General features: G+C 49.7%; 3 protein-coding genes across 4 annotated transcripts; 2 read left to right on the top strand and 1 right to left on the bottom strand.

The window, feature by feature from the left end:
• Positions 1-24057: 24057 nt before the first annotated feature.
• Positions 24058-49418, top strand: MRPL45 (mitochondrial ribosomal protein L45). The gene is made up of 8 exons (XM_062215906.1): positions 24058-24169; positions 25037-25214; positions 25608-25725; positions 32662-32760; positions 46071-46119; positions 47530-47679; positions 48432-48605; positions 48807-49418. Exons 1-8 carry the CDS (start codon positions 24104-24106, stop codon positions 48891-48893), a joined length of 921 nt encoding a protein of 306 aa, XP_062071890.1. The 5' UTR covers positions 24058-24103; the 3' UTR covers positions 48894-49418.
• A 3185-nt stretch (positions 49419-52603) lies between these two features.
• On the bottom strand, positions 52604-67204 carry GPR179 (G protein-coupled receptor 179). The gene is made up of 11 exons (XM_062175207.1): positions 66423-67204; positions 65146-65254; positions 62948-63035; positions 62312-62535; positions 61388-61456; positions 60996-61105; positions 60493-60731; positions 60172-60310; positions 59943-60048; positions 59301-59447; positions 52604-57541 (listed from the first exon to the last, which is right to left on the bottom strand). The coding sequence occupies exons 1-11, from the start codon at positions 67202-67204 to the stop codon at positions 52604-52606; spliced, it is 6951 nt and encodes a 2316-aa protein (XP_062031191.1).
• A 7783-nt stretch (positions 67205-74987) lies between these two features.
• On the top strand, positions 74988-120153 carry SOCS7 (suppressor of cytokine signaling 7). Of its 2 annotated transcripts, XM_062216370.1 has the most exons (10): positions 74988-75976; positions 82762-82826; positions 86186-86290; positions 86735-86836; positions 87702-87832; positions 88301-88469; positions 93394-93522; positions 108572-108707; positions 109114-109264; positions 115232-120153. In XM_062216370.1, the coding sequence occupies exons 1-9, from the start codon at positions 74988-74990 to the stop codon at positions 109232-109234; spliced, it is 1947 nt and encodes a 648-aa protein (XP_062072354.1). In that variant the 3' UTR covers positions 109235-109264; positions 115232-120153. The 2 variants fall into 2 exon arrangements, with proteins under 2 accessions (XP_062072354.1, XP_062072353.1); XM_062216369.1 differs by lacking the exon at positions 86735-86836.
• The last annotated feature ends 1743 nt before the right edge of the window (positions 120154-121896 follow it).

The raw sequence follows: 121896 nt of genomic DNA, 5'->3' as shown, positions 1-121896 counted from the left end.
TTCAAAAGTTCGAGGAGTTTAGAGAATTCCCCTTAAAAACAGCTTTTCTTTTCTGACCCACCTTTCTAAGCTTTCTTACCAACCTTTCCTCTGGATACATGGTGTTCTTTTCCCAAGAATCTCTCTTGCTCTCCCTCCTTTTCCCCCACTTTTCCTGCCTCCCTCCCTCTCTCAGTATTTGTCTTCATCCCCTGGAATTGGATACACTACCCTCCATAGCCCACCCAATTTGTCTTTGCATGATCACCTTCTGTGTATTTCTTTTTTCCTCCTCTTTCTCTAGAATCTTCACTGTTCTCTTTCTATCTATTCTTTATGTTCATTTCTGTAGAAGCTACACGATAGTCATAAAGCCTTGAAACACTGATACTAGGGCTCTTTTTTTAAGATTTATTTATTTATTTATTAGAAAGAGTTACAGAGAGAGGAGGAGAGACAGAGGCTGAGAGACCCATCTTCTATCCTCTGTTTCACTCCCCAAATGGCTGCAAGATCTGGGGCTGCGCCACGCCAAAGCCAGCAGCCAGGATTCCATCTGAGTCTCCACGTGAGTGGCAGGGGCCCCAGACTGGGTCCTCATCTGTTTTCCCAGGCACATGAGCCAGAAGCTGGGTTGGAAATGGAACAGCCAGGACTCGAACTGGCGCTCTGACATATGATGCTAGTGTTGCAGGCAGCCACTTAACCTGCCGTGCCACAACACTGGCCCTGTCCTAGTCATTTTTTACACACTGAACCCACTTGATTATTTCTTCTTCGGTAATAGGTTTATTTGGTGAGACTCAAAGATAAACAATCTAAGACAAAGCATCTCCAGCTCATTTGCAGAGATTGACAGAAAGTCTGCTTTAGCTTTGCTTTGGCACAGTACATTGAATTCAGCATTGCTAATGAAGAACAATATAGTGACTCTATCACACAGCATTATTGAACATATGAATTATAATATTCATGAGACTTTCATTGTGTATATTCACCTATATTTCCAGATTTTATGATCGCTTATTGTTCATCAGTAGATTTTTTCCCCTTGCCTTTCCTTTCTCTTTGTATTAGCCATAGTTCCTCATTAGCATGTTCTTCATTAGAAGTAGCCCATATTTTGCTGGTGCTGTGGCGTAGCAGGTAAAGCCACCACCTGCAGTGCTGGCATCCCATATGGGCACTGGTTCGAGTTCTAGCTGCTCCTCTTCTGATCCAGCTCTCTGCTATGGCCTAGGAAAGCAGTAGAAGATGGCCCAAGACCTTGGGCCCCTGCACCCATGTGAGAGACACAGATGCTCCTGGCTCCTGGCTTCGGATCAGTGCAGCTCCTGCTGTTGCAGCCAGTTGAGAAGTGAACCAGCAGATGGAAGACCTCTTTCTCTGCCTCTCCTTCTCTCTGTGTGTGTAATTCCAACTTTCAAATAAATAAATCAATCTAAAAAAAAAAGAAGTAGTCCATATTTTAACAACTTGGCTTTGAAAACAAAACCAAATGCTTAAGTGGAGTCCATTGAGAACCAGAAGTTGTGGAACAGTTAGGTTCTGTTTTGGCCCTTCTCCATTTCTGTCAACGGCCAGCATTTCTGTCCCAGTTAAGAGGAGGAAGTTACTCAAGAGAGGCCCCTTAGCAACACTCTACATTCATTGAAAAATAGCATGTCCAGAGTGGGCGTTCCATTTAGGGGTTAAGTCACTGCTTGGGACATACGCAGCCCATATCAGAGTGCCTGGGTCAGAGTCCTGGCTCCGCCTCCATTCCAGCTTCCTGCTGATGTGCACCCTGGGAGGCAGTGGTCATGGTTCAGGTACGTGGGTCCCTGCCACCCACATGAGAGAGCTGGACTGAGTTTCAGGCTTTGGGGTGACTGTTGTGGGCATCTGTGGAGTAAACCAGTGGATGAAAGTTTCTCTGTCTTGCTCCCTTTAAAACAAATAAAAAATAAAAAACAAACAGCATAGCAACCATTTCCTTCTTGCTTTTCTGAAACAGTTAACAAAAAAAAAAATCTCTATTTAGTACTATTTCCTAGTATCCAATGTTTATTACTCCTTTCTTTCCTTTTTCATAATGTCATTGTGAGACAAGAATTTATCATTCCTACAGCACCAATCAAAAACTGGACATACAGACAGGCTGTGAATTCCCAACCTAATTCACAGTAAGTCAGAACAGAGCTAAACCCAGAAGCTGGCTCTCTGCTGACTGGGTGTCTAGTCCAGGCCTTTCTAGCCTGCAAGAAGCCGTCTGGTTAATGCTGAGGACATGGCTTGCTTACTGTTGCTCTTGGAAAATGAATCTCTTTCTTCCTTCCTTCCTTCCTTCCTTCCTTCCTACCTCAAAAAAGAAAAAGAAAAAAACAATGCAAAACAATAAACCTGACTTTATTAAATGAGCAAGAGAGAGGAAGATCTCTCCACAGCAGCTGCAACGGCTCAGGTGAGAGCCTAAAGGCAGAGCAACAGCTGTAGTCACCCGCGAGTGCAGTGATTTCCCATCACCAGCTAGCATCACAATTTCCAGAAAAGCTGCCAGCAACAAGCAGAAATTGGCATTTCACACCCACAGCCACAGCCACACCCTCTCTCAGGGACCTGGGAAATGTTCCTGACTGCTCCTTGTCCTCATACTTTCCTGCCTGCCACCAAGCCAGGTAAACAAGCCAGTTACTGGACTCACCTGCAGTTGAGGTGTCATGAAGGCCCCTCCCTGCTGCCAGCGATCCTTATAGGGTCATTTCATTTCTAATCAGCGTGGTTTCCTGAAAATCAAAACCCCCAGGGACAAGCACCTTATTCCTACTCTCCTTTTCCCTTTCTCAGATAGCTCTCATTCCAAACAATACCCTCAGGACTCGAACCACCTGGGCACCTATCACATTGAAGTAATTGGCAATGGAAGTGCTTATCCCCATTTCTAAAATATAGGACTTGTTTATGTTATACTTCCACCCAGCACAGTCTGACCAACTGTTAGGACTCCATAAATGCTGATTGGATAGAACTTGCCTAAACTGGCCTGGGTGCCTTCTGAATTTCACAGTGTGCTGGGTTCCGGGCAAAGCTCAACTGACTAAGGCAACTGCTTCCTCCCTGATGCAGCGACCCACCCAGGGGCCAGAACAGGGAGGCAGTACACCTGCGCAGCAGAGACTGGACTGAGGGCCCTCATCTATTTGTGATCCCACAACATTACTTTCTCCTCTGCCACAGGCAAAGGTGCTCCTAGAATTTACTTTTTTTTTTTTTTTTCTCCTGCGCTGAGGCAGGTCCTTTTGTGGGGGCAGAGATGTTAATAGGATCAGGCTGAGGGTGAGGTAGGGATCAGGGTAGAGACCACAGCCTGAATTACACTGTAGAGATCACTAAGGAACTTGGGTTTGGGTGGGCATTTGGCCTAAGACCCACTTGGGATGCAGATACATTGACACGCCTGGGTTAGAGCCTCGGCTCCTCTCAGCTCCTGATTCCAGCTTCCTGTTAGTGTGTCTTGGAGGGCACCAGGTGAAGGCTCAAGGACTTGGGTCTCTGCCACCCATATGAGAGAACCAGTTTGGGTTCTTGGCTTCTGACTGCAGCCTGGCCCAGTCCTGGCTGTTGTGGGCAATTTTGAAGTGAACCAGCAGATGGGGAATCTCTGTCAAATAAATACATTTTTAATAATGAAATTTCAAATAAATACATTCTGAATAAAGAAATTTAGATTCCAACTTAATAGGGACCTGTATAAACCAATCTGTGTGTCTGTAGGGTTCAGAGAGTGGTTCCTAAAGACTTGTTGTCTAGATTAAAACATCATCAGGGGGCTGGCACTATGGTGGGTAAAGCCGCTGCCTGCAGTGCCGGCATCCCATATGGGCGTCGGTTTGAGTCCCAGCTGCTCCACTTGCAATCCAGCTCTCTGCTATGGCCTGGGAATGCAGCAGAAGATGACCCAAGTCCTTGGGCCTCTGTATCTGCATGGGAGAGCCGGAAGAAGCCCTTGGCTCCTGGCTTCAGATTGGTGCACTTGGGCCATTGTGGCTGACTGGGGAATGAACCAGCAAATGGAAGACCTCTCTTTCTCTCTGCCTCTCCTTCTCTCTCTATGTTAACTCTGACTTTCAAATAAATAAATAAATATTTTTAAAAAATCATCAGAGCAACTTTTTAACTATATGACCTTATGCGAGTTACTTAACTTCTTTGTACCTCAATTTCTTTCTTTTTTTTTTTTTGAAAGATCTAATTATTTATTTGAAAGTCAGAGTTACACAGAGAGAGGAGAGGCAGAGAGAGAGAGAGAGAGAGAGAGAGAGAGAGAGAGAGGTCTTCCATCCGCTGGTTCACTCCCCAGATGGCCGCAATGGCTGGAGCTGCGCCGATCCAAAGCCAGGAACCAGGAGCTTCTTCCAGGTCTCCCACGTGGGTGCAGGGGCCCAAGGACTTGGGCCATCTTCTACTGTGTTCCCGGGCCATAACAGAGAGCTGGACAGGAAGTGGAGCAACCGGGTCTCGAACCGGTGCCCATATGGGATGCTGGCGCTTCAGGCCGAGGCGTTAACCCACTGCACCACAGCACCAGCCCCACTTTTTTTTTTTTGAAAGATTTTTTATTTATTTTTTTAAAAGGTAGAGTTACAGACAGTGAGAGAGAGAGAGAAAGATCTTCCTTCCATTGGTTCACTCCCCAAATAGCTGCAACAGTTGGAGCTGTGCTGATCCGAAGCCAAGTGCCAGGAGCTTCTTCCTGGTCTCCCATGTGGGTGCAGGGGCCCAAGGACTTGGGCCATCTACTACTGCTTTCCCAGGCCACAGCAGAGAGCTGAATCGAAAGAGGAGCAACTGGGACTAGAACCGGCACCCACATGGGATGCCGGCTCTGCAGCCACAGCGTCGGACCCTGTACCTCAATTTCTTTACTCACAAAGTAGACTTAACGATAGTACCTAAATCATAAGAGTGTTGAAAGAATCATATTAGTTACAGCTTCAAAAAGTCTGTGGAAACTGTGTCCCATGTTGGAGTGCCTGGGTTTAATTCCCAGTTCCACTCTTCATGCCAGCTTCCTGCTAACGCACACCCTGGGAGGCCGCGGGTGAGGGCTCAGTCCCGTGGGTCCCTGCCACCCACATGGGCAACTGAGATTGGGTTTCCAGCTCCTGGCTTTATCCTGGCCTGACCCTGGCTGTTGCAGGCATTTGGGGAGTGAACCAGTGAATTGAAGGCCTCTCTTTCTTTCTGTCTTTCTGCCTTCCAAATTAAAAAAAAAAAGTTTGTGGAAAATGGAGTTAAAAGATAAAAATAAAGCATAAACTTTATTTCTCAACATCATCCCTATCGAGTCCAGGACGCTGCTGAAAACAAAGACACCAGTCATTGAGTCATCCCTGAAAGACTCATTGCGTGTCCTCAGAAGGCAACCATGTCCATGTAGTGTTTTTTTACATGAACTAGAGAAAACTGGGTGCCCTTTAAACTGTTTTTGAGATTAGGAGACAAAACAAAGTCAGAAGGGACCACAGCAGGACTGAAAGTTGAGTGCCTAATGATTGCCATCAAAATTCTCAAAAATTACCTTTTTAAAAAATTTTATCTATTTATTTGAAAGGCAGACCTACGGGGAGGTAGAGGCAGAGAGAGAGAGAGAGAGAGAAAGGTCTTCCATTTGTTGGTTCACTCCCCAAATGGCCACAATGGCTGGAGCTGGGCTGATCTGAAGCCAGGAGCCTCCTCCAGGTCTCCCATGTGGATGCAGGGGCCCAAGGACTTGGGCCATCTTCCACTGCCTTCCCAGGCCATTGCAGGGAGCTGGATCAGAAGCAGAGCAGCCCAGTCTTGAAATGGTGCCCAAATGGGATGCTGGCACTGCAGGCAGTGGCCTTACCTGCTATGCCACAGTGCCAGGCCCCAAAATTACCTTTGATGAGAGCAACGAGCAGGAGTGTCATCGGGTGGAGAAGGACCCTGGTGAAGCCACCTGAGCATTTGGCTGACTCTCCTATGAGCAGATGTTATCACTCTTTGGCCTTCAAGAAAGTCAGCAAGAAAATGTCTACACAGCCCATAAAACTGCTGCCATGGCCTTTTGCTCTTGGCTGGTCTGCACTGGCTGTGCCTGGACCCTCTTGGTAGCCATCACTTGGATTGTGCTTTGTCTTCAGGATCATACTGGTAATGCTAAATGCTTCAGGGTCTTGATCCCACTTGGTTTACATTTCCATTTAAAGCTACGCTTTTCTCTGAAGTTATCTTGGGCAGAAGTTTTGGCACCCATTGAGAAGGAAGTTTTCTCCATTTTAATTTTACAGTCAGAACCCTGTAAGCTGAACCAATGGAGGTGTCTACGGTGTTGGCTATTGTTTCTGCTGTGAATTATCAATCCTCTTTAAGTAGGGCACAAACAAGATGAATTTTTTTCCCTCACAAATAGATGTGGATGGTCCACTTCATCTTCAACATCATCTCATTCCTTCTTCTTCTTCTTCTTCTTTTTTTTTTTCTTTTTTTTTTTTTTTTTTTTTTTTTTTTTTTTGGACAGGCAGAGTTAGATAGTGAGAGAGATGGAGAGAAAGATCTTCCTTCCGTTGGTTCACCTCCCAAATGGCCACCAGGTGCTTCCTCCTGGTCTCCCATGGGGTGCAGGGCCCAAGCACTTGGGCCATCCTCCACTGCACTCCCTGGCCACAGCAGAGAGCTGGACTGGAAGAGGGGCAACCAGGACAGAATCCGGCGCCCCAACTGGGACTGGAACCTGGTGTGCCGGCACCGCAGGTGGAGGATTAGCCTAGTGAGCCGCAGCACTGGCCATCTCATTTTTCTTAAAATGAGTTACCTGGGATGGACACAGAGGCACAGCGGACTCAACAGCTGCTTAAGTCACCCATGTATCATGTCAGAGAGCTGGGATTGAGTCCCAGTTTTCTGCTAATATGTCTGTGAAGGCAGAGCAAGACAGCCCAAGCCCAAGTACTTAGACCTCTGCCACCCATGTGGCAGACCCAGATGGAGCTCCTGGCTCCTGGCTTTGGTCTGGCCCAGCCCTGGCTGTTGCAGCCATTTCGGGAATGAATCAGTGGATGAAGTCCTCTTTCTCTGTCTCTCTCTCTCTTTTTTTTTTTTTTTTTTTTTTTTGACAGGCAGAGTGGATAGTGAGAGAGACAGAGAGAAAGGTCTTCCTTTTTGCCGTTGGTTCACCCTCCAATGGCCACTGCGATGGGCACATCGTGCTGATCCGAAGCCAGGAGTCAGGTGCTTCTCCTGGTCTCCCATGCGGGTGCAGGGCCCAAGCACTTGGGCCATCATCCACTGCCTTCCTGGGCCATAGCAGAGAGCTGGCCTGGAAGAGGGGCAACCGGGACAGAATCCAGCGCCCTGACCGGGACTAGAACCCAGTGTGCCGGCGCTGCAAGGCGGAGGATTAGCCTGTTAAGCCACGGCGCCGGCCTCTCTGTCTCTTTCAAATCAAGTTGATATGAGTTCATTTTGATACAAAAAATTTGGAAATGCATGCATAGGTTTTCCATAATACTCAGTTGAAGAACTTTTTGAAGCTCCCTCATACATGTTCATGCTCCACATTGTTATTACTGAGGAAGATGGCTTTTTTAAAAAACATTTATTTATTTGAAAGTCAGAGTCACAGAGAAGCAGAGGCAGAGAGAGAGAGAAAGAGAGAGACAGAGGGAGAGGTCTTCCATCCACTGGTTCACTCCTCAAATGGCTGTAAGGGCTGGGCTAATTTGAAGCCAGGAGCCAGGAGCTTCTTCCGGTATCCCATGTAGGTGCAGGAGCCCAAGTACTTGCGCCATCTTCTACTGCTTCTGCATAGCAGAGAGTTGGATCAGAAGTGGAGCAGCTGGGACTTGAACCAGTGCCCACATGGACTGCCAGCACTGTAGGCAGTGGCTTTATCCACTACACCACAGTGCCAGCCTCAAGAAAGATGGCTTTTGGATGGCAGCTGGTTGACTAGGGTAAGGTTTGCGTTGCAAGTTAAGTAAAAGAGGCTAGAGACAGCAGAATTATTTTTGCATAAATGAGTGAGAAGAATTTGGACTTCAGGGTGGGAAGAAATTTGAGACAAGGTAAGGAGGAAACCTAAAAAGGGGAGACGGGAAACATAAGCATCAATGTACAGCGCTGTAGCACAGTAGCTTAAGCCATCCCACATCAGAGCACTGCTTTGAATCCTGGTGCTCTTCTTCCAACCCAGCTCCCTGCTAATGTGCCTAGCAAAGCAGTGGGAGATGGCCCAAGCACGTGGGGCCCTGCCACCCATATGGAAGAGCCAGGTGGAGTTTCTGGCTCCTGGCTTTGGCCTGGCCCAGCACTGGCTTTTGTGGCCATTTAAGGAGTGAACCAGGAGATAGAAGATCTCTCTCTCTCTCTTTTTCTCTCTCCTTCTCTCTGTTATTCTGCATTTCAAATAAATTAAATATTTTAAAAGAAGTAATTTAAATTTTTTCAGTAGTAGAATATCAAGATGTCTTTAAAAAGAAAGAACAGGTATATTTAATTTGAAAGCATTTATGTTGCTAAGAATCTAAACCACTACTCAAGTAAAATGAGAGCAATTTAACAAAATCTATCAAAATAAAAAGGTACATATGATGGACTTTAAAATTCTATTTCCAGGAGTTTACCCTACATTGCACTTGGCAGTTTCATGATATCCTTCTCTGTAATACCAAAACTTTAGAACCCACCTAAGAGGTCAGCATTGTGGCATAGCAGGTAAAGCCACTGCCCTGCACTGCAGCCACTTGGGGCGTGAACCAGCAGTTGGAAGATCTCTCTCTCTCTCGCTCTCAGCCACAGCCTCTGTAACTCTGCCTTTCAAATAAATAAATAAATCCTTTAAAAAAAGAAAGAAAAGAAATCACCTAAGTGTCTATCAATATACTATATCTGTACAATGGAATAATATATAGCCATTAAAAAGGTTCAGGCAGAGTTATTCAAATATGCATCTTTTAAGGCCGGCACTGTGGTGCAGTGGGTTAAAACCCTGGCCTGAGGTGCCAGCATCCCATATGTGTGCCGGTTTGAGTCCCAGCAGCTCCTCTTCCCATCTAGCTCTCCACTATGGCCTAGGAAAGCAGCAGAAAATGGCCCAAGTCCTTGGGCCCCTTGTCCTGCATGAGAGACCCAGAAGTTCCTGGCTCCTGGCTTCAGATTGGTGCAGCTCTGGCCAATGTGGCCAACTGGGGAGTGAACCAGCGGATGGAAGACCTTTTTTTTTCTCTGCCTCACCTTCTCTGTGTAACTCTAACTTTCAAATACATAAATAATTTTTTTTTAATAAAAAGAAGTGTTCTGGGGCCAGCACTGTGGCGCACTGGGTTAATGCCCTGGCCTGAAGTGCCAGTACCCCATATGGGCGCTGGTTCTAGTCCCGGCTGCTCCTCTTCCAATCCAGCTCTCTGCTGTGGCCTGGGAAAGCAGTAGAAGATGGCCCAAGTCCTTGGGCCCCTGCACCCGCACAGGAGACCTGGAAGAAACTCCTGGCTCCTGGCTTTGGATCAGCGCAGCTCTGGCCATTGCGGCCAATTGGGCAGTAACCAGCGGATGGAAGACCTCTCTCTCTCTCTCTCTCTCTGCCTTTCCTCTCTGTGTAACTCTGACTTTCAAATAAATAAATAAATCTTAAAAAAAAAAAAGTGTTCCTTGATGATACTTCCTTTACAAAAAACAGAAGCAAATATGTATCTTTTATGAAGCAATAGGAAGTTCTGTCCCAGGCAGGGGGAAACACTGAGCACCAGGCCAGAGTGCAACAGAGGCACCATGTTTGCAGAGGGGTCAGAGGGGTCAGTCGGAGAATCACAAAGCCCCCTCAGCAGTGCCAGAGGGAGGGTCAGGGACCCACACTGGGGAGGTCCTTGACAACTTCTTTTAAGACAGCAGGCCTGTGGCTCACCTCCACAGAGCTGCAGTTCTGCTGCGCCTGGCTGGGTCTGGTTTGCAGAACGGGCCAGGGGCAAATCAGAGAAAGGTAGTGAAGGGGCAGGAAGATGGTGCTAAGAAAAGGAGCCTGGGTATTGTGGATCATGCAGGGGCTCATAAAAAAATACTCCAAAATGGCCGGCGCCGCGGCTCACTAGTCTAATCCTCCGCCTGCGGCACCAGCACCCCAGGTTCTAGTCCCGGTTGGGGCACCGGATTTTGTCCTGGTTGCTCCTCTTCCAGTCTGGCTCTCTGCTGTGGCCCGGGAGGGCAATGGAGGATGGCCCAAGTGCTTGGGCCCTGCACCCGCACGCTCCTGGCTTCAGACTGGTATAGCAACGGCCGTGGCAGCCATTTGGGAGGTGAACCAACGGAAGGAAGACCTTTCTCTCTGTCTCTCTCTCTCACTGCCTAACTCTGCCTGTCAAAAAAAAAAAAAATTATAAAAAAGATACTCCAAAAAGAAGACCTCGGAAGCTGAGTTTCTCTCTGACCTTCTTCTGCCCTCCTGTCTTTAGCTGTTCATGCTCCTCTGAGCCAAGCTACAGAAACTAGAATTGCTTCCCCCCAGGGCAGGTCACAGACACAAGAGTCCCTATTCCCCAAAACCATCCACAAAACTAGAAATGTTACTCTTCCTTTTCCCTACCTTCTTGTGTAAGTTGGCCTTAAAGAGTCCCTCTAAGCTACGTTGTGTGATTGTAGGGCATAAGCTCCCCTTCAAGCATGGATCCTGCCCATCCCTGGGAAGCAGGAATGCTACACAGAGGACAAGAATCCGAACAGACAGGCCCTGCTGGTTCCCAGACGCCCCTCAGTCTATTTCTATTACATCATGTCCTTTTTGTCCGTATTTCTGTCCATGCTGCACTGAATGTAAGTCTGGAAATGGATAAGGCACTCTTGGATCTTTGCGCCTTTCATCTAAAGCCCCTATGTCACATAAAACTCTGAGCTGATAAATTCGTTCTGGTTTTCTCCTGTTAACCTGTCTTTTGTTATAAGGTCCACGGCTCTTTATGACAGGCAGGAAAGAATCACCTCCTTTTCTCCCCTACAATTAAACACATAGTTAAATGGCTTTCTTCCTTTAATTTTTAAAATTAATTAATTAATTAATTTGAAAGGCAGAAATAGAGATTGTCCATCTTCCGGTTTACTCTCCAAATGCCTGCGGGGACCTGAACTCAATCCACATCTCCCACATGGGTGGTAGTAGTTGAGCTGTCACCCGCAGCATCCCACAGAGTATTAGCAGGAAGCTCGATCAGAAGTAGTGGAGTTGGGACTCAAACCATGCACTCCCAATTTGGCACGCAGGCACCCCAAGTGGAAGTTAACAGCTTAACCTCTGCACCAAACACCTGCCCCTGTTACATAGCTATTTAACTGATTTTTCAATGGGTTATGAAGATATTGATTCCAACACAGAATTCATGAAAATTGTGTTGTATTTATTATGCATTTTCTGTAACCCTGAGAATCTAATGTATTAATAACTTTCTTAAAAAATAAGCCATTTACGCCGGATTCTATCCTGGTTGCCCCTCTTCCAGGCCAGCTCTTTGCTATGGCCCGGGAAGGCAGTGGAGGATGGCCCAAGTGCTTGGGCCCTGCACCCACATGGGAGACCAGGAGAAGCACCTGGCTCCTGGCTTCAGATCAGCGAGATGTGCCTGCCACAGTGGCCATTGGAGGGTGAACCAACGGCAAAAAGGAAGACCTTTCTCTCTGTCTCTCTCTCACTATCCACTCTGCCTGTCAAAAAAAAAAAAAAAAATAAGCCATTTAAGCTGGCGCCGCTGCTCAATAGGCTAATCCTCTGCCTGTGGCGCTGGCACACCGGGTTCTATTCCCAGTCAGGGCGCCGGATTCTGTCCTGGTTGCTCCTCTTCCAGTCCAGCTCTCTGCTGTGGCCCGGGAAGGCAGTGGAGGATGCTTGGGCCCTGCACCTGCATGGGAGACCAGGAGAAGCACCTGGCTCCTGGCTTTGGATCGGCGTAGCTCTGACCGTAGTGGCCATTTGGAGGGTGAACCAACGGAAAAGGAAGACCTTTCTCCCTGTCTCTCTCTCTCACTGTCCACTATGCCTGTCCAAAAAAAAAAAAGCCATTTAGAAACTTTCAAAGAAAAAGAAAAAGTTATCGATACTGACAAAGAAAGAAGCCTTATTGTTCCAGTAAACATTTTTTCTTTTTAATCTACAACTTAAGAGTAGTGTTTAAGACACCATTTGGGGGGCTGGCGCTGTGGCACAGTGGGTTAAAGCCCCAGCCTCCAGCACCAGCATCCCATACAGGCACTGGTTCGAGTCCTGGTTGCTCCTCTTCCAATTCAGCTCTCTGTTATGGTCTGGAAAAGCAGTAGAAGATGGGCCAAGTTCTTGGGTCCTGCACCCACGTGGGAGACCTGGAAGAAGCTCCTGTCTCCTGGCTTTGGATCAGCTAAGCTCTGGCTGTTGTGGTCAATTGGGAAGTGGACCAACGGAATGGAAGACCTCTCTTTCTCTGGCTCTACTTCTCCCTGTAACTCTGTCTTTCAAATAAATAAATTATTTTTTTAAAAAAAGACGCCATTTGGGACACTAGCATTCCATATCATAGTGTCCGGGTTCAAGTCCCGCTCCAGCTTCCTGTTACTGTGCGAGCAGGGAGGCAGCAGATGATGGCTCAGGCAATCGGATTCCTTTCAGCCGTATGGGATGATCCTGAGTTCCGGGATCCTGGCTTGGGCCTGGCCCAGACCCAGCTGTTGTGGGCGTTTCGAGAGCAAACTAGCAGATGGGAGATATTTCTCTCTCTCTTTCCCTTTCAAATAAAATAAATAAATAAAAATTCTAAAATAATCTACAACTTAGATGACGATATAGTTGAGAAAGGATGGATGACAAACACAAGATTTCAAATGATCTTTTGAAATTTTTTAAAGTTTTAAATTGACAAACAGTAATTGTATATCTTCTGTAGTATGCTGTCATGCTTTGGTATATGTTTATAATGCAGGCAAATCATTGAGCAGATTGGAACAAAGTGTCAACATCGACAAGAATAAATTCAACACTGAAGATGCACATTAAGGTGTTTTTTTTTTTTAATCAATTGCCCAGGAAGGCCAGCGCTGCGGCTCACTAGGCTAATCCTCCGCCTTGCGGCGCCGGCACACTGGGTTCTAGTCCCGGTTGGGGTGCCGGATTCTGTCCCGGTTGCCCCTCTTCCAGGCCAGCTCTCTGCTGTGGCCCGGGAGTGCAGTGGAAGATGGCCCAAATGCTTGGGCCCTGCACCCCATGGGAGACCAGGAGAAGCACCTGGCTCTTGCCTTCTGATCAGTGCAGTGCGCCGGCCACAGCTCACTGGCCACGGCAGCCATTGGAGGGTGAACCAACGGCAAAAAGGAAGACCTTTCTCTCTGTGTCTCTCTCTCACTGTCCACTCTGCCTGTCAAAATAAATAAATAAAAATAAAAAAAATTTCCCAGGAAGGAGCAGGACTGACTTGACAGTGTTTTATGTGAAAAAGGTTTAGGTCTCATCAAACCCAGTGCAGTCACAGTTTCTTGACAAGACACATGTCAGATCCAGAGAGATGATAGTCTCACTACATTTTGAACTAACCAGTTCTGGCTGTGCCAGTTACGACACACATTGAAGAATTAGTGTATGCCTACTGAGAGATCATGTTAGGAAAGGATCTAGTAACTTATCTAAGTGAGAAAAAAATTTATGCAATTTAGAAATATTAACGATGGAGAAGAGACGACCATGGTGATGAACAACTATCCTCAAATAGCTGATCAAGTTTAAGGTCAACAACATGAAGTTGCCAATATTTGACTGCTATGATCTAGAAAACAACAGGTTCATTAGGTTCAACCTAATAGAAGAGGATGGAGATTCTTTTTGTAATGCTGCAGAGAGCAAACAAGAATCATTGGCTGAAAGAGAGAAGTAAATATTACATCCACATAGGAAGGAATTTGTCACAACCGGATGCTCAGAAGCAGAATCAGTTGCCCTATAAGGATTAAGGTTCCTGTCACTGAGAGAGCCCAGGCAGAGATAGGTGACAATCTACTGGGGATACTGTGGGAGACTCCCTGTGAGGTAGGCTGCATCTGCAAGCTGTCCAGCTGGACCCCCAAGGTTCGGGGATAACACACCAAACCAGTTAGGGGCCCTGGGCATCCCAGAAGGTTTGCATTGCTGTGTCTTTGCCTACTTGGCACTCTGCATATTCCTACTCAATTCTCCAGACTCAAATGTGGCCCCACCTGAATTCCCCAAATGGTCTGTCACTCTCTCCATTGCGCCACCAATTACCTTGTGCTCACTTCTGTAGAAGCTCTCAGCATTCTTTTGCAATTGTTTGTGTCCTCAGTCCCATTCTGACTAAATGTGAGCTGCTTGTGAGCCAGAAAGATAGACCTTCCATCCTTGTATCCTTGAGAGTAGAACAATATCCGTCACATGGTGAATCAACACATACGTATTAAATGAATGGGGCCAGAGATTTTAATTTTGTATGTATGTAACATCAAAAAAACTATCACATGTACATTTTGAATCAAATATTAATTGATTAATATCTTTATTGTGATACACACTTTATTTCATTTATTTTAAAAAATTAAAGCCATAGGACATGTGTTTGGTGCAGTTCATAAACTGCCACTTGAGACACTCATATCCATATGGGATTGCCTGGTAGAGTCCCAGATCTGCTTCCCATCCCAGCTTCCTGCTAATGTGTTCCCTTGGGGGCAGCAGACTATGGCTCAAAAACTTGGGTCCCTGACACATGAGAGACCTACATAGAGTTCTGGGCTTCAGCCTGTTTCAGCTTTGGTTCTTGTGGGAATTCAGAGAGTGAACCAGAGGATGGAGGATATCTCTGTGTGTGTCTCTCTATCCCTGCCTTTCAAATAAAGTAAGTAAAAATGTAACTATACATACAAAATGGAAGCAATGACCCAGGTTCCACAATTAATTTCAGCTTTCAGCCTCATCATGACAAGCACTGAGCTGCAGGTTCCGGGGCAGGGAGTCGACCACAGCAGCCTTTGGGAACCTGATGGAAGCTATAGGCCTTCTTGCTAGAGGTGCAAGTGTGTACTAAAATTGACATTCCACTTTGGAGGCTCCCTGGTCCCCCTAGAGTCCGTCTGCGGACAGCTTCTTCTCCCTCTGCAATCCTACAACCTGAGAAGCAGGAAGAAGCAGTCTGGGAAACTTTCCCAGGGAGAGCTCAAGAGTGGAGGGGAGGTGCAGCAGGAAACCCCACGGTGAGACAGGCAGGGGGCGCGATCACACGCTGGGAGGCAAGTGTGGAAACGCGAGGCCGGAGTCCGAGGCCTGCCGGATCGCGTGTTCTCAGACCGTGGAGCCTGGGGTTCCAGTCCTGCAGCTTTCTCCTCCTCTCCCTGTGGCTCACTCTCCCTTCCTCCCTTTTCGGCAGCCCTAATGGAAACTCGGCAGCTCTTTCTCTTTCCTTCCAGATGGGAGGCTCTGGCAACAAGAAAGTTCTGATTCTGTTCTCTCTGCCAAGGGATAAAGCTAAAATCTGTTTTCTTGGAAACCAACTAATGTCTTTAGGAAGCATGACCCTCATTAGGGAGGGACTGGCCCCTTGGAATACAGAGAAGGCAAGAAAATAATTTCCAGCACCCGCTGAATCGGTGATTCCAAACACATCAGCACCTTGAACACCAACAAACGATTTCAAAACGGACTCACTTGTCTCTGCCATCTACCCACCTCGCTGCTCTTCTTTGGATGTCAGATAACTCTGAAATGTTTCTGACAGCCTGTCTGGGAGGTAAGAGACCCAGAGCTCACATTTTCCACAGGACAAATAGCGCAAGGGACACATAGGAAGCCCAGGAGCACAATACAATCAGCTTCCTATTGAACCCTCGGGAACTTGGCAGTTGGAAGAACTTCTGTAGAGTCCAGAAAGCCCAGAACATTACTTAGTCTGTAAGCCACTAGACTGAGAGAGAGAATGGAATTTGGGGTGGGGTTAGGAAGCCTGAGCTGTGTCCCCAGATAGGCCCCTGACTCACGATGTGATAACAGCCTGTTCATTTCCTGGCTCAATGTTCCCATGCCTACCCCACCTTCCCAGGCCCCTTCCCATACCCAAGCAAAATAAAATAATGATTTTATTCTTTCTGGAGAAAGCCAGACATGATTGTTTCTATAAAGGAATCTGGAAAGCAGCCAGTCTCCCAGCATAGCTACGTAAGATGAGCTTGTCCATTTTATAGCCCAGGAACCTTCTGGGTGGCACATAAAGCCAGGACTGTAAACCCTTTGTGTGTGGTTAGGAGCCTCAGATGGGGATGAACATCTCTGTGTCCTCGGTCTGGGATGACAGGCTGGGAGACAGCTGGGTAACACCCAACTAGGCCAGGGAATGAGTCAGGGCTCAAGGACTCGATACCAACCTCTGCCACTCCTGCCAGGAACTCTCTGGGTGAGAGAGTGGAGGAGCTGAGGGGCGGGCCTCCGGCTGCCTGCCCTGGAACTTCGGGCTTGTGGTTTCACCCTGGTTTGCCCTACAGCTGTAACGTGTCTACTGACACGCAAGCCCTGGACACACTGTCCCTCCCCCGTTCCCAAACCTCTGCTCAGTGTCTGGAACAGATGGCAGGCCAGGTGAGAGGAGCAGGGAAGAGCAGAGCTAGGGGCAGACAGACTCCTTCAGAGAACACGGGCAAATACAAGGCTTCTCATGGAGAAGGTGAAGAGCAACTAGAAACTAAAGTCACCTTCAAGGAAACAGTAAGGAAAGGGCAGATGGGGGGTCGGTGCTGTGGAGCAGTGGGTTAAAGCCCTGCCTGCAGTGCCGGCACCCCCATACCGCTGCTGCTCCACTTCTGATCCAGCTCCCTGCTAATGTGCCTGGGAAAGCAACAGAGGATGGCCCAAGTCCTTGGGCCCCTGCACCCATGTGGGAAGACCTCGGAGAAGCTCCTGGCTCCTGGCTTCAGATCAGTCCAGCTCCGGGCTCTCTGTAACTCTGTCTTTCAAATAAAATAAATCTTTTAAAAAATAACCAAGAACTTAAAAAGAAAGAAAGAAAAGGAGAGACGAGTGAGACAGACAGGCTGCTGCAGGTGATGAGACACGACCGAGGGACCGGCTGATGCGTACCCAGTAGCCTCGTCTCCTGTCTGCCAATCTGCAAGATTCAGGAGCAAATGGCTAAAGGCCCATGGCTTGTTTTGACATCTTCAGCTCCTGGCAATCCATCTCTCTCCTCAGCACATCGATTCCCAGTGTGGGGCAGGTCTTAGAAATATCCTCCGGTAGGTGGCGCCGCGGCTCACTAGGCTAATCCTCCGCCTTGCGGCGCCAGCACACGGGTTTCTAGTCCTGGTCGGGGTACCGGATTCTGTCCTGGTTGCCCCTCTTCCAGGCCAACTCTCTGCTGTGGCCCGGGAGTGCAGTGGAGGATGGCCCAAGTGCTTGGGCCCTGCACCCCATGGGAGACCAGGAGAAGCACCTGGCTCCTGCCTTTGGATCAGCGCGGTGTGCTGGCCGCAGCGTGCTGGCTGTGGCGGCCATTGGAGGGTGAACCAACGCAAAGACTTTTCTCTCTGTCTCTCTCTCTCTCACTGTCCACTCTGCCTGTCAAAAAAAAAAAAAAAAAAGAAAAGAAAGAAAGAAAGAAATATCCTCCAGTGCCAAAACAGGCTACCGCTCACATGTTTCCTTATATGATCTTACTTAGTGTTCCCAGCCACTCTGCGAGGTAAGTTTTAGGATCCCCATCTCACTGATGGGTACAGTAAAACACACAGGGTTTAATTAATTTGCTTACAGAGTCTGGAAATAGTGGAGCCAGGTCCATCAGATGGAAGACTGGGTTTGAGTCCCGGCTTGCTGCCAGACCAGCTTTCTGCTGATGCGCACCCCGGGAGGTACTAAGTTATGGCTCAAGTACTGGGGACTCTGATACCTGTGTGGGAGACCCAAACTGAGCTTCTGGCTCATGCCTCCACCGGGCCCAGCTCTGGCCGTTGCGTCTCATTTGGGATGAGAGAACCAGTGAATTCAATATATCTCTCTTTCTCAAATAAAAATTATAAAAAATAAGGTGAGTTGTCAGAGCCTCCTTGGATCCCACTACATCAAGTTGCCTTTGATCTGATGTCAAATCAAATCAAAATGACCCCCAAAGGGTAGACATCTTAAGCCCTCTAAGGAGCAGAACAGGTAATGAACAATGAATGGAAATCTCAGAATCTCTCAACGGCGGTATTTAAACATCCTGGAATGGCTGGGCTTGTGCAGGCCTCCCTGCCATCTGAGCTCCCTGCGCAGCCTTGGTGCCCTCTAGTGGAAGTTTTCTGCATTCACATAGCTTCCCTGGCTTCAACCCCAAAGAATTGGGAAGGAAGCCCTCACCCAGCCACTGGGGAGCAAACTGAAAGAATGGCCAGCTGGAAAACCCATGTTTGTATGTCAGAGTCCATGGGAGCAGAGGAAGGAAGGAATACAGATGAGAAAATGCATGCCAAGCACGTGGCTCAGATGGGACCCCCAAAAGAGTTATTGTCTGTATGTAAATAAGCCAAGGCCTTTGTGTATTATTTACAGGAACTCAATATACATCTCATAGAGTTGTAGACTTTTTAAGGCTCTAGAAATATACTTTTTATTTTATTTTACTTATTTATCTATTTGAAAGGCAAAGAGACAGAAAGAAATCGACATGGGGTGAGAGGAGAAGAAGAGATCTTCCATTCATTGGTTTACTTCCCAAACGCCTGCAATAGCCAGGGCTGGGTCAGGCCAAAGTCAGAAGCCCATAAGTCATTCCAGGACTCCCGTATGGGTGTCAAGACCCAATTACTTGGCCGGTGCCACGGCTCACTTGGCTCATCCTCCGCCTTGCAGCGCCAGCACACTGGGTTCTAGTCCCGGTCGGGGCGCCGGATTCTGTCCCGGTTGCCCCTCTTCCAGGCCAGCTCTCTGCTGTGGCCCAGGAGTGCAGTGGAGGATGGCCCAAGTGCTTGGGCCCTGTACCCGCATGGGAGACCAGGAGGAAGCACCTGGTTGCTGGCTTTGGATCAGCGCAGCACGCCGGCCATAGCAGCCATTTGGGGGGTGAACCAACGGCAAAGGAAAACCTTTCTCTCTGTCTATCTCACTGTCCACTCTGCCTGTCAAAAAAAAAAAAAAAAAAAAAAAGACCCAATTACTTGAACCATCACCACTGCCACCCAAGATGTTCATTAGCAGGAAGCTGGAATCAGAAGCAGAGCAACTTGAACCCAGAGACTCTGATATGGGATGTGGGCAACCAAGTGGTATTTTAACTGCTATGCCAAACACTTGCCCTGAGTTACTTTTATTTAATGAGAAAAATTAGTGATCAGAGATGTGAAGTGACTTGCCCAAGGCCACAGGGCAAATCAGCAATGATGGGACTAGAACCCCTATCTTCTGCTTCCCAATCTGGAGCTCTCTCCTCTGTTTCACACTTCCTCATTTGTTGATTGATTAATTTTAGTCATAAATTGGTGTGCACATGAGGACAAGAGTTGCAGGTATAACTGGGGCATTGTTTTTGCCTTCATCTGCTCACAATTCATACACATCTCATTCTTTCATTCAATATCTGTTTGCCAAACACTACCCTAGGCACTGTTTTCCAAGTTGGTGGGCCCTTTCTTAGTGTCCCAGCATAGGAGAAGGGGATCCCAGGCTCCTGGGACTCTATGCTGCTGCCCTCCGTGGACACTCGGAGCTGCTTCCCCACATTCCCAGCACTAAGGTGTTGGATTTATTTCTGCTGTCCCCTCGCCCCGCCCCGACCCCCCCCCCCGCCCACCTGCAGAGGTAATCCCTGGGAATGGAAGTGGGTTAGAAAGAGATTACTCTGATCCAAAGGCTTTACTCTCTCTTCCCTACACATAGTGTGAGGGTGGGGACTCAGGGGTGGGGAATCGCAAATAGCCTGAAATTCCCTGCTAGGATTATTGCTCGATTTAGCCAGCTGGGGTGAAAGTGGAGAAAGGAGAGGCAAGGGATTAATTCTAGACCTAGCTGGAGCGGCAGGAGGCATGGGCTTCTTTCCCTGCTGAGCCAGGATAAGCAATATCTCTTCCTAAACATACCTTTAGAATGCAGAATCTAGGGCAGGCAGGGAGAGGTACAGGAAAAGGCTTTGTCCCTAGCAGCAGGGGAGAGTGGGAGGATGGATGAGAAGAGAAGCTAATAAGGAATCATTTTGGGGCTTGGAAATGACTTCATTTTGGCGGTCTCAGCTACCACAGAGGTGAGAGAGCAAACACTCAGGGCTTGCAGTCCCTATGCCAGTCAGGGGCTCTCCTGCTTTAGGGATACTGTGGGAGGGGGTGGCTCTGGGGACAGAGATGTTATCTGGGTCCAACAAAAATAACAAATACCAGGATTCTGCTAGGCTCTGTAGATCCCTTCCAGGGCTATCATGAGGCTTAGAAGCAGTGGTCAGGGACCACCGTTGCGGCCAATTTGGGGAGTGAACCAGTGGATGGAAGACCTTTCTCTCTGTCTCTCCCTCTCACTGTCTGTAACTCTACCTCTCAAATAAATAAAATCTTTTTTGTTTTTTTTTTGACAGGCAGAGTGGATAGTGAGAGAGAGACAGAGAGAAAGGTCTTCCTTTTTGCCGTTGGTTCACCCTCCAATGGCTGCTGCGGAGCGCCAGGAGCCAGGCGCTTTTCCCGGTCTCCCATGCGGGTGCAGGGCCCAAGCACTTGGGCAATCATCCACTGCACTCCCGGGCCATAGCAGAGAGCTGGACTGGAAGAGGAGCAACCGGGATAGAATCCGGCGCCCCAACTGGGACTAGAACCCGGTGTGCCTGCGCCGCAAGGCGGAGGATTAGCCTGTTAAGCCACGGCGCCGGCCATAAATAAAATCTTTAAAAAAAAAAAAAGATACTCTCGGGCACTACAGCAGTCTTAACCAGCACACAGAACCACAGATAGTCAACTTGAAGAGACAAGCTCTGAGAGAGAGAAAGACAGAAACGTAGAGAGCTTCCATCTGCTGATTCATACCCCCAAATGCCTGTAATGATCAGGGTTGGGCCAGAGCTCAGAGCTGAGAATACGACCCAGGTGTCCCACTAGTGGCAGGGACCCAGTCACTTGACCCATCACTACCAACTCCCACAGTGTGCATTGGCAGGAAGCCAGAGCCAGGAACCCAGTCACGTTAATGTGGGATGTGGCATCTCAACTGCTAGGCCAAACTCCGGCCTAGGATTTCAATTTTGTGATGTTATCTCCACTGGGAGGAAAAGAAAATGCAGGTATATATCCCACTGTGCACAGGGAGGCCCATCCTCTTCGGGATCCATTGGAAGTTTCAGTAAGACAACAAGAGATTCCAGGAACCCCCCTGTATTTGGAGAAATAGGAAATCAACTTTTCCTTCTGTCTCCTAGTTCACCTCAGATTCTCCTCCTCTATTTATTTTGTAAGTAACTAGCTGAGTGTCTACCAGCTTGCAGGCCTAGTCTATGCAATGCTGAGCCCCTAACCTATTCCTTCCTCTGATTGCACAAAGAGTTCCCTTATCTTACTCTCACCATCAAGGCAAGACCTTTTTATCTTGCTTATGGAGAAATGTGAACTAGTAGTGTTGCAGGGTTATGAAACCCCCTTTGGGTGTCACTTCTCTCATAGACACCTTCCAATTTTCCATGCAGCTGAGGTAGGAGGATTAGACGACTTCTCCAAAACAGCAGCTAATCGAACACCACCACTCATTTATAATTCATCTCAACATGAATTCCAATAATATTGACTCCCCCTACTATTTCATCCAGGCTGATGTGGATCATGTTTGGGTCATCTGAAAAACTGATCTGAGGACAGACAGAAACAATCTGGAATGTACTGGCTGCTGTGTGAGCCAACATCAAATCTGACAGCGGGGTGGGGGGCTGCCGCACAGTGGGTTATGCTGCTGTTTGGGATCCTGGCATACCATATCCGAGTGCCTGGTTCAAGTCCTCGCTACTCTGTTTCCAATTGCATGGGAAGCCTGGATGGAGTTTCAGGCTCCTGGCTTTGACCTGGCCCAGCCCTGGCTGTTACAAGCATTTGGGCAGTGAACGAAGTGCCGAGAACTTCGTCTGGGTCTCCTACATGGGTGGCAGAGACCCAGGTACTTGAGCTGCACCTCCTGCCTCCTAAGGTGCAGAGCGGCAGGAATCTGGAATCTCGGCTGGAATCTGGGGCAGAGCCAGAATTTGAAGCCAGGTACTTTGATATGAGATGTGGGTCTTCCCAGCAGCATTTTAACTGCTATTACAAAGGCACTCCCCTTGTATCTTTTTTTTTTTTAAAGATTTATTTTATTTATTTGAAAGGCAGAGTTACACAGAGAAAGAGGGAGACAGAAAGAAATCGCCCATCTGCTGGTTCACTCCCCAGATGGCTGCAACGGGCCAGGGCTGGGCCAGACCAAAGCCAGGAGCCAGGAGCTTCTTCTTGGTCTCCCACGTGGGTGGCAGGGGCCCAAGGACTTGGGTTATCCCCTGCTGCCTTCCCGGGCCATAGCAGAGAGCTGGATCAGAAGTGGAGCAGCTGGCAGGCAGCAGCTTGACCTGCTATGCCACAATGCCAGCCCCCCTCCCTGCACCTTTTATTAACACAAATACACACATACCCCTAGCACCTAACTTCACGTCACCATTAATGTGTCATGCTATTGGTTCAAGTTGTGGCTAGAGCTGATGGGACTGACAGTATAGATGGAAAGTGACGATTTAAGACAATAAATATGATCCCCAAACCCAGAAGTAATTTCACTTCCACTGATAGTCCCTGGCACCTCACTCAACCTTGGCAGCAGCTGGACTGCAGCCTGAAAGCTCTAGTATGTACAGACCACGGCTGTCGGTAAGTGCGGAAAGTGCTTGCCACTCAGCAACATCTGAAGTACGGGACTTTCCAGTATGATGCCAACATCACGGCTCCTTTAAAAGCTGAATGCGGGGGCCAGCGCTGTGGCACAGGTTAATCCTCCCCCTGTGGTGCCAGCATCCCACATGGGCACCGGTTTGTGTCTCCTCTTCTCATCCGGGCCCAGGAAAGCAGTGGAAGATGGCCCAAGTCCTTGAGCCGCTGCACCTGCGTGGGAGACCTAGAAGAAGCTCCTGGCTCCTGGCTTCAGACAGCTCTGGACGTTGTGGTCATTTGGGGAAGATCTTTCTGTCCCTCCCTTTCACTATCTGTAACTCTACCTCTCAAATAAATAAATAAAATCTTAAAAAAAAAAAAAAAAGCTGAATGTGAAGCAGTATGAGTTCTGAAGTTGACTGCTTGGGTCTGGATCCCAGTTCTGCCAATTCCTTGCACAAATGCCACATTTCATTTCTTTGTGGTTTAACCACATATGTAAAACAGGAATATTGTCTTTTTTTTTTTTTTTTTTTTTTAGTGAGGATTGAGCTAATACACGTAAAATGCTTAGAAATTTGCCAGGCACCTGGTAAGCAATTTCTAAAATATAAGCTATTATTAAATTTGTTAGTATTAAAACTATGGCTCCCACAATGACAAAGAAATGTCTTTGCCAATCCAGGTATCTTTTGCTTTAGTGAACACAAAAGTAAATTCCCTTGACAGTAAGAAAGAATTTTCTACATAGTACACACAGGGAAAACGAGGGTTCAGATGCAAGGTTATGCAGCACATTGGGGTCACAAGCAGATCAGAAACTATTCATTTTCACCCTTTAGGAAACCAACGCCTCCAGCGTACTCCGGGCATTGAAGGAAAACACTTGCCTCAGAGTTCCCTGACCTCCGAGGGAAAACATCTCATTTCGTACCGGAGAGAAATAAAGCGCAGAAATGCGACAAGCCCATAGGAATGCAGGAGCCCCTGGACGCCAGACAACCTCGCGCGCAGGCGCAGCTCGACCTCTAGCTCGCTCCGGCTGGCGCGTGACAGCCGTGCGTTTCACCCTACCCCCAACCCCCTCTCACTGCGCACGCGCGACCGCGACCGTACTCCGCCCTCCCCACCCTTACCCCCAAGAGGACGTGCGCGTCCGCGCGGCGCACGTTTCGGCGGAGGGCGCGCGCCCTGGAAAATTCCACTCCCGCGCTAGCTCCGCCCTATGCTCCTTCTCTGTTACCCTACGCTCTTCCTTGTCAGCCCGCCTCCCGGCAACCTTTGCGCGAGCAAAATGGCTGCCCCCATGCCTCGGGGATTGTCCTGTTTATCCAAAGCTGTGGGATGGTGGTCTCGGCAGGTGGGTAGGGACGGGGCGGATGGGGCTCTATGGGCTGGAAGAGGAGGACAGAGTAGAACGGGAATTCTCTCCGTGCAGTTGTCCTTGGTGAGCCCGGGCGATTCGAGTCAGACCCAGGTTGAGTGAGAGTTTGAAGTGGGCGGGATCCCAGCTACTGTGCTCAGTGGTGGGGTGGGGAGACAGTGCGTGGGAATTTACTTCCATTTGGTTTGTGTGTGTTTGGTGTGCGGGTATTAAAAAGGGAAGAAGTGACGGCTTGGATGCGGGCTCGCTTCTCTTAGATCCTGAAGAGTTGTCCGAAGTGGAAGGAAAGAGTCCCATATTATCATCGCCCTTGCCTGAGCAAATCTCATGATCAGAGAGAAAAGGACTACTGGTTTTTGAAGAGCTTATTGATCAGTTATGAGCTGGAAGACAATTAAATTTGCGGCGGAACTCCCCATAGACTGAACAAAATGTAGTCTGACTCAGTGGGGAGGAGATGCCAGGAAGACTTTGTTTTGGTAAAGCGTTCAGCCAATCTTAGTGTCAGGTTGGTATTTAAGTTTCCCGTCAGACTGAAAGTTCTTTGAAAGCAGAAGCCTTGCTTCTATCTACTCTGCCTCCCTGAGCGTTAGCATAATTCGGTGCTTTGGAAACGGTAAAGGAACGCCTTTAGTAAATGCTGAGTGATGTTAATAAAGGTTGGGAACTATCATCCAGTGCTAGACACCATATGTCTTCGGGTAACAGTGCATTTCTCCCTTGATAATTAATTTATAATTGTTTCTGAAACGTTATTTGGATATGCTCTTTCTATAAGATTTTGCTCAGGATACTCGCTTTTTCCCAAGTTACCTATATCCTAACCTTTTCCTTGCCTTCCAGCCCGTCCTGGTGACTCACTTGACAGCTGTAGTTCCAGTGAGAACTAAAAAACGGTTCACACCCCCTCCTTATGAACCCAAATACAGAACAGAAAAGGAGTTTATGGAACATGCCCGGAAAGCAGGATTGGTCATTCCTCCAGAACGTTTGGAGCGGCCCATACATCTGGCCTGTACAGGTGAGATGTGGCATCTCTGGGACTCTAAACCAATTTCCTTCTGTCAGAGATCTTATGGGCCTGGAATAATTTGGACTATGATTGATAGCATTCAGTTAATCATTAAATCAGTTAAGCCTCCATACTGCTTTACTTCATGTACACTGTATTTCACGGAGGTCATCTTTTTGCTCTTGTTTTCATACTATTCCTAGGATGAAAGTAGGAAATTTGTAGAAACTGAAGCTCTGAGAGAAGACTTACTCTTTTTTTCCTCTAGTGTAATGAATTTCCCTCAATATGGAAGTCTATTTCATTAGTCTACTTTAAATCCAGGATCCTTCCCAGTTTTTTATGGGAAAGCGACTTTTTCTCAATCTTCTAACACTTTGTTTCCTTCTTCTGTCATTACAGCTGGTATCTTTGATGCTTATGTTCCTCCTGAGGGTGATGCTCGCATGTCATCTCTTTCCAAGGAAGGACTAAGCCAGAGAACTGAGCGATTGAAGAAGAACGTGGCATCACAATTGTCGTAGGTGTCTGAAACAACCAGAAATCAATATTAGAATAAAAATGTCTTAGCCGGTGCCGCGGCTCACTAGGCTAATCCTCCACCTTGTGGCGCCGGCACACCGGGTTCTAGTTCCGGTTGGGGCACCGGATTCTGTCCCGGTTGCCCCTCTTCCAGGCCAGCTCTCTGCTGTGGCCAGGGAGTGCAGTGGAGGATGGCCCAAGTGCTAGGGCCCTGTACCCCATGGGAGACCAGGAGAAGCACCTGGCTCCTGCCATCGGATCAGTGCAGTGCGCTGGCCGCAGCGCGTCAACCGCAGCGGCCATTGGAGGAAGGAAGACCTTTCTCTCTGTCTCTCTCTCTCTCACTGTCCACTCTGCCTGTCAAAAAAAAAAAAAGAATAAAAATGTCTTAATTTTTTAAAAGATTTATTTATTTATTTGAAAAGCAAAGTTACAGAGATGCAGAGGCCAAGAGAGAGAGGTCTTCCATCCACCGATTCACTCCCCAGATGGCCGCAGTGGCCGGAGCTGTGCTGATCCGAAGCCAGGAGCTTCTTCTGGGTCCCTCAAAGGTGCAGGGGCCTAAGGACTGGAGCCATCTTCCACCGCTTTCCCAGATCATAGTGGAGAGATGGATTGGAAGTGGAGCAGCCGGGACTTGAGCCGGCGCCCACATGGGATGCCAGCACTGCAAGCAGCAGCTTTACCCACTATGGCACAGTGACAGCCCCCAAATTTCTTAATTTTTAAAAAATTTATTTGAAAGGCAGAGTGACAGAGAGAGAGAAATCTTCCATCCACTGGTTCACCCTTCAAATGTCCACAAATGCCCAGGGCTGGGCCAGCTTAAAGCCAGGAGGAGCTCTAGTAGTTGAGCTGTCAGTTACTGCCTCCTAAGAAACACGTTAGCAGGAAGCTAAATGAAAAGCAGGGCAGGGACTCAAACCTAGGCACTCCAGCATCAGATGCAGGCACGCCAAGTGGTGTCTTAACCCCTGAGCCAAACATTGGCCCCAGAATAAAAGTTCTTGTTGCTACTTTATCCCTCAGAGGCTACCTTTGGTTAATTGATTTGAATTTCACTCCCTTAATAACTGGACAATGTTTTTTTTTCCTCTGTAATAGAGTCTATGATTAATACAAAATAGTATGAGCATTCTGATCCCTAGCAGCCTGTCTCTATGGGTAATTTTTTTTTTTTTTTTTGACAGAGTTAGACAGTGAGAGAGAGAGTTATAGACAGTGAGAGAGACAGAAAGGTTTTCCTCCCGTTGGTTCACTCCCCTAATGGCCACTATGGCCGGTGCTGCGCTGGTCCAAAGCCAGGAACCGGGTACTTCCTCCCGATCTCCCATGCGGGTGCAGGGACCCAAGCACTTGGGCCATCCTCCACTGCCCTCCCGGGCCACAGCAGAAAGCTGGACTGGAAGAAGAGTAACCAAGACTAGAACCTGGCGCCCCAACCGGGATTAGAACCTGGGGTGCCGGCGCCGCAGGCAGAGGATTAGCCAAGTGAGCCTTGGCGCCAGCCTCTATTGGTAATTCTTGTCACATCAGGGAATTGACTTTGGATTATGTGGGACCCTTTTTGGATCACATAATTCAATGCTTAAAGTGATAATAGAAGAGCATATTTATATGAGAAGTGTCTTATAGTTTAAACTTCAGAGAGTACGAAAAGCCAAAAAGGGTCAAGATCTCTTCTAGGGAGCTAATTATCCTTAGATAAGGCACAGAAGCCTGAACCTTTTCTTTTTTAAAAATTCATTTATTTATTTGAAAGGCAGAACTTACAGAGAGAAAGAGATCTTCTATCTGCTTGTTCACTCCCCAAATAGTTGCAGCAGTCAGAGCAGGGCCGGTCTGAAGTCAGGAGCTTCCTCCAGGCCTTCCACGTGGGTGGCAGGGGCACAAGGGCCTGGGCCATCTTCCACTGTTTTCCCAGGCACATTAGCAAGGAGTTGGATCAGCTGGGACATGTACCAGTGCCACAAGGGATGCTGGCATCCCAGGCAGCAGCCTCACCCAATATGCCAGAATGCCAACCCTGAGAATATTTTCTTAGTCTCTCTTGGTTAAAGGGACAAAAATCATTCAGTATTCCTCATCGCACCTCTTAACTATATCTAAATCAGGTTTTTTAGGGTCATGTGTAGGTTTATGTGTGCAAGTATATTCATTCAGTGTTGATTCTTTACATGGCCATGACTTAATTCTCTAAATACAATCTCATCATGTTGTCTTCCCTGCTCAAAACTTTCATGGCTCCCTGTTACCTGAAGAATAAGTCCAGATTTCTTCAATGATATGTAAGGCTTACGTATAATCAGCCCCTTACTTTTGTTTCCATCATCATCTCTTGCCCCTTACTCCATTTTTCTCCTCCTAAATGACAGCATGTCCTAACTTAATGGCCACTTCCTTTACGGAAGTATGTCCCACTTCTGTGTCTTTGCACATCCTTTCCTTTCCTTTGCCTGAAAATGTCTTTTTTCTCCTTTCTTTAGCTAATAATTCCAACTCATTCTTCAAGACCCCTTCAAGCAGCCTGTCTGCTTTTAGGCCTTCCTGGCTTTTTGGTGCTACCCTTGGCTAGAATATTCATTGCACATTTATTCTTACTACTTCTAACAGCTGTCTTCTGCAGTGATTGCCTTTCATATATTTCCTTCTTGGACCACGACCTCTTAATTGGTAAGGTCCATGAAGATGATGAACAAAACACACGTGATATAGGGAGTTACCACCTAGGGGGAGAAAACTGTCAGTAAATACTGATTGCACACACTTAAATAATGATAGGTATGGTGAAGCATGAGTGCTGTTGAGAGCATAAGACACGGAAAGACAACCTGGTGTGGGAGATTAGGGAAGGCGAACTTGAAGAGTTGGTATTTGAAGTTGCAACCTGAAGCACTGGAGTTAGCTGGGTGGAGGATTGTAGTGAGGACTAGCATTCCAGGGAGAGAGAAAGGTGCTGGCACAGCTCAGGTGGAAAGATGTGGAAGGATATTGACTTTCTTTCTTTTTTTTTTTTTAAGATTTTTTTTTTTTTTGAAAGAGTTACAGAGAGTAGGAGGAGAGAGAGAAAGAGAGAGAGAGAGAGAGAGATATCTTCCATCCACTAGTTCATTCCCCAAATAGCCACAATGGCTGAGACTGGGCCAGGCTGAAGCCAGGAGCCAGGAGCTTCATCCGGGTCTCCCACATGAGTTCAGGGGCCCAAGTACTTGGGCCTATCTTCTGCTTTCTCAGGAGCATTAGCAGGGAGCTGGATCAGAAGTAGAACAGCTGGGACTTCAACCGGCACCCAAATGGGATGCTGTTGTTGCAGGCGGAGGCTTAGCCTACTACATTAGAACACCAACTCCGGGTGTTGACTTTTGTTAAATACTTTATCTGTGACTATTGAGATGATCATGTGATATTGGTCCTTTATTCTATGTTTTTTTTTTCTTTTTGTCCTTTATTATTTTATTTTAAAGATTTGTTTATTTATTTGAAATGCAGAGTTACAGAGAAGCAGAGGCAGAGAGTTAGAGGGGTCTTCCATCCACTGGTTCACTCCTCAGATGGCCACAATGGCCGGAGCTGTGCTGATCCAAAGCCAGGAGCTAGGAGCTTCTTCCAGGTCTCGAACTTGGGTGCAGGGGCCCAAGGACTTGGGCCATCTTCCACTGCTTTCCCAGGCTATAGCAGAGAGCTGGATTGGAGGTGGAGCAGCCAGGACTCGAACCGGTGCCCATATGGGATGTCGGCACTGCAGGTGGCAGCTTTTCCCACCGGCCCCCGTCCTTTATTCTGTTGATGCAGCATATGACATTAACTGATTTTCTAATGTTAAACCTATCTACTATTCCTGGAATAAATTCTGCATTATTAAAGTGTCACTCATCCTTTTAATGTATTTCTATTAACACCTGAGTCAATCAGAATTCTTATTTACATTATTATAATTTTTTTTTTTTTTTTTTTTTGGACAGGCAGAGTGGACAGTGAGAGAGAGAGACAGAGAGAAAGGTCTTCCTTACATTGGTTCACTCCCCCAATGGCCACTGCAGCCGGCGTGCTGTGCTGATCAGGAGCCAGGTGCTTCTCCTGGTCTCCCATGCGGGCACAGGGCCCAAACACTTGGGCCATCCTCCACTGCACTCCCGGGCCACAGCAGAGAGCTTGCCTGGAAGAGGAGCAACCGGACAGAACCGGCACCCCGACCGGGACTAGAACCCGGTGTGCTGGCGCCGCATGGCGGAGGATTAGCCTGTTGAGCCACAGTGCCGGCCTACATTATTATAATTATAAAAATACTGTTCACACCTGAGTCATATTGATTACTGAGTCATTCTGATTACTTTTCTTGCATAAGGTGTTTTTTTTTTCCTGAAGTTAAAGTGTCTTTTATTTTGCTTACAGTGCATTCAAAATATTAAGAATTTTATTAATTTCTTTTTTTTTTTTTTGTTAAGGATTTATTTATTTATTTGAAAAATAGAGGCAGAGAGAGAGAGAGGTCTTCCATCTGCTGGTTCACTCCCCAAATGGCTCAAATGGCTGGAGCTGCGCCTATCTGAAGCCAGGAGCCAAGAATTTCTCCTGGGTCTCCCATGCAGATGCAGGGGCCCAAGGACTTGGGCCAACTTCTGCTTTCCCAGGTTATAGCAGAGAGCTGGATTGGAAGTAGAACAGCTGGGACTCAAACCGGTGCCCATTTGGAGTGCCAGCACTGCAGGTGGCAGCTTTACCCACTGTGCCTCAGTGTTGGCCTCTCAATTTCTTCAAGAAGAAATCGCTCCTGAGCCTTCTCACCTGTTTCAATATTGTCTACTTGCCCTTTAGGCCCACTGTATATCTTGAGCTCTGCTTTTTTTGTTGTTGTTTTTAAATGTTTATTATTTTCATCTACTTGAAAAGCAGAGCAATAAAAAGAGAAAGATTCCATATCCACGGGTTCACTTCCTAGATGCCTGCAGGAGCGAGGCCTGGACCAGAGGCTGGGAGCCCAAAACTTAATCTCGATCTCCCATGTGGGCAGCAGGGGCCAAAACACTTGAGCCATCTTCTGCTGCCTGAAGGATGTGTTAGCAGGCAGCTGGGTCAGAAGTGTAGTAGCTACGACTCAAACCCACACTCCAGTATCCTAAGTGGTGGCTTAACCTGCTGCACTACAATGCCGTCCCTGGGATCTACTTTTATCAACATCCTGATATTACCTATGCTGTATTCTCTGTTTCCTGGATCCCGTGTTTCTTACTTTCATCATTTATTTCATGACTTTGGGGCTATATATTCTCCAGCAACTTCTTAGGAAAGTTTGCATGTTAAATAAATGAGATCTCGCAGGTCTGAAAAAACTTCCAGTCCAGCTGTTTGCTAACGTGCCTGGGAAAGAAGCTGATGATGGCTAAAGTATTTGAGTTCCTACCACCCATGTGAGAGACCTGATGCAGTTCTTGGCTCCTGACTTAAGACTGGCCCAGTCCTGGTTATTGTGGCCATTTGGGGAGTGAACTAACACAAGAAATATCCGTCTCTCCCCTTCTCTGAGTCACTTTGCCTTTCAAGTAAATAAAGAAAATAAATCTTTAAAAAAGATCAAATAAGGGCCGGCGCCGCGGCTCACTAGGCTAATCCTCCGCCTTGAGGCGCTGGCACACCAGGTTCTAGTTCCGGTCGGGGTGCCGGATTCTGTCCCGGTTGCCCCTCTTCCAGGCCAGCTCTCTGCTGTGGCCAGGGAGTGCAGTGGAGGATGGCCCAAGTGCTTGGGCCCTGCACCCGCATGGGAGACCAGGAGAAGCACCTGGCTCCTGCCATCAGATCAGCGCTGTGTGCCGGCCGCGGTGGCCATTGGAAGGTGAACCAACGGCAAAGGAAGACCTTTCTCTCTGTCTCTCTCTCTCACTGTCCACTCTGCCTGTTTAAAAAAAAAGAAAAAAAAAAAAAAGATCAAATAAATAAATCTTTGGAAAAGGAATTCTGTGATAGAATTTTTTACTCAATTCAAAAGTGTTTTTTTTTTTTCTTAATATTTATTTATATCAAAGAGTTACAGAGAGAGGTAGAGACAGAGAGAGGTCTTCCATCTGCTGGTCCACTCCCCAAATGGCCACAATGGCTGAAGCTGTGCTGATCCAAAGCCAGGAGCCAAGAGCTTCTTCTGGGTTTCCCATGTGGGTGCTGGGGTGCAATGACTTGGGCCATCTTCTACTGCTTTCCCAGGCCATAGCAGAGAGCTAGATTGGAACTGGAGCAGCTGGGACTCAAACCAGTGCCCATCTGGCATGCCGGCACTGTAGGCCAGGGCTTTTAGCCCTCTGTGCCACAGTGCCATCCCCTTCAAAAGTTTTATTATCTGTTTTAATGTTGTTAAATTTTTTTTTTTTTAAGATTTATTATTTGAAACACAGAATTACAGAGAGAGATAGGGACAGAGAGAGGTCTTCCATCTGCTGGTTCACTCCCCAGATGGCCGCAACGGCCGGAGCTGAGATGATCTGAAGCCAGGAACCAGGAGCTTCTTCCTGGTCTCCCACGTGGGTGCAGGAGCCCAAGCACTTAGGCCATTCTCTACTGCTTTCCCAGGCACGTTAACAGGGAGCTAGATTGGAAGTAAAGCACCCAGGACTTAAACCAGTGCCCATATGGGACGCTGGTGCTGCAGACCAGGGCTTTAACCCACTGGGCCACAGTGCCAGCCCTTCTTGATCCATTCTGACTCTTGATCCTTTATGAAACCTATACCAGAATTCTGAAGTTTCACTTCAGAAAAAAAGACAAAAGCTTGGTCCTTTTTCAAAATGATTGATTTAAGAGAATTAGAAGATTAAATTTACAAGACTTGACACATTCAAGAAAAAATTATTGAATAAGTGGACAGATATTAATAGAGATTAAGTTATGAGTTAGGGAAATTGGATGATGTTGTCTTTAAAATTGATTCTCAGGCTTAATTTTACAGAATCCGGAAGATAAGAGAATATGATGCTAATTTTAAAACAAAGGACTTCCCAGAAAAAGCTAAGGATATCTTCATTGAAGCCCACCTTTGTCTGAACAAGTAAGTGAGCTCCCTGTTTTATACCTTTTCTTAGCAGCAACTATTATTCTAGACACAGTATGTTGTTTTGCCTTTTTTAACAGATGTTTTCCTTAGCTTTTAGGTAAGAAGAGAGAGCGAATTCTCTGAAGAGCTTAATTAGTGACTGATGCTGCCCTTTTGTGTGCGTGTGTGTGTGTATATTTAATTTTATTTGAAGGGCATAGAGACAGAGACATCTCCCATCACTGCTTTAACTTCCCAATGCCTGTGACAGCTAAGGTTGGCCCAGGCCAAAGCTGGGAGCCAGAGCCTCAGTCTGGATCACCCACGTGGGTGGCAGGGACCGGAGTACGTGAGCCATCAGCTGCCGCTTCCCAGAGTGGTGCATTAGCAGGAAGCTAGAATTGGAAGTGGAGCTGGGATTTGAATTCAGGCACTCCAGTATGGGATTTGAGTGTCCCAAGCAGGGTTTTAACCTTTGTGCCAAACACCTTCCCTTCAGCTATCCTTGACACCCTTCCCTATTACTGGGAGTTTTGACCCTTTGGTCTTTTTTTTTTTTTTTTTTTAAAGATTTATTTTATTTATTTGAAAGACAGAGTTAGAGAGAGAGGCAGTGATAGAGAGAGAGGTCTTCCATCCACTGGTTCACTCCCCAGATGGCTGCAATGGCCAGAGCTGCACCAATCCGAAGCCAGGAGCCAGGAGCTTCTTCCAGGTCTTCCACATGGGTTCAGGGGCCCAAGGACTTGGGCCATCTTCTACTGCTTTCCCAGGCCATAGCAGAGAGCTGGATTGGGAGATGGGCATCTGCGACACGAACTGGTGCCTATATGGGATGCTGGCGCTTCAGGCCAGTACGTTAACCCGCTGAGCCTTAGTTCTACCTGCAAGCAATGGGATTCTATGCTAGGCTGGCTACAGTCCTCACCCTGTCTGGCCCCTTCATTCATCCTGACCCTTTTTGTGGATTTGTCTTGTATATGTACATTTCTTTTTCCTTAGCTATTTTTTTTTCAATATTTATTTTATTTATTTGAAAGGCAGGATTACAGGGAGAGGTAGAGCCAGAGAGGTCTTCCATCCACTGGTTCACTCTCCAAATGGCTGCAACAGCCAGATCTGAGATGATCCGAAGCCAGGAACTGGGAGCTTCCTCTGGGCTTCCCACACAGTTACAGGGGCCCAAAGACTTGGGTCATCCTCCACTGCTTTCCCAGGTGCATTAGCAGGGAGCTGAATCAGAAGTGGAGTAGCCAGTGGGGCTGGCGCTGTGGTACAGCGGATTAAAGCTCCAGCCTGCAGCGCCAGCGTCCCATAAGGGTGGCAGTTCAAGTCCTGGCTGCTCCCAACCCTGTTCCAACTCTCTGTTATGGCCTGGGAAAGAAGTAGAGAATGGCCCAAGTCCTTGGACCCCTGCACCCGCGTGGGAGGCCTGGAGGAGGCTCCTGTCTCCTGGCTTTGGATCAGCTCAGCTCTGTCCATGCAGTCATTTGGGGAGCGAGCCAGATGGAGGACCTCTCTTTCTCTGGCTCTACCTCTCTCTGTAACTCTGTCTTTCAAATAAATGCATCTTTAAAAAAAATAAAGAAAGAAAGAAGTGGAGCAGCAGGAACACAAATCAGCCAGGGCCTTAACCTACTGTGCCACGGTGCCAGCCCCTCCTTAGTTATTTTGAATAAGTGTCTTTTGAATATTTCCAACTTTTTTTGTTTCACCAAGTCAGGACTTTCAGGAAGATGAAAAAATCAACATGAGGAACCTGGAATAATTTTTTTTTTAAACCTCATCCTGGATTAGGGTGGGCCCTGAATCCAGGCTGAAATGTCTTTTTTTTGTTTTGCTTTTTTTTTTCTTTTTAGAGAGGGAAACACAGAGAGAGAGAGAGAGATCTTTTATCTGTTGGTTTACTCTCCAAATGGCCGCAAAGCTGGGACTGGGCCAGATTGAAGCCAGGAGCTTCATCCCGGTGTCTCACATAGGTGACAGGGGTCCAAGCACGTGCACCATCCTTCTCTGCCTTCCCAGGTGCATTAGTAGGGAGCTGTATCATAAGTGAAGCCACTGGGATTCAAACCAGCGCTCATATGGGGTGCCGGTATTACAGGTGGCAGCCCAACCCACTGGGCCTCAATGCCAACCCCACGAATAATCCTGGGCTACAACTGATGGTCTTTGGGCAATAGCTGCCATGCCTATGCTTTAGCAAGTCAGGAGTACATGTCAAACTCCTCTCTAAAATCCATTAATTATTACTTTTTACTTTTATTTCTTAAAAAGAGTTTTTAAATTGTGAACTTTTTTTTTTTTTTTTTTTGACAGGCAGAGTGGACAGTGAGAGAGAGACAGAGAGAAAGGTCTTCCTTTGCCGTTGGTTCACCCTCCAATGGCTGCCGTGCTGGCGCGCTGCGGCCGGCGCACCGCACTGATCCAATGGCAGGAGCCAGGTGCTTCTCCTGGTCTCCCATGGGGTGCAGGGCCCAAGCACTTGGGCCATCCTCCACTGCACTCCCGGGCCACAGCAGAGAGCTGGCCTGGAAGAGGGGCAACCGGGACAGAATCCGGTGCCCCGACTGGGACTAGAACCCGGTGTGCCGGCGCTGCAAGGCGGAGGATTAGCCTGTTGAGCCGAGGCGCCGGCTAAATTGTGAACTATTTTAAACATTAAAAAAACTACTGTTTGGGGCCAGCACTGTGGCGTCACAGGTAAAGCTGTTGCCTGCAATGCCAGCATCATATGGGCGCAGATTCATGGCCCTGCTACTCCACTCCAATCCAGTTCCCTGCTAATGCTCCTGGGAAAGCAGCGGAGGACGGCCCAAATGCTTGGGCCCCTGCTCCCTTGTGGGAGACTCGGAGGAAGCTCCTGGCTCCTGGCTTCAGATTGGCCTAACCCCAGCCATTGTGGCCATTTGGAGGGTGAGCCAGAAAATGGAAGATCTCTCTTTCTCTGTCTCGGTCTCTGTCTCTGTAACTCAGCCTTTCAAGTAAATAAATAAATCTTTATTAAAAAAAAAAGTAATCTTCAAGTTCATGGATATTTATGTTTTGCAATATTTGCTTCAAAATCCATAATTTGGAATAAGAGGAAGAGAAAGCGTTATACCTAAAGCTCCATCTCTCATCCTTTCTCTCCCTAGAGATAACCACATTCCTATGAATCATTTCATGCATATTTTAATACCTTCACCACAAGCATGCATGTATGCATCTATAAACAATATTAGTCCATAATTGTGCCACATTATTTTATGTATCTAAAAAATTCACATGAACAATATTGTATATCTTTTTGCAATCTACTATCTTTATTGTTTGATGTTCTTTGTGTACTGGATTTTTTTCTGTCACATGATTTTTCTTTTTCTCCTTTCATTTATTAGAGTGATATAATTTCCTTCTTCCTTTTTTTTTTTTCCCTCTACTTGTGTTCTTTTAGCTTTTAATAATTATTTAACATGCACTCTTGACGTGCAATTATAAGAAACACTTAAGTAATTTGGGTAGAGAATTCCTGGTTGGTGATTGTTTTCTTTTTTTTTTTTTTTTTTAAGATTTATTTATTTATTTGAAAGTCAGAGTTACACAGAGAGAGGAGAGGCAGAGAGAGAGAGAGTCAGGTCTTCCATCTCTGGTTCACTCCCCAATTGGCAGCTACAGCTGGAGCTGTGCCGATCCGAAGCCAGGAGTCAGGAGCTTCTGGGTCTCCCATGTGGGGGCAGGGTCCCAAGGACCTGGGCCATCTTCTACTGTTTTCCCAGGCCATAGCAGAGAGCTGGATTGGAAGTGGGGCAGCCAGGTCTCGAACCTGCACCCATATGGGATGCCAGTGCTTCAGGCCAGGGCCTTAACCCACTGCGCCGGTCCCTGGTGATTGTTTTCTATCAGCATTTTGAAGATGTCATCTTTTGATTGTATTGTGTCAGTTGAGAAATTAGCTAGTTTGTCTTGTTGTTTCTTTTTCTCAGGCTGCTTTGAAAATTTCTTTCTTTCCCTTAAGTATGCAGCACTGCACTATTATATACCGGAGGTGTTTGTGTGCATCTTTATCCTGCTATGGCTTCCTCTTGCTTTTTAAATCGCTGCGTGCTTTTTTTTTGTCAGTGTTGGAAAATTCTCAGACTATCTCTTCAAATGTTGCTTCTGCTCCACTTTCCCATCTCCTGGTGTTAGATCTTTTCACTTGTGTGCCAAATATGTCCCAAGCTCCCTTTTATATTTTTCCAATCTTTTTTTCCCCCTCCCACTTTAGTCTGGATATTTTCTGCTCTGTCTTCCTGTCCTCTTTTCAATTATATCTAAACTGCTGTTAAATTTGCCTATTGAATTCTTAATTTTATATTTATTCTCTGTTTTTCACTTTCAGGATTTTCATTTGACTTTGTGTTCATCTCTCTGCTAAAAATCTTTTTTGTGATTTAATTTATTGAATATATTATTCACAATTATTTTAAAATCTGTTTCTTATGACTTCAAAACTTGTATTTTTTTTAAAGATTTGTTTAGTTATTTGAAAGAGTTACAGAGAGAGGGAGAGACAGAAAGAGATCTTCCATCCGCTGGTTTACGCTCCAAATGGCTGCAATGGCTGGGCCTGGGCCAGGCTGAAGCCAGGAGCCTGTAACTACACTCATGTGGGTGTAGGGGCCCAGGCACTTGGACCACTTTTCACTGCTTTCCCAGTTGCATTAGGAGGAAGCTGGGTTGAAGTGGAGCAGCCAGGACTTGAACTGGCACTGATACAGGATGCTGGCATTGCATGTGGTGCCTAACTTGCTGCACAACAATACTGGCCCCTGTTTTTTCTTATTTCTTTTTAAGATGTATTTATTTATTTGAAAGTCAGAGTTACACAGAGAGAGAAGGAGAGGCAGAGAGAGAGGGAGAGGTCTTCTATTCCCTGGTTCACCCCCCAGTTGGCTGCAACGGCCAGAGCTGAGCCCATCTGAAGCCAGGAGCCAGGAACTTCCTCTGGGTCTCCCGCATGGGTGCAGGGGCCAAAGGATTTGGGCCATCTTCTACTGTTTTCCCAGGCCATAGTGGAGAGCTGGGTCAGAAGTGCTATAGCCTGGACTGGAACCGGTGCCAATATGGGGTGCTGGCACTGCAGGCGGCGTCTTTACCCGCTGTGCCACAACGCCAGCCCCGAGGACCTTTTATGTGAGATACAGAGAAAACAAGACAGACCAAGAGAGACAGAGATGAGAGAACACTCTTCATCTGACTCAGTCCCTGTCTGATGGGCTGGGCTGGTGGGCAGCCAGGAGGAATACAGTGCAAGTCACCCCTGTCTTATTTTTTTCTTTCTGTTTTGGTTAATTCTTATCTTTCTCTATGTCTGCTCTTCTCTCTCTCTCTCTCTCTCTCTCTCTCTTTCTTTCATTTATTTGAGAGGCAGAATGGTAGAGATGGAGAGATCTTCCATCTTCTGGTTCACTCCCCAGGATCTCCATCCGGGTCTCCCACATGGGTGACAGGAACTCAAGTACTTGGGCCATCATTTGCTTACTCATAGGTGTGTTAGCTGGAAGTGGAGTGTCCAAGGCTTGCACCCAGGCACTCCATGATAGGATACAGGATCCCAAGCAGCGGCTTAATCCACTGTGCCATGTTGCCTGCCCTAGCCTGCATGTTTTGTTTAACTACCAGTTGTTTTTTTTTTTTTTTTTTTTCGTTATTTCATTTTATTTGAAAGGCAGAGACACAGAGATCTTCCATTTGCTGGTTTACTCCCCAAATTCCTGCAACAACCAGAGCTAGGCTAGGCTACAGCCAGGAACATGGAGCTCCATCCAGGACTCCCATGTGGGTGACACGGACCCATGTACTTAAGGCATTATCTGCTCCCATCCAGGTAGCTCTATCAGAAGTGGAGCTGGGACTCAACCCCAGGGACTCTGAAAAGGAATGTAGATGTCCCAAGTGCCAAACGCTTGCCTCCACTTAAAACCTTTTGAAATGTATAATTTGGTGGCATTAAATACTTTCACGATGTTGTACAACCATTTCCACTACCCATTTCCAGAATGTACCCATTAAAGAGTAGTTACCCATAGACTCTGGTGACCTCATTCTACTTCCTGCCTGTGAATTTGCCTATTCTAATGAGGTGGCCTGAATGTTCATGGTCTCTTGCTCCTGAATTTCTGTGTTGAAATCCTCACCTCTAAGGTGATGGTGTTAAGCTGTGTGGCGTTTTAGCTAATCAGATTGTGAGAATGGAGCCCTCATAAATGGGCTTAGTGTTCATACAGAAGAGCCCTGGGGAAGCTTATGTGCCTGTTCCACTCACTGAAGATGCAGCAAGAAGGCACCATCTTCGAGGATGCCAGCACTGTGATCTTGGACTTCCCAGCCTCCAAAATTAATTTTTTAAAGATTTATTTATATATTTGAAAGGTGGAGTTGCAGAGGCAGAGGCAGGGTGGGTGGATGGGGGTGTTTTCCATCCACTGGTTCACTCCCCAAATGGCCACAATGGACAGAACTTGGCCAATATGAAGCCAGGAGCTTCTTCCGAGTCTCCCATGTGGGTGCAGGGGCCCAAGCACTTGGGCCATCTTCTACTGCTTTCCCAGGCCACAGCAGAGAGCTGGACAGGAAGTGGAGCAGCCTGTATGGGATGCCAGCACTGCAGGCGGCAGCTTTACCTGCTGCACCACAGCGCTGGCCCCAGAATTTTTTTTTCAGAAGAATTTCTTGCCCTTTTCTCACTTCTTCTGAAACTCCTGTGATGTGTATTGGTATACTTGATGATATCTAGCAAGTCCTTCAGGCTCTGTGTGCCTTTTAAAAAGATTTATTTATTCAAAAGGCATAATGACAGAGAGGGGAGACAGAGAGAAAGAGAAAAATATCTTCCATCTGCTGGTTCACTCCTCAGATGGGTGCAACAGCCAAGTCCGGGCCATGCGGACGTCAGGGACCTGGAACTCCACCTGGATTTCCCACATGGGTGGCAGGGTCCCAGGCACTTGGGCCATCTGCTGCTGCTTTTCCAGAAACATTAGCAGAAAGCTGGATCGGAAGCAGAACAGCTGGGACTTGAACCTGCACTCCAATGTAGGAAGCCAGTGTTGCAGGCCACAGCTCAACCTGCCACACCACAACACCAGCCTCAGGCTCTGTGCATTTTTCCTCTTTTTTTAAAGATTATTTATTTGAAAGGGAGAATGACAGGGAGAGATCTTTTCCATCTGTTGGTTCACTCCTCAAATGCATACAAAAGCCCGTGCTGAACCAGGCCAAAGCCAGAAGTCAGGATCTCCATCTGGGTCTCCTGTGTGGGTAACGGGAACCAAAATACTCTGGCCATTGTCTGTTGTCTCTCAGGTACATCAGCAGGAAGCTAGATCAGAAGTGGGGCGAGACTTGATCTCAGGAGCTCTCTGACCTGGCATATAGACATCCCAAGCAGTGGCCCAGATCACTGCACCACAGTGCCTGTTCTTCATTCTTTTTGTTCGTCAGACTGGATACTTTCCTCAAGTTCACTGAGTCTTTCTGCTTTGAATCCTTCTAGTGAATTTATTTTTTATTTTTTATTTTTATTTTTTTTTGACAGGCAGAGTGGATAGTGAGAGAGACAGAGAGAAAGGTCTTCCTTTTTGCCGTTGGTTCACCCTCCAATGGCTGCTGCGGCCAGTGCATCGTGCTGATCCAAAGGCAGGAGCCAGGTGCTTCTCCTGGTCTCCCATGCAGGTGCAGGGCCCAAGGACTTGGGCCATCCTCCACTGCCTTCCCGGGCCATAGCAGAGAGCTGGCCTGGAAGAGGGGCAACTGGGATAGAATCCAGCGCCCCGACCGGGACTAGAACCCGGTATGCCAGTGCCGCAAGGCGGAGGATTAGTCTGTTAAGCCACGGCGCCAGCCATTATTTATTTATTTGAAAGGCAGAGTTACAGAGAGAGATCTTCTATGACTAGTTCACTCCCCAAATGGCCCCAATGGCTAGGGTTGGGCCAGGCTGAAGCCAGGATCCAGGAGCTTCATCTAGATCTCCCATGTGGGTACGGGGCCCCCAAGGACTTAGAGCCATCTGCTGCTGCTTTCCCAGGCACATTATTAGGGAGCTGGATCAAAAGTGGATCATCCAAGCCGGCGCCGCGGCTCAATAGGCTAATCCTCCGCCTTGCAGCACCGGCACACTGGGTTCTAGTCCCGGTCCGGGCACCGATCCTATCCCAGTTGCCCTTCTTCCAGGCCAGCTCTCTGCTGTGGCCAGAGAGTGCAGTGGAGGATGGCCCAAGTGCTTGGGCCCTGCACCCCATGGGAGACCAGGATAAGCACCAGGCTCCTGCCATTGGATCAGCGCGGTACGCCAACTGCGGTGGCCATTGGAGGGTGAATCAACGGCAAAAGGAAGACTTTTCTCTCTCTCTCTCTCTATCACTGTCCACTCTGCCTGTCCAAAAATAAATAAATAAATAAAAATAAATAAATAAATAAAGTGGAGCATCCAGGACTCGAACCAGCACCTGTATAGGATGATAGTGCTACAGACAGTGGCTTATCCCCCTCAGCCACAGCACTGGCCCCTTCTGTTTATTTCTTAGCTCAGGAATTCCTACATTATAAGTTCTGTGTCTATATCTGAGTGTAATATGGGCTTAGGGCTTTCTTTAATTTTTCAGTTTTTATTTTCCCTTTTCCTCAGAGCCCTAGACAGAGAAGCTTTGTCTGTGGAAGTGTGGACTGTTTTCCTAGTCTCCCTTTCCTGCAGGCACAGGACCCTTTGGAGAGTCCTAGCTTACACAGAGTATCAAGTCCACTTCCTGCCCTTTCCTTTCAGGGCCCGAGGTGTCAGGAAAAGGTAAGCTCCTCGCCGTGAGAGTCTATTCCTGAATCCCTTCATCATCCCTTATGCGGTTGTGGTATCAGGTTGCAGTCTTTCCATTTTGGCCTTAGTTGCTTCTTACTTTCTGTCATCTGGGGAATTACCTTTCTTTCTTGCAAACAAGGCTAGAACATTTTAAAATGTGTGTACAGGAGGAAGTGTTGTGGTGCAGCAAGTTAAGCTGCTGCTTAGGATGCCCACATCCAAGGCCCAGCCACTCTGTGCTTCCGAACTAGCTTCCTGCTCAGGCACCTGAGGCAGTGGATGATGGTCCAGGTACTTGGGTTCCTGCCACCCATCCAGAAGACCCAGGTGGAGTTCTTGATTCCTGGCTTCGACCTGGCTTAGCCCCCGCTGTTGGGGCATTTGGGGAATGATCTATTTCTCCCTCTCTCTTCCTCTCTCAAATAAATAAATCAAAAATTGTGTGTGTGGAGGGGGGCAGCGCTGTGGCGTAGTGGGTAAAGCCACTGCCTGCAGTGGTGGCATCCCGAAAGGGCACCAGTACAAGTCCTGGCTGCTGCATTTCCCATCCTGCTCTCTGCTATGGCCTGGGAAAGCAGTAGAAGATGGCTCAAGTCCTTGAGCTCCTGCACCCACGTGGGAAACTTGTAAGAAGCTCCTGGCTTCTGGCTTTGGATTGGTCCAGCTCCAGCCATTGCAGTCTTTTGGGGAGTAAATCAGCGGATGGAAGACTTCTCTTTTGCTCTCTGCCTCTGCCTCTCTGTAACTCTGCTTTTCAAATAAATAAAAATAAATCTTAAGAAAAAAATTGTGTACAAGTGATCCCTAACTTCTAATGGTTCAACTCTTCACTTATGCAAAAGTGATATGCTATATAAGAAACCATACTTTGAATTTTGAATTTTAAGCTTTTCCTAGGTTAGCAATACATGATACAATACTCTCTCATGATCAAGTCACACCTCCCTGTCAGCCACGTGATCCCAAGGGTACACACCCAGTAATGTATAGCGTGTTGTTTGACCAAGCTGTGGTATTTGGTGGATCAAATGTATTAAACATACTTTCCGGGGCTGGCGCCATGACTCACTTGGTTAATCCTCCGCCTGCGGTGCCGGCATCCCATATGGGTGCCAGGTTCTAGTCCCAGTTGCTCCTCTTCCAGTCCAGCTCTCTGCTGTGGCCTGGGGAGCAGTGGAGGATGGCCCAAGTGCTTGGGCCCCTGGACCCACATGGGAGACTGGGAGGAAGCACCTGGCTTCTGGCTTTGGATTGGCGTAGCTCCGGCTGTAGTGGCCATTTTGGGGGTGAACCAACAGAAGGAAGACCTTTCTCTTTGTCTCTCACTAACTCTGTCAAATAAAAAATAAATAAATAAATAAATAAAAATAAAGATGCTTTCCATTTACAGTGGCATTGTCGGGACAGAACCTCATTGTGAGTTAAGGAGCATCTGCATGTCTGTATCTGTGTATGTGTCTGTATTACATGGTATCCAACATTAATAGCTTAAAGTAGGATAGTTTTACTTTAACTCAGTGCATTATGCTGTAGAAGCAGATGTCTTCCTCTTATTTCTGAATGTATGTTCTGTTTTAAAATAGTTCAGAAAATGGAGTTTATTGGGGACAGTGTAGTCATACAATGAGTTAAGCCTCTACTTGTGATGCCTGCATCCCATATCAAAGTGCCAGTTTGAGTCCCAGCTACTCTGCTCCTGATCCAGCTCCCTGCTAATGTGCCTGGGAAAGCAACAGGAGATGGCCCAACTGCTTGGGCCCTTGAGCCCGTATAAGAGACCAGGATGGAGTTTCTGGCTCCTGGCTTTGGCCTGGCCCAGACCTTGCTGCAGTGGCCATTTGGGTAGTAAAGCAGCTGATGGAGGATATATCTCTCTCTCTATCTCTCTCTCTTTCTCTTCTCTCTCTCATATTCTTCTCTTCAAATAAATAAATAGATCTAAAAAGAAAAAAAAAAAAAAAAGAAGACAACAAAGAAAAAGAAAGAAAAGGGAGCCAGTGTTACAGTGGTAAAGCTGCTGCCTGTGATATTAACATCCCATTTGGGCGCTGGTTCAAATCCCAGCCGGTCTACTTCCAGTCCAGCTCCCTGCTAATGGCCTGGGGAAAAGTAGCCAAAGATGGCCCAAGTGTTTGGGCCCCTCACCCATGTGGGAGACTGGAAGAATCTCCTGGCCCCTAGCTTTGACCTGGTCCAGCCCTGACCATTGTGGAAAAGATTTATTTATTTATTTGAAAGAATTACACAGAGAGAGAAGGAAAGGCAGAGAGAGAGAGGTCTTCCATCCGCTGGTTCACTCCCCAACTGGCTGCAACGGCCAGAACTGCGCTGATCCAAAGCCTGGAGCCAGGAGTTTCTTCCAGGTCTCTCATGTGGGTGCAGGGGCCCAAGGACTTGAGCCATCTTCCATTGCTTTCCTAGGCCATAGCAGAGAGCTGGACTGGAAATGGAGCAGCTGGGACTTGAACCGGCACCCATATGGGATGCTGGCACTGCAGGCAGCGGCTTTACCTGCTACACCACAGTGCTGGCCTCTCAAATAAAATCTTAAAAAAAGAAAGAAAGAAAGAATAAGGAACTTATTTCTACTGGAGATTTCAAGGCCAGAGTAGTGAGTTCATTCAGAGCTCCCAGCCGTGGAGGTCACCATGATGGTTGTCAGCAAGACTCAGTGTACTCTAGGCCTGCGCTGGGACAATGACTTGGAATCTTTTCTATTGGGATGAGAGGTGGAAGGGAAGCAGACACCTTAGAAGTAGTTTCTAGGCCGGCGCCGTGGCTCACTAGGCTAATCCTCCGCCTTGCGGCGCCGGCACCCCGGGTTCTAGTCCCGGCCAGGGCACCGATCCTGTCCCGGTTGCCCCTCTTCCAGGCCAGCTCTCTGCTGTGGCCCGGGAGTGCAGTGGAGGATGGCCCAAGTGCTTGGGCCCTGCACCCCATGGGAGACCAGGAGAAGCACCTGGCTCCTGCCATCAGATCAGCATGGTGTGCCGGCCGCAGCACGCTAGCCACGGCGGCCATTGGAGGGTGAACCAATGGCAAAGGAAGACCTTTCTCTCTGTCTCTCTCTCTCACTGTCCACTCTGCCTGTCAAAAATAAAAAAAAAAAAAAAAGAAATAGTTTCTTACCTGCCCTGGGGTTCGAGAACAAGGTTTTTTGAAGGGGACAAAGAGCTAACATATCTGTAAAATATTAAACTGCGGGGAAACGTCACGCATGTATAACTGAAACTAGTCTGTATCTTAGCTAGGAACCCCTAAAATCTTTTATCTCCAGGAGCAAAGTTTTGCTGTCTGTCTGAGTTAGCAAGATATGGCCACTCTGGCAGTAATGAAGAAGGAGGGAAAGAAAGAGAAGGGACCAGAAATGACAGATGATTATCTTTGAACTGGATTCAAAGATGATAGTGTGAGGTACAGGGCCACATACGTTGGTACTGAGGATCTGTGAGGGCTAAGAGGAGATGAGTTTTTGATTGTATTTTGTGTTAGACTTCATACCAGCCTAGAGCAAAGATTGGTCCCCAGGGCCCAGTAAGGTCTCTCTATTTAAAAAAAAAAAAAAAAAAAAGATTTATTTGTTTTCTAAAGCAGAGTTATAGAGAGAAAAGGAAAGAGAGAGAGATAGAATCTTCCATCCACTGGTTCACTACCCAAATGGCTATGACAGACAAGCCTAGGCCAGGCTGAATCCAGGATCCAGGAGCTTCATCCAGGTGTCCCACGTGGGTACAGGGGTCTAAGTACTTGGATCATCTTTCCCAGGCACATTAGCAGGGAGCTAGATTGGAACGGAGCAGCCAATGCCTATGTGGGATGCCAGCATCACAGGCAGAAACCTAACCTACTGTGCCACAACGCCAGCCCCTAGTAAAGATCTCTTGACCAGCTCTAGGATGTATAGTAATTTCAGAGAAGTTTTTTTCTGCCTCTGAAATTCAAACATAATTTTACTCTGCTTTCAGATCTCAGAGTTTTCTGGTAAATAAACAAAGATGGTAAATAAAACAAAGATGCATTGCCCATCTTTGTGTTCCCAGAGCTAAGTATAGTGCCTTATTGTAGATGTGCAGGAAATGTTTGAAATGGGTTGTTTCCGGCCGGCGCCGTGGCTTAACAGGCTAATCTTCTGCCTGCGGCGCCGGCACACCGGGTTCTAGTCCCGGTCGGGGCGCCGGATTCTGTCCCGGTTGCCCCTCTTCCAGGCCAGCTCTCTGCTATGGCCCGGGAAAGCAGTGGAGGATGGCCCAAGTCCTTGGGCCCTGCACCTGCATGGGAGACCAGGAGAAGCACCTGGCTCCTGCCTTCGGATCAGCGAGATGCTCTGGCCGCAGCAGCCATTGGAGGGTGAACCAGCGGCAAAAAGGAAGACCTTTCTCTCTGTCTCTCTCTCTCACTATCCACTCTGCCTGTCAAAAAAATAAAAAAATAAAAGAAATGGGCTGTTTCCAACTTACAACATGTCATAAAAGCAGGAGTTGATGATGTGTATCTCTTTCTGTTCTAGCTCAGACCACGAACGGCTTCATACCTTGGTGACAGAACACTGTTTCCCGGTAGGTTCTCATCCTACTTAGAAGTGTGGAATGCTGAATAGACAGATCCTAAATATTGTTTCTGATTTTTTTCTTTAAAAAAAAAAAAAAAAAGGTCAGTTTTGAAAGTGCAGGAAATGAAAGGCACACGCTTAAGGTCCATTGTTTTTAGCTGAGTGATAATGATGTGACATAGACTCTTCTAAGGACTATGGCAAATGAGGAAAGAGTCCTTGAACATGGAGGACAGAAACCACAGAGGGTTCCTGAGATCAGGATGTGGGCTACATTGGGCTACACCCATGCTATAGTGAAGGCTTAAACAAGAGTTCTTGAGGCTTATATTGTGTAGTCACGGGTGCCAGGGGCTTTCGGGGACTCCCAAGAATGGAGATGCTGTGGTCTAGTTAGAGGGTCAAGAAAAAGAACTTGAGTTTCTATCATCAGTTCAGTTTCTTTTTTTTTTTTTTTTTTTTAAAGGCAGAGTTTTAAAGGCAGAGTTACAGAGAAAGAGTGAGAGAGAGAAAGATATATTTCATTTTGGTGATTCACTCTCCAAACGGCTACAATGACCAGGGCTGGGCCAGGCTGAAGACAGGATCCAGCAGCTTCATCTGGATTTCCCCTTGGGAGCAAGGCCTGCAAACACTTGGGCCATCTTCCGCTGCTTTCCCAGGTGCACTAGCAGGAAGCTGCATTGGAAGTGGAGCAGCTGGGACTTGAACTGGTGCCCATAAAAGTTGCTGGCACTGTGGGCGTCAGCTTAACCCAGTGTGCCACAGTGCTGGTCCCCATCAGTGCTGTTTCTATCAGGAGAGTTTTAGTTTCTCTCTCACCCGAGATAAGTAGAGGTAGTCTAGTCAGCAATTTAGCCTTCGTGTCCATGTAAAATTCCACCTTTTACTGCTAAAAGGTGAGGGGAAGAAAGGAAACATTCAGGCAACCAAAGTGCTCGTGGTAATGAGCAGATTTTGAAAGTGCATGGGACACATAATGGTGCACGGGGAAGGCCGGCAGTTTAAATGTGGTCTTCAAGGGCTGGCGCTGTGGCATAGCGGGTAAAGCCGCTACCTGCAGGGCCTGCATCCCATATGGACACCTGTTCAAGACCCGGCTGCTCCACTTCCAGTCAAGCTCTCTGCCTTTCAAATAAATAGAAAAAAAAAAAGTTTAAATGTGGTTTTCATTGATTTGGAGAAAAGTCCTTGAAGAGGTAGATAGGTATTTAAGTTGTGATTGAGGTGGAAAGAGAGTTGGGAGGTGAGCTTAAGTGGTAGCTCAAGGGACAAGAGGAAGTAGGCAGCGGAGAGCATTTGGTGGGAAGCATTGCCTGTTGGCTGCGGAACTGAGGGAGTGAGAGCAGGCATGGCGGCACCCCCTTCCCTACAGGGCGGGGAAAACCCAGCTGAGCTTGTGTTTCTCTGCCCTTAGGACATGGTCTGGGACCTCAGATATAAGACTGTCCGCTGGCGCTTCGTGGAGTCTTTAGAACCCCCTCAGGTGGTTCAGGTGCGCTGCTCAAGTTTGGTGAACCAGAGCAACATGTATGGCCAGGTCACTGTGCGCATGCACTCCCGGCAGGTGAGCCAGCAGTCTGCTTTCCTCCCCACTTTTCTTTCTTTCTTTCTTCTTTTTTTTAAAGATTTTATTGTATTTATTTGGAAGAGCTACAGAGAGAGGTAGAGCCAGAGAGAGAGAGCAGCCTTCCATCCACTGGTTCACTCCCCAAATGGCTGCAATGGCCAGAACTGAGCTGATCCGAAGCCAGGAGTCAGGAGCTTCCTCCGCCCCCCGCCCCCCCCCCCCCCCACAGGTGCAGGGGCCTAAGGACTTCCTCCACTGCTTTTTCAGGCCATAGCAGAGAGCTGGATGGGAAGTGGAGCAGCTGGGACTCTGGGATGCCGGCACTGCAGGCCAAGGCTTTAACCTGCTGCGCCACAGCACCAGCCCCGCCCCACTTTTCTTTACTCTCACCTTGAGCCTCTGCCTCTGGGGTTCCAGGCACAGCTGCTCAGAACTGCATGTTCCAAAGAGAGGTTTGCTGTGGCTTTTCTTGCTCTGCCTCTGTCCCCTTCCAACTACTGAACTGTAGCTCTACTGAGACGTGGTGTGTGGACAGTCTCTCCCATCCTTCCTGGTCTGGACTCCTCCCTCCCTGACCCCGTTGAAGAACCTCTAAGAGTAAAGCGACAGCAGGTGATCAATTATGCCTAGGTTACGACTTCTGAGGTGGTTCTTTTCTGCCCATTACAACTCTGTTATGGTTGTGTGGCAAAAATAAAATAACTACCCACAAAGACTAACACAGGTCAGCTTTTCTGTCACCCTTGCAGGCGCTGGCCATCTATGACCGCTTTGGCAGGTTGATGTATGGACAGGAAGACGTTCCCAAGGACGTCCTGGAATATGTTGTGTTTGAGAAGCACCTGATGAACCCCTATGGCAGCTGGAGAATGCATGGCAAGATTGTTCCCCCGTGGGCGCCCCCGAAGCAGCCCATCCTTAAGGTAAGGCAGCTAGCTTGTGGGTGGTTGAGACCTGAGGCATTAGGACCCCTCCTCTCAGGCTCCACCTAGTGGTGAGAGGGGGTGAGGCACCCCCAGGGAAGGGGCCTCTTAGTGATGGTAGATGGGTAGAGGCTGGGATGAGGCTCTTCTAAGTGAGCCATAGTCTTGGTTGATAGGTAACTCAGCCTTCTGCTCTTTCAGACGGTGATGATCCCTGGTCCCCAGCTGAAACCATGGGAAGACTATGAAGAAACACAAGGAGAGGGCCATAAGCCTCAGTTGGCCTAATGGCAAAAAGGACTGTTGGGGTGAGACATGGGTGATGTAGCTGCTGCACACTGTGAAGTCATCCAGGCCGTCTTTGTTCTCCCCTGTCCTGCATGGACTTTGCCGCAGCCATGGCGGAGGCTGCGATGAGGAGTAGCTGGGATGCAAAACCACGGACTTCTTCTTAATGAAAGGCAGTGTATTTCAGAGACCAGTGATGCCAGTTCTTCCTGCAGCAGGGACCGTGGGAGCAAACTGGCAGCAATCTCTTTCTAGTCTTAGGGCAGGGATAAGAGTTTGAAATAAAATACCATAAAGGTATCAGACAAATGTGGATGGGTTCTATACATTTCTCCTGGCTCAGGCCGGGAGTAGAACAGCCTTCAAATGGCAGGTGTGGAAAGCGACCTACTGGTAAGTGATGTGACTGACTCCCAGGAAGTCCAAACTTGGGAAGAATAATTAGCGTGTATAAAATAGGTTATTACTTAAGAGGGTCTCTTCTCACACACTGACACCCTGAACCACATAGAAGAATGTAAATCCAAAGAAATTATTTCTCACTTGGCCTTTGGTTTGTGTTCTTAGTGGTGAGACTTTAGGAAGTGTGGGGAGAGGCAGAGCTGTGGAGTAGCTGCCAACATTTGTGAGACTTGGTTCCCTGCTTACAAGCTGGGCTTTTTTTTTTTTTTTTTTTTTTTTTTTTAAGGTTTCTTTTATTTATTTGAAAAGCAGAGTTGAGAGAGAGAGAGGGAGAGACAGATTTTTTTTTTTTTTTAAAGATTTTATTTATTTATTTGAGAGGTAAAGTTACAGACAGGGAGAGAGAGAGGTCTTCCATCTGCTGGCTCACTCTCCAAATGGCTGCAATGGGTAGGCTGAGCCAGACTGAAGCCAGCTGCTTCATCTGAGTCTCCCATGTGGGTGGCAGGACTTCCAGATGGGACCATCTGCTGCTGCTTTCCCAGCCACTAGCAGGGAGCTGAATTGGAAGTGGAGCAGCTGAGACTCGAACCAGTACCCAGATGTGATGCCAGTGTTGCAGGTAGAGACTTTACCCACTATACCACAGCGCTGGCCCCCAAGCTTGGCTTTTAATACTATTGCTTTCATCAGTGCAGGTTGGACCTATCTTTAAAAACAGGACCTTTATTCTCATATTTTATTTTCAAACCTAGAATTTTCTTTTAAGGAATTTGCCACTTAAGGTAAGGATTAATCTGTTCTGACCTTGTTTTCATAGTAGAATCTAAAGGAACTGGAATCAGGTCAATAATAAATAACTTGACTCTTCATTCTCCCAATAGCCACACCTTAGCCAAGCAGCGAGCAACCCAGGCCTCATCAGGGAAAACTGATGTTTTTATAGCTGATGTGCTGACCATTGAAACAAAAATGGACGTGCTTAGGAAAAAGAGCACTGGTTGGTTAATCCAAACGGCTACCCTTATCATGCTACTTAGTGTCAACCCTTTTGGCTTAAAGTGTACATCCGTTTGGAGCATTACTGCCCAAGTGAGGTTTGGTCATATCCTATTTGCCTGAGCCCTGGATTAAGGCCAGATAAGAGAAGTGCTTTGATCAGAATCCACAGCTGGATGAAGGGAAGGTAATCCTGGCAGGTTAGCAAAGCAGAGAAACAAATAAACAAAAAGACACTTAGTGGTCAAACATTGCATTGATTTCTCTGAATATACAAAGCCAGTGTTTGAAATACGCTGTTCCATCCCACTCCCCAGGATCTGTCTTGGGGGTCCCTAGATAATCCTCAGTAGCCCCTAAGCAATAGCTGCCACCAGGGAGCCAAAGGAAAGGGGCAGTTTTCATCTTCCCTTGGGAATAAATCCAGCTGAGCAGATCGCTGCAGATGTGAGGGCTTGGCTGGAAGGACCAGGTGAGACCATCTGCAGTGTCGGCCGTCGTCTGGGCACTGGCAGAGAATTCACCAGACTACCCAATGTCCTGAAGCCTGCAGCGTTGGTGCCTTGGGCTTTGGGGCAGGCATTGTTCTTTCCTTGTCTATGTGCTGTTGCTGTTTAAACACGTTGAAAAGGAAAACCACTATTATGAATAAGCTAGAGCCAACAGCAGTGATCAAGGAAAAGCACTCTTTATTTTTTCTTCCTGTGGTTTATTTCACGAGAGTCAGGGTTGGGGAAGCCTTGCTGTTCCCAGTTAGACCAGGCCCACCAGGATTGCCCTGGGGCATGTGGTTGGCAGAGGCTGCAGGCTGAGTAGCCAGAGCCCAGAGCTATAACAGCAGACTTCCTACTGCCCCAAAAGCCCAGGGCACCAGGGCCGGGTAAGTGGGAGGGCCTAGGTGTGGGAACTAGGACATTGGTCCCTGAAGGAGATTGGGTTACTCCATTCCTCTGCTCCTTTTTCTGTGAAGTCCCCTGACTGCCGTGTTTATACACAGACTCATTGTTTTCCCATTGGGTATTTGGTCCCCTTGTTCCCTTTTTTTCCTTCCCATGAATGACATCAGTATCTGAACTGTTAGTGGATCTTAGTGCTTTCTTAAGTACCTCTGCCCAGCTCTCCCATGTGGAACTGCCTGTTTTATCCTCAGCTCTCCTCTGCCAGTGCTAGACTTCTTGGCATGTTTTTCTGCTTCCTGTTTCCCTCTGATGCCATCTAATCCCAGCACTCTGATCCAGTTCTGCCGAGCAAGACTGACTTCAGAGAGCTGAGCTAAGACAGAGAGAGCTCCCTGAGAAAGGAGGCTTTGTGTTTATGTGACACTTTTCCCCACCTCAGGCTTCTCCCTGCCCCCATCCCTTCTGAGGGCAGGTGCAGATAGAGAGTGCTGGCTGCGACCCGGACCGCCTTCCTTACTTGGGTTTCTGTGGGAAGGAGACTGACGAGCAGCTGACTGGCAGTGGTTCCTGAGACTCTCTGGCTCCAGTTGCATTGAGACAGCGCTGGGAGGCCAGGAGAAGCGTGAGCCAGTGAAGTGGGCACGGAGACTGGCAGGAGCTGGGGCTTTAGAGGAGAGCTGAGGATGTGTGCAAGGGAGAGCCCCACCTCGACCAACGGGGGCGGGCCTGGAGGAGTGCTTTCCTGTGTCTGCCTCTGGCATTGCTTTGGATACCAGATGTTGACAGGGCTGTCACTGTCTCTACTTCAGCAGTCAAGCAGGGCAGGTACACGAGCAATAAAGCAGAAATAAGATTTGAGGTCAAAATGACAAGGTCCTTAAGGCATCTCAGACACCTATTTTGAGTCCTTTTAGCTTTTCCCCCAATTTGTCTTGCAACTTGAATTAAGTAGCTTCTTAGCACTTCTTGGAGTGACCTTTATAGCCTTCTGTGGTCCATGGTCCCTGTGTTGCCAATGCCTTGTGTTGAGTTTAGTCTTTGTAGGCTCTGGAGAAGAATTGGGTCTCCGTATTCTAGAGAAGATGCAGCCTGGACACTGCTGACGTTGGCGTCACAAGCGGGTGTCGACTCTGGTGCTTGTGTTGAGTACTCGGGAGGGATGGGAGGAGTCTTCAGAAGCAGAGGGTCCGTCTTGCTCTCCTCGAGTAGGAAGAGAAATTAGAAGAGAGGGTGGCGCTGCCCACTGGGGTCTGAGCTGTACCCTTCTTAGACAGTTTTTCTTTCTTTTCTTTCTTTTCTTTTTTGACTCTGGCCTTCCTAGGCGGGGAAGTGGCCAGGTGTCTTTTGATTCCACTGTTCAGGAAGACGAGGCTGTGGGAAGCACAGTGGCTGCGGGAAGCCAGCTCCGTGTCACTCCCAGTCCCAAGGATAGACACTTGGAGGGGTGAGGTCTCCGCTGTCAGCTTCCCAAGCCACCTGCTCTTCATCTTCAGTTTTGGAGGCAGACTGCTGGGCCTCGGTTTCTTGGTGACGTGGCTCAGGGACTGAGCTAGTCCTTGGCCCAAGGCCTGCAGGTCCTTGTGGCTCTTTGACACCATCTACAGTAGAAGTACTGGCTGGCTTGCTCACCTGCGGGCGGGGGCTCTTGCTTTCCGGAAGGAAGCTACGCAGGGGTCTGTGGACTGAAAGGCATAGTGATGTCTCAGCGACTGCAGGGACAGCCTCTGTCTGAGTTGCTGTTAGAGCCAGGAGGCCGGTTTCCTCCCAAGGACAGATGTCTGCCATGGTGCCCTTTGTTACGTTTCCTTCTGGATCTGTGACTTCCCACTGACACAGCTCTGCCATCCTGCTCCCTGCACCACTTGCCGCGTGAGGGCTGACTTGGACTTGGGCCGGGTCCAGAGCCTCTGGCTGGGGGAGGAGCCCCCCTGCTTGCATGCCTTCCCAAGGGCACATTGCTTCCTGCTGTCTGCCAAGTTCTGCAGCTGCTTTTGAAGAGTGGCCTTCAGATTCTACCTCCTGAAGGGATAGCTCTCCTCGCCCACGTGACCCTCTGTCTACCGCCTGTCCCAGTCCCCCTTCCTCTGCTGCGCCTTCTCTCGCCTCCCAAGGGCAGATCTCCGCTCTCTTGGCAGAGGGTGGCGCTTCGGCTTCCCAGGGACACACTTCTGCTGCCCTGCCTCCCACACTGCCCGCTGCCTCAGAAGCGCCTGTGCCTCCGTCGGCAGCACGTAGGCCTGGCCGTGGAGAGAGGCCCCTGCAACCTGGACTCTCCCGGGGAAGCACAGCTTCCTGCTTCCCGGAGTCTGCCGTCTCTGGCTTTTTCCGGACTGCCACACCTTTGGGCCCTGGTTTTTCTGATGCTTTCCCCTTCTCCTGAGAGTCCCCTTGTCCATCCTGTCTCGATGCATTTTTCTTAGGGAGTCTTTCAGCCCCCTCCCAGGGACAGATCTCAGTCTTGGCACCCATGTCAGGGTTACACGCGTCCAGCTCAGGTGCATCCCATGGACATATCTCAGCGGCCCTGCCCCTGGCGCTGGCCAGTGTCTGGGGGCTGCCCCCAGGTTGGTCAGGGTTGTCAGGGGGAGGGAAGGAGACAGACTGTAGTGCACTGCTCATTCTTTCCCCATCTTCAGGAGTGAGTGCTTCTGATTGGGTTGTATCTTCCCGGAGGGAGTCTGTCTTTGGGTCTTGTCTCAGGCCCCCCTTCTCTGTGGCTTCATCACTCACAGCCAAGGAGTGCCCCTGTGCCACCTGGCTGCTCCTGCTGCTGCACAAGTCTGAGGTGTCGGCCTGAGCAGGTGGTTCCCTCAGGTTCTTGTCCTCCCAAGGACAAACTGCTTCTTGCTTTCGACGTAGTTTTGCCTCTGGTTTTGATTCATCTTCTCCCAGGGAGGTGAGTCTCCCCGTTGCTGGAGTTTTCTCTCTCTGCACTGTTGATCCACTCCCCAGTCCCTCCCCAGTGGCTCCTTCATTCACCTCCCAGGGGCAGATCTCGGCTTTTTCACTGGTAGGAGCTTCTTCCACTTCCCAGGGACACACCTCGGGTGGCCTGCACCCCACACGGGCTGGACCCTGGAACCCAGCTTTCGGTCTGTCGGTGTCCAGAGAGTCTGAATGCTGACAGGAGCCCCCCGGACCCAAGCCCTCCCAGGGACAGGCCACCTCGCGCTCCAGGGCTGGTCTCTCTGGCTTCTTTGGAGCCGTAGCAGCCCTCTCCCTGGGTCCGGAATCTGCAGGAGGCTTTCCTGTATCACTGAGAGCTGTCCTGACGGCCTCAGTGCCCTGAGCCCCCTCCCCGACTGTGGCACCCACCTCCCAGGGGCAGATCGCGGCCTTCTCAGCAGCCAGGGTCTCTTCCAGGTCCCACGGGCAGATCTCAGCAGCTTTGCCTTCCACGCTGCCTGGCATCTGGAAAACGGCTTGTGCTCTCTCTGCGTCTTGGGGACCTGGTTGTGGGGGGCAGCTGCTGGGGTCCACGCTGTCCCAGGGGCAGACTGCTTCCTGCTTTCCCATCAGCCCCTCGGACTGTGCCCAGGCCCTGGCATCCTCGAGTCCTGCTTTCCCAGGCACTTTCTCCTCGTCCTTTGGAGATTCTCCTCTTGGTGCCTGTCCCGAGGTCCAGCCCTCTGTTCTGTCGTTACCCTCCCAGGGACAGACTTCTGCTTTGGCGGGCGCTGCCTCCTTTCCTTCTGGCTTGAGGTCTTCCCGTGGACACACGCGTGTCACTCCGCTGCCCTCACCGCTTTGGAGCTGGCCCCCAGCTGTGGGGGACGACCTGTCTGCACCTGGGCCAGGCTGTCCAGCGGCTACGCTGTCCCAGGGGCGCGGTGACTCCTGCCGTGGACTTGACGTCTGCCCAGTGTTCACAGTTCGATCCCCTGCCTCTCCTAAGCTCCCTTTTCCCTTCTCCCGGAGAGAGGCTCTACCTGTCCCCATCAGCTCATCCCCCAGCTCCCACGGGCAGGCCTCTGCCTTCCTGATGGCGGGAGCATCTCCTGCATCTCCTGCCTCCTGTGGCCGCACCTCAGCCATACGGCTGCCCGGACTCCGCGAGCCCTCTGGGCTGCTTGAGGCCTGGAGTGAGACCGCCAGGGGGCCCCGGAAATCAGTGCTCTCCCATGGACAGAAGGCCTCTAAGTCTCCAAAGGCTGCCCTCTTGGGACTTTTCTGCCGTTCCTGGGGGAGCTCCTTCACCACCCCCCGGGCTGGTGTCCTTGCCTCTCCTTCCTCACTTACCTCCCAGGGGCACCGCTCTGCCTTGGCTAGGTCAGCCGTGCAGCCCTCTGGGCCGGCGGCTTCCCCCTGCTGCCTAGCCTGCACGCTGCCCGCTGCCTCGGGCCTGCCCTTGGTTCCATCAGCCTCCACAAGGGATGACTGAGGGGAAAGACCGCCAGGGTCGGTGCTCTCCCAGGGACACACGGCCTCCTGCCCCCTGACCAGCCTCTCTGGCTTCTTCCGAGCAGTGGCAGCCACACCTTTGGGCTCTGTTTTTTCTGGGGCTGTCCGCCTGTCTTCCTGGTGGTCATTTAGATCTTGTCTCCCTGCCCTCCCGTCAGGGCCTCCTTCGCTCACCTCCCAGGGGCAGATTTGGGCCTTGCTGCTACTGTCCAGCTGACCTGTTTCTGACCCAGTGGCTTCCCAGGGACATACCTCAGCCGCCCTGCAGTCGGCACTGCCCAGGAGCCCAAGGCCAGCCTTGGGCGGCTCCTGCCACCCCACAGGGGCCTCTCTTGCCTGCTCAGTGTTTTTGTCCCCAAATACTTGCCTCAGGATGGCAGGCCCCGTTTTGCCTGCTCTGTCAACTCTCCGGTCCCCTAGCCCCTGGGCCGTCCTCTTGCCTCCGTCTTCCTGCTCCCTGCTGCCCTCTGGGCGACAGACTTGGAGCATTCTGCTGGTGTGAGCGTTCTGTTGGTTCTGCAGAGACTCCTCATCATCACAGGGAGCAAGAGCGGCCTGCTTACTCACCGCCCGGGGCCGGCCCGGCCTGGGAGACCTGGGGGGTCTGGGGGCTGCCCCCACGCCCTGCCCTGACGCTCTGCCCTTCTCCTTCTCGGGGCTGCCCTCCCCGCCCTCCTTCTCCTTGTACGTGCTCCGAGACCGCGTCAGAGCTTTAATGGCCAGGCCGAGGCTGCGCACGGAGCCCTGCTGAACAGGAGTCTTGAGGCTGTGGGATTTAGAGAAGATCTTGGGCCTGTCCCCATCCGCGTCGTCGGCTTCCCCCTGCAGAGGTCCGCCCTCCGTGTCCCTGTCATTCTCCCCAGCCCCCCTGTTCTCTACTGCCACAGAGAGGGCCCTCCAGAGCCTGGCTCGAGCTGGGGCAGGAGAGTGGCTGCCTCGCTCCGGCCCCGAGGGAGCTTCCGCGGCCACGTGCTCTTTCTTGACTGGCAGTTCTGCATTCTCCCAGGGGCAGATGAAGGTGAGGAGGCTGGGGCTTTGGGGAGGTGTTGGGACTGGCGCCAGGGCAGGTGGGGCCAGAGTTGGCATCAGAGCAGGAGCCAGGGTGGAGGTGGGAGACAGCATCCTTGGCTCTCCCAGGCAGGCCCCAGACAGGGCCAAGATGGGTGTGGAGACCTGATGCCGGATGGGTGGGTGAGGCAGCCTCCTCCCAGCCTCCTCATGAAGCTTCCCCGAGGTGTAAGAGCTGTCCACACTGCTGCTCTTGGCGGGGGAAGGCGGGGCCGACACAGGGGCTCCCCGAGCCCTCTCTAGCCTCCTGGCCGATGGCCTCCGCACGGGGCTCACCGTGGCCGCCTCTGCCTTCTTTCGCTCCTCTCGCTCCTTGGCCTGCCGGTAGGTCTCTTCCAGGTAGGCCTGGCTGGCCACGAGCAAGGCCTTTTCCCTGGAGCCAGCCGCGACGCTGAGCGACTTCTGCAGGGAGGGGGGCCGGGCCCTGGGGAGCCTCTCTCCCACCGTCAGGTTGTGGGCGCTGGCTGACCTGAAGCTCAGGGCAGGCGGCCCATGAGCCGGCTCCCGGCTCTCCAGCCGTGGGTCCTTCTTGGACAGGTTCCTCCTCGGCAGCGAGTCAAGGAGAGGAGGGTCCTGCTCCCTGTGCTGGTCATAGATGCTGTGCGACTTGCGCAGGGCCGGTGGCCCCTCCGGTTCCTGGAGGCTGGAGCTGAGGAGCCGGCGGCGGGAGGAGCCGGGCAGGCTGCTGAGGCCTGGGGAGCTGGAGTCCCGGGAGTGCTGGCGGGCCAGGGCCTCGGGGAACTCGGCCAGGTACCTTATGAAGGAGCGGCCCAGGCCCTGGCGGGAGCTGCCCCGCTTCTTGGGCAGGTGGGGGTTGTTGGCAGCCATTTCCTTGGTCTTGTGGACCTCTAGCTGGGCGTAGAGCTTCTTCAGCTCGTCCTGCAGGGGCAGGAGGGAAGAGGGGAACAGAGCTGCCGTGGGGTGGAGGGCTGAGCCGGCACTGTACCCCTCCCCTCGGCCCTGCTCAGACCATTTCCTCCCTGCGGTCTCTTTCCCATCAGCCAGTGTTCCCTGCTTCTAAAATGCTCAGAATTCACCTCTCCCTTCCTGCAACACCTGGTTCCTGCCAACCCGGCTCCAAGCCAGCTCCGCTGAGCGCTGAGGATGCAGGAGGCTCTCCCTTCTGCGGGGCCCCGGGCTCTGCTGGGGCAGGGTTTGAGGCGGCTGACCCCTCGTGTGCCTCAAGGTGTCTTTTTGGCCTCCCTGAGTCTCTGCATTTTCTAGAAACTGATGGTACCTGGCTGACCAGTGTTCACGTCCTTAAGAGGATCAGACAGGATTCATGGGACCAGTGCACTGGACAAGTGCTGATTCAGGTGCAGATGATGGAACAAACAGGACTTTGAAAGTCTCTTATGCTGTGCATTGCTGGCCAGGGTCCCCACACGGGAGCAGATGGCCGTATGTTCCCCAAAGTGGAGGGCTGAAATGGTGTTGCCATGGGAAGTGCGGCCACACTTCTGGCTCCCCAGCTGGATTGAGAGCTCAGCTCACAGCCTTTCCCCAGGGGTGGGGCTGGGGAGCAGAAGGGAGGGCAGGCGGAGCTCAGAGGGTGAGGGGGATACAAGGGGGCACAGAGGCCGAGGAGATGGGATCAGGAAGGAACGGCGAGATGTGGAGTCTCCTTTCCGAAGCCGTAAATGGTACAGGTGTGGAGGGCTCCCTGGTAGAGGTGGAGGAGATGGACAAAGGGGCTCCCAAAGGTTCCTGTGCCTCTGTTTTTGTAGAACAAGGGCTCAGGGGCTGGTGTTGTGATGCAGCAGATTAAGCTACCTCTTGCAATGCTGGCATCCCCTATCAGAGTGCCAGTTCAAGTCCTGGTGCTCCACGTCCAATCCAGCTCCCACCCTGGGAAACAGCAAATGATGGCCCAAGTGCCTGGGCCCCTGAACCTGCATGGGAGACCTGGATAGAGACCTGGCTGCTGACTTTGGCCTGGACCAGCCCTTGGCCATTGCAGGTATTTGGGGAATAAAGCAGTGGGTGGAAAAAGTCTCTCCCACCCACTCCCCCACACACCGCCTTTCCCTCTCTCCCTCTCACTCTGCCTCTCAAATAAATAAATAAATCTTCAAAAACAAAACAAGGGCTTAGACCACCATGTCTCCTTATTTACTCCCCATTGAGCCTCCTCTTGGGCTGGAAGGATGCCCATCAGCAGGGGGGAAAAAAAAGAGTAAGCAAGACTCAGGAAGAACTGCCTTTCTCTAAGACCTGCCAGGTCCAGGGACAGGGGATCCTAGCATGAAGTGCTGGTGGCTGTTGGTGCCTGAATGAGCCAACCCCACCCACAGCTGGCCCAGGGTCACCAACTGAAGTGCTTTGCTGGGGGCTGAGCGTTTGCTTAACACCCGCTTCCCCCTGATGAGGACATGAAGGGTTAGGGCTTCCTTCTCAGCTCTGCGTCTCACTTGCAGGGTAGCCTGGGATTCTGGGATCTGGATCCAGGCTCATGGAGTCTTTCCATTTGGGTGCTACAGGGCCTCCTTTGATTAGAGTCAGAGAATCAGCTTAGGGCAGTGGTGAGGAAGGGAGAGGGCGGGTCTGGGAGAGAGGGAGAGCCGGGGTCCTGCAGCAGCACCCAGCCCTAGTGTCAGGGTAGCCAGCACCCAAAGGAGCCAGGGAGGGCAGCACTTACCCGGATGTCTCCAGGGTCCAGGCTGCGCTCGCTCCAAGCTGAGGCGATGCTGCTGTCCAGGTAGGAACCCGAGCGCTGCAGGTCTAGCTCTTCCTCGTAGACCTCTTCCAAGATCTCCTCCCGGGGAGGAGCCCCCGGCTTCCGGAACTGACCAGGCGGGTTTGAGTAGGAAAAAGACTTGCCCTGGCTCCCTCCCCTCTCCTGCTCTCACGTGCCCTGGGGCATATGTCTCCTCTTTCTGAATCTTCACCCCCTTCTCTGGAATTTTGGGGCCCCACAGACCAGCGTGGTCCCAACTCCTGTGCCCACAGTCCCTGCCTGAGTCCTTCAGCTCCCCCACCTCTCTCTAATGGCCTCTGGCTGGATTTTCCTGCTGTGGTAGAAGGATGCTGCCCCACCACCCCCAATCCCTAGCTCTTATTTCCCTTGCACAGGCACAGGAAGCAGAAATAGCAGCTCACCCCAACCCCTACCAAGTCAGATCCTTGCTTGGGGCTCCCCTCCCGCAGAGCCCACTCGCCCCTAGCACCTCTGCCATCCTCATCCTGACCTGGAGAGGGCTCTGTGGGGTGGCAGCAGCTCCACAGAGGCCCTTAGGGAGGGGCTGGGGGCTGCTCACATGCAGGCGTGGGAAGGACCTACCTTAGGGATGAAGATCAGAGCCAGCGTGGTAGTGACTGTGCTGTGGGTGTGGAAGAAGAAGAGGAGGAGGGTCCAGTCCGGGTGCAGGGAGGGAACCAGCAAAAACCTGTGGGTGGGGTGGGCAGGAGTCAGAGGTGAGAGCCAGCCCCCCCACCTCCCCTGCCTGCCTTCTTCCTGCCCTCTCCAGGATGTAGTGGGAGGAGTCCCGGGCAGGTGGGGCTGTGCTCACCTGGCTGTGTGGAAGGCGGCCGAGAGCAGCAGCTCATTGTGCAGGGCGATGCCCATGTAGCGCGGCTCGTGGAAGGCTGAGGGCACGGCACGGGTGGCATAGCACAGGAAGCTGCCCCAGCACAGGAGCAGCAGCTCAGCTGTGGGAGACCGGGAGGGAGAGCGGCACCACTTCAGCAGCCAGTGCCGCTTCTCTGCAGGGCGTGCCAGGTGTCCTGGGCCCGGGGCTCTGGGGACAAGGCAGGAGAACCAGGACAAGAGGACACCCGGAAGGGCAGCGCCAGGGGCCAGAGTGAGGCTGGGCTCGGGGGAAGCAGCTCACCCACAACCATGATGTAGTCCCAGCGGTCATGGTGGCAGAGGTAGAAGTGGCGGCCGGTGGGAGTGTGGCCTCGGGTCACCAGAGGTGTCTGCTGGGGCCCCCGCTCCAGGACGCCCGCTGTCCACACGGCCAAGAAGCCCAGTACAAGCAGCAGGAGCAGCCCGAGGCGCCGCAGCAGCCGCCCGCTGCTCAGGTGCGGGCCCCGCTGGGCCGTTCGAGACAGGAACAGCTGGAGCACTCTGCAGGAGGCCCCAAGAGAGGCCCTGGCCTCTGTCTGCTGCTGCCCTCCCCTCCGCACATGGGCCTATCCTCCCATCCTGCCCACGGAGGTCTGCCTCATCTTACCCCGAAAAGTTACATGGAGGGGAAGGCTAGCGTGATGGAGGCAGGTCTTGGGGGCACGGGGCACCGGAGCTGGCAAGGGTCTGCTATGAAAATCTCCATTCCGCGGATGAGCTGGGGCGGCCTGCTGCAAGCAGAGGGAGCTTGCACCCGTGCCCTACCTGTAAAGCTTGAGGATGATGGTGCCGTAGACGATGGCGAAGCCCAGCAGCCGGACCCAGCGAAGCGCGATGCAGCGGAACACACTGGCCTTGAAGTACAGGATGAAGACCTGGAGGGAAGAGGGCAGGAGAGCTGCGTTCCACTGTGCTGGTGTGAGGCGCGGGTCTGTGCTGTGCAGCCTGCATCACCTCCGGAGAGGTCGGCAGCCTGCCCTGCATCTCCGCGCGGTGTGTCTCAGAGCTCAGGGGCCAGCCTGCCCCTCGTGGGCATGAGTAGAAGCAAGGAGGCCCCAAGAGGGCAGAGAAGAGGGAGGGTCCTGGGGCGGGGGGCGGGCAGCTACAGGCTGTAGGGAATCCTGGGAGGTAGGACCAGCCTCTGGCCACAGACTCACAGGAAAGTAGAGCAGCAGGGATCCAAAAAGGATGGTTTCCAGGAGGACAACTCCAGATGCCCGGATCCTCTGTGAATGCAGGGACCAGAGAGGCAGGTGAGCAGAGCAGGGGAGCACAGAGCCGGAACAGTGCGCCAGGTCTCAGGCCTGTCCTCAGGGTCACTCAGTGACCTGGTCTGACCTAGCTTTACCCACAATGCTAGCTCTGCCCTGTCTGTCCACAGCCATGCCCCGACTCCCACCCTGCCCCTAGCTCCACTGGCACTAAGCCTGGTTGAGACCAAGGGTTCCTGTGGCTCCCCCTCCTCCATTCCAGTCCCGTTTCTCTCCCAGTCCCACCCCTGGCCTTGCTGCAGACCTGGGCTCACATCAGAGGTTGCTGGAGCTGAATAGGATCTTATGCCTTCCCCCAAGCTTAGGGTCAAACTGCCTCCCAGTCTGGGAGAAGACGCCCATCTCTGCCCAGTAAATAGCCAGTTAATGTTTGAGCCTGGCTCGGATGTCACGTTCTCCTGCAAGTCCCTCCGATGCCCTGCCAGGCAGGATGACTGGGTCCCTTCTCTGAGCGCCCACCCAGCACCTGACAGAGCCCTCCATCATGCCCCTGTCTCACGTGCTGTCATTTTTTTTTGTACATTTCTGCTTCCTCCACCAAGCCGGGAGCTCCCTGAGGGTCAAGATCACATAGGCAGTTTTTTGCTTCTCGTCCTCAACTTGCACTGGTTGAATCCCATTCAGTGGCCTAATTTAAGAGGTCTAAAGTGGAGAAGTCACTTGCCTAATGTCACATACTGAATTTGCTTTAGAACCCAGACCAGCACCCTGAGTTCTAGTCTTAGGTTGTCTCATATCTCCCGTTGAGATGGGCAGGACATGTGCGCGGGGGGGGGGGGGGGTAGGGAGGGTACGTGGGGCCTTCCTTGCCTTGCTCCAGCGGCAGCGGTAGGAGATCAGCATGCTCAGGAAGACGGCCAGCATGCAGCAGGCCTGGCAGGCCAGCACTGCTGCCCGCAGCGCCAGGGCCTCCTCCGCCAGGCACGGTGTGGCATCTATGCAGCTGGTGCAGCCCTCGGGACACGGCTGGCACCGCAGCAGCCTCTCTGGGGACTGGAATTGCCCGGCAGGGTAGGTGGCAGTCTCCTCTAACCCTACAAAGAACAAGAGGGGTGCAGGGAGAGGCATGGCTGGGGCATCCTATGTCCCAGCCATCTCTCCTGATGAATACCACAACTCCCTCCCTGCCTTCCTAGGATCTGTGGCCCCAGGGCTACAAGGGAGTGGGCACCTGCCGGGGAGACAGTAAGAGGAAGAGGTGATGCCAGGCTAGGGCTCATTGGAAGGTTAATGTGCACCACACCTGCACAAGACAGGCTCGTTCTTGGAAGGCACAGACGCCCCCCGACTGGACACCCCTTGCCCTTGCAACATCTTCTTGACCTCTGCCTTTGCCCCACAGGTTTCCACCCCCCATGGTCTCACGGCAACTTCCTTTCCTCCCCAGATGCACCCAACCACCCTGGCCTGCAAAACACCTGCCTGGCCCTCGCCACCCTGGCATACCCCTGGCGTGACTTGCCCCGTAGAATCCAGGTCGGCAACGGCAGAGATAGCGGCCAAGGACAAAGCCCTGGTTCTCCAGGGGGACACACTGTGGGGATGACAAACACGACAGGTGTTTACAGGGGGCTTTCTCTGGAAGAGCTCCCCTCCTGGGGAGAGTGGGCATGCCCGTCTCCCTCCCTTTCTGTGGCACAGAGTCCCCGCTGGGGAATCCCACCGGAAGCCCTCCCGAGTCTTTGGGAAGCCTTCCCTCTGTGGAAACCGTCCCCGTCCCCTGCTGTTGCTTCTGCGGGGGCACTCTGTCCGGCCACACCTTGTGTGCTGCCTTCTGTTTCAAAGGGTCCCCATCAACCTCCTTCTTTGGCATGTGGGGGGGTTGAAAAGGCCCCCGTGGAGGAGCAGCTTCCTCTGTCAGGGGCCATCTGGCTTGGCGCAGGGCTGCTTTCCCCGGCCCTAATGCCAGGCTAATGCCACACTGGTGGGATGCCAAGGCCAGCCCTTTATTCCACCTCCACCCACTGATGTCTGCCCAGCAGGAGAGAAAGCAGAACTCAGAGCCAGGCGGGGAAGATGAGATGCGGGGGAGGTCAGCTCTGTCGGAGTGGCTGGGAACAGACACCAAGGAGGCAGAGGGAGGAGATAACCCTGGGCGAGTCTACAGCCAGCCCTGACTTGCCCGGAAGGTTGGAGTGTGACGGCCCAGCTCTCTCTCACACGGACCCCTGGATGGTACTCCATTCCTGCTTCAGTCTGTATGGTCAGCCAAATGTGTACCCAGAGAAGTAGGCTGGGTTAGAAAGTGGACGGACACCGGAGGGCAGTGGAGGATGGCTCAGGTGATTGGGCGCCTGCACCCGTGTGGGGGACCAGGAGAAGCACCTGGCTCCTGCCTTCGGATCGGTGCAGTGCCGGCCGTAGCAGCCATTTGGGGGGTGAACCAACGGAAGGAAGACCTTTCTGTCTTTCGCTCTCACTGTCTAACTCTACCTGTCAAATAAGTAAAAAGAAAGAGAAAGAAAGGAAGGAAGGAAGGAAGGAAGGAAGGAAGGAAGGAAGGAAGGAAGGAAGGAAGAAAGAAAGAAAGAAAGAAAGAAAGAAAGAAAGAAAGAAAGAAAGAAAGAAAGAAAGAAAGAAAGAAGGAAGGAAGGAAAGAAAGAAAGAAAGAAAGAAAGAAAGAAAGAAAGAAAGAAAGAAAGAAAGAGAGAGAGAGAAAGTAGATGGGACAGCAGTGCAGCAGCGGGAGCCTTCTCCACCCCTGGACATATGCTCCCTAAAGAGCAGCAGGGCCACCTGTGTGCACGGAGCGACCTGCCTGCCCACCGAGTGTGCGGTCAGTATAACCGTGGTGCGGAGGCATTCACCGGCATCCAGTCCTGGGCTTGCAGGATCTGTCACCAGGCCTCACCTGCTACCGGGGCCTCTATTTCATCTGCATCTGGCCTGGGGTCCCTCCCTTGCACCAGTCCCAGACCCTGCAAGTTCCTCCTGGGGGTAGATGGCTCCCATCCCTAAGAGGAAGCCCATTGGTGGAGCACCTTTTGTGGGCCAAGAGGAGCCCAGAGCTGCAGAATGTGGCCGAGGGGAAAGATAGAGGGTGATTATGGAGACTCAGGGGGTGGGCCTGGGTTGGGAGCTAGAGCTGCCTTGGGTAGGGACGGGAGGCTGGAGGGGTGGGCTGTATATGGTCTCACTTTTTTTTTTTTTTTTGATAGGCAGAGTGGACAGTGAGAGAGAGAAAGACAGAGAGAAAGGTCTTCCTTTTGCTGTTGGTTCACCCTCCAATGGCCGCCGTGGCTGGCGCACCACGCTGATCCAAAGGCAGGAGCCAGGTGCTTATCCTAGTCTCCCATGGGGTGCAGGGCCCAAGCACTTGGGCCATCCTCCACTTCCTTCCTGGGCCATAGCAGAGAGCTGGCCTGGAAGAGGGGCAACCGGGACAGAATCCGGCGCCCCGACCGAGACTAGAACCTGGTGTGCCGGTGCCGCAAGGCGGAGGATTAGCGTAGTGAGCCACGGCGCCGGCCCGGTCTCACTTTTAAAAAACGGGGTTTCCCGCCTCTTCCACTGCAAGGGCTCCCCTGAAGCCCTGAGATGCTAGGGTGGCTCTGCCAGCTGCTCCCGGGACCTGGGTGGTGGCAGTGATGGGAAGAGGGGAGGCAGGCAGGACGCTCGTGGTCCCTCATCCTCCTTCTCTGTACCTGGGTGCTGTTGAGATCACACAGGTGTGTGTTGGAGTACCAGCCTGGGCCGCTTGCACACTGGTCGATGTCCACCCTCTGCAGATCGATGTCCATCTGCACCTGCCCCCTAGGGCAGTGAATTGGCAGTGAGGGGCACAGTGATGGTTGCCAAGGTGGGCGTTTAGGGCAACAAATACAATTCTTACATACTTGAGCACGGCAAGTGCAGAGCAGGGCACCTGAGCATTTCCACTCCTCCAGTGCTCCTGACCCCCCTCACTGTCTCTGGGGCAACCTCATACGGGTTGTCCTTCTACCCCTCAGCTTTTCAGCATCTTATCCATTCTGGTTTCTATCAATGGGAGGGACCCTACCGAGAAATGTGGGAGCCAGGGTTCTGAGGATCAGTCGGAAGGGACTTTCACTGCCCCACTGCAGGTACACACAACACAGCTCAGCTGTCGGCCAGCGCGTCTGTGCCGATCAGCCGGGGGGACGTGGAAGAGGGGAGCACTGCTCCCGAGCTCCCCAGCCCCTGCAGGCTGCCTGCAGCATGGGTACACGGTGCCAGAAAAGCAACCTGCTGAAGGCCTCAGCTGCTGCCCCTTCCCAAAGAAGCTTCCAGTCCTCTTTTCTCTGGCTGAGTGAGGGGGCAGTTATCTAAGGCACATCACAAGCTCCTGGGTCAGGACAGGCAGGACAGATGCAAAATACAGCATTGGGAGTGCCACCGGGGACCCAGCCAGCTCCAGCTCCTGGAAACAAAGAGCGCTGGTTCCAGTCCCCCCACCTCCCAATAATTATCCTTCCTCTGCTAGCTCTCAGTGCTAGGGACCAGCACGCTTGACTCCTGGGCTGCCTGCCTGGGGCAAGGACTGTCACTGTCATCCACATTAAGCCCTGCCCAGCTTCTTACACTGCCCACTCCTCAGACCTGGGGCCCAAGACCTTTGCCTGGCTACACCCACACGTTTGTACACATCTGTACACACCCCCTATGTACTCCTGCCGGCAGGTGCATGCCCACTTTTGCTTGCACGTGCTCACAGACGCCCATTCCTGTGCTCAAGAGCATAAATACAGACCCCCACACCAACACTTGTCCATGCACTGACTCATACATTGTAGGTGCACCCATGTCTATATGCCTTAACCAATAGCTACAGTCTCAGAGCCAAAGGCGAGCACATACAGCTGTGTCCCTCAGACAGACACATGTATGTGCCAAATGGCCCAAGCACAGCTGCCCCTCTCACCGTCGCGTGCCCACAAGGCATCAAGTCCTGCCCACTTACCTGGCCTCTGGGCTGAGGTCTGGCTTGAGTCCATAGAAGGTGGCCGAGAGTGTGATCAGCCAACCGGGACGGAGCCGGCCCTCCTGGCATTCCAGGAAGGGAGGAGACAGCCTCACCTGCTGAATGTCCCCCACATACCCATCCCCCTGTGGCCACTTGGGGCTGCCAAGGCTCCCCAGGTCATTGGTCAGCACCCGCTTCTGCAGGGCAGGGGTGTCCAGGTCCCCGGCTGGGCTCTCCTGCACCCTGTAGCCAGACAAGTCCTTAAGGACGGTTTCCTCTCCCATCCGGGTGGCCTGCAAGGCCAGCTGTAGGTGGCTGGCCCCTGGTGGAGGGTTGAAGGTCAGCGAGGCACGGTAAGCTCGCGGGTCTCCCTCCGCCACGCTGCGTACCAGAGCCTGGTACCACTCCACGTCCTCCTCCACGCTGGACTCACGGATGTCGTTGGCCTGCAGCAGCATGTTGAGGAAGTTGGCAGCTTGGGTGAGGGTGCTGGCTGCGTGGTGTAGCACCTGGGGGAGCCCCGGGCTGGCTCCTGCACCACCTGCTTCATAGCGCTCACTGCAGTTAGCTCCCAACAGCTGCCGGGCGTCCCCAGAGTGGAGAAAAGCCAGCGCTGCCTCAGCCCCCTCTGGGGGCAGCCACATAGGCCCAGACCCCGGCGGGGCCTGAGAGGGCAGAGAGCGGAGTGGCCGTGGGCCCCCCAGAGCCCAGCCGCAGAGGAAGTAGCAGCCCAGCAGCCTCCACACAGGAGGCAGCAGGACCACTGCCCTGGCATCCATCCTCGGGGCAGCTCTCAAGGTCCAGGCTGCCTGGGGGATTCGGTGACTCGAGAAAGCCCAGGAAGAGGTGGCCGTCATCTGGGGGCTGCCTGCCTCCACGCCGCCTCTCCTGCCTCCCCCTCCTCTTCCCTCCCTCTCTCTCACGCTCGCCTGTTTTCTCTTTTCTCTAACGTCATCAGCCAGCTCTGGATGTCGTTATGAGGGCCCTGCCCCTCCCCTCTCAGTGTGGCCCCCACCTCAAACCCTCTTAATCCTGGCAACCACTCTGTCCTCCCCCCACTCTGATCCAGTGTCTGCACTCCCTCCACCCCCCACCCCGCATCTGCTCCAGGGAGAGGGAGAGAGAGGAGGAAAGGACCAGTGGTGCTCCTCCCCCCTCCCTCCCTCTGCCCTTTGCTCCATTAGGAGAGATGGGCAAATCCAGCATGGGTGCCATAGCAACCACAGATGAGCCTGTGCCCCTCTCCCCAACCCTCTGCTCCTGCAGCTCCCTGGCAGTGGTTGCAACAGGCATGAAGAAGGATCAGGCTCCCCTTCCTGGCCCGCTGCTCTGGACGCCTGCACCCCCCTGGCACCTTGCTGCTCAACTAGAATTTGAGAGTGGGCATGGTGAGGGTATAACCAGGGTCACTCTTTGTACAGACTGGGGCAGCTTATAAAGTGTTTATTGTGTGCTCTACTGCAATGAGTCTTCCCCACCTCGTGGTGAGTGTGCCTATCCCCACTTCACAGATGCAGACCCTGAGGCTCAGGGAGTCACTCTGAGTTGACAAAGCCAGACCATTGACTCCCCTACACCACCTGCTGTCATTTAAACAAGATCTGACTCCCATATTTTTGTGGACTTTATTATTATTTAAGATTTATTTATTTTATTTGAAAGAGAGAGAAAAATTGATCTTCCACCCGCTGGTTTACTCCCTCCCTAAATGGCTGCAATAGCCAGAGCAGGGTCAAGATCCAAGCCCGGAGCCAGGAGCTTCATCTGAGCCTCCCGTGTGGGTGCAGAGGCACAAGCACTTGGGCCATCTTATGCTGCTTTCCCAGGTGCATCAGCAGGGTGCTGGATCGCAAGTGGAGCAGCCAGGACTTGAACAGGTAGCCATACGGAATGCAGCTGTCACAGGGGGTGCCTTAACCCTCTATGCCACAATGCCAGGACACTCATGTGGACTTTAAACCCTAAGTTAATGGTGCCATGAGGGTGGAGACAATGCAAGTAGTGATTAGAGGTGGGAGATCCTGGAGTTATTGGGAAAATGATGGTTAAAAAGCCTCAGTCAGGCTCCGCCATTCTCTCTGCCTCCTGGGTGCCCTAGTGATCCATCCATCCACTGCAACCTCAACCAACATATGAGCTTGGACTGCGAACCTCTAAACCTGTGAGCTAGATGAACCTTTTCTCTAAAGTCAGTGTTCTCGGGTATTTGGCTGTAGTGATGAGAAGATGACCAGTGCACTGCCCAGCCACACAACCAGCGCCTTGTTGCTCCACTTTGGGGGTGTAGTAAGGCCCCATTTCAGAGGAGTAGCCATGGCCCAGAGGGGTGAAAGGACTTCCCTAGGACCACTCTGCTGCCCTTGGTGGAGCTGGAGCCTCACCCAGGTCTCCACCTGCCACAGCCTTCTTTCTCCTGGACCTCAGAGTGACAAGCATGACAGCCGAGGGCAGGGATGGAGGGACAGGGAGAAGAACAATAAAATTTTGCCTCTATTTCTTCTATCTTCCTTGTTACATCCCAAGCCTGCCTTCTCCTTCCTTCCTAGAAAACCTGCTCAGGGGCCAGCACTGTGGCGTAGTGGGTAAAGACGCCGCCGGCAGTGCCAGCCTCCCATATGGACACCAGTTTGAGTCCTGGCTGCCCCTCTTCCCGTCCAGCTCTCTGATGTGGCCTGGGAAAGCAGCAGAAGATGGCCCAGGTCCTTACATCTGCATGGAGAGACCCAGAAGAAGTTCCTGGCTCCTGACTTTGAGTTGGCCCAGCTCTGGCTGTTGTGGCCATTTAACCAGCGGATGGAAGATGTCTTTCCTCTGCCTCTGCCTCTCTGTAACTCTGCCTTTCAAATCAACAAATACATTTTAAAACAAAGCAATACTAAAAAAGAAAGAAAGAAAAAAAGAAAACCTGCCCAGTCTTGCTCTTCCCCATTTTTTTTTCTTAAAAAAAAAAAAGAGTATTTATTTGGAAAGCAGAGTTACAGAGAGAGAAAGAGAAATCTTCCATCCCTTGGTTCAGTCCCCAAATGGCTGCAATGGCTGGAACTGAGCCTATCTGAAGCCAGAAGCCAGGAGCTTCTTCCAGGTTTCCCACGTGGGTGCAGGGGTCCAAGGACTTGTGCCAGGTGCATTAGCAGAGAGCCGTATAGGAAGTGGAGCAGCTGGGACTTGAACTGGCGCCCATATGGGATGCCAGCACTGTGGGCAGACGCTTTACCCACTATGCCTCCCCCATTTTCTTACACCTCACAAATAACTTCCCTCTGCTGCACACAATACCAGGGGGTCCAGGGTCAGCACTGCCTGGGCAGCCTCTTTGGAGCTGGAAGGGAATGGCTTCTTGCAGGAAGCCACAGAAGAAAAGTCCTGCCTCCTGGCCTCCTTGCCCACCCATCTTTTGATCTCACCTCTGCATCTCCTTTCATGGCTGCTGTGTTCCCACTTCCCCATGGGCCTGCACTGCCTCCTGGTGCCCACCCTTCCACACCCTCCGGGTCTTCCGCTGTCTAAAACCTTGGTGTTCTGGAACACCGAGGATATGGATGGGTGTCACTAAAAACTTCCCTTGCTTCACGGTGGCCTCTGCAAGCAGTGATTCTGCTGTGGGACCCAAGTGGGAATGTAGGGCAAGTGGGGGAGGTGGGGGCCAGAGGACAAAGCCCCAGGAGAATCTCTGTAACATTCGAGCTTGAAGAATCCATAGCTCAGATGCTTCTTTAGCAGATAAGGAAGCCAAAACCCTGCAAGGAGAGTGACGTTGCCAAGGCCCCCAAGCCATGGCCCCATCCTCGCCCCCTCTGATGCTGTGTGCGAACAGAGAAGCGGATGAGGGAGCACGTGTCCCAGTCCATGCCTTGGTGTTATTTATTTATTTATTTATTTATTTTTTGGACAGGCAGAGTTAGACCGAGAGACAGAGAGAAAGGTCTTCCTTTTCCGTTGGCTCACCCCCCAAGTGGCCGCCACGGCCGGAACTACACCGATCCGAAGCCAGGAGCCAGGTGCTTCTCCTGGTCTCCCATGTGGGTGCAGGGCCCAAGCACTTGGGCCATCCTCCAGTGCCTTCCCAGGCAACAGCAGAGAGCTGGACTGGAAGAGGAGCAACCAGACAGAACCAGCGCCCCAACCGGAACTAGAACCCGGGGTACCGGCACCGCAGGCAGAGGATTAGCCTGGTGAGCTGCGGCGCCAGCCTCCTTGGTGTCATTTGTTACCATTACTTGAAGGTCAACAAAACACACTGGGTGAAGATGTAACTCGTTTATTTCTTAGAAAGCTTTGTATATTTTTATTATTTTTTTTTAAATTTATTTTTTTTTTATTTGAAAGGCAGAGTGACAGAGAGAAACAGTGGGGGAGAGAGAGAGAGAGAGAGAGAGAGAGAGAGAGAGAATTTTCCATCCACTGGTTGATCCCCCAAGTGCCCACAACAGCTGGGTCTGAGCCAGGCTGAGGCCTGGAGCCAAGAACCCCATCCGGATTTCCCACACGGATGTGTGGGCCATTTCCCAGGCACATTAGGAAGGAGCTGGGTGGGAAGTGGAGCAGCTGGGACTCAAAAATCTTTTTATAATAAAAACTTACACTGGTGCCGTAGCTCAATAGGCTAATCCTCCGCCTTGCAGCGCCGGCACACCGGGTTCTAGTCCCAGTTGGGGCGCCGGATTCTGTCCCGGTTGCCCCTCTTCCAGGCCAGCTCTCTGCTATGGCCCAGGAAAGCAGTGGAGGATGGCTCAAGTGCTTGGGCCCTGCACCCCACGGGAGACCAGGAGAAGCTCCTGGCTCCTGCCTTCGGATCAGCGCAGTGCGCCGGCCGCAGTGTGCCGGCCGCGGCAGCCATTGGAGGGTGAACCAACGGCAAAGGAAGACCTTTCTCTCTCTCTCACTGTCCACTCTGCCTGTCAAAAAACAAAACAAACAAACAAAAAAAAACCTCACGTGTGTATAGTGCCTTAGGATTTTCAAGCACCACATTCAAGCTCAACATTCAAAATTTTTTCCAGGACTGGGATACAGATCTGGGCAATGAAGGAAGTGGATGAAGGCAGCATCCCTAGCCCTGCCTTGTGTGTACCTTGTGTGTACCTGCCATGTACCTCTGAGTGCTTGAGGCAAGTGGGAGACACTGGATGGCTGCCATCGCCGCGCTCGTCTGGGGCCAAGAAAGTAACTGGACGGCAGAGGGCGCTGCTGAGCCACAGATGGCGCTCAGCAGGGCGAGCCAGGGATCGGTGTGGGCTTGGTAGGCCGGCGAGGGGGAGGCGATTCTAGGATCTCAGAGTTCACCCCTTTACTCCAGAAACCTGCGTAGTCAGGGAAAGGGGGATAGAGAGTAAAACCCTTGGAGTAAGGCACTGCTGACTCTTATCCCACTGCATTTTCGAACCAAGTAACCTTAGCCAAATAACCCACAGGGCTTCGGTTTTTTTCTTCCTGTGCGAGGAAGGGTACTAGGTCTGCTGTATACAGTTAGAGAGGAACTCACGCCAGCAGGCTCTTACACAGCCTGGAGTGGAACATCCATGGCACAACTATGCGTGAAGCCAGGTTCGGTCCTCGGCTCTGGACGGTCCAGAAAGGGACATTCCCCGTCTCTCAGAGAGCTTACAGTTTAGTAGGTAGACGGATCTTAATGAAATCATCCCACAGGCAGATGAAAATTACCCCTGTCCCAGTAAGTGGAACACAAGAGTGGGCTTGGTGCTCAGAGGCGACGAAGTGAATCCAATCTGGAGGACATGCAGTTTACTAAGAGAGGGGAGAGGTTGCCAAGAAAAGGGGATGGCTTGTGCTGCGCCCATATGTGTGGACCTGACACAGTGCTAGGGGGCCGGCACGGGACAGGGGACAAGGTGGAGATGGAGGGAGATGAGCCTGGAGAGAGGCGGAGGTCAGATCCCTCAGGGCCCACTGGCCTGTGTGTCCGCCTGGGAATGGTTACTATCACAGCCTGTGACTACAACTTCACTTTGGAAAGACCCCTCTGAGGTCCCTCTGGTGCAGGACTCTCAGAAGGCCCCGACCCCCTTCCTCTCAATGCACTCACTACCTTTTCTTTATTTTCATTTGACTTATTTTGTTTATTTGAATGGTGGTGTTAGTGGGTGGGGGGAGATCTTCCATCTGCAATGGTCGGGGAGCTGGATCGGAAGTGGAGGTGCCCTTGTGGGATGTCGGCGTCGCAGGCGGTGGCTTTACTCACTGCGCCAGCACCGGCCCCTCAATGCACTTTCAAGTCCTGAAGTTGCTACGTTCCGCAGGGTGACCCTGCCTCTGATCCCTTGCATCCTTCGGCATCTCCCACGGGGACAGCGGCCCTGGGTGCTACCCAGACTTCTTGCCTCCAGTCCTGCCTCCTCCACACAACAAGCTTCATTTTACTTGGTCCTGATAGCAGGCAAGTAAGCAAAGCTTCAGTCCTTATCTCTATTTCACAAATGAGAAAAGTGAAGTCTAGCGGTGCTATGCTCTGGCTCATACCAGCTTGGGAAAACCACTCGTTAACATTTCTGGAATTCTGCAAGTCAACTGCGAAACACTGCCACTAGTAAAATTAAATTATATAGACTTTTACTTAAACTACTTTAAAAACAAAGGTAATGGGGCCGGTGCTGTGGCACAGTGGGTTAAGCCGCTGTTTACAGTGCTGGCATCATGTAGGGGCACCAGTTATGAGTCCTGGCTGCTCTACTTCTGATCCAGCTCCCTGCTAATGCGCCTGGGAAAGCAGCTGCGGAAGATGGTCCAAGTGCTTGGGCCCCTCCACCCTTATGGTAGATCCAGAAGAAGCTCCTGACTGTATCTTAGCCTGGCCTGGCCCAGCCTGGGCTGTTTGCTGCCATTTGGGGAGTAAATCAGGATGGAAGATCTCTCTCTGTAACTCTGCTTTCAAATAAATAAAATCTTTTTTAAAAGGTAATAAATTCCCCAATCTCATGGCTTTTTAATGTTACTAAGCCTTTAAGAGTATTTGTGTCTGTAGTATCTGCATGATTAATCTACTGCCTAATGGTACATTACAGCTCATCTCTTCCTAACTCTGTGTCCAGTAAACCCACATTGATAGACTGAAACTAGCTATGGTGGGGCCGGCCTTGTGGTGTAGCTGGTAAGCTGCCACTGCAAAGCTGGCATCCCATATGGACGCCGGTTTGAGTCCCAGGTGCTCTACTTCTAACCCAGCTTCCTGTAATAGTGTGGAAAGAGCAGTGGAAGATGATCTAAATGCTTGGGGCCCTGCACCCAAGCAGGAGACCTGGAAGAAGCAACTGGCTCGTGGCTTCGGCCTGGCCCCACCCCGCCTGTTGCAGCTATCTGGGGAGGGAATCAGCAGGGGAAAGATCCCCCCCCCCCGTCTCTCTGTAACTCTGTCAAATAAATAAATCTTAAAAAAAAAAAAAAAAAAGAAAAGAAAAACTAGCCATGGGTGGGGGTATTCACATCATGGAGCTGGGCAAACGCTATGAATCAGGGCGTGATGTGCTGTGGTGTTGGTTACCTAGACTTAAGAAAGTGATGGAGAAAATGTTAATTAATTTTAAATTTAATATTATGCCTGTAGCCATTACATTATGAATAACACAAAAGTTGGGGAAATATTCTTCCTGTATTGTGAGCCTGTGTTTTCGATTCAGCAAACGAGGCACTCCCATCACTGACCATCTAGTTAAGTTGTTTGTTTCTTGACTTTTCTCTTGTGTTAACAGAGGAAAACATCAACTTACATTCTTGTTGCCATTACTCTCCTTGGCCAACTGCAACCAGTCTGGCTACGCACAGAAACAGGCCGGCAAAGATCAGTGGAAGCACTCCGTGAATCAGCTGTATATATGGAATTTGCTACACTATTGTGTGGTGCTCTCTTTGTAGCAGAAACATTTGTGACAAATATATGTACCTACACTACCAGAAGTGACAGCTATGTCACTGCTACCAGAATACACAGGCACACATGCCCTTTGTTCCCCCAGAGCCGGCTGCTCAGCCCGCACCAGCACACCCCTGGGTCTAGAGCAGTGCTCAGGCAGTCAATCGACAACTCCCTGGATGGCAGACGGACGATGAAATGACTCGGCCAAGGTCACACAGGTGGGCCAAGACCCGCAGGGACTCCCAAAGCCAGCGGCTCTCTCCCAGGACACCAGCATCTCCTCCAGCCACAGGCATGGTCTGGGCCTGACCGCCCAGGAAGTGGAAAAGCGGGGGTCCTGCGGGAGACCCACGCCAGAAGAGAACGAGCTCACAGCCAATAGCGGCGCGGGGCGCGCTCAACGTCACACGCGCCGTGGAGACCGCGGCGAGCACGCCCGGGGAAGGGGCGTGGCCAAGCCTCCCGGAAGTGACGTCGCTCCAGGGGGCGGTCCGCGGCGGCGGCGGCGGCGGCGGCGCGCGGCCTGGGCTCGCGCTGGGCTCCGCGCGCCCCCCGCCCCCCTCTATGAGGCAGAGGCCGCGGCGGCCGTTAGCGCTGTCGCTCCGGGGGCCGCGGCGGGCGGGGCTCCGGCGGGGCCCGGCCTAGTCCCCACCCCAGCCCGGCTCCCAGCCGCCCGCCCTCCCTCCCTCTCCCCGATGCAGGGGGCCGAGCTCCGGGATGGCGAGGCGGCGGCGGCGGCCGCTTCCTACCGCGTCCTGAGCCGCCTCCTCGGTTATGGAGAGGCGGCCCCCGAGCCAGGCCCGCCGCCGCCGCCGCCGCCGCCCCCAGGCCATGGCCCTCCGCCGCCACCCTTCCTCGCGCGGCCCGGCCCGCGGGGCTCTCGGCCGCCGCAGCTGATGGTGTTCCGCAACGTGGGTCGGCCGCCTGAGGAGCCGGACGCGGAGGCGGCTCCGGAGCCGAGACCCTCGGAACTGCTGTGCCCCCGGCACCGCTGTGCCCTGGACCCCAAGGCCCTGCCGCCGGGACTGGCGCTCGAGCGGACCTGGGGTCCGGTGGCTGGACTCGAGGCGCAGCTGGCGGCTCTGGGGCTCCGGCAGCCGGCGGCGCCGGGGGTCAAGACAGTCGGTGGGGGTTGCTGCCCGTGCCCGTGCCCGTGCCCCCCGCAGGCGCCCCCTCCACAGCCTCAGCCGCCTGCTGCCACCCCGCAGGCCGGGGAGGACCCCACGGAAACGAGCGACGCGCTGCTGGTCCTGGAGGCCTTGGAATCGGAGGCCGAGAGCCTGGAGACTAACAGCTGCTCGGAAGAGGAGCTCAGCAGCCCGGGCCGCGGAGGAGGCGGCGGCGGCGGCGGCCGGCTCCTGCTGCAGCCCCCGGGCCCCGAATTACCCCCGGCACCCTTCCCGCTGCAAGACTTGGTCCCTCCGGGGCGCCTGAGTAGAGGGGAGCAGCAGCAGCACCCTCCTCCGCCCCCGCCGCCGCCCGGGCCCCTCCGGCCGCTGGCGGGCCCTTCTCGGAAGGGCTCCTTCAAAATCCGCCTCAGTCGTCTCTTTCGCACGAAGAGCTGCGCCGGTGGCTCGGGCGCTGGCGACGGGGCCGGCAAGAGGCATTCTGGAGAGCTGGCTGCTTCCGCCGCGAGCCTGACGGACATGGGAGGCTCTGCGGGCCGGGAGCTGGACGCGGGGAGGTGAGATCGCCCGGGGGCTGGGGGGTGGGGGGTGCCCCACACTTCCTTCTCGGATGTCATTCCTGCTGCTGCCCTCGATCTCGGCAGTTGTTAAGATGCATTCTCACGAGGGGGCAGAGATTTGGGGCGAAGTGGGGTGCGAGCTCTTACATCAGATCAGAGCTAATTGTGGCAACAGCTTTCAACTCTTTAACAGTTAGCATCTCTGTTGTTGGGGCATGATTTGAGACCCCCACCCCCCCATCCCAGCCAATCCTCACCTTGGGACCTCAGGGGTTTCCAGGGTGCCTGTCTACCATTCCCCCTGTGAGAGAGTTTGCTGGAGATGCTTGGCCTTTGGGATGAAAAACTGGTGCTGCCCCTTGACCACTTTGCTCATTCTCTCCGGGTACCAGAACCCCGCCTCCTGTCACCTTCATGCATACAAATGACGTGAGGAAGTGGTGCACTTGTAGGCCTGCCATCAGTTAGGGTGTCAGCATTCAGAATTTAGTGTTTTTCTGGTCATTCCCTTGGTGTCACAAGCCTGTGTGCTGAGCACTGTGAGAACAGAAAAGTAGCTTTGCTCTCTGTAGTGCCCTTGAGAATTCTGAGTGAGGTGTAGAGGGTGGGACAGCTGTTCTAGGCCAGCTGATGAAAATGCCACACTTTGCAGTTTCTGCCTTCCTTTCTGAAAGATGGACTGACCTCTGACATTCAGGGTTGGAGCTGTATTGTCTGTGTAGAAAATCATCAGCTTCGGTGGCCATGAAATGAGACTTCCTTTGTGGTAATTGCCATAGTGGGTTGTGCATCTGAAGGGTGCTTAGACAGATTGAAGTTGGTCTTGGTTCAGCTTGGATGATGGATTCTTGATACCTACTGGCAGCCACAAATGAAGGCTGAGGGACAGGTAGACTTAAATTGATAACTTACCGAGCCCTAGGCTCACTTGGGGAGCTTTTTGAGAAGATCAATATGTCTGGGGCCCAAGAGTTTGAATTGGAAATAAAAAAGTCCTGGGCTAGGAACCCCTCGTACACGGACTTCTCTCTTCAAGGGAGATTTGGTCAGTACTCCAGGAGGATAGTGAGATCAGCTTGGCTTTGTTGCCCTTTCTGAACTGCTAGGTGCTCCATGGACTCCTCTTGGGGTCAGGCCAAACCCAGACTCCCTAAAGAAATCAGTGTGTTACCTCTTTTGGTGGGCCCGCGTTTTGGCATCTGCCTCCCAGTGTGCTCCTGCTGGGAGCTCAGCCTGAGAAGTGTCGGCTGCTGAAACAGCGTTTCTGTGGTAGGCTCTGCGTGGCTCTGCGTTCAGTGCTCCACTTAGCCATCCAGATGAAATTCTCATCAGAGGGGAGGGGGGTGGGATAGAAGCTGTGGATGCTGACATCGGATACGTTGCTAATTTTCTTGTGGTTTGTCTTGCCTTTATTTTATACTGACCAGGACTTGGCCCAAGATTCCAGAGCCACCAAATAGGAGGTGTGGCATGAAATTAGCTGCTATGTCTAATAGATTAGGAAGAGGAAAAGGCATGTAACATTACACTTTTTTGCCTTTGGAAGCAGAATTTAATGGCCATTGGCTGCTCTGTCACCAACCTTCACACCAAGCACAATACAGATTTCTACTGCAGAGCAAACTGGGCTGTAGCTCTGCAAAGAAGCTTAGTTCAGAGCACTGGAGAATTACATTTTTTGGTCCAAGGGCTTTTTCTGATGAATTGGAGAACTAGGTGTGTGTGTAAACATTGGGTGACTGCTGTTTGTGCATGTTATGCAGTGAATGTGAAAGTCTGCATTCCTGCATGTAGACCTCCAACATCAGCCCTGAGATGGAGGCCACGTCTGTCTGCTCTGTTCTCATGGGAGAGTGATGACTGGCTTGTTCTTATCCTGATGGGAATAGAGTGAAGACAGGAGAAATCTAGATGGAATATTTTATGTTTTCTGGAAAAGAAAAAAAAAAAGAACTGATGATTTTTTTCTCTGCTTAGAATTGGGTGCTGCTTGTTAGCTTCTCCGCAGCTCGCTATGTGCCAGTCTTGCTGGCAGCCTTGCAGCTGTGAGAAACTTGGCGGGTCTCGCCAGGATAGTTGTGATGCCTGTGGATCTGCACCTCCTGAGGAGTCTGTCCTACTGGGAGGAAGGATGAGTTTGGGTTTCTTACCTTGTTCTCTTGTTTTGATTAGGGGATCTGGAAGCATTGAGAAATTTCAGTCTTTTGCCTAAGGATATGTGCCTTTCCCTGCATTGTTGGTTGGAGTTAATTATGGGCCTCTGCAGTCTTGCTGTGTAATTTGAGGCATTTACAGTAACCTCTGGGCATGACTGTCTTTGCCCTGTCTCAACGTTTACCTTTTCACAGCTATTGACTAGGAAGTACTTCCTGTTATCAGCTTATAAATCTAAACAGTTGTCATATTTTAACACCAAGCAAAACTTTACTTCCTTTCGGGTGCATTGGAGTCTGCCATGTGCACTTGACCTGGTTATCCGGAGTTTTAAGTGTAGTACAAATTAGCTCCGAGGACTTTGTTGTAAGTGAAATAAGAGATGGGCCCACCAACTAATCAGGTTTCTGTTCTGGGGAAATGGGCGAGGCCTTAAAAACACATATGTGGAGATTCAGAGAGCTGGGCTTGATGCCTGTGGGCCCCGGTTAGTATAGAAAGAACTTGACTATTTCAGGAAAACCAGTGGAGTTCCCTTTTCTGTTTCACATATGTTGACTGATTGTCTTCCTGTGAATTTAGTGCGAAATAGCATTTGAGCTGACCTTTTTGAATCCCCATATGATACATCTCTTGGTGGGAAATGGATATCTTTGTTCACTTTTCAAGATTCGCTTTTACTGAGTTAAAAGTTGAGGCTATTACTGGCAGTGAGATAGAGAAATGGAGAACAGTTCTCTGTAGCAGTTTTCCTATCTATTTGGGGAAAAAGATACAATTCTGGGAAGAGGCAGGCTGCCTTGGCACCAGTCTGGGCCCTGCTGTTGTGGACAGACCTGGCAGACGTGAGAAACCTTTTTCCTTGATTGCTTGGATTTTCAGGTCTGAAGGAGTCCTTTTGAGTCATAGTGTGACTTGCTGAGAGCAAAATGATTTGATGGTGTGGTGAGCAAGTTCTGATTTTATGTGTGGATTTTAGGGCCACACTTACTGATCTTTTTAGTTATTTTTTCATGAAATGTTTATGGTTGGCAACTATTCTTTTAGAATGAGCTCTTGGCTTTATACATCTCTGTCCGTTTGAGTCTTGTACCATTCACTCCTTAACACTTCCTGCCAGCATCATTTCTGAGATTTTGGGTCATAGACTATGCCTATTGGCTTTTCCCTGGGAGCTCCCTCCATAGGTTCTGCACTGGTTTATGAGGGATTTTGGATCTGACCTTGCTGCACAGATGTCTGTGTATTGGAACTAAAAATGAACACATGGTTTTTGTGCCTGTAGCACAGGAACAGAGGCTGGCTGGTGACGTGCTGGAAATGGCACAGGCTGGCTGACTTGGCGCTGCATGCGTTAGTAGGGGTAGAGGTGCACTGGGGCTGCAAAACCTGATGTTTGGACATCCTAGTTTGGAAGATACTTTAGAAAAAGACACTTGTAAAGTCCTAAGCATCCCTAGAGGGGATTTATGGATGAGAGAAAAGGCATTATTTCATTATAGTTTAGAGTTCAAGGACTTTGAAACTGGCCAGTGTTATATTTACATGTCACCATCCTGTCTAATGCTTTCCAGCTCCTTGTATCTCATAAATCTGCTGTAGTAGAAGTGGATGGAGGCATTGCGTCTCTGTTACCTACAGTGATATTGAAGACACAAAGGATTGCTAGCCTTAAAGAAGACCTTTGCATAAAGCCTTTTGCCCCGTCTTGTTCTGTCACCCGAGGCATAGCCTACCAAATACGGCCCAACTCCACCTTGTCCCTCACATGTTTCTGCTGCTAGGATGCACAGGCGGAGTTAGAGTGGCAGGACTGTAACCCTAATTCTTGTCTAGGTGATCCAGGGAGGGGTCTGCTGTGGCAATGTGGGATAGAGGTTGAAATGTTGTCTGGAGCCACATCATTTTTGATGCTCTCCAAAAAGTGGCATGGCAGTTAATAATGGGCCTTTATCATTCTAATGTTTCATATATCCAAAAGGGGGTAAGGAAAGAGTAGGTACTTGAATAATAATGAGACACGTGCCTAGATACCCATCAACAAGCTTAGCAAATACGGAGAATGCTATTGATACCTTTGTTGCTCCCTGATAACATCTGCCCTTCCACCAGGTGACCACCGTCCTCACTTTTATTTTAACCATTCCCTTGCTGCTTGTTCTGCTTTGTCTTCTGTATCTGTCATTTCATGAACGACTCTCATTGGAATGCTCTCAGGGCCCTTGCGGAGAGGCTGCTTTGGGTTTTTAGTTAGGTGCTGTCTCCCTGAAGAGAGAAGAAAGTGTGTGTGTTGAACGTTGGCTTTTCAGCCTCTTAGACCTTTTACCTGTCTAGCTGCCAGCCATGAGGCCCCTTTATTTGCCAGGAAAAACCATCCTGGCACTCTCAAATGGCTCTGCCTGGGTTGAGATTCAGATGTGTTTTTCTTTTTCTAGATCCTAGAAACTATGATTTTCTTCTTCAAAATGCCGGGGGTGGGGGAGAAGATGAGCTGAAGTGAGAAGGCCTCCGCAAGATGTGTGCATTTGGGTACTGCGTTCTTCAGCGCTTGGCACTGAGAGGCTCGTCCCCAGCATGGGCAGATGGCAGCGTAATGCAGCTTCCTTTGAAAAGAGGCAAACGGCCAAATGGCTGAGGTGTGAACCTTCTGAAAGGCCAGTGCTTTAGGTTTCTACTTGCTGCGTTTAGTGTTTTACCCACAAATTATCAAATGAAACTCAGCTTGCAAGCTCATCAACAGTCTTAAGTTCATGTCCAGTTGGATTAACGTTCTGTTCCTGCCCCCTGGGTTACTGGACCCAAGCTGCAGGCAGTCATGAGCAGCGTTTATAAACAGAGATGCCGATGCCGTGTGAGTGTGTCTGTTGTTGGGCGGCCCTGTCTCTGGCTCTGTGCTTTGGGTGTGGCATTCAGAGTCTCCGCCTGCAGGTGGTTGCAGAGGGAGTTCGAAAGTTGGGTCAGGAGAAGGGAGTGATGGATGCTTCAGCTCTCTGAGTAACGTGTTCCTGGTGTGGTCCTGGAGTTTTATTTGGAGTGATTCTGAGTTGCTTAAACAGCTGCATTAAGACATAAACATTGAAAGTCAAATAATCTTAAATAGGATTTCATTTTAGATTTTATTTTTGCCTTCCTTTATTGGGTAGTTGGTAGTTAAAAAGAGTTCTAAGTTCTGTTTAGTCCTTTGGATGAGAGTATTTTTGGAAGGTGAGCTAGCTACAATGCCTGGAGTAGGCACTATAATGCTATAATTATAGGTATAATTCCTGGATTCTGTCCAATCTGGGGTGGGTTTTTTTGTTTGTTTGTTTTTGTTTTTTGTTTTTTTTTTGACAGGCAGAGTGGACAGTGAGAGAGAGACAGAGAGAAAGGTCTTCCTTTTGCCGTTGGTTCACCCTCCAATGGCTGCCGCGGTAGCACGTTGCGGCCGGCGCACCGCGCTGTTCCGATGGCAGGAGCCAGGTGCTTCTCCTGGTCTCCCATGGGGTGCAGAGCCCAAACACTTGGGCCGTCCTCCACTGCACTCCCTGGCCACAGCAGAGAGCTGGCCTGGAAGAGGGGCAACCGGGACAGGATCGGTGCCCCGACCGGGACTAGAACCCGGTGTGCCGGCGCCGCTTGGCGGAGGATTAGCCTGTTGAGCCACGGCGCCAGTGGGGTGGGGTTTTTTTAAAGTCTGGTTTATTGAGGTGTAATTTATGTGCCACAGAAGTTACTTTTGTTAGTGTCATGTCCAGTTCTATTAATTTTGACAAACTAATTTACTCAGCATAATCTCCACTACAGCATATAGCATATTTCCATCACTTCAAGTTCTCTCTCTTGTAGTCACTTTGGTCATTCTGGAGTGAGTTTTTTGGGTTTAGTGCATTTCTAGCCAGCAAGTCTTTTCTGGAGTCTTTGGGATTTCTTTCAATTCTTGCTGAAAAGCCTGTTAAGATTAGTACAAAATGAAGCTACCTTTGGTGTGTGATCAAAAGGAGATCTGGGTTTTCAGGCTGGTGTCTGGAGCAGCATCAAGGGAGAGTCGGAGAGAGAGAGCTGTAAGACTGGTAGCTCAGACAGGTGGAAGAGATCTATGATTGGAGGAGGCCATTGGTTAGTTGATGTCTTTGAGTGATGCTTTGGCAGTTGTCGAGAAATGAGAGGTCTTCCTGGCTGAAGATTGCCTGTGCATCCTGTAGTACTGTTCTCAGGTCGGAATCTCTTCTGTGATGCACTTTGGGACCTTCTGCATGCAGGCTCTACACTGGCTCCTGTTCAGGTCTGGAGCCTTTTTCTTGGCTCCCCGATGAAAAGCAACTCTGCATCTGAATTCCTTTTAAAATGGTCTTGCTAATTACGAACTACCACTCAAGGTGCTTTACTTTATAATGTGCTAGGTGTGGAGAGACCCAAAGGGATTTCTTATTGCTTTGTAGGCTGATGAATTCTGTAGCCAAATCTATTTAAGGAATTGCCTTATTTTATTCTACCTCCAAATTTTAAGCTTTATTACGGGAGTATTGTTGACAGTGACTAACGAGGATTTGTTTTGTTTCACAGTGCATCTGGAATTGAGTGTTGTAGTGATTTAAATGCATGTGTGTTCATTTCTGCCCTTCATTCTCTGTGTGCTTTCTGCCCCCTAGGAAACCCAGGTTGACAAGAACTCAAAGTGCCTTTTCTCCGGTCTCCTTCAGCCCCCTATTTACAGGTAAGGGTGGTATCTTTTACTGTCTTCTGAGAGCCAGAGGACCGGTTGCAGAGTATGTGGCGAGGCAGCTTGAGGCGTGTCTGTGGTACTTTCCTTTATTCAGCGTCCACTGGGCTTGGGGTGAGGCTGTTTTTATGGTGTGGGATGTGCCTTGACTTTGGATGCGTTAGAGTTGGGGGTAAAGGTTGCTTGTTGATAATTGGACGACCCTAGCAGTTATAGTTCAGGGTCAGCACACATACTTTAAAAGTAGGAATTACAAATTTATAGTCTCACAGTGCATAAAAGACTCTCCAGAAGTCAGGCAGTTCCTATCCTTGCTTCCAAGGGAGTTTGTGGATTGGCTAATAAAAGTGATCCATGATTATCTGGTCTATTTTTAAAGACTTTGGGCAGAGAGATTACGTGAACTCTTATCTTACCCATTTTAGAGGCTGGCAGTGCCTGCAGCTGTTAGAGTTCTTTATTGCGTCTCATTTCAGTCTCTGCTCTTGCAGCAGGGAACACACTTGCTAAAGTAAGAAGGCTGTTGAATTTACTCAGGATAATGGGTCACTGCCTTCTCTCTTTAAGAAGGACCTAAACAGAGGGAGACCTTCTGTTATGCCCATCAGATGTGGAGCTGGAGCTTGAATGAGCTATAGAAAAGAGTCTGCACCGCACTTCCTTAGTCACAGAAACTGAGTACTTGTTGGCTGCGACTGAGAAGCCTTTACAAAAATCTCAAGTCTTGGGGCCGGTGTTGTGACACAGCAGGTTAAGCTGCTGCTTGGAACACTGACACTCCATGTTGGAGTGCCATTTCAAGTCCTGGCTGCTCCCCTTTCCATCTAGCTTCCTACTAATGCACCTGGGAAGGCAGCAGAAGATGGCCCAACTGCTTAGTCCCTGCCACCCATGTGGCACACCAGGATGGAGTTCTGGCTTCAGCCTGGCTCAGTCCTGGCTGTTGCTGCCATTTGGAAAGGGAACCAAGGGATGGAGGGTCTGTCTGTCTCTCTCTTCTGTGTGACTCTGTCTTTCAAATAAATAAATAAATCTTTGCCAAAAAATTTCAGTGTTAAATTTCTTTGGTTATTGTGACCCTCAAAAAGGTGATTGGAAGAATTATGATTTGGGAGCAGACATTTCCAGAAAGATGTTAAGCAGGCCAGTGGGACCCGCCAGTTGGATAGACTATTGTGAACTGTCCAAACAAATGATGATACCTGTGTAGACGTCTAGTGGAGAAGGTGGCGGGAGGAGGGTGCAGTGGTGTCTGTTTTTACCCTAGGCCCATACCTGAGTCTTACCCTGTAGGCAGCATGTCTTTTTAATCCTAGTAATCAAGACCTTTGTAAAACAAACTGTGTATTTAGATTCTGAAAGCCCAGTTCCTGGACTTTTAGTGATACTGGTCACCTCATTTTCTGAACTGGGAAATATGTAGTTTAAAGATTTTGTTTATTTGAGGGGTAGAATTACAGACAGAGAGGGAGAGACAGAGAAAGGTCTTCCATCTGCTGGTTTACTTCCCAAATGGCCATAATGGCCGGAGCTGGGCCATTCTGAAGCCAGGAGCCAGGAGCTACTACTTCTGGGTATCCCATGTGGGTGCAGGGGCCCAAGGACTTGGGCCATTTTCCACTGCTTTCCCAGGCCATAGGAGGAGCTGGATCTGAAGAAGAGCAGCAGGGACATGAACCAGTGCCTATATGGGATGCTGGCGCCGAGAGTGGAGGCTTAACCTACTATACCACAATGTCGGCCCCACTGGGAAATATTAAAATACTAACTGAGGGGCTAGTTCAGCCCTGAATAAGGAAGGGGTGTTAGAAATTACACCTTGTGGGTTAAATTAGAGAGATCCTGTGTCCTGACCTTCACCAAGCAAACTTATTTGTGGCTGTCAACCTATGTTAATGAAATACACTTCAGGAGTTGGCATTGTGGCGCAGTTGGTTGGGCTGCTGCCTGCAGTGCCAGCATCCCATATGGGCACAAGTTCAAGTCTTAGGTACTTAACTTCTGATTCAGCTTGCTACTAATGTGTCTGTTAAGGAAACAAAGGATGGCCGGTGTCGTGGCTCAACAGGCTAATCCTCCGCCAAGCGGCGCCAGCACACCGGGTTTTAGTCCTGGTCGGGGCACTGGATTCTGTCCTGGTTGCCCCTCTTCCAGGCCAGCTCTCTGCTGTGGCCTGGAGTGCAGTGGAGGATGGCCCAAGTGCTTGGGTCCTGCACTCCATGGGAGACCAGGATAAGTACCTGGCTCCTGCCTTCGGATTAGCGCAGTGCGCCGGCCGCAGCGCGCCGGCCACAGCGGCCATTGGAGGGTGAACCAACGGCAAAGGAAGACCTTTCTCTCTGTCTGTCTCTCTCTCACTGTCCACTCTGCCTGTCAAAAAAAAAAGAAAGAAAGAAAGAAAAAAGAAGCAAAGGATGGCCCGAGTGCTTGGGTCCTTCTACCCACTTGCGAGACCTGGATGGAGCTCCTGGCTTTGGCCCAACCATTTGAGGAGTGATCCAGTGAATAGAAGATGACGCTCTGTGTTTCTCCCTCTGTAACTCTGCCTTTCAAATAAATAAAATCTTAAGAAGCAGAAGAAATGCACTCCTTCCTGAAGTGACTGAGGTGGAGAGGGATTGAATGCAAGGAGTAATATATATGCAGAGAAAGGGCTGGGTGACGTACTGCAAAGTGGGAGAAATCATGTGCTGCCCCTGCCCAATTCTTACTGGAAAACTAGCTTACCTGGCTTTGGCTAACTGGGAGTAGTTACTTTTTAGGATTGTAAATAGATCTTCAGCCTTAGTAGTAGCCTCAGGTATTAGGAGCTAACTGATCTCTTAAATAGTAGATTATCTGATGGGTGAGTACTCTGGAAAATCTAGATGTGGAAAGCCATCTAGGAAGAATTAAGGCTAGCATTGGGGCCTATATCTGCACTCAGCTTACCGTGCAGTTCTTAAAATTTTGGGGGTCTTGATTTTTCCGTGTCTGTTTGGCATAACTTGCCCTACTCCCTAAGGCAGAAATTGATATACGAGTTTTTAAAGTGTTTCATTTTTTACAAATATTTTCATTTGATAAAGAAGATTATGTTCTATGTCAGTGAAGAACCAGCATTAACTAGGTAGCTTTTCCACTGTCATATTATTGTCCTAAAGAACACTTGACCCTTAACAGGGCAGAGGACTGATAGAATTCTAAACTGACTGGCCTTCAGGGTGATTTCAGCCCTGGGGAACATTTGGTTTTACACTTTTTGAGACCCGCAGACCTCTAGCTTCCCTTGCTTGCCCTTTGCTTCCCTTTGCTTCTGGCTCCAGCTTGGGGCAGTGTGCCTCTGTAACCTGCTTGCTCCATGAATCCCTCAGGTGAAACAGTGTCGCTTGTGGACGTGGACATTTCTCAGCGGGGCCTGACCTCTCCACACCCTCCAACTCCCCCTCCTCCTCCGAGAAGAAGCCTCAGCCTCCTAGGTATAGTCCCGTCCTCTGTGTGCCTTTTTGCCCTAGAGGGAGGGTGAGCTCTAGAGACTTGTTTTTTGCCAAGGGTCAAGCAAGCTTATTGGTTTTTAATGATGACCCTATGATTTCCTGTCACTTTCTCAGCACCATTGTCATCTCCCTAGATAGTTAAACCGGGCTCTTATCTGCACGTTGTAATATTTACTGCCCGTATGTTAGATTGACATTTACCTGCCCTCAATCTGCTGCTATTATTGGCCTGCTTTAGGAATATTCTTCCTCTTCTGCTTTCTAAGCAAAGCCAACTAGAGTAAGATGATTGTTGCCCTCTTGCAAAAAGGTGGGATTAAGGGCAGGCCCCAGAACACAGCCTTACAATCCTCCTCCCTCTCCTGCCTCCACCTCGCTCATTCTGTGCTCGTGTTTCTGAACCTCTTGCTTTTTTCTCTTTTCTAGATGATATCAGTGGGACGCTGCCTACATCTGTCCTTGTGGCTCCGATGGGGTCTTCCTTGCAGTCTTTCCCCCTTCCTCCGCCTCCTCCACCCCATGCCCCAGGTTAGCTTAGTTCAGCGGCAAGACTTGTAAGAGTTGAAGGATGGGAGATATCTGTTTATGGAAAGAACAACTTAGGAGAAAGCTTAAATATTTCCCCTTGGCTGGACCAGAACTTCTTGGAAATAGGCTGAGAATTGGTGTTTCTGAGTCCCCTTGCCCCTCTTTTTTCTTTTTTTTTTTTTTAATGGATGTGAATCTAAGTTTTATTGGGGAAAAAATACTTGAATTTTTCATTTCTTTGCTGCTGAGACTTTGCACTCCTTGGGTAGATGCCACTTAAGAAATAATCTTAATTTCAGGATAGTGAAGATTTAATATGTTGCTGATTTTCAAAGTTCTGTGGTTTTTTTAAGCTCTGGTATTTACTGCAGCCTTGTAAATAAGTACCAAGCATTTAGTAGCCCACACCTGCTTTGCCAGCCTCCTGTACCCAAGGAATGAAATGAATGAAATCGACATTCTTTTCTACTTGCCTGGCAAAATCGTTACTCTTCCTGGGCAAGTAAGAGAGTCACTATTTCCAAGGCTGCTTTGTCGGCACTTCACTTCGAGGTGGGAGAAGCTGGAATCGCTCTAGGCTGGTGAAGCCTCTGAAGTAGTCACCTTAGTCAGGTTAGTGAGCAGCTCCCCACCCCTTTCCTGGGGTTCAGTGCCCCCACCCATCCTTCACAGCTTACACAAGCCCACACAGCTTTTTGTTCTGGCCCATCCAGCTCTTCCCCACTGCTTTGGCTTCCACCCTTTCCAGCTTAGCTTCTAATGCTTTGTCCCTCTTCAGTTAGCATTTTTTTGGGGGGTGGGGAGGGTCTGCTTGTGGTTGGGTGTCATACGGGTAAACAGTGACCACCACTCTGTTGCTCTGCAGATGCATTTCCCCGGGTTGCTCCTATTCGAGCAGCTGAATCCCTGCACAGCCAGCCCCCCCAGCACCTCCAGTGTCCCCTCTACCGGCCTGACTCAAGCAGCTTTGCAGCCAGCCTTCGAGAGCTAGAGAAGGTAGGTGGTGCTGAAGACTGACAGCCCACTGCCCTGCCCAGGCTCTCAAGAGGAAGAGGAGTTTTCTTGCCACCCTGTTGATAGTGACAAAAATAATATACTGTTACGCCATAAAAGAAGTAGCAAAATTGAATTTGGGGAAAGATTTGAACATGAAAAAGGGAGAATGTGGAGAAGTGTTTACATAGCCTAACCTGGTTTTGATAGATTAACTGACCCAGTTCCCTCTCCTCTCCTTTGTTGGGTCCTTGGTAGTAGGATTGTAAATTACTCTCCTGGTACTTTGGGGGACTAGAAGCTTGATGAGCCTGATGTTCACTGTTAATGGTTTACACATGTATAGCGGCTTTCACCTATTGAAATGCTTTGGAGAATGGGGGTGAGAGATATTTCCTTGATAAGATAGATTGCTGACAACTGTCATTTTTCTGTTCTGTTAACTACTTGACTGCCTCTTGCCTTTGATAGTGTGGTTGGTATTGGGGGCCAATGAACTGGGAAGATGCTGAGATGAAACTGAAAGGAAAGCCAGATGGTTCTTTCTTGGTACGAGACAGTTCTGACCCTCGCTACATCCTGAGCCTCAGTTTCCGATCACAGGGTATCACCCACCACACCAGGATGGAGCACTACAGAGGTAAGAGTGTGTGTTTGTTTGTTTGTTTATTTATTTATTGGAAAGTTAGAGTTACACAGAGAGAAGAGACAGAGAAAGAGAGATATTCCATCCATTGGTTCACTCCCCAAGAGGCCACAATGAGCAGGAGTGGGTCTGGCCAAAGCCAGGAGCCAAGAGCTTCTTCCAGGTCTCCCACGTGGGTGCAGGGACCCAAGCACTTGGGCCATCCTCCGTTGCTTTCCCAGGCACATTAGCAGGAAACTGGATCAACAGTGGAGCAGCTGGGTCTTGAACTGGTGTCCATATGGGTCCCAGAATGCTGGAGCTTTAAGAGAGCCTGCTTCCCTTTTTGTTTTCCCTGCCTTTGCTGTCTGACTCTTTGATGAGGAGTCATGGGGATGAGACTATAAATAGTGAGAAAGCTCTCACAGACTCAATCGAATGTTGTTATGGGCCCTGGTTTCTGTCACCAGAAGAAATGTTGGAGGATATAGGGAAGGGAGAAGAAGATCCATTTAAAAGTTTTTTCAGCAGCTTGTCTCCCAGATAGGAGGAACAAAACCGTTAGATTTCCAAGAACAGAGCCAGTTTATTTGAAATGTAGAGAGAAACAGGTGGAGAGAGTGAGTGCTGGTTCTTTCCCCAAACATCTGCAACATCCAGGGCTGAGTTAGGCTGAAACCAGGCACGCAGAGCTTAATCCAGATTTCCCATGTGGATAGCAGGGACCCAGATATTTGCTTGAGCTGTCATCTGTTACTTCCTAGGGTACATATTAGCAGGAATCTGTACTGAAAGTGAAAGGACTCCAGCCAGGCATTCTTATATTGGATGAGGGCATCCCAAGTGGTGACTTAACCGCTGTACCAAATGCTAGCTCCCAGTGAAACTTTTGGTAAAAGGAAGAAACAGCATACGATCAATAGTCTCCAGAGCATTGTTCATAATTAACCTTATCATTTAGGGACTTTCTGTAAGTTACATATACGAGGAGACTCTAGTGTTGATTCTGTGACTGTTCTGTCCTGATTACCTTGCCTGATAGTCACATCTTTTCCTTATAGTCACTTCCTGTCAGGCACATGGTGATGATCACTTCTTCTCATGGTCAGGTTTGTAGTCTCTTAGGAAATATTTATTGGAACGCTTAGAGATTTTTTTGTTTTGTTTTTAAAGATTTTATTTATTTGAGGTGTATAATTACAGAGAGAGGGAGAGACAAGAGAAAGGTCTTCCATCGGCTCATTCACTCCCCAGATAGCTGCAATGGCTGGAGCTGGGCCAATCTGAAGCTGGGCCAATCCGAAGCCAGGAGCTTCTTCTGGATCTCCCACATGGGTGCAGGGGCCCAAGCATTTGGGCTATTTTCTGCTGCTTTCCAGGCCATAGCAGAGAGCTGGATTGGAAGTGTAACAGCCAGGACTCGAACCGGTGCCCATATAGGATGCCGATGCCACAGGTGGAGGCTTAGTCCACTACTCCACAGCGCTGGCCCTGAAAGCTAGAATTTGAGAGATCAATGTGCTGTAGACTATCTGCCATTCTACCGGTGGCACCTTTTGCTTTGCAGTCAGGTGGTGCTTCATGTTCCAGTCATGTCTAGAAGCTAACTTTTGAAACTCCGCTCTCTTGGGGCCAGTGCTATGGCGTAGTGGGTAAAGCTGCTGCCTCCAGTGCCAGTATCCCTTATGGTCACCAGTTCAAGTCCCGGCTGCTCCACTTCTGATCCAGCTCTCTGCTTTGGCCTGGGAATGCAGTGGAAGATGGCCCAAGTCCTTGGGCCACTGCATCCAAGTGGGAGACCTAGAAGAATCTCCTGGCTCCTGGCTTCAGATTGGTGCAGCTCCGGCTGTTGCAACCAACTGGGGAGTAAACCAACGGATGGAAGACCTCTCTCTCTGCCTCTCCTTATCTCTCTGTGTAACTCTGACTTTCAAAAATAAATAAATAAATCTTAAAAAAAAAAAAAGAAGAAGAAGAAGAAGAAGAAGAAGAAGAAGAAGAGAAACTCAGCTCTCTGGATTGACTGTATATGGGCATTCTGTGTCTTTGACCAGATACTTGTGATTGCCATTGGTGGTGAGAGGAAGAGAGAGAGAAACACAAAGATGGACTAAGATAGATAGAGCTTGCATCTGTTTTTTCCTTCAAATACCTGAAATGGCTGGGGCTGGGCTAGAGCCGAAACTGGAACTTCAGTCCTAGTCTCCCAGGTTTGTGGGTAGCAGGAGCTCAATCAATCAAGCCATCACCACGGCCACCCAGGGTCTGCATTAGCAGGAAGCTGGAACCAGAATTCAACCCAAGGCCTCTGATGTGGGATGTGGATGTTTTAACTGCCAGGCCAAATGTGGCTCCTGATAATACATTCTTTGTCAAAATATCTGTGTACAGGGCCAGCGCCGTGGCATAATAGGTAAAGCTGCTGCCTGCAGTGCCGGCATCCCATATGGTGCTGGTTCAAGTCCTAGCTGCTCCACTTTGATCCAGCTCTCTGTTGTGGCCTGGGAGAGCAGTAGAGATTAGCCCAAGTGCTTGGGCCCCTGTATCTATGTGGGAGACCCGGAAGAAGCTCCTGGCTCCTGATTTTGGATCGGCGCAGCTCCAGCCATTGCAGCCATCTGGGGAGTAAACCAGCGGATGGAAGACCTCTTTCTGCCTCTGCCTTTCAAATAAACAAATAAATCCTTAAGAAAATTGTGTATGCTACAGGTGAAAAGAATAGACGATTTGGGGGGAGTTTCAAAGTTCTCCTACCTAATTCGCAGTCTTCCCACATGACCAACCTTAAATGAGCATCTACTGGACATTCAAGTAAGAGCTTCTATCAAGCTCCTTTAAGGCGCGCTGGTGTCGTCTCCACTCTTACCCTTGTTCTGTTGGATTTATTTGTATCTGTTTCTCTTGTGAGGCAGGAAGTAGTGTTTAGCTCAGCATAGCATGGTTTCCTCTGTCCCCACCTCTACATTGGATATGCATGAAGAGAAAGAAACTTCAAGAACCTGAAAATGGATTAGGTAACTGTGGGAGAGACTGCTGTCTATTTTCCTGATGTTCCTAAAAAACAGACAAAAACAAAACCCATCAAAATGTAAATAAAACATTTCAGAGTACAGCGCTTTGTTAAACTTATTAAAATGAAGCACGACTAGGCCAAGGGGGTGATGAGTAAATGCCTGACCTTTGGGTTCCTGACAGGTGAGATGCCAGGAATGAGAGCTCTTGCAAACTGTTCTCCAATTTCTTTTGGTTCAGAGGAACTTCTCTTCCTGGAATAAATGGAATTTATAACAGAAGCCTTGTGGGTCTTTCAGTTCCCAGTTTGCAATGGAACATTTGTCTTCATCTTTTTAAGTGCATCTTTTTATCATCTTTTTAAGTAAGAGTAACTAGATAGACCCAGATCTGCACTTCTCCTGAGTGTAGATTAGTAGCCCTTTTCTGAGTCCATTTTATGGGTGATTCCTTTGGATCCTAGGACTTTAGTTTTTAGAGTTTTTTGTTGTTGTTTTTTAACTCATGAAAGTTCAGGTTCCCTTTTGCTTTTGGAACATGTTGGATCATGGGATTTTAGAAGTTAGAGAAGGACAGACTCACATCTTGATCTTCTCTGGTTAACACAAATACGAATAAATGAGACTCACAAAACTGCTGTTTCTGTCGTTCCTGGACTATTCCCTGAATGCTTGGAGACTTATATCTTCTTGAGAGGATATCCTTAAACTTGCTATGGTTTTTGTAGAAAGTATATACATAGGGACCAGCGCTATGGCGTAGCAGGTAAAGCTGCTGCCTGCAGTGCTGGCATCCCATGTGGATGCCGATTTGAGTCTTGGCTGCTCTACTTCCCATCCAGCTCTCTGCTGTGGCCTAGGAGGGTAGTGGAGGATGGCCCAGGTCCTTGGGCCCCTACACCCGAGTGGGAGACCTGGAAGAAGCTCCTGGCTCCTGCCTTCGGACTGGTGCAGTTTCAGCCATTGCGGCCATCTTGGGAGTGGGCCAATGGATGGAAGACTTGTCTCCCTCTCCCTCTCCCTCTCCCTCTCCCTCTCCCTCTCCCTCTCCCTCTCCCTCTCCCTCTCCCTCTCCCTCTCCCTCTCCCTCTCCCTCTCCCTCTGCCTCTGCCTCTGCCTCTCCCTCTCCCTCTGCCTCTTTGTAACTCTGCCTTTCAAATAAATAAATCAGTCTTAAAAAAAAAAAAAAGTACATACACACACATACATGAGGGACCTTTAGTAAGTTCATAGAGGGGCCAGCATGGTGGCGTAGCAGGTTAAACCTCTGCCTGCACATGGATACCTGTTTAAGTCCCTGCTGCTCCACTTCCAAACCAGCTCCCTGCTAATGGCCTGGGAAAGCAGCAGAAGATGGCCCAAGTGTTTGGGTCCCTGCCACCTACGTGAGAGACCCAGAGGAAGTGCCTGGCTGCTGGCTTCAGATCTGCTCAGCCCTGCCCGTTGCATCCATTTGAGTAGCGAACCAACAGAGGGAAGATTGCTCTCTCTGTCTCTCCTCCTCTCTTTCAACTTGAAAAAAAAATAGGAAGTGTGAATTATGAGAAAACTATGCATGAATTTCAGAATTGTTGTACCAAAATAACCTTATCTTTTAATTCCATTTTTCATGACCTCTTTGTGTGTGTGTGTGTGTGTGTGAAAATTGATTTAAGAATTAGTGTTAACACTTAGAAAGTCTTTTTGCATCCTTTTTTTCTGATGTGAATTTATTTAACAAAACCTCATAAGACCTAACATATCTTAGTAAAGGGAGCGTTTTCTCATTAATTGTAGTTTTAAGCAGGAACAGGTGCCTTTAGGGACCGTTGACTCAGCTTGCTCACAAACTAACCCCCTGAGAGAATCATTGTTAAAATGTTCAAGCCAGTATTAAGGATCTTTCTGAAGTTTTAAACTTTTTGCTTCTTCTTAATTTTCCATGGCAGGAACCTTCAGCCTGTGGTGTCATCCCAAGTTTGAGGATCGCTGTCAGTCCGTGGTAGAGTTCATTAAAAGAGCCATTATGCACTCCAAGAATGGGAAGTTTCTCTATTTCTTGAGATCCAGAGTTCCAGGTAAGGCTGTAGTTGCACTAATTATTATTATTATTTTTTTGCCTATTTTTTTAAGAAAGCTTTTATTTAATGAATACAAATTTCATAGATACAGGGCCGGCGCTGAGGCACACTAGGCTAATCCTCTGCCTGCAGCACCGGCACACTGGGTTCTAGTCCTGATCGGGGCGCCGGATTCTGTCCCGGTTGCCCCTCTTCCAGGCCAGCTCTCTGCCGTGGCCCAGGAGTGCAGTGGAAGATGGCCCAAGTCCTTGGGCCCTGCACACACACACACAAAGTATAAAGTACTGTTTGAAAACAAGTTTTACAGTGAATTCTCACAGTACAACTCATTGAGGACAGAGGTCCTACACGGGGAGTAAGTGCACAGTGACTCCTGCTGTTGATTTAAAAATCAACACTATTTATTTTAACATCAGTGATCACCCCAGGCTCTTGACATGAGCTACCAAGGCTATGGAAGCCTTTTGAGTCCACAGAATCTGTCAGTATTTAGACAGGGCCACAAGTAAAGTGGAAGTCCGCTCCTCCCTTCAGAGAAAAGTACATCCTTCTTTGACGGCCCCTTCCTTCCACTGGGGTCTCACTCACAGAGGTACTTCATGTACTTCATGTACCTCTGTGAGTGAAAAGCCACAGTGTCTTGGCTTTCCATGCCTGAAATGCTCTCATGGGCTTTTTAGCCAGATCCAAATGTCTTAAGGGCTGATTCTGAGGTCAGATACACTAATTATTTAACTTGTGTGTGACCCAGTATAATAGCAAAGTCTGCTCCCCCAAAGGCCATGCATGAAGCTTTTTTTCCTGGCTGTTAAAGCAATTATTCTTCCTACAATTTGATGATAGTCCCTTAACATGTTAAGGTGGAATCTTTGCTTCCCAGGTTATGAATGAGAGTACTGCTCCCATTTTTGATGGTATGAAGTAAACATTTGACATACAGAGGCATCCCTGAAATGCCTCTGATTCATTCAGACAGAACATTTGTATGTTCTCATCTCTCTAGATGAGAGCTTTCAGAGGTCATTTCCATGGGAACAGGAAAGATAAAAGAATGTTCACCAGAAAGGCAATAGTGATTGTCAGGAAGACTGAATTTAATCGCAAGTCTGTTAGGAAGTATCTGCTGTGGGTTTTCCTGTATTGTACTAAACTTCCTGTCAAAGAATACAGTTTTGTTTTGTTTTGTTTTGTTTTATGATTTTTAAAGATTTGTTTTTTTTGAAAGGCAGAGTTACAGACAGAGATAGAGATAGAGAGAGAGATCTTCCATCCTCTGGTTCACTCCCAAATGGCCGCAGAACTTAAGGCCAGCGCTGCGGCTCACTTGGTTAATCCTCCGCCTGCGGCGCCGGCACCCCAGGTTCTAGTCCCGGTCTGGGCGCCAGTTCTGTCCTGGTTGCTCCTCTTCCAGTCCAGCTCTCTGCTGTGGCCTGGGAAGGCAGTGGAGGATGGCCCAAGTCCTTGGGCCCTGCACCCGCATGGGAGACCAGGAGGAGGAGCCTGGCTCCTGGCTTCGGATCAGCGCGGCTCCCGCGGCAGCACGCCAGCCGTGGCAGCCATTTGGGGGGTGAACCAACGGAAAAGGAAGACCTTTCTCTCTGTCTCTCTCTCTCACTGTCTAACTCTGCCTGTCAAAACAAACAAACAAACAAAAAAACCAGAACTTAAAATGAGAACTTCATGCTTTTTTATTGAATCAAAAATTAAGGTTCTTAAGCAGGGTGCCAAGAAAAGTAGCGGTTGCAGAGCAGCCTCCAGCAGAACATCAGGAACAGGATTGAGCCAGGTGACAGGAATGTTTTTTATAATCGTAGTGATTTAAATAAGGCCCGACAGGGTGTGAACTGTATTAATTCTCACTTCGTTTAGTGTTTGCCTCAGTGCTGTCAACACGGTCGAGTCTCATGCAGTCAATTTGGTTAAAGGGAAAAGTTAGAATCCTTCCTTATAGGAATCGACTGTGCTAGCAGTTTTTCCAGTTTGTGGCTTTTGTTTTTTGTCTTTAACTTGAAGGACAGTTAGAAGAGAGACAGAGATCTTCCATCTGCTAGTTCATTCCCCAAATGCCTGCAGTAGCCAGAGCTGAACCAGGCTAAAGTCAGCACCCCAGAACTCAATCTGTGCTTCTCACATGAGTGACAAGGACCCAACCACTTGAGCCATCACCTGCTGCCTCCCAGGGAGCACGTTAGCAGGAAGCTGGAGTCAGAAGCAGAACCCTGACAGTCCAATAGGGAATACAAACATCCCAAGCAATGTCTTAACTGCTGTGCTAAAGGCCCACCCCTGGGGAGTGGGGGAGGGCATTTTTGTTGAACAAATATTTATCTTTTAACTCAGTGTCAAAAATGAGCTACATCACCAACTCCAAATAGCATAAAACCTCAAAGAGGAGGCCGGCGCCGCGGCTCACTAGGCTAATCCTCCACCTTGCGGCGCCGGCACACCGGGTTCCAGTCCCGGTCGGGGCACCGATCCTGTCCCGGTTGCCCCTTTTCCAGGCCAGCTCTCTGCTGTGGCCAGGGAGTGCAGTGGAGGATGGCCCAAGTGCTTGGGCCCTGCACCCCATGGGAGACCAGGAGAAGCACCTGGCTCCTGCCATCGGATCAGCGCAGTGCACTGGCCGCAGCGCGCCTACCGCGGCGGCCATTGGAGGGTGAACCAACGGCAAAAAAAGGAAGACCTTTCTCTCTGTCTCTCTCTCTCACTGTCCACTCTGCCTGTCAAAAATTTAAAAAAAAAAAAAAAAAAACCTCAAAGGGGACAGATTGGAAGATGAAAGCAAGGGCATATACACGGTGAATGCAGTACAAAGCAAGCAGTAATCAACAAGGCAGGGCGGTCAGCTCTGCTTATGGGCGGACTAGGGAATTCTCCAGATTCTCTACTGTAGAACCGTAAGGGGCTGTGCAGGTACAGCTCATTTTGTTCCGCAGATATACCCTGTCTGCAAAAATTTTAAGATTCTAAATATTGTATTAAGTACTAGAGCTTGTAATATATTTTACTGTTTATTAAGTGGTTGTCATGTGCCAGGAACTTGGTTAGTGTTTTTTTTTTTTTTTTTTTTTTTTTAAGATTTATTTATTTATTTGAAAGGCAGAGTGACAGAGAGAGAGAGAGATCTTCTGTCTGCTGGTTTACTCTCCAAATGTCTGTGACAGTCAGGGCTGGGCCAGACTGAAACCAGGAGCCAGCAACGCCATCTTGGTGATGGGCCCAAGTACTTGAGCCATCTGCTGCCTTCCCAGGTACATTAGCAAGGAGTTGGATCTGAAGCAGAGCACTCTGGCACTCTGATTTGAGATGTTGGCATTGAGGGTGGTGGCATAACCCACTGCACCACAATGCCAGCAGATTCTTTTCTTTTTTTCTTTTTTAAATTATTTAATTAGAGAGGCAGAGAGAGAGAAAACTCCTGTTTGTCTACTGGTTCACTCCCCAAATGCCTGCAATGGCCTTGGGTTATAGGGGTGGGGGGTGAGGGGCAAAAACTGGGAGCTGGAACTCAGTCCAGGTCTCCCATGTAGGTGTCAGGAATCCAATTACCTGAGCTTTCACACTGCCTTCATGGGTCTGCATTAGCAGTAAACTGGAGTCAGGATTGGAACTGGGTACTTAACCAGTGGAAGATGATCTAAGTACTTGGGCCCATGACACCTGTGGGAAGACCCAGATGGAGTTCCTGGCTTGTGGCTTCAGTATAACCCAGCCCCAGCTGGGTTGTTGGAGCCATTTGTGGAGTAAATCAGCGGATGGAAGATCTCTTTCTTTCTGTTTCTGTCTATCTGCCTTTCAAATAAATAAACAAATCTTTTTTTTTTTTTTTTTTTTTTTTTTTACAGGCAGAGTGGACAGTGAGAGAGAGACAGAGAGAAAGGTCTTCCTTTTGCCGTTGGTTCACCCTCCAATGGCTGCCGCAGTTGGTGCGCTGCGGCTGGCACACCACGCTGATCCGATGGCAGGAGCCAGGTGCCTATCCTGGTCTCCCATGGGGTGCAGGGCCCAAGCATTTGGGCCATCCTCCACTGCACTCCCTGGCCACAGCAGAGAGCTGGCCTGGAAGAGGGGCAACCGGGACAGAATCCGGTGCCCCGACCGAGACTAGAACCCGGTGTGCCGGCGCCACAAGGCGGAGGATTAGCCTGTTGAGCCACGGTGCCGGCCTAAACAAATCTTTAAAAAAAAAAAAAAAAAAAAGATTTATTTATTTGAAAGGCAGAGTTACACAGAGAGAGAGGAGGCAAAGAGAGAGAGAGGTCTTCCATCCGATGCTTCACTCCCCAATTGGCTGCAACAGCTGGAGCTGAGCAGATCCAAAGCCAGGAGCCAGGAGCTTCCTTCAGGTCTCCCAAGTGGGTCCAGGGGCCCAAGGACTTGGGCCATCTTCTGCTGCCTTCCCAGGCCATAGCAGGGAGCTGGATTGGAAGTGGAGCAGCCAGTCTCGAACCAGCTCCCATATGGGATGCCGGCGCTTCAGGCCAAGGCGTTAACCCACTGCGCCACAGCCGGCCCCTAAAATAAATCTTAAAAGAAAAGGCTGCTTTCATTTTATCAGTGGGAGAACTGCAGCTCAAAAGTTGTTACTTAGCCTAAAGGTAACAGCTGATTCATGCTAAAGCCAGGATTTAAACCTGGGTTCAAATAACTCAAATCTTTTGCTTTGTTTGTCACCACTACTTTATGAGAAAAGGAAGCAGTAATCGAATTGACAGTTCATTTGCTGGTCTTTGTGGAAACTACATAGAAAAGGTAGACTCACATTTATTAGTGGGAAGTATCTTTCTAGAACTTATGAGGAATGCCACAAGTAGGATATATGTATTTATACTTAAAATTGTAATCAAGTTGAGAAGACAAAGCAGATTTAGTATTTATTATTAGAGTTTGCCCAGGACTGACGCTGTGGCTTAGTGGGTAAAGCTGCTGTCAGCACCAGCATCTAATGTGGATGCTGGTTCAAGTCCTAGCTGCTCCACTTGATCCAGCTGCCTGCTGATGTGCCTGGGAAAGCAGTGGAGGATGTTTGGGACTCTGCACCCACATGGGAGACCTGGATGAAGCTCCTGGCTCCTGGCTTTGGCCTAGCCCAGTCCTCACTGATGCAGCCATTTGGGGAGTGAACCAGTCAGTGGTTGGAAGATTCTCTCTCTCTCTCTCTCTCTCTCTCTGCCTACCTCTGCCTCTTCTCTGTAACTCTTTCAAATAAATAAATCTTTATTAGTATTTGCCTGTCTTTGAAAGATTGGGACAAAGAAGGCAAAGCCATTGTTCACTGCCCTCTTTGCTTATCACAAAAGTCTAGGTATTATATGAGCTTGACTTTATTAGGAGAGGATTGGAGTGAGGAAGAGGTAGACGTTTGCCCTGTCTGCATCAGGGATTCTAACTTAATAGCTTCTTTAAAAAAAAAAAAGATTTATTTATTTATTTGGAAGAGTTACACAGAGAAGGAGAGGCGGGGGTGGGGGAGGGAGAGGGAGAGAGGTCTTCTATCCATTGGTTCACTCCCTAGTTGGCTACAATGGCCAGAGCTGCACCGATCTGAAGCCAGGAGCCAGGAGCTTGGGCCATCTTTCACTGAGCTCCCAGGCCATAGCAGAGAGCTGGACTGAAAGTGGAGCAGCCAGAACTTGAACCGGTGCCGATATGGGATGCCAGCACTGCAGCTGGTGGCTTTACCCTCTAGGCCACAGTGCCAGCCCCTTAATAGATTCTAAAAGGAGTCTGTTTATTCCGACTTTGATGATGATAACTGAATGCCTACAAGTGGCCAGATGTTATTTTATTTCTTACAAAACTGTTTGATGAGGCTGGCGCCGCGACTCACTAGGCTAATCCTCCGCCTTGCGGCGCCGGCACACCAGGTTCTAGTCCTGGTTGGGGCACCAGATTCTGTCCTGGTTGCCCCTCTTCCAGGCCAGCTCTCTGCTGTGGCCCGGGAGTGCAGTGGAGGACGGCCCAAGTGCTTGGGCCCTGCACCCCATGGGAGACCAGGAGAAGCACCTGGCTCCTGGCTTTGGATCAGCGCGGTGTACCATCCGCAGTGTGCCAGCCGCGGCGACCGTTGAGGGGTGAACCAACGGCAAAGGAAGACCTTTCTCTCTGTCTCTCTCTCTCACTGTCCACTCTGCCTGTCAAAAAAAAAAAAAAAAGACTGGGAAAAAAAAACCCGTTTGATGGAATAATACAGTCCCCTCCCCCTATTAACACATTAAGAAGCAGGTACAGTGAGTTATAGAGCTAAGATGCAAACTTAGGTTTTCCCTCAACTCCCAGAGCTGGATGCAGAAGGAAGGCATTAAGACTGATGTCAGGGGCCAGCACTGTGGCAGAGCAGGTGGAGCTGCTGCCTGCAGTGCCAGCATCCCATATGGGCGCCGGTTGGAGTCCTGGCTGCTCCACTTCTAATCTAGCTCTCTGCTATGGCCTGGGAAAGTGGTAGAAGACGGGAAACCTGGAAGATACTCCTGGCTCCTGGCTTCGGATCGGCCCAGCTTTGGCCATTGCGACCATTTTGGGAGTGAACCAGTGAATGGAAGGTCTCTCTCTCTGCCTCTGCCTCTGCATAACTCTGCTTTCCAAATAAATAAATAATTTTTTTTTTTAAAAAGACTATGTCAAAGGAATGCCAGAATCACAGGAACTGGAAAGCTAGGCCCAATGGGATGATGGCAAATGAGGAGAAGGAAATTAATTAGAATAAATTGAGTAGTAAGGAAGGACCCTTGGTAAAAATGATGATGCCTAAGCATGGTTCCCCTTTATACCTTCTCATCACGATATTGGTGCACAGTGTCAGCAGATCAAAGGTCACTGATTGCATCTCAGTCTGGCCCCTTCATTTTATTTATAAACTAACTCCTAACACCAGCAGTCTCAGAAAAAGAAAAAGTGACTGGGTTAGCACAAAACCCACGATGCTACGAGAGCAGACTCAAAGTGAACATGTCCTTCTCAGCTGGGAGAATCTTCATCATCTGTGAAGTGCATGAAGGAAAAAAAAGAACCTTTAAAAGAATCACACTTTGACGTGGAAAACTCTTTAAAGAAGTCATGACTTCCTCTTTTATAACTATCATTAAGCTTACAATGACTTGTTCAGTAACGTGTCTTCACTGTATTCCAACAGTTTCTCAACTCAGCAGTATTGACAATTCCTTGTTCCAAGGCATTGTTGTATGCATTAGAGGAAGTTTAGCAGCATCCCTAGTTCCTACCCACTAGTTACCCATTGTACTATTCTCCATACCCCATTAAGGTGTGACAGTCACCGATCTGTCTCCATAAGTCCCCAGAAGCCCCAAGTTATCCCCTGTTGGGAAATACTTCTGTTTGCCTTGGAGGTTAAAAGGTGTGAATTCCGGATCTAGAACACTGAATGCACCCTCTCCGTGCTCATTACTTGATGTGTAATCTTGGGCCTGTTACTGAACTTTGTCTCATTTTCCTTTTCAGTAAAATGGAAATGATACTAGTACCTATCTTACAGAATTTTTTTGAGAAATGTGAGAGAGAATTTGTGGGATGGGCATTTGGCCTAGCAGTTACGACATTCACATCCCATATTGGAATGCCTGGGTTTGATACTCACCTCTGGCTCCTGATTCCAGCTTTCTGGTGGCTCAAGTAGTGGGTTCCTGCCACCCATGGCTGAGACCTGGATTGGGTTCCTGGCTCCTGATTTCAGCCTTGGCCCAGCCTCGACTGTTATGGTTATTTCAGGAGTGAACCAGTGGATGGGAACTCTCATTCTTTCTGTTTCCTTGCTTATCAAATAAATTACTAAAAATTTTAAAAAATATTTTAAATATTTAATTATTTAAATAGATTTTAATGTAACTATTTAAAAAGAAATAATTCACATAAAAATCTTAATGCCTGGTACAGAGTAAGCAGTCAGGAGATGTTACTGTCCTCCATGGTCTCCAAGATGTGAGAACATGGGAAGTGTTTAAATGTTGCCACTTGTGGCCTCCTAGCCCTGTAAAGAAGGCAATCAGATGTGTTTCGGCAGTGACACTCTGAGTGGCCCTTTGATATCATTTTCTCTTCCCTCTCTGATTGCTGGGTCTTTCCTTTGTATTATTCTGCACATTAAAGCATTCAAATGTTTGTGGGTTTTTATTTTTATTTTGGAAGACTGAGATTTTCATACGCTAGTTCACTCCCAAATGCCCACAACGGCTGGGGCTGGCCCAGGAAGGCCAGGAGTCTGAAACTCAATCTTGGTCTTCCACGTAGATGGCAGGGACCCAGGTACTTACGCCATCACCTTCTGCCTCCAGGAAGCTGGAATCAGGAGCAGAGCTGGGACTCAAACTCAGGCACCTAAGTGGTGTTTTTTTGTTGTTCATAATTGACATTTTATTGGTATTGAGAATCAGAGCATAGACATTTAAGTTTGTACACAATTAACACACATACTGAAAATCTAAGAAGCCATGAATTGTCGTTCTTTTTTAAAGTTATTCCAGTAACTTTCCAGCTTCAAGTTTGGAAGCAAGTCTTAAGAGGCTATCAAATACCAGTATCTTCAAATGTTGCTGTTACATAAATTCCACCCATTCACAATTGAATATCATATACATGCATACTCAAATTTTCAGTCTTTCATAGCACATTAACAAAATTTTTAGGAAAACTGGACTCCCACAACCAAAGGTGTTACAGAGCACACATGGTTCTGACAGAACAAGGGGCGGTTTTCCATAGGAAATGATTCTGCTAAACAACATGGGAGAAGTAATGGAAAACATTCAAGACAGATTAAATGAGACTCCATATTGCCATTTAGTATGCCTTGTAGGATATAAAAACCACCCCCATCTATGGAATGTTAAGCTAATCCCAAGATAGTCAAAGCCTCCCATAATTTAATAGCCCACCATTTTCTAGTGGTACCAAAAAATAAACAACCAGCAAATGATTTCACCTCTTAAAAAAAAAAAAACAAACATTTACACTTAAAAAATGGAATGAGGTAGGCATCTCTCTTTCTTAAAAGTGTTTCTAGAGCTACTTAAAAATTATGTTTACAAAATGGTTGATAAAAAATATTCCTCTGGATTGTACAAGAAGGGAGGCAGGGACCACGGGTGAGATATGGTGTATGTATCAATCAGACTTGGCTTCTTTGTGTTCTGCTTCATTGGAGGCTGGACTCGTTCTTTGCTCTTAGTTTCTCCGTTGTTCTGCAAGCCAGTCTTTAGTCTCCTGGTTAGCCTCTCAGCCTGTTTTCCCTTTGCTCCTCTCTAACCGTTGGCTTCCATTTTTTTCTCTGATGACTTTATCCTTTCCAGCTGCCTTCTTGGGCTTTTTTTCTACCTTTGCAGGAGCAGGTTTAGCCAAACAACTTGCCCATCTCCTCTTGGGCTCTTTGCTTACCTCTGACAGGGCTGACCTTGGCGATGGGGAGGGTGCGGTGTGTGCTGGGTGCCTGGCCTGCTCCTCCCACCACCAGAGCTGCTGGGACCATGGCGGGGGCCATGGGAGAACTGGATGGAACCCCCAAATGGCATCTTAACCACTGCACCAAACACCCCTCAAATATTTGCTGATGAGATACTAGACATACTCAGAAGGTACTATTTCTTGGTGTTTGTGAAAGATGCCGGTACACCTGTCTTGGTTATTTGTGTCCAGAGTCTCTGGGGTTATTCCTAGTAAGTGGTTTGTCTTTGTTATATGGGCACAGAGTTGTGGCATTGATTGGGTTCCCCTCCTCGCTCTGGCTCCATGGCCCCTTCTAACAACTCTGTAATACTCCTTTGTGTGTTCGCATTATAGACAGTACTCCAGGCTTACATTCTTTTTTATGTTGATTTGTTTAAGATGCAGACTAGTGCAATAATCCCCATGTAGTGCTCAACCAGCCCTCAATAGCCATCAGCTCATGGCCACTACGACTCTTTCCACATACCTGTCCACTCCTCCTTTGCATTCTTGTATTTTATGGTGAAGTATGCTATATTGAAATGTAAGATACATTAAAACATACATATCAGTTTTTATGTACAGCCTTTATAACTTTGGAGCAAATCCCAGATAGCATATCTTCTATAAATATTTCAGTATGTTTCTCTGAAAGATAATTACTTTTAAAGAAAGACTTATTTTAGAATATATTTAAGATTTATAGAAAAATTACAGGGATAGTACAGAGTCCCCATACACCCCCATGCTCAGTCTCCCTGTTTTTAACATCTTACATTAGTGTGGTACATTGGTCACAATTAATGAACTGTTCAAAAAAGAGTTTCTTTTTCAGTTTAAAAAATTTATTTGAGATACAGACATATAGATCTCCCATCTGCTGCTTCATTCCCCAAACACTTGGAATTCCCAGGGCTAGGCCAAGCCTGGAGTCAGGAACTCAATACAGATCTCCCAGATATGGATGGCAGGGAACCAATTACTTGAGCCATCCCATTGCCTCCCAGGGTCTGCCTTAGTGAAAGCCAGAGGCAGGAGCGAGAGCCAGTTATTGAACCTAGATACTATGTTGGGCTCAGGTATTGTAATTGCTAGGCCAAACGCCTAACCTAGTGAACCATTATTAATACATGATGTTTAGAACCATTAATAATACATTCTTAACTGATGTTCAGACTTTATTCAGATTTTCTTTTTACCTATTGTCTATTTTCTGTTTCAGAATACCATCCAGGCCGCCACATTATATTTAGTGATCAAGTCTCCTTAGGCTCCTCTTGGCTATGATAGATAATAGCTTTTTTTAAAAAGTATATTCATGATATCATTTCTTACCTTAAAAAATTAAAAGTGATTATTTAATATCAAATACCTGGTCAAATTTTTTTAAAAGATTTTATTTATTTATTCAAAAGGTAGTTACAGAGAGAAGGAGAGACAGAGAGTTAAGTCTTCCATCCACTGATTCACTCCCCAAATGGCTGCAATGGCCAGCGGTAGGCCAGTCCAAAGCCAGGAGCCAGGAACTTCCTGGGTCTCCCACTTGGATGCAAGGGGCCCAAGCATTTGGGCCATTCTCCACTGCCTTCCCACGCCATAGCAGAGAGCTGAATCTGAAGAGGAACAGCTGGCATGCAAACTGGTAGCCATATGGGATGCCAGTGCAGCAGGTAGAGGCTTAGCCCACTTAAGCACTGGCGCAGTACCCCCCACCTCATCAACCTTTTTTTTTTTTTAAAGATTTTTATTTATTTGGAAGGCAGAGTGGCACAGAGAGACACAGAGAAAGAGAGATATTCTAGTCATTGGTTCACTCCCTAAATGGCCACAGTGGCCAAGGCTGTCCCAGGCTGAAGCCAGGGGCTTGGAACTCCCATCTGTGTCTGGGGCCCAAGTACTTGGGCCATCTTCTGCTGCTTCCCCAGACGCATTATCAGGGAGCTGGATCTGAAGCAGAGCAGCCAGGACTCGAACAGCACTCCCACCAGGATGCTGGCATTGCAAGCAGCAGCTTAACTCACTGTACCACAACTTTGGCCCCTGGACAAATTTTTTTTTTTTTAAGATTTATTTATTTATTTGAAAGGCAGATTACAAAATTACAGAGGCAGAGGTTGGGGGGGTCTTCTATCTGCTGGCCCACTCCCCAGAATGGTTTCCCACTCGGGTGCAGCCCAAGGACCTGGGCCATTCTCCACTGCTGTCCCAGGCCACAGCAGAGAGCTGGATTGAAAGTGGAGCAGCCATGACTTGAACCGACACCCATATGGAATGTTGACACTGCAGGCAGAGGCTTTACCTGCTGTGCCACAGCGCCAGCCCCTCTTGGCTTTTTTCAATAAGTTCATTACTGGTAATCCATTTTTTGTCAAAATATCTGTGTACAGGGCTGGTGCTGTGGCATAGCAGGTAAAGCCGCCACCTGCAGTGCAGGATTGATGGGCACTGGTTTGAGATATCTCTGTTTCTCTCTCTGCTTCTGCCTCTAACTCTGCCTTTCAAATAAATAAATCTTAAAAAAAATTTAAAAAATGTGAATACCTATGAGGGAAAAGACAAATCCAAAGAAGCATTGGAACAACCCAAAATCATTTTTTAAAACCATTGAGTTCAGTATATTCAAGAGAGAAATTCATGTGTGAATTTTTTCTTTCTTTTAAATGGAGAGGACCATCCTCGTGGGCGGAGTAGGGTTATAGTTCTTCAAAATATGAGCCTTAGGCTTGCAGTGGAGGAAGAGAGAGAGAAGGGGGACTGAGAAAGGCTGGTATTGAATCAGGTGCTATGGCTGTGTGGCAGCCTCTGTCAAAGGGGCAGGCAGTCTGGGGACACTCCTGGAGAACCCCCTGAGGGGCTCCCTGGCCTGTGGCAGAGCCACAGATAACTCTTCTGTAGCATCTTCTGTAGATGCTCAAAGCAGGTGGGCTTTATTGGTTCAGTGCCATGAGCAAGTTCTCCAAGCGCAGTGGGCTTCAGCTTCTTCATATGTGAAATGGGAATGGTGATCTATGTCAAAGTATAGTTCATGGGTTTTTCTTTTTTTTAAAGGTGGAGTTAGAGAGGGGAAATAATTCAGAGAGAGAGAGAATTAGCAGGTAGCAGGGAGCTGGATCAGAAGTGGAGCAAGCTGCAACTTTACCCCTGCTTTTTAATTTACATTTGAAAGTCAAAGAGATCTTCCATGTGCAGATTTACTCCCCAAGTGCCCCCAACTGCCAGAGATGTGCCTGGCTGAAACCAGGAACTTGGAACTCAGTCTTGGTCTCCCACATGGGTGGCTGAGACTCAGGTACCTGAGCCATCATCTCCTGTCTCCTAAGGTGCACATAAGCTGGATTGGAAGCAGAGCTGGTACCTGAACCCAGGCATTCCATGTGGGAGTACCTAGCAGCATTTTAACATGTGCCAAACACCTACCCTTCATGAATAATTTTAAGACTAAATGAGTTAAATGTTTTAAGAAAAGTTTACTTGTTTAGTAACGGTATAATTTGTAGTTGTTTTTGTTACTATTTTAAGTCACTTGTCAGTGACTATGAAAAGGCTTTGGGAGGCAATCTGTAAGCTTTAAATTTTTCCTCTTCAAACAAAATTTTAAAACTACTTGAAACTAAACCCCAATAATAGGATATATTTTATTTTCCAGCCAGTTATATCTACAGAATTTCTTTTTTTTAAGATTTCTTTTTTTATTTATTTGAAAGGCAGAGTTACAGAAAGGAAGAGAGACAGAGGGAGAGAACTCTCATTTGTTTGTTTAGTCTCCAGATGGCTGCAATAGCTGGAGTGGGGCTGATCTGAAGCTAGGAGCCCAGAGCTGCTTCCAGGTCTCCCACGTGGGTGCAGGGGCCCAAGCACTTGGGCCATTTTCCATTGCTTCTCCCAGGTACATTACCAGCACCCAAGTGGGATGCTAGCACCACAGGTGGTAGCTTTACCCACTATGCCTCAACGCCATGCCAGGCCACCTTTTCAAGATTTTAAAAGCTCAGATTCTTCTCAAAGTAGTTTGTTTACCTTCCATAGCCCTCCCCTGCTTTTTCTTTTCTTTTCTTTTCTTTTTGAGATTTATTTATTTATTTGAAAGAGTTGCAGAGAGAGAGGAAATGACAGAAATATCTTCCACCTGCTGATTCACTCCCCAAATGCCTGCAGCCACTAGAGCTGACCCAGGCTGAAGCCAGAAGCCAGGAACTTTGTCTGGGTCTCCCTCATGAGTGGCAGGAGTCCAAGGACTTTGGACCATCTTCCATTGCTTTCTCACGCCATTAGCAGGGAGTCAGATCCAAAGTAGAGCAGCTGGGACATGAACCAGCGCCTGTATGAGATGCCAGCATTGTAGGCAGTGGCTTTGTCTGCTGTGTCACAAGGCCACCCTCCCCTCCTCCTTTGTTTTTTGAAGCCAGGATATTCTTAGTTTCCTTGAATGTGGTTCAGTGTCCTTGCTGTTCTCCGTGTCTCCATTCTATTACCTTTGCCCTTCAAGGGTGAAGATCTGGAGCACAGAGCCTGCCAATGCACAAGGGTGTGGTGCTTTCACACTGAGTGCACTAATCCCAGTTTGCCCAGGCTATTTTAGCTTTCTTTTAAAAGCATTGCCTTTTTTTTTTTTTTTTCCCCTCCCTTGCTTCTATAACCTGGCCTAAAATTTCAGAGGCAGGAAGATGGGGAAGAGGGGAGGATAAGAGGCTATAAAAACCTGTTCTGGCTTGAAATAGTGGCAGGAGTGTAGGTAGGCTTCTCATGGTTAATCCCAGGTGTTGCCTTCTACTTACCAGTTGGAATTTGGTGGAGATCCCTTGGAACAGCCTTACTGAGGCCTCACCTTCAGGGTGCTGCTAGAAATGCTAGACAGGTATCTCACATTCCCAACTGATGCTTTTGATTCTTGCCCTCCCCTGAGAGCCTCAGGCCTGGGATTCACCACTTGGCTCCAAGCAAAGTCTCTTGTGTGACGTTAGTCATTGAGCTGTTCTGAGGAGCGAGCCTCCGTGCTAGAGTGATGCTAGGCAGCCCTCCATAGCACAGAAGAGCTTTCCTTGAGTTTGATACATGGTAGTGGTGCCTTTAAAATAAAAAAAAAAAATTTATTAAATTTATTTGATGGCAGATTGACTTTACTAACATGATCCCTCCAAAAAAATTTTTTTTTTGAAAGACAGAGTGACAGAGAAGGGAAGAGAGAGAGAGCTCCCTGGTTCACTCCCCAAATGGCTACAATGTCCAGGACTGGGCCAGGCTGAAGCCAGGAGCCAAGAACTCCATTCAGGTTCAGGTCTCCCACGTGGTGACAGAGGCCCAAGTACTTTGCTAGGCACATTAGCAGGGAGCTGGATTTGAAACAGATCAGCTGAGACTCTAACCAGTGCCCATATGGGATGCCATGGTGTTGTAGGCTGCTGCTTAACCCACTGCACCACACCACCAGCTCCATTAGTGGTGCTTTTCGAATCAACAGCCCTTTGTGGAAGGGCTTTTGCACAGAATATGTATATGGGCTATATATATGTACGTGAGCACCTTTTCTTCTACCTGAATTATCTTCATTAAGGTAGTTGTATTTAGCTGCATTGTTCCCTCTGAATGTTTCGCTTTGTTTTCATTCTTGAAGGACTGCCACCAACTCCAGTCCAGCTGCTCTATCCAGTGTCCCGATTCAGCAACGTCAAATCCCTCCAGCACCTTTGCAGATTCCGGATCCGACAGCTTGTCCGGATAGATCACATCCCGGATCTCCCACTGCCTAAGTACAAGGGGATCGCTGTGGTTGGGGCTGGGAGGGGTTAGTTCCAAATGTCAGTGAGACCTGCAAGCTGCTTCCACAGGCAGGGCCTGGCATACAGTCTTCACAGGCCTCCTCCTTCACTTCTCCTGTGTCTTAGCACCTCACTCTGGCGCTGTTACATTGCAGCCAGAAGGGAGGAAGGTGTGTATATTGGCCTCCCTTCTGTAATCTCTACAAAGATTGGAGAGGAAGTGGTAAGAGGGAGGGAGACAGAACTAGAACAAGTGAGAAAATGGGAATTTGGTTAGTTCAGCAGCCTTTGCTACAGTCTCAGCCATATGGGGAAAAAAGGAGGGGTTGAATGAAGAGGTTATTTCCTCTGCTCGGTATAAATAACACTCTGTATTTTCCTTGTTTGTCTTCTGCAGACCTCTGATCTCTTATATCCGGAAGTTCTACTACTATGATCCTCAGGAAGAGGTGTACTTGTCTCTAAAGGAAGCGCAGCTCATTTCCAAACAGAAACAAGAGGTGGAACCCTCCACGTAGCAAGGGGCCCCCTGCTGGTTACCACTGAGGGTATGTGCTCTGCTCACTTTCTCCAACACACACACACCTCTGGATACCCCTAATCCAAGCATCTGCCCATAGTTACCAGATCTGATAATGGGGTCCCCCAGGAGCACGTGCCCTATTTGTTAGAGAAGCAGACAGACCCGAAAGCTTTAAAGAATATTTGCCAAGCAATTGTGCAAGCTAATCACTGACTGTAAATGAGGAGGTGGACACACACATGTAGCCAAGTGTGCAGCCTTCTCTCGTACTTATTTTGGTTGATTTCCCTGGTATTGCACAAATGAAATAGCGAGCAGGAAACCAAAGGTGAAGAAAACCTCATCAAAAGGAATGTAAACCTGCCTCTGAGTGCAGTAGGCATGCACTTCAGTGCCAGCTCCCCCATGAGAACTGGGAACTCAAGGAGGAGGAAAACAGCCTTTGTTCTGTTTGGGCTACTGCAAAGTAAATTGTTCAAGAGAAAATCAAGTTAACTAAGGGATTCATTTATTTAAGAATCTGTTCTCCCATTGCTACACTAAGTTCTATTCATTTGTTTTTTCATAAAAACAAAACTTTTCAAAAACAAGTCTTTGAGGCCGGCGCCGCGGCTCACTAGGCTAATCCTCCGCCTTGCGGCGCCGGCACACCGGGTTCTAGTCCCGGTCGGGGCACCGATCCTGTCCCGGTTGCCCCTCTTCCAGGCCAGCTCTCTGCTGTGGCCAGGGAGTGCAGTGGAGGATGGCCCAAGTGCTTGGGCCTTGGGCCCTGCACCCCATGGGAGACCAGGAGAAGCACCTGGCTCCTGCCATCGGATCAGCATGGTGTGCTGGCCGCAGCGCGCCTACCGCGGCGGCCATTGGAGGGTGAACCAACGGCAAAAAGGAAGACCTTTCTCTCTGTCTCTCTCTCTCACTGTCCACTCTGCCTGTCAAAAATTAAAAAAAAAACAAAAAAAAACAAGCCTTTGAATACAGGTTTTTGCAGAGAGTCTGATAGTCTTTTCAGTTGCATTAGAGTGACCAGCTGAAAGGTCCAGGCAAGCAGGAAACACAGTGGCAGGAGCTGTGATTTTGGTGGTGCTGGCTACGTGTGAGTGAGAGCTGGTCTTTTGGGAGCTACCGCCCGTGTTCAGTGGTCCCGTCTCTCCCGCTAGTATGGAGTCGTTTCTGAGCAATGAATGCTGCTTCTCTAGCCTCTCCTCCGCAGTCCTCTCGCCACACAAAACAAGTTAAGAGAAAAATACTCGGAGAAGCTGTGGCCTTACAGTGACAAGCGTTCTAGAATCCCTCAGCCTTTCTGCTGCGTTTCCAGGGGGAGAGGGTGGCAACTGGTGTTCATGTCCCATGGGTTTTCTTTAGCCGTGGCTAAGGGGAACCTAGCTGAATGTCTCTTCTTGGCTCTGGAAGTCTCTGCTCTGTGCTTTTATGGGAAAGTATGTGAGCCAGGCTAGTAAAGATTAACAAAGGGGGAAGGAATGAAGAAGAGAGATTATAAAGTGGTAACTCTGGGAGGCTGCAGAATTTTTTTTTTTTTTTTTTTTTTTGGACAGGCAGAGTAGACAGTAGAGGGAGACAGAGAGAAAGGTCTTCCTTTTTGCCATTGGTTCACCCTCCAATGGCCACCGCGGTAGGCGCGCTGCGGCCGGCGCACCGCGCTTTTCCAATGGCAGGAGCCAAGTGCTTCTCCTGGTCTCCCATGGGGTGCAGGGCCCAAGAACTTGGGCCATCCTCCACTGCACTCCCTGGCCACAGCAGAGAGCTGGCCTGGAAGAGGGGCAACCGGGACAGGATCGGTGCCCCGACCGGGACTAGAACCCGGTGTGCCGGCGCCGCAAGGCGGAGGATTAGCCTGTTAAGCCACGGCGCCGGCCAGAATTTTAGTTTTAACTTGAAGGATTTTAGACTGGGTGTCTGGGCTCTGGTCACATCTTCAACTATATGTAAATCATAGGCCTTAAAGTGACTCCTTAAACATCTAGGTTCTGTCCTGTCTAGGAAGCGTTCTCTGTGTGGCAGCTTTGCAGCTGAGGTGAGAACGGGAAGATAGAGGGGAACTAGGGATGTCCATCTACCCTGCTGACTCTTGCAGGGTAGTTCGGACCCTTCAGTAACCGCAGTTCTGTGTTCGCTGTGCTTGAGGCAGCATCCACACAAATAGCACATTCTGAGAAAGGCCGCCGGGGTGGTGCATCAATGAAGGGACCAGAGGTAGGATTAACCTGGAGCAGAGGAGTGGTGGGGTGTCGGTTTTTTCTCAGGACAGTGATTAAGCTTACTCTGCATGGTTTCAGGGAGCAGAACAAAGACCAAAAACAAAATTAATGTAAAGCTGCCAGCAGTTAAAATTTCAGTCTAGGGGAGCTGGCACTGTGGCATAAAGGCAACAGCATCCCACATGGGCGCCGGTTCAATTCCCGGCTGCTCCTCTTCCAACCCAGCTCTCTGCTGTGGCCTGGGAAAACAGAAGATGGCCCAAGTGCTTGGGCCCCTGCATCCACTTGGGAGACCTGGAAAAAGCTCCAGGCTCCTGGCTTTGGATTGGCCCAGCTCCAGCCATTGAGGCCATTTGGGGAGTGAACTACCCATGGAAGACCTCTCTCTCTCTCTCTCTCTCTCCCTCACTCTCTCCCTCTCTCCTTCTGTAACTGTACCTCTCAAATAAATAAATAAAATCTTTTAAAAAAAATTTTCAGTCCAACTCTAGAGGAAGCTTTTTTTTTAAAAAAAAAAAAAAAAGATTTTATGTATATAGATTCATTTTATTTGAAAGAGACAAAGCAAGAGAAATTTTCTGTCTGCTGGTTCACTCCCCAAATGCTTCCATGGCAGGGACCCAGACTTGAGCCATTATCTTCCAGGATGCACATTAGCAAGAGGCTGGAATTGGAAATGGAGCTGGAACTCAAACCCAGGCACTCTCATAATGGGTTGTGGGTGTTCCAAGTGGGATCTTAACTGCTTCACTAAATGCCCACCCCTAGAAGAACCTTTTATTTATTTATTTTTTATTATTTACTTATTTAAAAGAGTTACAGAAAGGAAGAGACAGAGTGAGAGAGAGATCTTCCATCTGCTTGTTGACTCCTTAGATGGCTGGAATGACTGGACTGGACTAGGCCGAAACCATGAGCCAGGAGCTTCTTCTGGGTCTCCCACATGGGTGCAGGGGCCCAAGCATTTGGGCCATCATCTACCACTTTGCCAGGTACATTAACAGGAAACTGGATTGGAAGTAGAGCAGCTGGATCTTGAACTGGCACCCATATAGGATGCTGGCATTGCAGGTGGAAGCTTTATCCTCTACATCACAGTGCCGGCCCCTAGAAGAACCTTTTTAAAGGAGATGTCCCAAAATGGTCTGTTTTTTCTGAAGAATTTTCATTCAGCAGATACATTGGTTGAGTATTCAATGTATCTCCACTTCTGATCCAGCTCTCTGATATGGGCTGGGAAAGCAGTGGAAGATGGTCCAAGTGCTTGGGCCCCTGTACCCTCATGGGAGACCCAGAATAAGCTCCTGACTCCTGGCTTTGGATTGAGTATCCAGTGTGAATTGGGAGTAGAGTGCTTAGCAAGTCAGAGGCCCTGTTCTCACTTGGGCTTCCCTTGTAGGCAAAGACAGCAAACATGAGGACATGGATAGGCTAATCCAGGTGACCGTACATGTTGGGTGGAAAATGAAGTTTAGTGACTAGTGGCAGGGTACTGCTTAGGGAAGACCTTGAGGAGGTGACATTTCAGCTGAAATCTGAACATCAAGAAGACAGCCATAGAAGGATATTGGGGCAGAGGTTTCTGCGAAAGAAGACCTATTCCTACAAGACCCTGCCTGAGACTGGAAGGAGCATGCTATGGTCAGATACAGGGACACCATCTGTCATCATTATTGGGGGCAATCATTTATTGGCAAAGATTTAAACAGAACTTACAAAGTGTCCCTTTTTGCTGTGATATTAAGATTGTTGCCTGTGGCAAAGAATAAGCATTAATGCTATACTTGCTCCAGGTTAAGACCTTAGAGCCCACCCCCTCTTTTTACACATATATATTTTTAAAGATTTATTTTATTTATTTGAAAGTCAGAGTTACACAGAGAAGGAGATGCAGGGGCCAGCACTGTGGTGCAACGGGTTAACGCCCTGGCCTGAAGCGCTGGCATCCCATATGGGCGCCAGTTCGAGTCCCGGGTACTCCACTTCCGATTCAGCTCTCTGTTATGGCCTGGGAAAGCAGTAGAAGATGGTCCAAGTGCTTGGGCCCCTGCACCTTCATGGGAGACCCAGAAGAAACTCCTGGCTCCTGGCTTTGCATTGGCCCCTCTCTAGCCATTGAAGCCATTTGGGGAGTGGACCATCGGATGGAAGACCTCTCTCTCTCTATCTCTCCTCTCTCTGTGTAACTCTGACTTTCAAACAAATAAATAATTTTTTTTTTTTTTTGACAGGCAGAGTGGACAGTGAGAGAGAGACAGAGAGAAAGGTCTTCCTTTGCCGTTGGTTCACCCTCCAATGGCCGCCGCGGCTGGCGCACCGCGCTGATCCGAAGGAAGGAGCCAGGTGCTTCTCCTGGTCTCCCATGGGGTGCAGGGCCCAAGGACTTGGGCCATCCTCCACTGCACTCCCGGGCCATAGCAGAGAGCTGGCCTGGAAGAGGGACAACCGGGACAGAATCCGGTGCCCTGACCAGGACTAGAACCCAATGTGCCAGCGCCGCAAGGCGGAGGATTAGCCTGTTGAGCCACGGCGCCGGCCAAAATAAATAAATCTTTAAAAAAAAAAAAAAAAAGAGAGAGAGAGGTCTTCCGTCTTCCGCAACAGCCAGAGCTGTGCCGATCCGGAGCCAGGAGCTTCTTCTGGGTCTCCCACGTGGGTGCAGGGGCCCAAGGAATTGGGCCATCTTCTACTATCCCAGAGAGCTGGATTGGAAGTGGAGGCAGCCAGGACTCAAACCGGTGCCCATATGGGATGCCAGCACTGCAAGCAGCAGCTTTACCCACTATGCCATAGTGCTGGTCCCTCCACCCCCTCTTTTTAAAATTTTTTTTTTTTTTTTTTTTATTTGGAAGACAGAGTTACAAAGAGAGGGACAGAGATCTTCCATCTGCTGCTTTACTCCACAAATGGCTGCAACAGCCAGAGCTGGGCTAGGCCAAGCTGAATCCAGCAGCTTCTTCCAGGTTTCCAATGTGGGTACAGGGGTCCAAGAACTTGGGCCGTCTTCTACTGCTTTCCCAGGTGCATTAGCAGGGAACTGGATCAGAAGTAGAGCAGCTGGGACTCAAACTGGCACCCATATGGGATGCTGGCTTTGCAGGTGGTAGCTTAACGTGTTATGCCACAGCAGTGGCCTCTCTTGAGCCCCTTAAGAAGAGAGAAATCATACTTCCCAAGGGAAAGGCTGTTACGACTTCTTATTGATCAGGCCAGCGTAATTTGGGAGTTCATGACCTTGTTGGTCTGTGCATGCTGTCGCCTGGAGCTTTCCTGCCATAGCGCCTGGGGTCAGGGCAGAGGAGCAGAGCAGTGCCTGTCTCCGGGGAGAGGAGGGCAGCTGCTCTGGTCATTGTGATTCTGTGTCAGTCCTCCTCAGTGTTACAAGGAAGCTGCAGACACCTCGGGCTGGGTTCACAGAGGTCACTCCAGGGATCACTTCCCTTTCTAGTCCCTGGAGTAGGTGGGCCTTGTGGGGGTGAGGGGCAGGGGAAGTGGGTGTGAAGTTAAGAGGTAAGGGAAAGGGAAAGTGAATGGAAGGCAGTGCTGTAGGATTTATTTGTTTCAGGACCTTGGTTTGGCCTCCAAGCCAGACTGGCCAGACCTCCCTGACAGGGGCTTTTGCCTCATCCCAGGCAGCGCAGTGGGTGTATTTGGCCATACAGGCTCTAGTTTCCTTCTGAGCCAGGTTTCACCAGCTCCAGCAACTAGCTGTTCTTTTGCTTCATTTTGGTTCTATACTGTTGAACTATGCTAATTCTTTTTTCTTTTTTACCTAGGCATGTGGTTGCCAAGCTCTGATTTTGAAGAACTAGATGAAGTTACCATGAAGAGAATGAGGAAGAGCAAGATGGAATAGGAAGGGCTGGGATTCTCTGCGCAGAGTTGGGTTTCCCTCCACAGTCCTGGGGCTTGGAGCAAGCGCACAGCCATCACTTGTGAGTGGGAGCTCTGCCGTCACATCCACCCCTGTGATGTCCTGGGACTGAATGAGCTCCTTACAAAACTGGAAGAAGTCTCAACACTGTTTTTTTTTTCCCCCAGAAGTTTTGTTTTTAATATTTTTATTTCTCAGTATGTGAAACTCACTTTGAAGGCAGTTGGGGGTTTGTGTCCGTTAAATTGGAGGTGGTGCAAAGGGTGAGCAGGTCCAAAGAAGGGGCGGAAGGAGAGGATGCAGCCGTTCAGCTGATGCCAGAGGCAGACTTGAGCCTTCACCAGGGACCTCAAAGATGGGGGAGGATCCAGAGGAGTTCAAAGCAGGATGGGAAGTTTCTGAAGGAAGGGACTCTGCTCCTCTGCCATGGGTGGCTTCAGGAGGAGCAGGAGAGAAGGGAGGGTCTTGAAGAAAAAAGGTTATTGGGCAAAACTGACAAATGGCCTTTGCTGGGGGAAGTGGCGACTCCTCGTGTCCTTTCCTTCCAAGGTTTAGGAACCTGACTTCAAAGTCCCCTCTTGTGGCCGCTGTGTTAGTTGTGTTTACTTCATTCCGTAAGCTCTGTTAACCCTGTTGTCCCTTCATCTTCAGCCTGTACCTCATGGTAACGTCAGTCCTGTTGCCACTGCCGTGAGGCGCTGTTTCTCATCGCCTGAGCGGTGCAGAGCTCCAGTTGTGGGCTGCCGAGGTTGGTGCTGCGTGCATCCAGATTCCCAGTGGCAACGAGCACCCACAGCTTGAGAGTCAGTGTCACCTCTCTCTCCACCACGAGCGGGCATGTGGAGGAAGGAGAGAAGCAAAGCTGTTGTCGTTGAGCTCATCCTAGAGAAGTCTCGGTGGGGTCTCAGCTTCACGGACTAGTGCAGTGCAGCGGAAGAGAGTGCTACATCTCGTGTTTTAAGCTAGTCGCTGTTGTCCTCTGGAAGGAGAGGCAGCAGGGGCTTCTTTTGTCCATGCTAGCAACCCAGATGCTTCCTGTGTCAGGTGGACATGGGGTGGGAGAGCCCAATTCCAGGGCTTTCCAGCAATTCTTTGTTCCTACAGCTCCCCTTGCCAGATCATGCAGTGTTAGGAGTTCACTGCTCTGGGGAGAGCTTGGCTGCTGAGATCTCTTGGGGTCCCTCTGTTCACCCCTGCCCTATCTCATGAGGTGGATACTATTGTTAGGTTTGTGGTTTCCCGATGGCTTCAGGCTTGGAGGCCCCAGTGTCTTGGTCCTTTATAGAACTGCCTCACCTGAAGGCAGTGGCCTCTGCCTGCTGTCCTGAGCGGAATGGTTGGTCTCCATCCTTCAGCTGAGTGGGGAGGATCCTGTGTCATTACCAGGCTGTAAGGTGTGGCCGCCTGCTTTGTGGTGTGTACCTTTTTTCTCCTTGGCTTCTGGGACAGTTTCACTAGCTAGCTAAGACTGTGATTCCACAGGTTGGCTTAACCCCCACAAATCCTGCCTCTGAGAGTACAGAGCAGAGCCTAAAGCCTAAAGTCCATTGAAATCCTCAAGTGGCTGATATGCAACAGCCTGGAATTTCAGTGATCCGTAAAGTTAAAATTGTGTTTTAGTGTGTGCTTACCTAGCTATGGGCCAGATACTGTAGAAAATGTGAGGCAGAAGACACGGTCCTGGCCTAAGGGAGCTTTTCAGTAACTGCCACACATGAAGCAGTTGGAGGACCACTCACTGTGGTGAGAATCAAGGACCTCTCTTCAAAGATGTTGAGGGTGGGTGAGGTCGGGGTAGACCAGATGGTCCAAGAAAGCTCTCAGTTGATGAGGGCAGGACAATGAGATGAGAGAGACACAAAGTCTGCATGGGATGGATTGCACAGCACACAGCCCCGTTAGAGCAATAGCACTAAAGAATCCTTTCTTGGGGCAGTGGTCTAGACTGAAACTTCCCAGTTGTCAGGCAGGTCTGCAAGCAAAGGGTATGTGGTAGTGAGGTGGAGCCTGAAGCCCGGCTCCCGCTCATCACCAAAGATGTCACTTTTGTGAGCTCAGCTGTGCGGGGAGGCGGAGCTCTGCATCTTGAGGTACTGGGTTCCCACTGTGCAGCTCGTACACCCAGTCAAAACCAAACCAGCTGAGAAGATGTGAGCCGGGCTCAGCACCTGCCTTCTCACTCCTCTGGGGGCAGAAGTATTATCTGTGTCCATGGCCCAGACTAGCCAGACTGTTCCATGTGCGCTGCAAAACAGGCTCGTGTGAAAGGAAGCAGGCTGCGTGGGATGTGGCCGTGGGCAGCCTCGTGTGGAACAAGTCAGACCAGGCTGAAGGAAGGGCAGCTGTCAGGTGCAGTGGGCAGAGGGTCAGCAGAGCACGAGGAGGAGGCAGGCGCGGGGCCAGTGGCAGCACACGGCCTTCTCCCCTCTTCCGCAGTGCTGTGAGCGGCAGCTCAAGTGCAGTCTACAGAGGAGCGCACGCCTTTCTGCTTGCTGACTGGAAAGTCACAGCCTAGACGAGGCCTTCCCTTCCCGGGGCCTGTGGGTGATGGTGTCGGCACCCTTGGCCTTGGCCTGTGGTGTATAACCCTCGTGTGTTCATAACCTTCCTCAGGGCAGGTGTGAACCAGTGTGAGCCAGTGACACTGCTGCTACAAGATGCTCTTCCTGCAAGTGCTGGGGCTGTGCTGGAGGCACAGGAGGGCGGGGACTTTGGTGAAGGGAACTGGATAAGTGGGCACAGCTGGCTCTTAGGAATGGGCCGTGACCGTCAGCCTGGTTGCCTGCCTGTGCCTAGATAAAGTGAATGTAACACTCCGAAACGGGAGCTGTGGATGGCTACGGCAGCCTCCTGAGAAGACAGACTCGGCAGGAAGCCTGGCTCCACGGCTCCCACTCCTTCTTTCCTCCTTCTCACTTGGGCACCTTGTTGAGGTTGGGTATGATGTGCAGTTTGCTGTATGTGTCCCTGCAGGGCTCATCCTGGAAGAACTGGGGACCTAGGGGATGATGGTCAGAGTTCCCAGAGCCAGATGTGAGAGATTGGACAGGGCTAAGGTGCCCTGGGGTGCCAGCCTTTTCTGCCCTCACGCTGGGCTCCCAGAAGAACATACCTGACTGAAGTCCTCTTATCCCAGCAGGCTGTGGGTCAGGGAGACTCCGTAGGGTTAGATCCTTCCCTTCCCTGCTGCCTCTCCCGTAGCTTTTGCACCCTGACGTTAGAGGACCAGGCACTGGGGAATAGCTCTGAGGCTGCTGGGCGGAGGTCTGAACGTGGGTGTGGGTGTCTCTGTGTCTGTAGGTGTGTGTGTGGCTTGTGTCTTCATTTGCAGAAGTCTTGCCACCAGTTGGAGTGTTGAGAGCATCTCCACTGGGGGGAGACCTGGCGTTTGTTTTCTACTTTTTAAGAGAATGCCACGCCCCCTGTGCGTAAGGGTGGAGCTTTTGAGTTAGACATTTTCCCTATGGGAATCCTCTTGGTTTGCTTTGTGGAGGGGGGATGGGTAAGTGATTTTATCTGACCGTCGACAGCTGTTCTCACACTGAATTTGTGCTATTGCATACATGTAGCCATCTTTCCTTTCACTGCAGCAGTGTTTATCAGTAGTTCAGAATGATTTATTTGCTCCTGGGGAGTAAAAACTTTTTTTATTAAAAAACAAAAAGAAAAAAAAAAGTGTGCCCCCCTCCCCCAACTATGACAGCTATAGGGTTATTAGACCACAAAGTTCAAGGCTGCAGGTCCCCATGAAATACCCTGTTTTCACTGGAGCCTTCATCACAACACAGAAACAGAGAGCCAAGTCTTGGGAGGAGTGAGACAGGGGCTGGATTACAGAGACAGGCACTGGGGACTCAGGTACTGCAGTTGAAGAATAATGAGTTGTATTTAAAATGTGATTCTCTAATCTGCCAGAGAAAGACCTTTATGTGCAGATTTCATGTTGTCTTTGTTCTTTTCATTGCTTCTCAGCCTTCCTGGCAGGTGTCGCCCAGTTTCTTCCTGTCTTCCCCACTCCCCCCCCCCCATCCTCTCTACCCTTCTTGTGCCCCTTCCTACCCCTGTCTACCTCCCAGGAAGCCAGTCCTGCATGCTGAGTGTGTGACATGCCTTCGCTCCCGTTCCATCTTCAGAAGGTTGAGGAGGGTACCTGGGACCGCTCCCCTCTCCTCCCCGTTCCCCTCTTCCACGGGCCAGGAGGTTAGGGGTGTGCACCAAGCAGTCGGCTGGGGTGGGAAGGCACGAGGGTCTGGTTGCAGCTGGACTGCGATCGAAGTTGCTCCTGGAGGTGGAGGAAGACTTGGGGTGCCTTCCACCAGGAGCCACACAGCTCTGCACACAGCTGCATCCTTAGCTCCTGCCGGCTCTGTGGGGGTGGACACCCCACCTCTGGTGTTCCCTTGACAGCGCCCTGCCCCTCACCCTTAGGCCAGAACCTTCTCCTAGGGGCCAGCAGGATCCAGGCACCGCTCTGCGGGTAGCCAGTTGCTGGATGCCCGAATTGGTGCTGCCCGTGGCATAGCCACTGCTGTACATTTTTTGATTGTCTTGAAGAAACTTAAGTGAACAGGAGTGTGCTTATGGGCTCAGGGTGGTTGTGGATTCTTCACCAGTGGGGAGCCACACCCCCTGCAGCCACCTCTGTCCTCTTTAGCCGCCCTGCCCTCCAAGCCAAAGCGTGGCCTGGCTCTTGTCTTCCCATTTAGTTTTCCTCCTCCACTACCTTTTTGTGCTTAATTTATTAAAATAGTTGCTGTATAATTTATTTTCATAAACTATAAAAAATTACTAAATGGTTAAAATAGACTTGCAGGCCAATCTTAAATGGGGTGGGAGGGTCGGAGGGTGGGATGGGGAAAGGGAAAGATGTTTTGATATAAACAAAACAAATGCACTTTGGGTGTGTTTTGGTATTTTTCTGGGGATCGCGGGGGTGGGTGCTAGGAAGTCCCTGTAGATTAGTTCTAGAACGGGGCATCTGTACATACTGTGTTAATAGGCATGTTTGACCCTCGTAGAGGGACGTTAGTAGCTGCTGCAGGTTCTGTTTGGAAGCCTCGTGTACAATTCCCAGGTTTTTTGTAAGTGTCAGTGCGGGAGACATTTGACTCTTGTGTTTGTATCTCCTTTTTATGATTGCTGTACTGACCCATGTCTTTTTGGGGAGGGGTGAAAAGAGATTTGAAATAAAAATGTTTAGAAATTATTTCATGTTACTTGTGTTTGTTGATCCCTCTCCCATCTTTTCTGGTTCCTCATCGCCCTCCTGGGGTCAGATGACCACCCCTCGGGTCGGGAGACCCCCGTAGCATCAGCCAGGCCGAGTTGTACCAACTCAGCACTGAGCTTGTCAGAATTAGAGATGGGACTAGCTTTGCTTGAGCTGCCTTGCCGCAGGAAGTGCAGAGTTCAGAGAGCTCTCGGGGGCCCAGTGCCTGCAGCCCTCCGCCCTGGTGAGCAGTGGTTTGGGGCACTACCTAGCGGCAGTTCCTGTTTTTATCATGGTCGTTCCTAGGAGTGGCCTAGGCTGGCAGGCAGGGTTTTTCATAAATCTAATCTGCCTCTTCCTGCTGCCTAGCCCATTCCCTCTTGAGTTGTTCTCAGGGGAGAAAGGACTGGGCACGTTCCTCTAACTGATAACAGTGTGTCCTTGAAGCCACTCAAAGCCCCCGCTTAGAGGGCCCCTGTACCACCTTGACTCACGTTGAGCAATTGTCTTCACTGTCCTGCGCCCAGAAGGAAGCGTGATTCTCAGGAGCCGCATTGTCCTAAGAGTGACCGGAAGGAAGAGTCTGGCCGTGCTGCCAACCCGTCAGCTCATTCACCAGTCATCTGTGAGTCGTCTGTGCCCAGACGAATTCTGATGGCCTGGCTAAAGCATCCCTCCCTCCTGGAAGACAAGGTGCTCCAGGAAAGGAAATGGGAGGGACATCAGGACAGTGCCCACCTCAGAACCGGCTCTAGAAATGACCATCATGTGCCCTCTGTGTCCATCAGAAGGGCGCTTTGCTATCAGCACCTGGGCCTAGCAGATCCTGGCAGTCGAGGGTGTGTGTGGTTGGTTTTGTGGTTGGTTGGTTTTTAGATTTCTTTATTTGAAAGATGGGGAGAGAGATCTTCATCTGCTGATTCCCCAACTGGCCACAGTGGCCCAATGGCCAGAGCTGGGCCAGGCTGATGCCAGGAGCCTGGGCCTCCCACATGGGCCTCCCAATGGGCCTCCCAATGGACCTCCCAATGGGCCCAAGCACTTGGGCCACTCTTCACTGTCTTCCCAGGTGCGATAGTGGGGAGTTGGATCAGAAGTGGAACGACTAGGACTTGAACCTGTACTATGACGTGGGATGCTGGCATCATACATGGCAGCTTAGCTCACTGTGCTACAACACCAGCCCCAGCGTGCACTGGTTTTAAAAGAGGCCCTAGTTATCATTTCACCTTGACATTCTAGTTGGCGAGGATGTGCCGGGCTTCCCGGGAGAGCGAGGTGCCAGCCGCCTTGACTTGGGTGACTCAGCACCTGGCTTGTTCCTAGCAGGGAAGCACACTTTTGGAAACAGAGGTCCC

This window comes from Lepus europaeus, chromosome 18, assembly GCF_033115175.1.
Source record: "Lepus europaeus isolate LE1 chromosome 18, mLepTim1.pri, whole genome shotgun sequence".
NCBI classification, from domain to species: Eukaryota; Metazoa; Chordata; class Mammalia; order Lagomorpha; family Leporidae; genus Lepus; species Lepus europaeus.
This window is presented reverse-complemented; position numbering and strand designations above follow the sequence as displayed.

Coding starts and splice junctions, on each gene's coding strand:
- MRPL45 (XM_062215906.1), top strand. CDS start 24,104: ATGGCTGCCCCCATGCCTCGGGGATTGTCCTGTTTATCCAAAGCTGTG. Junction 46,120..47,529: donor TGACAGAACACTGTTTCCCG/GTAGGTTCTCAT, acceptor CTCTGCCCTTAG/GACATGGTCTGGGACCTCAG. Junction 47,680..48,431: donor TGCGCATGCACTCCCGGCAG/GTGAGCCAGCAG, acceptor TCACCCTTGCAG/GCGCTGGCCATCTATGACCG.
- GPR179 (XM_062175207.1), bottom strand. CDS start 67,204: ATGGATGCCAGGGCAGTGGTCCTGCTGCCTCCTGTGTGGAGGCTGCTG. Junction 65,255..66,422: donor GACCTCAGCCCAGAGGCCAG/GTAAGTGGGCAG, acceptor TCACTGCCCTAG/GGGGCAGGTGCAGATGGACA. Junction 60,311..60,492: donor GGACTACATCATGGTTGTGG/GTGAGCTGCTTC, acceptor GGTCTCCCACAG/CTGAGCTGCTGCTCCTGTGC.
- SOCS7 (XM_062216370.1), top strand. CDS start 74,988: ATGCAGGGGGCCGAGCTCCGGGATGGCGAGGCGGCGGCGGCGGCCGCT. Junction 82,827..86,185: donor CTTCAGCCCCCTATTTACAG/GTAAGGGTGGTA, acceptor TGAATCCCTCAG/GTGAAACAGTGTCGCTTGTG. Junction 93,523..108,571: donor CTTGAGATCCAGAGTTCCAG/GTAAGGCTGTAG, acceptor TCATTCTTGAAG/GACTGCCACCAACTCCAGTC.